Consider the following 144179-nt stretch of genomic DNA (forward strand, 5'->3'; position numbering starts at 1 on the left):
GCTTGTGGAGAGGATGAAGCAGCAGACTTTATCTCCTCTCTCCCCACTTTCTCCCCTCTCTCCCACGTCTCCTGTGGTGGCGGAGAGAGGGAGTGGCAGTGGGGCTAAGGGCGGGGGGATGGAGCCAGGCGGAGGCCACCATTTCGTGTCCGTCTCCACCAACAGCTCCGTGTCGTCCACCAACAGTTACGATCGAATGCCGCGGGAAAACAGTTCTCCAGGCGGGCGCATGCTGGTGGCTACGCCCATAGAAATCTGCGTCTGAGTGCGTCAGAACATTGAAGTTGTCACAGACTTACTGGTACCAATTTATACCTCTCATCCAACCACATGCATGGAAACAAACAGACAATGTACTAACACGTATCCTGATCTAAACATCTTGGAAAGGCAGAGCACACACAGAACACTTTACAGAGAGTATTTGTAGAATGCATACATTCCTCATGAGGTAGGCTTTTTGGACTCTATGAGAAGCCCACTTTACTCTTTCATTTCAGTGTGCAAATGCCTTTTTTTATGCCCAGAGGATAATGAAAAATTGCTTCCTTCACCATCCGAAAAGAAGACCAAAATGTATTTCTAAAAGCAATACTTCCAGCAAAAAAAAGGCAAATAGAGACACGAGGGGCAGACTGATGTCGGATCTCTTCAGGTCGTCACTTCTGATCGAAGCCAAGGGACGAAGGATTTGTATTTTTGAAGAAGACTATAACAGAGTTATAGGAAATACATTGTACGATAAACACGGAGCGAGCAGTGGTTTTAAATGTTATATGTGTCGGAAGAGTGTGAGTGTGTTTGTTGTGTGTATTACCGTGTGTATTTGAATCCAAAAGAAGTGGATTTATTTTAGTTGGAGAATTTAATTATTTATTTGAATTTAAATAGACTACTTTTTTTCTATTGTTTGGTTTCTTTATTTTTCATTCAACTTCACGTTGTATTCTGGCATAGCTGTGCCAAATCCATTTGGTTGGCTGCTGTTGTACTGTATGAGTTTTGACTATTGTAATCCAGTACGTCCACGAGTGGAAGCTTCTCTATCATTGTTCTTCATGTCAGACATATCTTCTTCATTGTTGAAAGACTTTTTTTCTACTCCCTCCCAACATTTTATTTGTAAAGCTTCTGTTTGCTTTGGTTTTTTAAAGTTCAGTTTGTATCGTTTGTATTTTCTTTGAAACTTTAAGCAAAATGAATTGCCTGAAAAAGGAAAGAGTAATGATGACTTAGCATTTTCAATTCAATCTGAAGGAGAAAAAAACCCCACAGAAGATGTTACCCTTTTTATAAATTGCATGACGAGTAGCTCAAACGAAGAATTTGAAGCGGCTTTATGAAAATGTATTTGAAAAATTGACAAAAAGAAACGTAAAATGTTGTGATGTGGAATTTTTGCCGTAGCACAATTTCTTGCATAATGTTCCTTGAGTGAATATTGCCGTCATGATCTCTTGAGACATCCTAGGGCTAAAAGATCTGAACAATAATAGTTTTTATTCTGTGTGTTGTATTTGTATTACTATTAATGCCGTGTACTCATCTCACCAAATCCAGGAACCGAAAAAAAACAAAGCATGAGGACATAGAGCGCGAGGCTTGAAATTAAACCACAGATAGGGAATTAAATTATGTTGTTTTGTTCTAAATTGACACCTATAGCAAAGTAGTAAGGCATTTGTTTTCTACATAGTTAAAACAGAAAAAAGTAATCCATCCCATTTGTTGGCAAAAAAAAAAAATGAAGAAAATGAACTTTGGATTATGCATAGGAATGGGTGTTTTGTGTGTTGCTTTCCAGACATATATTCTGCATGAACTTGTATGTGCTAAAGCTCTATTGTGAAAACCTGCTCAGTGTTTCTCCTGTCACAAGCTGGTGTAGTATAGCTGCAACAACATGTTTCTTTATCTGGTGAGTCAGTCGCCTCAGCTTGGATCTGCCTGAACGAGGTTCAGCTAAACTCAGTTTAACTAAATCGTTTGGATCATGTTTGTCGAAGCTGCTCCCGGATCAGATAGCATGCAGATGACTACAACTTGTGACAATCCCTGACCTCATCGGCAGCCTTCTGACTCCGAACAAAGGACAGTCCTCATACAGAATCTGTTGCAGTGCTGTTCTTTAGCTCTCCATCAGCCAGCTGCAAGCTGAACAGGCTCTTCAGCGTTTACTGTGTGAGCTCCAGCACATCACATGACTGTATGAAGAAGAGATTACATGGGCCTGTACATGACCTCATGATGTCATTATTTCCCCCCTAAAACACCCTTCGACTGCTCCTTAGCACTTCCTATATGTGTTTATACTGAATCATTCATCGTAGCAAACAATTTAATGTCCAAAAAAGTAAATTGAAAAAGCTGGGAGTGTCTGGGCTAAGGGGTGACCGGAGATGGCCTCTAGGTCTGTCACAGAAGCAAATTAGAACATGTTATTTTTTAAATAATAACATACCCTACATGCCGTAGTTTTATCATACAAAGATGCTGAGCCTCCATTGTCTTATTTAAAGTCACACTTGCATTTGACTGTGTTGTTGTGGTAATGCTCACTTTGACAATTTAATGCTAAAGTTGTTTGTATTTCAAAATGAAGTATACAAAGCAGTTTACTGGTGTCGTATCCAAAAGGCTCCCACACAGTACTACGCAATTTGCATTTTCGTGCAGCTCTGTTTCCTTGAATTTAAGTTAGCGAACAACTGTAGTTCACTGGGGGAAACGGCTGGCGAAATATCAGAGCAAATGTATTTAGCTTTTGTGCTAATGCAGATCATTTTCATTTCAGTCAAATTATTACAAAGCGAATATACATTTGTTTTTGTGTTCAAATGCTCAAATTTTTTACAAAAGGTGACAGACCTAGGGACCAGCATGAAGACTAAAGCCACCCCATATGACACTTTGTTTTTGTCTGTTTCAGGACCTTTACAGATAATAGCTAGCTTACGTTAGCTTACATTCTCCTGTGTTGTGTTACATTAAAAGTGCTCTGTGGAGTTTTCATGAAAACAAATATGGTGTTATGTTGGTACATTGCTACACTTATTGATGTGTTACTGGCAGTTATTCTCAGAGGAAGAGGCTAAAACCCTGACAGGATGGGAATTGTGCTACTGCGCCAATGCTCACTGACTCAAGAAAACATTGCTGCTAATGGTCGGATACTCCACAGGTTACCTTTAATCCGGAGGCACAACATTTTTGCATATGTATGTTTGTAAGTGTGTTCTGAAATTTATTTTACAATGTTTAGGCCCACCAGTCAAATTTTGGTAATCAACAAACATCTGAAAACCTATTAAATATCATCTCTAATGGTGTACTGTACGTTTGGTTTTTGAGTGTGTGAACAAAATAAGCGACTGTGGCATTGAGCCACACGGGAACATCTGAATATTTCTGTGCCAAGAGGATTTGGTTACAGTTTGAAAACTGTTGCCTTCACAATAGATGTATTTAATTCACATTTTAGCACAATGCGACAGTAAGACCACACAATGTTGAAATGGGTATTTTGGAATAGTATTATTAAGAAGAAACACAATTTACTCTTATCAGCCACAGTATCCACTGCGGTCAGTCCAAACTCGAACCGTGATCCTTCCCTACCCAGGGACGCCTGCCCATCCGTGGCTGCAGCCTCCTCACTTCATCATACCGTCATGGGTTGTAATGGAGCGCCAGTGTCTGTCTGTACAGTGACATGTTCCAAAGCTTCATGTGTTGGTGGAGTTTTTAGTGAGTAGATGACCACAGCACTAGGACTCATTCTGTCTTTGCAATACAACTGTCTTCCTGTAAAATTAGATTTAGTCAATAAAATGAGAATTGGTGTTGGAGTTATATCTTTGGTCTTGGGTTGATTTCCCCAGGACCCATATTCGATGGGTAAGGACAAAGCCAGACAAACAGGTGCAGCTGATTAATAAAAGTTTGTCTCATCCCAGGAGTCAGAACAAAATGAATTTACAGTGGCATGTTCACATCAGAGACTTCAGTTAATTTTGCATCTTTTCTTTTGTATACCTGTATTTATTTAAGAATAAAGTGGAGGAAAAACATATTTAATTAATCTTAATTTATTCAGCTTTGAATAGATGAATATTTAATAAATAGCAAATATTTCAAAGTGTAAAACATTTGATAAATGGTAGTCACAATTTTACTGCACAGCCAATCTCACTCCTTTGGGACTCATACAGTGTTTTCATTCATTGTGAATACACACATTACATTTTGAATAAAAAAAAACATGAGTTATAGTTTTGATAAGCTATTAAATAATTAAATGTTTCATGATGATATTTTCTTACTGAAAAAAATGCTGTTAGTTATTTCCCAACATTATATGATCAAAAAATGTAATCAAAATGTTTTATTAAATTTAACATTTTGAAACCAGTCAGTCAAACATACAAATCTCTTAATAAAACCACAACGTTAACAAAATATTTATTTTTGACAATTACATGATTTCTTCTGCTCCAAGAGGTGAGCAAGATGGTACAAAAAATTCAAATAAAATAAAAAGCATGAAAAGTGACATGAGTTGGCAGTCCTAGTCCCATGTTGAACCTAAAATCACCACAGCACAGACACACACATATAGAGGAGGCGCTGGAATGTGATGAGTAGTGTGTATCAGGACATATGACCACATCCTGCTACATGTATTAATGCTCCAGTCATTTTGGAGTCAACACAACAATCCCAGAAAACAGAAAAGATTAAATTATTATTAGAATATCTGAGATTCAGCCCTGAGATTAACACACGCACAAAACCATTTTTAAATCCAAACATTTTGTAAAACATATTCCATTTGGTACAATGCAAACAATTTCATGTAATTGAAAAAAACGCTATAAGAACACACACAATCACAAGGATGGCACAAATAAAATAGACCAGTTCAAAAATAAGGAGATTGGTGTGCGTCGTGCTTTAAAAAAGGAGCTCACTGTCTTAGACAGCAAAATGATGCCCCCTATGGGCGTTATGCGGAAGTACATAGACATACACCAACACTGATCACATGTAGACGTTTCTCTAAAGAGGCAGGCTCGCAGCACCTGATAATACTCATCTCAGTGCATGGGTTAAACAAATCCCAGGGTTCATTAGGAACCGGTCTACCGTGTGCTGGGATCACTAACAAAGAAGTCTGCGGCAGAAAAGTGTATGTAAGCTGCCTTGAGTCCTGAACCTGTCCTTGGAGAGGTGATTTACATCTGCTGATTTGTCATTGCACCACAAACTAGTGAGAATAGGAAAACACTACTTCCTGTCCAGATAAGGCTTTTTGAGGTTCTGGTGGGAATGCACCCTTTAGGACCAAGTCAAGAAATAAATCGCAGAAGAGGATCAAGATTTTTTACACAAGCACAGCCATTCAGATTAAAATAAAGAATGATGTAAACCAGCTGAAGAATCTGCACCAATCCTTTTCAACACAGATAGTTGTGGCTTTTTATCCCAGAAGGACATTGAGGTACATCATAAATGTTTTGAATACTGTGAAGCAACAATCTTAAAACCAAACTGATGAATCCCCATGATACAAAAAAAGTAAACAGCGGGTGACTTTTACTGAAAGAAATCCAGCAGCAAATCTAACCCTGCTTCCATGTACGAACCTCTCAAGAATTCATACTGAAGTTCCATTAACTGATTTAATAGCTGTTAATAAACACAACACGGACACATTTACATTCTCCCTGCCTGAAGGGGGAGGCCAAAGTGCTTTGAGCCAAATAAAAAAAACACAAGGTCTCATCCTGATGGCTGGAAGAAACTTTAACCCTCAAAGAGCCACATGAAAGAGCCTGAAGCAATATCACACTATAAGGGGTGGGGGAGGGGGGTCATCTAAGGTAATAATGCAGCTGTAGCAGAAGACCAGTGTCACTCCAAAGTGCTTCCTGCTAAATAAGCCCTCCATGAGAATACATTCAAACACAAACTGTTCGGTCTCCTGGATAACTTCATCTGGGCCCAACATTTAGTGCAAGTGTTAGAAAGGAAACCATGTGCTATGATCCAAAAAGCTCTCCCGTTAAATAATATGGAACCCTGTTGTGTTGAGAGCGTCCAATCAGGTACCTTGTTCTAGGAGTGTCATATCTCGATTGAGCAGCATCTCCTTTACCAATAACTTAAAAATCACACACTCATACCTCTTAGACGAGAAAATCCAGGAAAAATACTTTAAACTAATTAAATATCTTTGATTGTTATCCATATTTAGTCCAGGAACAGAAAGAATCCATATAAATTACTAAAGATTGAGAACACAAATTCTAGTCAAGGGTGTGTTTCCCCGGTCTGCAAGGGCTTCCTGTCTCCAGCCACAGTGTCGGGGGTCAACAGTCAAAGAGCAGAGGGTGGAGTTAAGGTTTACGGGTGCTAGCTGTCAGTCAGAAGATATCCTGGTCCACTGTTGCCATGGTTACCAGCAGAAGAGGAAGGAGAGGCCCTGCAGGATGGTGCGTGTGAATGTCTGCATGAATAAACACAAAAGAAATATTTCAAAGTGAAGAATTATCTGAACATGTTTTATGTTTTGAAGGAGGTGCAGCATCGACGTATGTTTGCAGGCCGACCAGGAAGTTAGCATCACAAGGGCTTCGTCAACAAAATGCAATAGGATCTTTCCATTGAATTCTAGTGTATCGCAGACAATCTTGTCTGTTGCAAACAAACGTTTATGGCGGTCACGTTTTGTACGATAACTAGTAACCTTTCGTGATTTTTGAACCGTTAATGCAATCTCCATTTGTAAAAAGCTAACGCTAGGCTATAAACTAATCACATCACAATAGGGCTTTGACCTCGAACTTCGTTGTTCGAATATAATTCGATTGTTTAAAAAAATAAAGAAATTCGAACGAATTTTAGGGAGCCCTTAATATTCGAACCTATATGGGAATTATTTTTTATTAGTGTTGTTTTCAATTCAGATTCCAAGGTTTTTTTCACGCCTGGTGAAGTAAAACCGCGAGCTCATTATCAAGGCTATTATTGGTCATCTGGGCTCCTGTAGACCTATGACGTTGGCATCCTCCTGGTTCGCGCAATCGCGCTTATTTTAAAACAATATTCTAAAACAATGGCCGCGCCAACGACAACTACGCCTGATGAGGAGGTTGAAATCCACACCCCTGACCATTTAAAAAGTAATGTGTGGCGCTTCTTTGGGTTCCCGACGAAAGAGGGGAAAATCCTGAGTAAGGACAAAGTAATCTGTAAAATATGTAGGACCAAACTCGTATACCACACGACGACCAGCAATTTGAGAGCCCACCTGTCAACACTTCATCCCGGCAAGCTGGAAGCGGAGGAGGGGGAGGGATCGGGGACGAGGCAGGTCAGAATCGACTCCATGCTATCACCACGAGGCCTACCCTATGCCCGTCAAAACAAAGCGACAGATTTGCTGGCACGGTTTGTTTGTGAGGATATGAGGCCCATTAACTTAATATATGGGAGCGGGTTTCTAGCTTTCGTCCACGAGCTAGAGCCAAGGTTCAAGATCCCCTGCTACAGGACCATGAATAATAAAATAACGAAGCTGTACGACACAACCAAGGGTGGCATAAGGGAAATGCTTCAGGGTGAAAACCTCGCACTGACAACTGACGGGTGGAGTTCTTTGGCTACTGAGTCATATGTTACGGTAACAGCCCATTTCATCGACGAGGACTGGGAGATGAGAAATGTAGTCCTGGACACGTCTGAGCTTCAAACTGCTCACACAGCAGCGAATGTCTCAGAATGCATCGGCAGTATTCTACGAGAGTACCACATAGAGCTTGAGTCTGTGCTTGCCATCACTACAGACAATGCACACAACTATGTAAATGCTGTAGAGAGGCACTTGGGGATCACTGATATCCCGTGCATGGCTCATACAATTAATCTGGCAGCGAGAAAAGGGCTTGCACAGCGTTCCGTTGCAACATCAGTCAGTTGCCTCAAGGCTGCCGCTCAGCATTTTAAGCACTCCCCTACAGACAGCTACCTCCTGGAGGCCAAGCAAAAGCTCCTTGGTATGAAACCAATCCAGCTCATCAACGACTGCCCCACCCGCTGGAATAGTACATACGATATGATCTGTCGAGCAGCTGATCAACAAGCCCCGGTTGCAGCAGTGATTATGGAGAAGAAACTCAGCCGTCTGGAGCTCACCAGTGTGGAGTGGACGCTAATGGAGAAGGTCAGTGACGTTGGCTATATTGTTAGGTCTAATAATATTATGTCCCTAATGTTGTTAATATTACTGTTGCAAACGTAGTAACACGTAAGGCTAGTTAAAGTTAGCTAAGTTTGTGTGTGTTTTTTTTTTTTTGTAACGACACCTAACTGCGCTAGCTATCTAACTAGTGGCGCTAGGATAAGTTAATATTAATTGTGTGTTTGTCCCACAGGTGAAAGACGTGCTGAGGCCCTTCAAAGTAGCCACCCAGGCGCTGTCAACAGAAAACTACCCAACAGCATCAGCGGTCCTCCCCCTGCAGTATGTGCTTCTGACCCAACTGAAGCCCTCCACCGATGACCCGGCAGGAGTAAAGGAGATGAAAACCATGATGTCAACTGATCTGAAGGCGCGATATGGCCCCGACAAACATGCATTCTTGCTACTGAACACAGCCAGCTACCTCGACCCGCGTTTTCACCGACTGGTTCATTTAGAACAAGAGTCGCGGCAGGCAGTGCGAGATAAGGTTCAGAGGGAGCTTGCAGAGGTCAGCGAGGAGACATGCGAAGAGGATGGCCAAGATGAGAACGCCACGACTAGCGACCCTAGGGAGCAGCGCAAGGAAAAGAATGCACTTAGCGCGATGGGGGACCTCTTTGGCGATGTGTACTGCCAAAACTCGGCAGGAGCAGGAGGTAATAATGATGTTATTATCAATAATAAATTATACAAAACGTTTAAATTATCGAGTGCCTTTCATAACAACTCAAACTCTTACCTACATTGGAAATATAAAAAGTTCGTATAAAATGTAGCCTAAACAACACCTTAACAAAAACTAATTGATTTTTAACAGCCAGACCGAGTGAAGATGTGCTCCTAAGAGAAATGATGGCCTACGACAGTGAGCTCCCACCCCCGTCTGACAGCAACCCGCTGTCCTGGTGGAAGGAGAGAAGCCCCAAGTACCCCCATCTCGCTAAACTGGCACGCAGCTACCTGGCAATATGCGGGACATCCGTGAGGGCGGAACGAGTATTTTCCACCGCGGGAAACATAGTCACAAAGCAACGCTCTTCTCTTGAGCCAGAAAATGTGAATCACCTTGTGTTTTTGGCGAACAACTTAAAAAATTCTGCAGCCAGATAGCCCATAATGGCGACGAGTTCTAATTTAGCCCTAGGCTACATGTTTGATTGCCCTGTATCTCGACGTGTTCTCAAGGTGTTCTACATTCACAAAGTGCCTTTATTTTTGGTAATTGCGGTCAGATCGCTTAACAATGTCAGTAATGGCTGGCCATAAGGTAGGGTGTGCTTGTTTTGAATAGCCTATTAGGGCCTACCTTTATTTATTTTGTCTTTTCAGTAGCCTACTTAGCCTGACTGGCTTATTTTTTTATTTATTTTTGATGAGAACAGTGGATAAAACTGTTTGTGTTTAATCCAGAGTCTGATAATAATACAATTGAAAAAACCAAAACAAGTGACTGCGTTTTTCTTCCGAAAGCATCATTGACTGACTAGGTGCACGTCACGAAAGGTTCCTGTAAACTCGTGTATTTCCGATGGAGCGTTAACTGTCATATGTGGGACCCACACTAATGTTGTACATATTACGGACACCCGCCATTGACTGATACACTGCTCTCTGGTGGACAGAACATCGAACTGAAGTGTGATACTAATATTGGTCTTACTGAAGACATTTAATGGTCAAAATATTATTAATAAATATTCGAATACATTCGAACTTTAATATTAATAAACAAACGAACTTCGAATATGATTTTTGGGCAAAAGTCAAAGCCCTACATCACAATCACATACTTACCACCGCTAAGCTAAAGGCAGCTAATGTTTGGCTTGTTGTAGTTTTAGAATAAAATGTGAAAATGTCTTTAGCTTGTGTTAACCACAAATGATAGAACAGGCATCTTACTAATAAACATTGACTTAAGATAAGGGAAGTGAGCGCTGCGACTCATATGAACTAGTACAAACTCCACGCCCACTTTTAGTTGATTTCAAACCCTATACCCAAAAACACCAACCAGCTGTTGCACCGCACAATGTATTATTTGTAAAGACCTCGAACTCATCGAGATTGTCGAACCTCAGATTGAGGAGGAATAATGTGGTTTTCGTCCTGGTCGTGGAAAGACGGACCAGCTTTTTACTCTCGCAAGGATCCTGGAGGGGGCCTGGGAGTACGCTCATCCGGTCTACATGTGCTTTGTGGATTTGGAGAAGGCGTATGACCGGGTTCCCAGGGAGTTACTGTGGGAGGTGCTGCGGGAGTATGGGGTGAGGGGGTCTCTACTCAGGGCCATCCAATCTCTGTACTCCCAAAGCTTGTCCAGGTTTTCGGTAGTATGTCGGACCGATTTCCGGTGAGGGTTGGCCTCCGCCAGGGCTGCACTTTGTCACCAATCCTGTTTGTGATATTCATGGACAGGATTTCGAGGCGTAGTCGTGGGGGAGGGGGTCTGCAGTTCGGTGGGCTAAGGATTGCACCACTGCTTTTTGCAGATGACGTGGTCCTAATGGCTTCAACGGTCTGGGACCTTCAGCACTCACTGGATCGGTTCGTGGCCGAGAGTGAAGCGGCTGGGATGAAGATCAGCACCTCCAAATCCGAGGCCATGGTTCTCAGCAGGAAACCGATGGACTGTCCACTCCAGGTTGGGAATGAAGCCTTACCCCAAGTGAAGGAGTTCAAGTATCTCGGGGTCTTGTTCTCGAGTGAGGGAACAATGGAGCGTGAGATGGGCCGGAGAATCGGAGCAGCGGGAGCGGTACTGCAGTCGCTTTACCGCACCGTTGTGACGAAAAGAGAGCTGAGCCAGAAGGCAAAGCTCTCTGTCTACCGGGCCATCTTCGTTCCTACCCTCACCTATGTTCATGAAGGATGGGTCATGACTGAAAGAACGAGATCGCGGATACAAGCGGCCGAAATGGGATTTCTCTGCAGGGTGGCTGGCATCTCCCTTAGGCATAAGGTGAGAAGTTAAGTTATCCGGGAGGGACTCGGAGTAGAACTGCTGCTCCTTCGCGTTGAAAGGAGCCAGTTGAGGTGGTTCGGGCACCTAGTGAGGATGCCACCTGAGCGCCTCCCTAGGGAGGTGTTCCAGGCACGTCCAGCTGGGAAGAGACCGAGGGGTAGACCTAGGACTAGGTGGAGGGATTATATCTCTTCACTGGCCTGGGAGCGCCTTGGAATCCCCCAGTCAGAGCTGGCTGATGTGGGCAGGGAAAGAGAAGTGTGGGGCTCTCCCCTGGAGCTGTTACCTCCGTGACCCTGATGGATAAGCGGGACAAGATGGATGGAAGATGGATGGATGGTAAAGACCTCATCACTTTGACATGCACTAAAACTAACATGCTCACTCGCTATTTGGTTTGATGAGAGAAAGTGTTAAAATGCCAATTCTGGAACATCTCTTTTACAGTAACATAGAAGTTCTCCAATAAAAGTACAACAGATGAGGTTTCTGATCAAAAGATTCCTCACTTGGGGAATAGAATGCCCTAAATAGAAAACAATTGTACATTTCTTAAATGGTCTCTTAATAAATAACTTAAGTATAGTACTTCAAAAATGTTGGGAAATTTAAAAAAGTGTAATGCCAGATTTTTTTAGTTCTGCGGTCCTCTTTAAAAGCTCCTTCGATATTGATGAGTCATTTTAACATGTTACTCTTACTGTACTTGGTTGTTACAGAAGACAAGAAGCAGAGCAGATGTTATCTTACCTCGTGATGTCTCTGCTCCCTCTGTCACCCGTCATCCCTTCGGTTTCCTGGAGGGGCTTTTAATCTCTTGTTCTGGGGACAGAAGAGGAATATATTTAGCTGACATTAAAGTCACACATATATCTTTTATACAGTAGACAACTAGGCCTGTAATAATACAAACCTAGTTCTGACAGACACATTGAGTGTAGTGATTTCTGCTCACCTTGTGCTTTTTACACTTCATGGAAAGGTTCTCCTCAATGAGTTCCCCACCTGCTTGAACGAGAACATCTAGGAGTTAAAGACGCCACACTTCCTCCACCCTTCCTGATTTTACAATGTCACTGTCCTCCTCTGCTCAAATCAGGTGACCTCACGGGGCAGCTGGATTTACAAGGTCAAGATATATAGAGATCACACGAGAATTACGGGAGTAGCTCCCGTGTTAGTACAGAATCTCTACCAGTAGAAACATCTCACTAGGGATGCACCAATGGCTCGTTTCTCAGCCGTAAGCGATGTTAGGAATAACAATTCTTGCCAATGCTGATGTTTCGGGGTTTATGTTTTGTCTTTTATTCCACTTTTGGGCAAGGGAAAAAAAGTCAAGTTTCAAAGGTGGCAATACTCTCTGAACGAGGGATTTTGTTTGTGGATTTCTTTTTTACTCGCTACACAGGGAGGAAGTCCTGCAGCATGCGCCTGTGAGAGTGATAATGCTCCTGTCTGAGGAGAGGAGACCCGGTACGAAAGAGTGCAGAGTCAGTGCTCTACTATTTCAGAATGACTGTCAGCCTTTAAAAGTGGCTAACGGGACCTCTGCACTGAAATTAACATGGCCCCGCAAAACAGATAAACATTGGCTACTGCCACAGGCGCACGTCACCTTGTTTGCAGATGTGCCGATGAGAGTTAACAGGGATCGCATGTTAAGTGAGTCGCTGGAGAGCAGAGCAGCACTCACCTGACTCCAGAGCGCAGCGGTAGTGGTATTTGTTGGGGCAGCCTTTGAAGAAGCAGCCCAGTGTAGCTCCGGGTTCACTGCAGGCCGAACACATCTACAATACAGCAGAGACAAGGTTAAACAAGGTCACCCTGTACATGCGTGCCAACTACATGCTTGGTTACAATGTTTATCTGATGCATCTATAAAGAAACATATCTATAACTTAAATCTGAATGTAAAATTAAGTGCATCTTGCTCTGTGAAGCACTTGTATTTTGAATGAAATGTGCTATATAAATAAAGTGTATTATAATTATCATCAATCAGGCACTTCCATGGCTTTGAATTACATAATTAAACTTGTGATTTTTTTTGTTGTCACCTTAGAAACCCGTAGACAGACGTTTTTATTCAAGTTCTTGATTGGTTAGCAGCACTATGACTACATCAGCTGTGATGTATGACATTGAAGCTATAATTAGCTTTTAAAGAGCAGTTCTTGTTGAAATGTACATCCAACTAGATCTTCAAGTAATGAAAAATGTGTCATTTAAAAAGTCCTAATGTTGCTTGCATGCACCAATCATTTCCAATCTTTCCTAACTGACATGGTCCTCAGTTATCATGCTTTTATTTGTCAACACATCCAATACCTATTAGTATCCTAGAGCCATGGAAGAACAAGTTAACAGGCAGCCTGTTACTTAATCATCATGCTTAATCTCCTGTTCATTTACAGCTCTATCCGGGCCACACCTCCCTGTGGAGAAGCGGCATCATTTATTCAGAGAGCAGTTTACCGTCTCCTGCGCCACCTTCACTGCCTCCTCCAGCCCGTACACTTTGCCCTTCACGAGGAACACGCCTGCCGCCCAGATGCCGCAGTCTTCGTGGAGCCAGTACTCACAGGGCTCCAGAGGAAGCATGGGGGGGCTATACCAGTCCTCCACATCAGCAGAGCCAGCCTCTGCCCGGGCCCGCTTAGATGCAGGGCTGCCGTTGCCGTCTGCTGTCCAACGCTGGCTCTCAAGGAGGCCCCTCTGTTTCAACTTGGCTCCTGGCCTGAGGGGCCGTGATTTGGATGGAACGGCCCGCTTCCCCCCCCTGCCTCTGATGTCACAGGATGAGGAGTCTGAATCGCTGTCTGCTTCCTGTTTAAGGTCTGACGCGCTGGCTGTTTTGGTGCTGGGCCGGTACCCTTCGGGATAATAAGGCCCGTGAAGGTCGCCCAGGTCCATGGCGTTGGCCGCCCCCCCGCACAGGCAGCAGACCAAAGTGCGCTGGTGCTGGCTCTGCAGGGAGGCCCGGCCCAGCTGCAGACAGGAAGTGCTTGGTATGACAGCAGAGACGTAAACAGAGTTCTGGGCCGGCTGCTGGGGGCCCTTCTTGTGTTGCCTCTCCACCTCCTCGGGGTAGTTGATTACGGTGTGCAGTGACGGCAAGGACTTAGTCTCCACACGGATAAACGGAGAGAAATTGTCCACCCTAAAGGGCCTTTTCTCCTCCTTGTAGTTGACATACTTCAACTTGATCTCTGGCTCTTTGGGGGAGAAAATGGAAGTCGACTGGATCCATGTCTGCTTCTTTTGCTTCCTCCTGGGAGTGCGGGCCCCCTTAGGCTTGGCAGATGCTTTGCTACCTGTAGCCTTGCCTTTGCCTTGGCTTTTCTTTGGAGATTTTGATGACAGTGCAGGGGAAGATCTTTCCACTGAGGGGGCAGAGTGAGAGGCATTCTCTGGCTCCATTGAGTTTCTGAGCAGAGGACTGGATTGTGATGACGGTTTCCTCTTTGCATTCATTTGGCTAGTCTGTGGCGAGTGTGCCATGTGTGAAACATCCTCTGGCTCCTTTAACTTCTTTTGCACAGCTAACCGAGAGCGTCTTGGAGGTGGGCTGCCATTAGAATTTGTAGAATTATTGATTTCAGAATCAGAGGTAGATTCATTGCAATTGTCAGTGTTCTTGTTATTAGTTTTACCTCGTTTCATTGCTTTTGGTTTCACCGTTTTCACTGAGACAGGCGCCTTAGTTCTGCTTTTCCTTTTCCCTACTGGTAAGATGTCGTTTTGCTGAGAACTGGTTCCCTCAGAATCACTAACTGTCGATTGGAAAGCTTTTGCTTTCTTATTGGGGCATCCTGACACTTTAAACCTGATGGGGTTTATGTCCATTACTATAGCCTCTAACCGCGTCCCTCTGCCCGACCGCACTGGCAGTTTCTTTCCTTTTAAAGTTCTCTGTGATGCCTTGGCATTACCGTTCATGTGAGGAATAGCAATCTTGTTTTCAGAAACATCTGACACACAAACATCATCTGTCAAGTCAATCAGAGGCTCCAGCACTGCCTTTCGTTTGTGCACAGGCTGCCTATTTTCAGCACTTGAATCTAACTTTGTGGTACTATTGCTGATGCCAAAGCCTTCCTGAATGGCCCCCTCTGTCCTCAATCCATCCCACGCTGCCTCTTCAGCCGTGTCTGGACAAGAGTTATCGCCGCTGGGTGAGCTGGAGGCCTGAGGCAGAGTGAACACATCCTCCACATTGTCCAGTGAGGTAGCAGCCGGGGAGACGGGGTCCTCCAGAGGACTCATGTACTCTCGGCTTAGTGAACACAGTTTAGCTCTCACAGCTGGGTCCTGTTTCTTAGACATTAGAAAGAGCACCTCAGAGTCGCTCCTCTCCTCATCCTCCACTGTGGCAGGGGTGAGTGTCTCCGGTGAATCGGCACAAACTCCTGAACTCAAACAGCTATCTCCCTTTCCATTCTGAAAACCCTGACTCATTTCCAAAGAAAGGCTGTTTTCCGTTTCACCTTTTACATGATTATCCTTGTCCCAGTTGCTTGAAATGACTCCACCATTGAACTCCTGCATGCCCCTATTGTTCGCTGGTCCCACATGTGCCTGAGACAATGACTGAAAAAGTTCTGTCTGAGTGGCAAGGTCCACAGGCCCGTCAACCTGCTCCAAATAATGCTGGTTTAGTGCATAGCCAGTATCCCCAAGCTTCTCATTCGTGTCAGGAGGGTGGAAGGACAACTTGCTAATGGGCTGCACATCATACAGAGCTGAATGCAGAGGCAGGGAGTTGTGAGAGGAGAACACATGGGACCTACTCATGTATGAGAGTGTGACTGTAGTGTGTGAGAAGGCATTGTCTGGTTGGAGTTGTTCCCCTGATAGGAGAGTGGTGTCCGAGGAGTCGGTCTCTGAGAAGGGCAATCCGGGGTTGCCGGTGGCGGGGTTTGGGTGCCAGGAAAGGTCTTGAGGCTGTAGATCATCTAAGCTCCCAGGTGGCTGCTCCATAACATCTGCAAAGATGGAGAGGAGAAAATAAAGTGGTTCAGCTTATAAGAACGATTAAGGAGGACGCACATCATTTAATTATCACTCTGTTTTCATGTTAGCCAACTACTATTTTTATTTAACCAAACTGAAATTATTTGCTATTTTTCAGGAACTTGAGGTCATAGTTAACAACTTTTGACCTCCTTTGGTTTTCACTTTGTTGTTGTGTTACTAATAAGATCCGTTTTTTTTTTATTACAGCTAACGTTTATAGTTATAACGTTGACATAAGCTTGAAAACTCGAATAATAATAACGTTGGAGAACATAACATAACTGCCTATTAACGTTGTTGGCTCATTTCCAATTTTACATAGGGGATTTTTGACTGTTCATAATATCAAGTTTATAGGTTACGTGGGTATTGTCTTTATTAGACCGACTGCTGACTTTTTTTAAGCACCAACGTTGACAGTTCAGGGTTGGTAAATAGTTAGCTTAGCCTAGCAATAGCTAGCGTTAGCTAGCTAGCTAGCTAGCTAGGCCCGGCTTAGCTCCGGCTGCGTTGAGTTACGCAGAACTACATTAAATAACGAACAGCTTAAAGCTATTTTCATTAAAGACAGAAAGTCATGCTCCACACCACCTTACTTTTTATTTTCAACTTGTCAATAGGAATAACGTATTCTTTCGGCAAGGTCTTAATTCCAATAAAGCTCTTTATTACGATAGCATGACAACTTTTATAGCTTAGTGATCCACATTGTACGTCATTGCACACTACGCCTCGAAGTAACTTTCTTGTAATGTAACGGCCAAACTGATAACATAAAATGTTAAATATTGTTTTCAATGATGTCCTTTGCTGTATAAAATTAACGCCGAACTGAACAGTGTACCTTGGTTGATAGAAAAAGTATGTTTTGCTTTCTGATAATATCTAAAAAACAAAGATAAGCAAGGTTTTATTCAAATGCAGATCACTATTCATAGGGTTTGGCAACACGTCCTCTCCATTAACGAGCACGGTACACATCAGGGTAAGGCCCGACCGGCTGCATGAAACAAAGACAGAGCGGAGGTAGTAATGAGCTGTGCTGGGATCTGAACTTACCCGGACGGAAGAGAAAAACGTCCAGTTAAGAATTCTTCCCACCCTGCATCTCTTTCAACAACCCATGTTCTCTAACTCATCCCTATATCACTACAAAAAAATGTGCCCCAAATTAAATAAAGCTGCACACACTTTCCAGGAACACACTACTCTGATAGCAGCGGTGTCAAGTTGTTTAGACTATAATCTCAAACTTCCGGATGACCCCTTCATAATAAAACTATAAATGATGCGTTTGAGTGTTTAAAAAAAAAAAAATAGATACATAAATTAATTAGACCAAGTATCAAAAAGATGGAGATTAATAAAAGCACAATTGTTTTAATTATCAGCACAAGGTGAGACTTTTGTTCAGTTCAGTCAGAATATGTTTCTTGACCCAGCTGTTGCATGTATCGTTTCAATGCTACAGTAAAACCAAACTAAGGCGACCAACCAGGGATAAAAATAGGCTACTCACTTTACTTTTCTTAGATTGACATTACTGGCCATTGCTTTCACCTGTGTGCTGTCTAACTCTGGGTCGCTTGACAAACCAACGAGCAGTGGAACAGTTGTCAGTCAGTTGTGAAACAGGAAGGAATTATGGGAGTTAAGTGGTAGACCCCGTAGAAACTGTAAATGTTTTAATTGTCGAATAAAACTGTTGTCATTTTTCTTATAAAAAAAGTAACTTAAATCCTACTTTTAAAAGAATATAAGATATAGACAACTGGTTGTGGTTAATTAAACAAATAAATGAAGATATAAAGGCCTGAGTGGAATTTAACATTTTGCAATCCTAAATGTCAACGTGATAAAAAAAAAAAAATGCGAATGAAAAAAAGGGAAGAAGAAAGGGAGGGTGGTAAGAAGTAAGAAAGTGAGGAAGAAAAGAAAGAAACATTAAAATACGGAGAAGGGGGCGCATTAAAGGAGAAAAGAACTCAGCAAAGACGTAAGGAAAGAGGAAAGAAGGGAGGAAATAATTACATTAAGTAGAAGGAAGGAAGGAATCAAGGAAGGAAGGAAAGTAGATATACAGAATGTGTAAGCCCCTTGTGCCAGTAAAATGAATACAAAACATCACAATTATTATAATTATATGATATAGTTGTGTATAATGAGCTTTTTGGGCATTGATATGTTTAGGAATTACTGAGGTTTATTTCTAAAAACGTTTTTTTTTACCCATTGTGGTATAAATTACTGCCCTGGTATATTGCTTAATATTTTTATTTGGATATTATTCATTTAAAAATAAAAATATCAAAACGGATCAGTAAGTTAGTTGATAAAGTATTATCTGTTAATTGTTTTAGCTATTCTGCATGCTAAAAGAGTAGATGATTTCAAAAGAGCAGCATCCCTCATCTCACTCAGTTTGCCTCAAATTGGTGAGCCTCAAAAAATCATGGAATCCAAACTGTTTGGTTTTGGGAGCTCTTCTTCTTTATAAGAGGAGAAATACACATTTTTTATTATGCTTTGCTGTAAAATGGTACAAACAGATATGCATGTACCGTAGGCTACAGAGGCTAAAGTAAAACATCAGAATCTATACCATTGTCGTGTTACAAAGAAGAGTGGTTTCAAGTCAAACGTCACTAAATTTTTTCTGCTGTAAACACAACTTTGATACAGTATGTAAGGTTTCAAAGGAATATGTGACACATACAGCGACCTAAGAGGCCCAACTGGGAGGCATCAGTCGAAAAAGAATTCAAGAATAGTGCTGAAACTCATTAGGCAGACTGCATATGCCTGACATTTAACTACTTTGATTTTACATCTAGAACAACATCACTAGAGTTTAAATTAGTTACTCATTAGTTGACTATAATAAACGTGAAGCTAAGGTATATTTTCAAAATATCCCTAGCATGTGCAGGAAATGTTAAAGCTTTATTACACAGTATAACATTTCAGCTACACCATTATTCATTTGGATCTGGTTAGGTTTGCTATCTCATATTATTAGCTTTTAGCAAACAGTAAAACATGGATTATTGGATTCAAGCAACAACGCATTGAGAGGATATGTGTTATGGTATACAGGAAGGGGGAGGACGTGTGTTTGACTAAACATTTAGTTTTCTCTTTTAATGTTTGTCCAAAAGTGAGAAAATGGGTTCCATTGACCTCTATTTTCTGCACAGTATGACTAGTGATGATTTTTGACAGCTTGTCTGCCTGAAGACCAGTTCACAATTGGCGTTTTAAATTGTTGAAGCCAGAGGTTAAAAGGATAAATCATTACATCTGAGTGCTGTCCTACTCTTTATTTCTGTACGGTCAGCAGTTGAATGGAAAACTGGATCATCATGCCCTTACTTGTGTTGTGTTTGTTCAGTGTGCTGAAAAAGTAATACAAAAATTCAGAACACAACAAAAAGGGTGCAAAAATATTTATTGCTAATAAACCTGTAGTCAGATGGTGTATATTTGCTTTATATTTACAATATTAGAGTACAAAGGAATGGGCATGTGAAAGAAAAATCCCAACCATTCAAATAAATACAAAAAGGGACTGCCACTGAACACGACTACAAACAACTCCAACAACTCCCATACAGCTGGACCGATGATTGCAGTGAGAGAAAGAAAAAAAAAATCTATATAAATGTTCATATATATATATTTAAATTAGAGTCAGTGAATCCCATTCGAATGCATCAAGCTGTCGCATTTCCACAGGTGTCTCAGATTGATCCGAGGATAGTGGGGAACATCTATGATGTCGGAGTCAGGCGCTGAAGCAACATTTTGTTTTCAAATGCAGACGAGCATTTTAGTTCGGTGGCTTTTTTTTTTCCACTGAGCAACACCTCCACCTATGCTGGAATGATGATGGAGCGTTACACCGCAACGCCAGACTCATTCCTATGCTTTTAATATGCACTACTCATTATGCAGTTTTGTTTAGCCTTTAAACATCACATTTATGCCTTTGGCAAGCAATAGTCTAGGGAGTTAAAACAGTAGCTTACACACTCATAGTTTTAGTGTATGCATGACAATTAAAAACTGTATTTACAGTAAGACATGGCAGCGAAAAAATAAACAATACAAAAAAAAGTCACAGTTAACTGAAGTGCATGGAATGCAAAATCTAGACATGAAATTCAAACTTCATACCATGTTTTTAATAATAATATATGATCTGTGTTGTGTGACCAGTGTGTAGTGTAACTAAATAAGTCATTACAGAGCTAAAATATAGTGGACTTCTAAACATGCAGCAAGGAAAGTCGACGTGATGCGTCACTGTCAGAACTCCTTTGTGTCCTTGTTTTCAAACAGGTGGAGTCTCTGCTCGGCTGTCAGCCCTTCCTTCAGACTCTGGGGGGGTGGGTGAAGAGAGAGAAATCAGAGGTTAATAATGAATATGATAAATATGACTTCTTACGGACAGACGTGCAGTTCTCGAGCAGGCAGTGTTTTCCCTTGTCAGTGTGAGTCTGTGGTCACCCAGTGATTTAATCTGTATAACGGAATAATAGAGCCCAATCACCACATTAGTTGTTTGTAAACCCTTCTATACCCAGTGTGCTATGGAACCCCCAAAACTCTTGTAACCAATCATAATTTAGTACCAACTAACACTCAACAGTTCAGACACTATTAGTCTATTCTCCTAACATCAGCTATTAGCTAGTTTTACTTGTAGCTTGGGCCATTAAATAAATAAATGAATGCATGAAATGTGTTTAACCTATTTGAAACTACGGCAGCAGCATCAGAAGCAAGTATAATGTTCCGTAAGTATATATGTTCCGTTTGTATCTTTATGATTTATTGCACTTATTGTGAGCCTCTTTGGATAAAAGAAGCAGTTAAAATAAACGATATGTAATGTAGCTACGGCATTACCTTCTAAAACCACTAAAGTTGATACATTTATGCAGAGATGGAAGAAGTACTCAGATTATTTACTGAAGTAGAAGTAGCAATACTTCAGTGAAAAAACACTCTGTTACAAGAAAAAGATCCGCATTAAAAGTTGTACTTGAGTAAAATTACAAAAGTATTGGCATCAAAATGATAGTTATTGATGCATTAATGTGTTAATCTCTTCAATGTTGCACTTGTTAAATGTGGGGTTTAGTTGGACTTCTTTTAATACTAGTGCGTAGCTTTACCTATAATAATGTATGATGTGTGGTTTATATTTTGTAGAAATAATCTAAATCCTCAAAGTAGTTAATAACTAAATCTGTAAAATAAATGTAAAAAGTACAACATTTGCCATCAAAATGTAGTGAAGTAAAAGTACCAACAGTTTTTAACAGTCCTTGAGTAAATGTAGTTAACTTCCAGTTTTATTCTGTCAATGAGCAAGACAGTGAAGGAGCTTTGATTGATGCCCCTTTCAGAAAGAATGATGTCTGAGTGCATGTCTTTGACTTCATTGTGTGGTTTAATGTTTCCTTATTTATAATATAACATCTGACTAAAGCTAAGCAGCAATTGCCCTATTTGCTAATCACTTTTTGCTGGTCTTTGTTGGTTTTGGGGCTCCATAGTAAGCAACTCATTCACAAAATATAACTCACCACTGATGTTAAAGGACAGACAGATTAGTATTCATCAAACACGCGGTGATACTTTCATCTTCATTCGCTCTTCACAGTCACATGTTCGTGCATATAATACGAAATAGAGATTTGAAGTGCTTTAGAGGCGGAGGACGAGAGGGTATGTTTTCACTGCCCGTTTGTGCGTCTGGTTTACCTAAAGGAGAAGGGGGAGGAGGCCTACACGTCCTCTGCAGCCCTAACTGTCCCAGGGCATGTCTCGATTCACAGACTGAGGACAGAAGGGGGAAAACACACCAGCAAGTGTGTGTTAGACTACCGTGCTGTTCACTCTGTAGCTGCACTTCTGATGGAGTCACAAAATAGAAGTAACAGCAACTTTGCATGTGACCAGTAGATGGCAGTAGGTGATTTAAAATCTCAGCCTGTGATTGGTGGGAGACTTTAAAATGTCAAAACAGGACTTTTTATTGTCAGTTTTGAATCTATTGCTGCTTGAGCAATATGACAATGGGTGATCCAGATCCATGAGTATATCCAGCATGAACACCACAGAGGGCTGAAGGATTGATTTGACCATGTATTTGCTGTCTGCAGGAAACCCACCTTTGACCTCAGTGTGCGCTCTGAGCGTTTGGCTGCAGCAGCCGCGATCTTCAGGATGTCAGGGTTGCTCTTGGACTTCATGATATCTACAAAGGGAATAGTGTCAGAGTTGAAATAAAGGGAAACAGTGGACAAAGGGTACACAATCGGCCTCATGCAAGAACCACTGAGTCTTTCTTATTCAGCATGTTTAAGGGATTTTAGCGATCTTTTAATTTACCGTCTATCTCTTAGACACAAGCTAACCCCAGGTGTGGTCCGAAAGTCTTCCTTTCACCACAAGGGGGAGATCACTGTGATGCAGTGATAAATCCAGTCGAGGACCCCGAAAACATTGCAGCCCAAAAAGATCTACACTAAAAATGAATGAAAACTAAAACATACCTAATGCAATCACAATAAACATACCATTCTGTTCATAAAGAATGCACTTTATTGGTATTTTTGGCCTCCTTTATAAAAGGAACTACCCTTAACATCCCTACTGCCTTATATTCCTCAGTCCTCCTCTCCCCTAGTTGGATCTCTCTGTCTTTTTAAGACACCTAAATAAAGGTCAAACTATTCTTTCTCTATTTCTGCCACAGTATACCCCTGCTCTGAGATTTTATAATCATAATAATAATAATTCATGGTATTTATTTTCGCGTTTTTTCCAAGTGCTCAAAGCGCTTTACATTTGACATATTACATATTATACATTTATTCCGTGACGACTGTGGACAATACTCAAAGGAGCAATTTAGGGTGAAGTGTCTTGCCCAAGGACAAACCGGCATGCTGAGTATTTGTTTATGGTCCCTTAATAGAACAACTGCTTGATTTGGACTTGAAGCTCTGTGCTGCTATATCTATAATTCACTTTTAGGCCACATCAAACCCACACATGGATTGGAACCGGCAGCCTCACATATGCTGGTCAAATCTCCCAAACATGCACCTCCTTACATCATTTGAGTTTGATTAATCTGACTTGTACCACTTGTTCAGGCGGATATCACAGAGACAGGGAGTCTTAAATTGTGCTTTCAAGAGGCCGGTTGTATTTTCATTAGTTTAGTACCGTATCCCCCCCGCTCCATCTCCTCCGGCGACGGCTCCCCCAGAGCCTCGTGAGCGAGCTGCAGCTGGTCTCTGAGCCGGCCCAGATCCCGCTCGGCTTTTGCCTTCACGATGCTCAGCTCCGTGTAGATGTCCTTGTACTTATCTGTTGCATATTTCTTATCCTGAAAAACACAATGTTCAGCATTTCAGATAAAGAGTAAGCATGGTGCCGGTCAGCGGGGGATTCACGGAAGTCCCTGGTAAAAAATTGTTATTGACAAAAAAATACAACTCATACTCTTTGGGCTGCTTGGAGCTCGTCTTTCAGGGAGTTGATTTCCTGCTTCAAGTACTGGACCTCTGACTCCTTCACCCTCAGCATCACCTAAAAACAAAGATTAAAGGACAAAGATATGAAGACAATGACTGACAGAGAATCTGATATCATTGAGGTTCAGATACTGTGTCTCCCAAACATTGTCTTAATCAACGATGATTCTTCCCTTAATATTCGTTTAATTAAACCCTCAGAAAAGCATTACCTTGGCTTAATTGCAGCCAAACAAATCCCTATCACCTTATATCTTATAAAAGGCTGTTATTTAAAAAATGTGCGTGAATAGATTAAGTTAAAATTTGTGTGGAACGGCAAGCGGAATGGGATGAGGGTGGGGCAAAATGTAAAACACATTTCCGTCCTTTATATTTGTACGTTTGTGTCATCTTGTGAAGATGGCCTGCAAATTTACAAAAAGTTGGTCACAAAAGCAAAAGAAAATGTAAAGCAGGCTACACGACTTTGCAATATCCTGCCTAAGGAGGACTATTTTAAACATCGCTGGCACAGATTTCATGTAGTGATTTGCCTGATCCTTACTTCTAACTCGTAGAGCTCTTTCCCCTGTATTGTGGTGGTTGAGTCTCCTACTCCATCCTCTGACGTCATGGAGCGCATCTTAGTGATCTCTGCTGCGAGACGGTTGTTCAGCTCCTAAAAAAAGCAAAAAGAAGAAGCTTAGAACATTTGAACTGGGAGGCCGTTATGCTATTTTTGCACTCAAAACAGTGTGTGTGTGTGCACCTGGTTGTGTGCGTTGAGCTCCTGGTTCTCTCTCTGACACTGCCTGAGGGCCTGCCTCTCGGCCTCCAGTGCCTGTGCCAGGTGGGCGTTCTCCAGGCACTTCTGGGAATACTGCTCCGACAACACCTCTATCTCCCGCTGGAACGAACATAGCTCTTCCCTGAAACACAACACAGGAGCACACTGAGAGGAAATCCAATACCAGCAGCTTGGGTTCAGAGGGACTGGATGCAAATACAGCTACATGCTGAGGCTCTGGTTTAGTGAAAGGCAGAATGGCCTGATGTACTTGGTGTGTACATCATTTAAATGTTGCAGCTGGTACTAACTTTTAATAACTTCTTATACTGCCAGGAATCTTAATCCATAATGGTAAGTCATAATTTATTAGTGGATTCCATTGTTTCATTAACAACATGAACGTGCAAAGTAACTAAAGGTGCCAAATAAATTATAAAAATTGAGAACTGGATCCAGCATTCCTATGATCTTTCTCAGTGGTGAATGAAGTGACTGTGATTTCAGGATTTAAATAAGGGTATAAAAGTGTTCGTCCTGGGGAGTTATTTAGATTATAAAAATATCACTGATTTACAGACGTCTCTTTCCCAATATAAGTCAATGGGAAAAAGTATTTTTGGGCCTGAGTCGTCCCACAGCTTTGGGATCATAAAATAACAGACCTAAAGAACTCGCTCAGCCTAATGAAATTCTGATTGATTTACTGTCAGCATCAGCGCTCTCACACGTATCACCAAGTTCAGTGTTCTGCTGAAGACCGGCAGGTGTGCTCGAACGCACAGCTTCTTAACACACGTCCAAACAAGTCATGAGCGACAGCTGCACAATCTGATCTTTTATCAGTGCTCAGATCAGATGGAACATTCTTTAATGAAGCAATCAGATCAAGTCAAAAGAGTCTTAAAAGCTCAACACCTTTTGGGGGTACAGAATTATTAACAGCATCAATAACTCATCTGAGTAATACATTTAAGAAAAAAAGAAGATTAGTTCAAATTCAGTAAAAAAAAAAAATGCAGTAAAGTGTTGGGGGTTTTAGCCTTTTCAGATCATTTACATGCACCAAAACCTATATAACACACTACAGGAAAGGGAAAACCCCCCAAAAGCATAATAGGGCCTCTTTGATTAGCCAAAAGAAGCACAAAAAAAGAAGCAGAACCACGTCAATTACAAAGTCAAGTTTAGGATTATGTTGCATTTATGGTCCTGTTCCAAATCGTAACTAACAACTTTCAAACTATGACCAGGACACTTCTGGATTAACTGATGTATTCAACTTAACGCTTAAGAGAAGTTACTTTAACCAAACAGCATCTGTTGAACCAAATATGTTAGCATTGAGTCAGTCTTGTGCCGTTATGCTTTTCTCACTGTGATCTGACACTACTCTTCATGTCATTAAATAAACAGACTAAGAAAGTCAAGGTCCTTGATCAACACCAAACCATACTGCATATAAACGACGAACAACTTACTCGTGCTGTCTGCGGATCTCCTCTATGTCTGCGTTTTCCGTGTTGCTGTTTGCCTTGCGGGCCTTGTCCAGCTCCTTCTCCAGCTCCGAACGGTGGGCATTTTTCATAGCTTCGATTGCTAAAGTAACAGAAAATAATAATTTAATAAGTAAGCACAAGTTTCCTATTTTACTGAAGTATTACAAGCAAATGAGAACATACATTTTGTATCAAATTAGTGATAAATGACATCTCTGTGCTCCTTTTGTGAGGGGATTTGATTTACCAGCGATGGTGGCTGCCGTCTCCTCTTCAAGCAGCCGCTCCTTCTCTGCATGCAGGTTCTCCAGCTCTCTCTGGTTCTTCCTCTGCAGCTCATCGATCACCTTCTGATGAGACTCCTCCATGGCAGCAAAGCCCCTCTCACAGGTGGCCTATAGGATGGGAAATACGATGCAACTGTGAGTTTGCGGCCCATCTTGACAAAGACAAAAGGTTCTCCTGACCACATAACCGAGGAGGCAGAAACCCTTTGCTCTACAATATAAGCCTTCTCCATCTCCATCAACCTACTGCCTGTTAGCTACGAGCAAGTTGAGCCTGTGTGTGTATAAAAGGGTTAAGACGAGGAATGAGAAACGGCTGCATTTTCAAAAACAACGCCAATATAAAAACACCAAACACATGGTCCCAGCTTCACTTCACTTTTTAGTGTCCCTGTTTCGTTGTGTTTTGAGCCAAGTGTTTATTTGCAGTGTGTCGTTCATTGCAGCCCCTTTGGTAAGCGCTGGGCATGTTCTGTTAAGTTTTTTATATGCATTGTTTTCAAAGCTGTTTATCCTTATCAACACTTTTGTTTTTTACGTTGTATCGTGTTTGCACCCATTGGCCAACATACTTTACACACTTTATTATTACATTTTATATGAAGTACAATATTCCATGATGTTACTCAAAAAGTACTTTTTCAGCACTGGAACTGTAAACATGTTCTGAAGCCAAAAAAAAAAAGGAATCGCTTGTACTGACGACAACTGTATGACTAGGATAATCTTTGGTCGAAGGCAGCCCTGGGCTATAATCTGCAGCTAATATGCAAATCCTGAACTGCCTATTTGAAAACTATTTTCTATGGAATAAAAGGACATGGTGGTCATCATGAATATCTGGCCATCTGAAACACTGCAGTTTTTCTGGAAATGGCATTTTTTTGTCGTACATTGAAGAAAAGGGAAAGAGGAGGATAATCCTCATCAACACGTGTTTAGAAAAAGCCATTACACTGCTATTATAACTACAGTGCAAGTTTCCACAAGAAGAGATTTCAATGGCCTTTCCACTAGCACAACTAAAGACCTCGTCCTGCATCCGGCCTCTATTCACTGCACTAATCTGAGGACTAAGTCCATGGCTGGGCCATGGCCTGTCTCTGCCTCAGTGTAACTCCAGCCCGACAGGGGAAATGGAGGTTCAGTGTGTTTTCACAGGGATAAAACCCCCTGAGGGCACAGACCCAGGAACCCACTGTAAGGCTGAAACGTCTCCCCCACAGCGCAAATGTAAACTTCCTGCTCTGACATCAGACCACGCACAAGCTTTATTTAGAAGCATGTCAGGCTCTGTGTCTTGCGTGTAAATATATCCTGGGTCATGGCAGGGACATGCACTCCCGACTGAGACAGGGCAGAATATTTAATTAACGAAGACATAAGATTATTATTTGACCATCGAATATGCTTTCTAACGTTCATCGTGAACATAAACGCCCTAAACTGTAAACGTAATGATCTTTAAGACACCACTGTCTGTAGACCAAACTGCCAATGTAAACTTTGATTTGTTGTAAAAAAACAAAAACATTGTTATTTATGACCAGTTTTAACAAAAATATGTCTTTGGTAGGAAACAATGGGGTTGAGCCAGAGACCTTTCTAAAAAGTAGTGAAACTTACACACTTGAGGACTAACGCTTAATTTCTTTGGATCTTTTCATGGGATGAGTGTACATGAATCTACAAAACAGAAAAACACAAGCCTTATCCAAAAAAACTGCAACTGAATCTCCATTTGACCCCCTCTTAAAGAGTTGGTTCACACAAACAAAAAACACTCTTCCCTATAAATTCCACTCGTGTTAAACCATGGAGATTAAGATTGATTTGCTCTAGTTTTGAGCTGTAATTGTTTGAATACTCTAATAAAATGGAAGGGAATCGCATCAGAGCTGCATAAAACATTAACATATTACATTAAACAACTTCACCAGCAAAAGCTACTCAAAAAATGTCAATACCTGACATATGGAGAAACACCTTTTTATTCTAGCTTCTTGTGGCTGCTTTGAGCACCAAAATCTAAAAATAGTATCACCTTTATCACATTAAACCAATACCATTTGGCCAAAAGCCATTTGGATTATATGAGAAAATGGGTATTTCAGTTAGTTGGCGCATTGAGCCTTATTATGACAAGAAGTACAAAGCTTTTAGACTTGATACAAAATAAGGTCAAGGTTTACTTAGTTGCTTCATTCAGGGCTTTCAAACACATGTCACTACCTTAACCAGCAAAGGAAGTTGTAGACTCAGTTATCATGGAGTTGTACCATATAAGATCCATACTGGGTTGTGTCATAAATGAGTTAACTGAAGTTGCTGCTGGCCGTGAGATGCATTTGAAAGCCCTTCGGTTAAAATTGTTAGGGTTGGGGTAACTGTTATTCTGAGAAAAGAGGGATACAATTAAACTGTTAGTAGAAACAGCGAAAGGCAAAGAATTTTTTGGGCCGAAAAATTCATACAAAAATAACTTTGAATATGAGAAAATGTTCAAAATGGTGAAGTCTTTGCCCTTAACCGTTTGAGTCATAGCTGAGTCAGTGGGTTAGACCAATAAGCACATTGAACTAAGAACAGAGGAACTCATTTCAGAGTATAAGAGGCTAATATAATATGATGCTTTAGTAGAGAATAATCTAATATCTTCTGTTTAATAGTTTTGGTGAATCTAATGTTGTAGAAAAGTTCTACCACTGATGAAACTTCAACAAAATGGGTTCCTCAGTCCAGGACTGCTGCAGCGCCAATGATCACATAAACCTAGAAGGGGTCAGTTTTCATGCAACAAAGAAGAAAAAGTGGTTTACAGAACAAAGAGCAAGAGTAGTGGGAGTGGGGTTAGGATTGGGATCGGAAGTTGGGGAAGGAAGGGAATCTGGGAAGGCCACAAAGGAACACAAGGCATCACAGATGCAGGACGGCAAGGACAAGGAGTGCTTCCACCTTCAGGTTTTCCAGGTCTTTCTCGTATTTCAGCCGTAGAATGGTATTGTCTCCCTGTTCTTGTCGGCGTCTCATCTCTTGGGTCATGACCGAAACTTGGGTGACCAGCTCTTGGATTCGCTCCTTCAGGGTGGATGTTTGGGCTGAGGCGAGATGCGGCGGTCTGTCAGTGTCTGCTGAGTTCTTGTGTTGGTGTGACGGACTCATCATGCTCCTCAGCTCTTCCATTTCCCGGTCAAACATCTCCATGAGATTCGTCCTCTCCATCTCGTGCTTTTCCTTCAGACTCTCCATGCAGTTCGTCAGGGAGTTGATCTCTTTCACATTTTCTTCTGAGCGGATACGCAGCATCTCGTTGGTCTTAGCTATTTCATGCCTCAACTTTTGAGCTTCCTGCTCATAGCGGTCTTTGACCTCTTGTAGTTCCTTCCTGGCTATCATGTCACTGAGCTCATTGGATTTGTTCAATGAGTCAGTGGGCTCTCCTATCTGGATAAAAGTTTGTTGCCCTGTGGCGAGTTGACTCTGGATATATTCCAGTTTCGACTCAAGATTGTTGGTGGCTTCTCTCAATTTATGACAATTTGGACAATCCAACCAACCATTCTCAACTTCGGTCTGCTTTTGCTTTAGTTCTTGTTTATGTTGGATTCGCAGCCTAGTGATCACATAAGACATGTAGGCTTCTTTAAGGGCATCAAACAGATGTTCAGAGGACGGTTTCTGTTCTTGAACAAAGCTTGTTATAGCCAAAGACAAAATCTGGTCATCTTTGGCCAATTTTACACTGGATACAATCTGTTTCAGAACACTAGACTTTTCCTCCAAGGTGTCTTTTAACTCTTCTTTAATCAGAGCATTCGTTTCATTATCAAGCCATTTGTACATGGATGCAAAATCTGGCTCTGTCACTACCTCACTTGCAACTTTTTCATGTGGACAAATCCTCCTAATCAAAAGCATCAAGCGCTTCTGTGCCAACATCTGTCGTGCCAAACCGCTATCAAAGCTGCATCTGTCTTCCTCTGGTTTGATTATGGATGAGCCCAACAGCTGGCTCCAGAACTCACCCTCTATTAACAACCTCATGTCCTTCTGACTCACACAAGGTTGCTCTTCTTTTGAACAACTAAATAAAGAGCTTTTTAAATCATTGAGTGTGTTCTCTACATCAACATCTACCTTTGCTAACATCTCTAAAACCTGATCAATCGCCTCGGCCTTCCCCTCAATCTCTTCTACCACTTGCTCTAACAATTCTTTATTATCAACTTGCGTTTTTCCTGCTTCAACACATTCGCTTATTGTCTTTTCAACTCTACCTGTCTTCAATTCTAACTTCTCTCGTAGCATTGTAATTTTGTTTTCTGCTTCTCTTAGCATCTCTCTACTGACTTTCTCAGATTCCCGGTTCAATGTCATTAGTTCTCTATTCCTAGCTTCAAGTTCCAAGCAGCGCTTCTCTTTAGACTGAAGGTTGGCCTCTATCTCAAATAATTTAGCTTGTGAGGATTCGAGTGCTTCCTCTGGATGTAACTCCTCCTCTTCCTCATAATCTGGGTTAAAACCAAGACCTTTAAGCGTAGCCTCTTTCAACTGCAGCTTCTTCTCAGTTTCTTTTAGGGTGTTGCCGAGCTCCTCCATTGTAATCAGAGCTTCATGAAGCCTCAAAGACTTCTCATTCAGCTCCCTCTCATAAAACTCCCTGTCTATACTGTTTGCTTGGTTTTCAGCCAGTTCTTCCTTTAGTATTTTTAGCTCTTCCATGACCAGGTGATGTTGTTTACCGCCTTGCTGGTTGATCAGTTCAACTTTAAGTCTGTCTATTTCTCTGTCAGCCTCGGTCAGTTGGTTCACGATCTCCTGACACCGTTGTTTCAATGCCCCGTTTTCACTAGTTAAAAGTTCAACCTTCTGAGAGAGCATTCTTTTGTCCATCTCAATTGTCTCGGAGTGGTTTTCAATTTCTGAAAGGGGTCCATAGGGACTTTTTAGGCTTCCTAGACTTTTCTTTTGAACCCTTCCGACCAAATCCTCAATGGTTAGAAGACGGGATTCGTACTCACGGATGCTTTCTCCTGCTCTGGCTAGACGCTTTTTTAACGTTTCATTTTCTATCTCCTGCTGGTACTTCCAGGTCTCCAAGAGCTTCTGTAGTTGTTGTTTCTCCGCTGTCTCTTGATTACAACTATGGAATCTCAACAATTCTGCCAATTCCTTTAGGGACAGAGGACGAACAGCTATCATGTCTTCTAGTTCTTGAATTGCCTCTTCACTGTCCTGAAGCAACAAGCTAACCGTTCTTTTGACAAGTTCAGGGGGAGGGCCTTCCGGTATTGAAGATTTTGGAAGTTCAGAAAAGTAAGGATCCTTGATGGGAGTGTGAGAAAGCGAGAGGCCAAGCTGTGCCTGCATATTGCGTTTTTTCAGCTCTTGCAGCTTCAGGAGTTCTTTGGTCTCCAGGTACTTCTTTGTTAAACTCTGTGCTTGAGAACTAACCAGTTCGGGCCTCTTCGTCTGGGGCGTCACATCAGCCTCCAGACCCAAAGGGTGCTCCAGCTTGGAAAAGGGGACCAGACAGTTGGTTAACACACAGCAGGGGAGACACAAAGCTTGCTCATCATTTTCAGTGTAAACTACAAATTATTTCAAAAAGTGACATTACAAAAAGTTTTCCCACATGACCCCAAATTAAGTAAATTAAAAAGGATTCAAAACAAACAAATAAAGACTTCCCATAGGTTTGAATGGTGTAAATTGAAAGCAAAGGAAAGAGATTAAATGGACAGGGTTAGTTAATCACAACAGAGCATGCACATTAAATGGTTAAAAGTTACTTTAATGGGGAAAGTAAAGCAATATTAGTTTCAGCTAGATGGTTTACCCAACGATGGATGGCATACCAGGACCTACTAACACATTTCTGAGATTCTCTGGTCCAAGCTCATGTCGTGCACCAAAGCATTTTTTCTGAGTGGAGATAGTGAATAGTTATAGGCGACTTAAATGTAATGTCCCAATATGTTTTCAAACTTCCTCCATAGTTCATTGAAAGTAATTTGTGTGTTACATTTCAATACAACAATTGCATACACTTTACTGAACCATAACCTAACTTAATCATCTATAAAATAATCATTCAGCCTTAAAACCATTTACACATCGGCACAAAAGCACAGAAGTTCGTCAAACATCACATGTTTATGCCATTACATAGCTTCAGTATACTATTTGTTGACAGAACAACAAATGGCAGGTCTGTAGAGAAGTTAAGAGAAGATGAGAATCTGACGTCCATGCAAATAATTAGAGTACAAGCCAAGAAGTTATTCATACATGTTTAGCCAAACATTTGAGACAGTAGAGCTGTTTTGTTTAACCACAGATACGGATAATATCAGTCTAAATTTAAAAAAACTCATCACATTTTTGTAGACAAGTAAAAAAAGAAAAAAAGAATAGGGCTATAATTACAGATTACCAAACACGAATTTGGATCAGAAAGCACCTCTAAAAATAATAAATGCAAGATGTTTTTATATTTTAATTTTCAAAACTACGTTAAGAAGAGGCATTGTTGTCGCATGACTTAACATATGACAATACGTTGGTTCCAATCAATCTCATTTATTCACAAAATTAAAATAAAACATCAGAAATATATATATTTATTTTAAGTGAAAAAAGGGCTTAATGTTTTTGGTCCCAGCTGAGGAAGAAACATTTGTGTATTGCTAAAAAATAAATGTGACTTAGTATATTGAAAGAAAAATATTTGTGATATTGGGTTTTAAACCAGAATTTGATTGATCATCAACAAAATGTGAATTCCTTGGTCTAAAATCAATGCAATGCTGAAGTAACTACTAGCATGAGTTCAGACAGACCTTTAACACAGAGACAGGAGATTAACTAGTAGAAGCCAATGTAGTTATAAGATCTCAATGGGGTTTTTATACATGCAATGAACTCATGCAAAGGCACATATCCATAGCAACTGTGTTGCTCTGATGTCAGTTACGTTTTCTTACAAATACAACATGCAAAGAACGTTACAAAATGGAGGAGAAAACACTGCTCAGTTGAGAATACACACATTAAATCTAAAACAGGATTTCCCATCATAGCAGAGTAAGCAATCCAGCTGCACATGAATACAAAGAGTTTAAACTCACCGGGGAGATGTAACCGGCGCGAATGTCATGCTCTCTGTCCAGAGCCGTTCTCAGCTGCAGCTCAAGATCCTGTTTGTGCTTGTTGGAGTCGAGGAGCTGCTGGTGACAGCCCTCCAAATGAGCCTTCAGCTCCTCTATCTGCAGGAGCAGCAGGAAGAGAGTTTGAATGAACACTCTCAAGAACCTTTAGCAAGTAAAATGGTATTACGACCTCTTTGGCTGGGAAATGTACTCAGCTGTTATTCATTAGTGTTCATTCTGTGAGATAAACATGAAACTGAAATTCTTGGGTGTTTCCTTGGTAATATGCTCTCTGCGTGTTGGCGTTTGTGTATTTGGCCAAATATGTTTTATGGGGAATTTTTCTGTAATAAAAATACATGAAACATTTTATGTTAATGAAACAGGTAATCATTTCACATACAGTTCAGAGAAGATGCTAGTATTTAGCTTGTTAAATGTTGAGTATAAATGACAAACAGCCAATTTAACAATTTAAGAACTAGAACCAACCTAGTGTGCTGCCTTGATGACAGAAATGTACACCAAATATTGAGACTGGATTTGTTTTTAGTTATTGAACTGTTTATTGTTGCCCTGATAGGCACCCTGCTGTGTATGCATTACTAGAGTTGTAATTAAAAGAATAAACTAAACGTACTCCTTGCTTGTAATTCTCCAGCAGTAGCTCCAGCTCAGCAGTCTCTCTTGAATGCACTGGGGGGGGCAGAGTCACCCTCCTCTCCTCTCTCATGGGCGTCTTCTCCACCTGTTGCCAGTGTTGTTCAATCACCTCCTCCACCCTCTGCTGCCTCTCCAAAGACACAGGACCTAAAGGATCTGTTTGTCCAGCTCCCTCTGCACTCTCATAGTCAGTCCTCCCTCCAGCTTTAACGAGTGTTTGCTCCACCGCTGAGTTAGTCACAGAGTCATACCGCTTCCGCCGCTCCTCTTTCCTGCGACTGCGCTCCAGCTCCAGGCCTGCTTGGAGGCTCTCTGCCTCTTGCGCCCGCTGCTGAGCCAGAGCCTGGGCGATGGGTCTGAACTCAGCCCAGTCGAAAGTCTTAGAGCGGCCTTCTCTTCTGCGCTCACGTGCCCGGCTCTTTATGACACCTGCCTTGGATTCTCTCTCTATAGACGCCTCAGAGGAAGGGGAGTCCTGGGTGACATCTGGCCTCACCAGACCCTCCAATGGCGAGAAGGAGCCATGATCCTCAGTAGAGCTGAAAGGCAGAGAAAAAGTTAGGTTTTAGCTTCAAAATGTGCTCATTGTCCCAAAAGTTGAGCAATCTGCTACCATTCTGGTCTTGGGCTAGCGTCTGCTACTAGCTCCTTTTCCACTCAGCTATTTTCACCTTGTTCAATTTTGCTGGAGAAAATGGGTGTAGAATGTGAGCAGTATTGGTTGAACTGACCTTGCCACATCAGGGGCGTTGGAGGGTCTGACGTTCTTCATCACTGCTTGGATCCAGTTCCTGCGTATCCCTGCTGTCATGGCCGACAGCGTTTGCAGTCCCTCCTGGGTCTGAACATTCAAAAACACAATGAAAATTACACTCTGAGTCTATATGTAATGTGATACAACTGCCCTGCATTAATTAATACTTCAATGTTCTAACTTTTTAAAAGTTTATTTGTGGTAAGCGGATAACAATTTTGTACCACTTAAAAAAACATTTTAAAGATGGGATGCTTCCTTTGAAGACATTCTTTTCATGTTCCCAAATGTTATACTGTGTTCCTAATAACTGAATCCCTTATTTCTTGAGGCAGTCTATACAATCAGATAAAATACAATTATTTTTTTTAAATAATCATAGTATTACAAAATAAAATAAGGCTAAAATTGTCCTTCTTTGTGTTAGAAAGTAAAACCTCTGTGACCCTGTCATTATGCAACCATGACATCACATCAGTGTAAAATGTTTTCCTTACATTTGACGACATGGCTGTGGTATTTGGTTATTATTGTACCATGGCTACAAACCAATCAGATTACTTGATATGAGCAACCAGGTTTATTAAGCGATAGCTCAAGAGGTATTCTGTGATTACTGAAAAGGAGCAGTGTTTGGCCAGACGCAAGGCCTGAAAAAAAGGAACAGTCATGGTATAAACATTTCTTACATGTATTTGGAATCCATAGTTGCGTTGAGCCTGGTATTCAGTGACATTGTAGCAAGTGGACAGGTCAATCTCCCCATCCAGGTCAGAGGCCTGAGTAACATAAAGATGATTGGGCAAACATACATAAGGAACTGCTCAACATAAACATTTGCAACAACTGTTCACATCAAATAATAAGCTCACCTCCTCAGCAATGGAATCCTTGTAGTATCTCAGGCTGTGATCCGTCAAAACAAACCAGTATTTCTTCCACTAAATTGACAAAAAGGAAAAAAAGAAGACAAATACGTCATCCATAGAGCATGAAAATGTAATAAGATATATAGGAGAAATCCCATATTAAACGTCCAGTCAGCCAATTAAATCTGCTCTACGATGGCACGGAGTTTGCCTTTTTCTCTATTTCTTATGAAAGATCTATTTTGAAGCCTTCAGCCTTGGTCTTTAAATCCATTGAAGATACAACATCAAAGTGTAACCACACCTCTGTAAAGACCATAGAATGCAACGGACATTTAAGAGTGCATCAGCTGGAGACTAGCTTTTGATGCGATTAATAAAAACTAAAATAGTATCGTTACTTTCTGCAACTTAAAATAAATGTGTACAGAATTTAAAGTTACTTGTGATATTTTTGAATCAGAATATATTCTGCTAAAACATAAAAACATATACTTTTTAAGTTACTTGGCACTCTTGTTCTTTTCTTTTCTTTTTCAAACTTTCATTTTTTATTAAAATTTCTTTAAAAAAAAGGTAGATTAAGTACCTGGCCTTGCTCATCCAGCCTCACCATCCAACCTTTCTTGAAGTTCAGTAAATCCGGCTAGAAAAGAAAAAGAACATTTGAAAACATCGGTCTGAATTAGAACGGAAAAACAAAAAAGAACATGCAAAATTACCCCAAAATCAATCAAATACAAGACACAACACTTACCTTTTTTATTTGTATTATTAAATATACATTAAGGCTTTTATTATTTAACAAAAACCTACCTTCAAATATAGAATAATAAAGCAGACTACACATTCATCCATTCCTTAAATGACAAATTCAAGTGAAAAACATATTTTGTCACTGTAAAACACAAGAGCAGCAAAAACACATGCTCACTGAGTCAGCTGAGGGCAGAAGTTGACCCTACCGATGGATCAAAAACACATTAAGATGTGACACTGTCTAAATGTGATCCACTGGTTAGGGCCAACTTCTGCCAGATGTGTCGCTCTGTGCTTCTCCAGCTGGGGATGCAGAACACAGTGCTCATTACTATTGTATTCTGCTGTGATTCCACACAAATGAAGACAAATACACACGTGAATGGTGGCCTCAGGAAGCAGTGGTACACTGTGATAGACTCTGTCACTCACAAACTGACATACACACACCCTCTCGGATAGCACAGAGAAAATGCAATGAATACACGCAGCGGGCAAAATCTGCACACAGCAGAGTGAAGAGTATAACCTGGAGAGGAGGGGAGGAGGAGGAGGGGGTCTCCGCAGCATGGAGGTAAGGCCTACATCATCCAAACCCTCGCACCACCACACAATGGCCGAAGAAACATTAGGAAAAACTCAAAATGCTGCTGAACATAGCTGTATGGATCATTAATGTTTCCACTTCCTGTTTTCGCAATAGAATGGTGCAGGAATGAGACTTTAAACCCTAAATGAGTTAGTGTTTCAGCCCTTCCGGTCAAGCTTTTTGTTTTTGATGCGTGAAATAAAGTCTGTGGTTAACACCAGCTGATGAGATATTTATGATATATTATACGACATAAAATACGTAAGAAACAACCCAGCTGGTGAATGTCTGAAGCTATTACAAGTCTTAAATACGCCGATTGCTAGGAGTGACTAAATGTGACTAATAAACGTTATCATGCCGAACATTAGCCGCCTTTAGCTTCGAGGTTGTGACGTGAAGTCATGTGACACTGATGCATGGATGTATAATAAGAACTGGGAGGCGGGGCCTCGTTCATTCCTATGAGAGCTGCTCATTGGAGCACTAAGACAAAATTGCCTGAGATTTTCGAGGGCCAAACGTCAAAAATGACCCATCATGGCTGTCAAGAGCATAGAGCACGGGCAGTTGAGTTCCTCCCCAATCTACTGCTCTCAGCTCAGTCAAATTAATGGAGAGAAAAAATAAATCTGAGTCCGTTTTTAACGTATTTTACAAATGTAAGGAACTAATCTCTCAAATAAGGGCTATAAAAAGGTTCATACTGGGTAGTTCATTTAGTTTTTTAAAATGTATCTGCTGATTTACAGACGTCTCTTTCCCAATGTAAGTCAATGGGGAAAAGTATTTCTGGGCCGGGTACCGTCACGGACTGATACAGAAGTTGTAGTACCGCCGTTTGGCCACTACGAACATTTTCCTCAGAGTCCAGAGCACTTCCTGGGGGCTTGCCCTGATGTAGTCCCTTCACAACTTAATGTTAGATTTCTACTTCTGGAGATTGCATTTTTTTTAAACTTTTAAAAAAGTGGTGGTAATATGTGGAGATTGTCCTGCTGAACAAAATGTGTAAGTGTGATTAAAATATGTTTGCCAACGATTTTATCAAAAATAAAATGGAAAAATCCTAATGGTTTTTGTTGAGGGATGCTAAATTCTGAGTCAGCCTAAAAAAAAACACACATCATCCATGCACTACTATTACCCCAGTACAAATGGGAGATAGACTATCAGTTTTGAATTCTCCCAACTCAAAACTGAATATAGCCTTTAGCCTTAATAACAACCCAGCAGCCTCTCTCACACAGCTGAAGACCTTGCACTGATGCTGACCCTGGATAAGACAGCTGAGCGGAACAGGAGAGGCTTTGTCTGCGAGAGCAGGGAAATACTAAAACACTCAGGCTCTGGAGGGAATTTAAAACAATTGGAATGTCAAAACATTCAGAAAAATGTTTCAATGATCTTGATACATCTTACAATCTAGTCTACAAGTAATATAGTTTTAGTTTGTAGCTCAAATACTGTAACGTTTCTTTCAGAATTGTTGACAACAAGCAGACAAAGGACCATTTACAAAATAAATATATTTAATTATAATTTTAATGTGAAAATGCTAAACAATTAACTAGTTACCTAATTACGTTTGAATCTAAAAATCAAAAACTCAATGTAGCTGTAAAGTTGGAGGAAAGAGAGCCTGACCCCCCCCACACACACACACACATACACTGTTAATGTTAAGCATTATATCACATATCCTGTGTAACACTGGAGTAACTAGCCCCAGCTTCCTGCCATTTATTAACAAAGACAAACACACTGTGGGCATGGAGATATGTATTCCTCTATGAAAACATGTGGTTGAAATGCTTTAACCTTTGGGAGTCACAGAGAAAGCCGCACAGATGACTGCTGCAACTTTTTTAATGAAAGGGAGATGAGAGTAAACACTTACTGTCATGACGGACTCAGTGGTCCTCCTGTCCAGGGACTTGGCTCTCCTCAGAGGCGGCAGGGCGGAGGGAAAATCCGAACCGACGTCATGTCTCTGCTCCTAGACAACACAACCATATTGAAGTTATTTTCGCAGAAGAAAAATCACTTTTTGAATATTTGACATTAAAGAGGCCCTATTATGCTTGTTGGCGGTTTCCCTTTCCTGTAGTGTGTTGTATAGATTTGTGTGCATGTAAATGGTCTGCAAAGGAGTTTCCTACACATCTCTAAGCAGCTGGCCGATCACAACAGAGATCAATCAGAGCAGACGGGGCTCTGGTTTCAGACAGAGGGTGAAAAGAGGTGCTGCAGCACAGGAAGTACAAGAAAAATAAAGAGCTTTTTGAATATTAAAGCATGTAAATGTCCCAGTAGAGGCAAAACACACTATTATGGACCTGAAAATGAGCTTATTAGGGCCACTTTAAACAGGAAACACAGAAATCACAGATCATCAATAGCACATCATGTCATTTGGTCTGTTTAGGTGTTGCTGTGGAAAAATGTCATAAACATACTCCTTCTTTGTCAAACCCACATGTTTTGTAAGGATTAACTCACTGAAGCAAAAGGATTGAAAACAAAACACACACTATTAGCATGAGGCTAACTTTGCCAAACCTACATATGTGTGTGTGTTGTGTTACAGTAACAGTCTGAATGACCTAAAGCTTGTGTGCTAGAAAAAGGGGAGGCACATAAGCCATCTTCTTTATCTGTAAACATGCGTGATATTTTCCTCTGTTTATGACTGACACAGATCTAGGCCGGGACACAAAATTCAAGTGTGTAACAGTGCTTGACTGTGACTTTGTGAATCAGTGTGTGAGGTTTCTATTCTCCTGAAATTGGGTTTCAAGTGGTTCAGTCCGAGCACAGAGAGCCAGGGTGGGAAAGGGAGGAATAATCTCCAGGGGAATCCCGCCACAGAATGGAAACGAAATGAAAACAGCACACGCTGCTGACCTCTGATCTAAAACCAAAACAAAGACAGGACAGAGAGAGGGAGCGATAGAGGGAGGAGGCCAAGGGTGAAGGAAAAAGATAGAAGAGTGTGGGGAAAAGCTAGGGCGGGGGGGGGGGGGGGGGGGGATAAAACCCATGCTGGTAGGTCCAAACGGCGAGCACACAGGATGTTGTTCAGAAACACCGATTATAAGTTCTTCTATATCTAATGTAAACTGCTGAACAATGGAGGCACTATTAGATCAAACACACGCACACACACACACACACACAGCAGTGTTACCTCTCTGTTGAAGCGTCTGTGCTCACTCCGGCCCTGTCTGGATCCAGTCCCCCCCGACTCTTCCACCTCCATTTTCTCTGGATTCTCCAGTTCCAAGGCCTCCAACTTCTCGATAACACCGGAGCGACTGCAAATCAAACCACAGACACACACATATTAGACAAACCAAAAACAATACATTTAGTATGTCCTACATATTATCAATCTTTTATTTTTCTCAATGAAAAATATTTTCTTATTTTGTCTTGTGTCCTATTTATAATATGTTGCATTGTTGGAGGAGCTCGGGACTTAACATTTTCATTGCCATAACTACACTGTAGCTACTGTGCATCTGATAATGAAATTCATTGAACCTTGTCTTTGTGTGATAATGGTGCCGAGAAGCAGTAAAGCCTATGGAACATACTGTCAGAAAATATAATCTTATAACACTTTCCAATTAAGTAGTTACAGGCACTGAACTCAGGATCTGAACTAGAAAGTAAAGTCCCCACAAAGAGGATATATTCTGCTCATATTCAGGTTCATAAATGCCTCTACTGGGACATGTCTTCATGCTTTAATGTTCAAAAACCTCTTTATTTTTCTCATACTGCCTGTGCTGCTGCACCTCTTTTCACCCTTTGTCTGAAACCAGAGCCAAGTCTGCTCTGATTGGGTGGCTGGCCGGCTCTGTTGTGATTGGCCAACCACTCTGAGATGTCCCGCCCTTTAGCCTATCGCGTTTAATGTGTTGGAGCGCTAGCCAATAGAAGCGCGAGTGTTACAAAGTGATGTCACTATGTTCCGAATGTAACCAACAGAGTCCAATGGAGGTGTTTTTAGGCAGGGGTGGAAGTGTGTGGGAGAAAAACTCACTCTGGAGGGAAGACAGGGATTTTAGCCTTTGCGGACCATTTACATGCACAAAACCCCATAGAACACACTAGAGGAAAGAGAGAAACCAATAAAGGGCCTCTTTAATGTTTTTTTGTTTATGCTTCAGCGCATGTACAGAACTGTTTCGATGAGCCAAATCAGATAATGGATTTAAAAAGATATGACGCCATTAAAGATTAAATGTTCCCAAATGTTCTTTTTTGTGACGAATGTTTAAATGTATTTATGAGTTTTGACATATACACCAGGCTGAATGTCTAAGGATTAAATGTGTTTTATAACACAACTGCAATGAAACCATTAGCAGATTTATTTATATCGTTTAATCTCTTTGTTCTCTAAATTGCCACTTCCTCTCCCCCGTTGATAGATCTGGAGGGTTCATTGGACCAAAGATCCAAACAGCAGCCTCCGCTCTGCTGTCCATATGCACCCTTCCTCAAACTGTGACACAGTACCCTGCCAACTCTGACAGGTTCCCACACAGGCCTTTTGTTACATGACAGAAGAATCTGCACTAGAGAGGAAGAGGGTGAGAGGCAGAGAGAAATATTATATTACTCATTTGCCTAAATGGTGCCCTTATTTGGGGACTCTTGAGTGAAAGCTGCAGTCCTTAAAAGGGAACGAAGGAGAGGAATAGGACAGTGTGAGGCCAAACCCCCCCTGTGAGGTTCTCTTGTCTCAAGTTATTTTGCTGATGGGCTCAAAAGAAATATTCAGAATAACTATTTGGCAGTTCTTTGCCCCAAAACTATGAGGTAGCGTCATATCAACCACCACGTCCGCAGCCAAGCACTGTTTGAATGCATCTTTTCTTATTATGAGGGAATAGGGGCATTTTCAATCTAAAACAGGGTGTTAGGTTTAAGTATGATCCTTATCAGGGCGAAGAACACTCGCCCTTCTTTAGAAAATCTCCTAATATATAGCAAATACTAGTGCCTATTTAATCAAAATCTACTACAAAGGATAGAATGATGACAAAAAAAAAGGGAAAGAAAGAGAAACCCCCTCTGACAAAGGGATTTTAGCCTCTGCAGACCATTTACATGCATGACAACACATTACAGAAGAGGGTATACCCCAAAAAGCATAATAAGGCCCATTAAAATGTGTGCAATTATTTGGAACAGACTGAGGACAGCCATTATCATTATCCGTCAGTCTACACCTTCTAAGAGGCATTGATATCTAGCTGCAGCAAATAAGTGTTCTCACAGCCCTTGACCCTTACATACAGCTCTGGAAAAATGTAGAGACCACTCCACATCTTTCTTAAATCTTTATCTCTACATTTATGGCAGCCAGTCCATTGTTTTTTTTAATTCCAACAGAGGAAAACTGTCAGTATTTTAGAGAATACAATAAAAGAAAAGAAAAAGTCATTTAACTCAAAGACATACCTATAAATAATAAAACCAGAGAAAATGATATTGCTGAAGTGGTCTCTTAATTTTTCCCGCTGTAATCAGGTTCATATCTGATAAGGTTGAAAAGGTCAAGGACTCCCTGGCTGTGTATGGGCATGTCTGTATAGACATAAAGCTTGTGTCTCCGAAAAAGGGTTTCAAGTGGACCAGTAACGTGTTTATGGGCTGTAGGTGGGCACTCCTCCTACTTTCCTCTCCACCTCTTTTTCCTTTCACAGCTGGCATGGATGGAGGGACAGAATGCAGCAGGAAGCCGACTGTGGAAGGAAAATGATGACCCCCACTCACTCGGTTGGTTTGTTTGTAAAGTTGCTGTTTGTGTAAGACCTGCGACTCCTTTATGAACAGCATCAGTGATAGAATACTCAACACAAAGTAAAGGTTCTGTGTTTTTATACAAATTACACCTACAGTTAGTTAGGAAAGTAACATATTCAAATGGCATAAGAAATCTCAGTATGTACAGCCTGATGTGCTTGTGTGCACATCAAGAACGTTGGTAGTTTGTGCGTCACTGTCTGTGTAAGGGCCTATAATGGGATAAGCTAAGTATTTTGAGCCCACAGTGTTTGGGTAGGGTGGTGAGGTTCCAAGAAAGCAGTCCACTGACCCGGTTGATCAGGTTAAATAAGGCTGATTAAATACACAACTATCAACAAGGACAACTAGGTGTTATCAGGCTCAGTAAAGCTCTTTCTCTAAAGTGTTCATGTGTCCTTGTTCAAACCTCACTGCCAGGCATGGGTGGGTCCACTACACACACTTTTCAAAACCAGCATTTAAAACGTAGATAAACTAGAGCTTTATCTCAAGTGTTTTTAGATATTGACTGTACTGTCAGTGAACCAGAAAGGATAGAACAGGCAGAAAAAAGACAGAACTTTAAAAAGGCAGTATACTGCAGTATACTTAGTTGAACACAGTTGTGTAAAGTCCTCTGGTGTCATTAGGGTTATCTGAAAGCATGGTGTTGCACTGAGGACATTATGCATTTCAGCTTTTATGGAGGTTCGATAACACTTAAAAGATAAGATATAAAAATAAGATGTCTGGCTAATAAAAAAAGAAAATGTACAAAATGTACCGCAATCTAGAGACTATCCAGCCATATGTCTATTCAGGTCATTTTTAAGTTGCATATATATTTTTTTAATTTAAATACCTTAAACAAACTATCAAACAATGCCAGTAGTTTTACTTTGGGATGAATAGTTTCTGCCTTAAAAATTAAGTATGTTTGCCTGTTGCAACATGTTTTTCTCTAAAGGTTGCCTACTGTTTTAGTCTCAAATTTTGGATCCTCTGAAATATAGAAAGGCAAGATAAAACGAGACTATAGAACTGCTTGTAAAAAAAACCATCACGAAGCACTGGCTGATCTCTAACTCCCCCACAATTGAAGAATGGTTATATATACTTAAGGAAATATACATAATGGAAGAAATACTTTTTCTCCTCGCCTCCAAATGAATAGATTTACCAAGCTACGGTCTGAATGAGTTTCCTTTATTCGACAGACACGGCCACACTTTATCGAGTTAAACACTGCGCTGATGTCCAGTTCTTCAACCAAAAGGAAAGCTAGCTTTCGCTTAGCTAAATATTATAACTATAACCTCTGGGATTGTCCCATACTATCTCGATGTACATCTCTGTTACCTTACATCCCCCTGTAATGTATAAAGTTTATGAAAAAGATGCACATAAAAAAAAGGGGGATAATGAGAAGGGGAAGGTTTCAATTCATACAGCTTCCTTATCAGAAACCTTTATTACTCCCTGTAACTGCAAGTCTATTTTTTTTGTAACTGGTGAAATGTTCTCAACTATCTTCTAAATAAATCTGCAACAAAATAAAAAAGGCGAGATTATAAAGGGTCATTCTTGGGGCTGTTATGGACACTGACCTCCTCTCGGGGCTGAGGACGGCGTCCCTCTCCTGCCTGTCGGGGCTCCTGTAGCGGCTCCTCTTCTCCGCCTTCCTGGCCTCGGCCTCCAGCCTCCGAGACCGCGGCGTGTCGTGGTGGCTGAAGGCGTGGCCCCCCCTCTGGTTTGCTGGATGGCTTTCGTTGCTCGTCACAGTGCTGCCACTGGCGTCCGAGTCCAGAGAGCTGACCGAGCCGCTGATGTGGGAGCCGTTAGAGAGAAGGGAGCTGCCGGAGGGGAAGGGGTCGCTGGGTGCAGGGGAGAGGCAGCGCGGGACGCCCCCCAGGCTGGAGCACGAGCCTGTCGGGGAAAGCAGGCCACTGGGGGGCTGGGGAGCAGAACCGTGCAGCGCCATGCTGCCCCGGTCCACCTCGTCGCCATTCACCGAGCTAACGTCAGAGCCCTGGGGTGCACAGTCACCTAGACAAGAGGAGCAAAACACGCCATGACACGTTAACTTTTAAAACTATAAATCATTAGCTTTACTTTGTTATGTGTTTTCCATAAATGTTATTGCTAATACATGTGTATAAACACTATAGAGCGGTGACACAATGAGTAATAAACCAGGTAATAAGTTAGCATTTTTTGGTTTTGGTTTCGATGCCTTCATTAAGGACCGTGGTTAACACAAGCTAAAGAGATTTACTTTCATTCTACAACGTTAAAAATGTCAGTGAATACCTGAACTTGTAATTGTCTTAAGCTTCTATGTGTCTTAAAAACAGCAGTTGCCAACAAGTGTCTAAATGAGACTACTAAACGCCATTACACCGTAGATTAGCCGCCTTTAGCTTAGCGGTGTTGACCTGAAGTCATGCTACTGTGATGCAATTTGTTTATAGCATTACGTTCACTATTTACTAATGGCGATTGCATTTTCGCTTCAAACATCACAACGTGTGCCACAGATGCTGCAAAATTCAATGGTAAAATCCCATTGCTTTTACTTTATGGAACCCTTGCAGTGCTAGGGTCAGCCTACACAAATACTGTATATCACCACTGCACCACTTCATACAGAGTTGAGTTTTATACAAAGCTGCTATTCCTCCCCACCTGTGGCGGGCTGGGGCGAACCTGGAGGCAGGTCAGCAGGGGCCCAGACAGAAGCCCCCTCTGCCTCTCTCTGGTTCAGCTCCTCCTGCCAGATGATGGAGCTCGAGTCTGGAACCTTCTCTGCCTCTGGGATACCAGAGCCGGTCACTGCAACCTTGGCTGGACCTGGCTCCTGGAGATGAACACATGAAAGAGTCAGAAACAAGAAAAGTGAGAAGAACCGTTCAGAGACGGTGTAATGACTATTACCTGAGAGGTCGTGGGCTCCACCTTGCGTTTCTTCTTCTGGTTCTGCTTGTTGGTCCGGGGGTACACCACCAGCTGTTCACTCCACCTGGAGAAGGAGTAAGGTGGTTTTGATATGTGTGTCTGCTCATCTTAGCCAATCAAATGCAGATGAATCAAGACAACTTACCCGTTGATGATCTCTTTATTCTCTCCCCTGATGAAGTATTCCTGGTCCGGGGTCATGATGCACAGCGAGTTCTTCTGACCCGTCTTGGGCTCTGCGTCGATCACATCCACACAGATGTTCATGTTCACTGTGCCCTGAGGCAGAGTGCTTGGCTAGAGGAGACACAACACGATCTATTAGCCAGTGTATTAGCTTATACACAACACCTGGATTTCCTTTTGGATAACGCTTTAAGTTAGGGCTGGCTCAGGCTCCCCTAGTTATGCTCCTTTAGGCTTGTGTGGGATGTTCACCTTTTATCTTACAGCTCTCTTCTCCAACTTTTCTCTTTCTGAACTCATGTTCCATAAATGCACGTTGCTCACTCAGTATCAGTTGCCGTGATCTCGCCTGACGCCCAAGTTACTATTTATTGGCAGCACCGGATTGCTTTTTGATATCACCCTGGATCAATCTTTTTTATTTACATAAGTTAACTTAGCTTTTTTTTAAATTGGGATTGTCTATGTTCTGTACGAATGATTTTGTGGTTTCTTTGGGAGTTTTTTCCTTATCAACTGGGAGGGTGTAAGGTCAGAGGGTGACGTATGCTCTACACACTGTAAAGCCCCCCGGGACAAATGTGGAAATATGATGTTGGACGTAGAAATAAAACGTGATTTATTGATTTGATTTAATAGAAACTGGAATGTATGAGCACTTACTACTTAATAAACCAGAGGAAAAAATAGTACAATTATGGCAAAGTTTAGACTTAGTTTAACGGAATGTGCTGAACGAAATGTTAGAACATGAAAAGAGGACACACTTAAACAGGATGCTTGAGTCACTGGTTTGTTTCCATCTATGTCCGTGTCAGTTAAGTCCACAATGCTGTATGGGAGACTGCCCAGCTAAACACTGATATCATGGGTATCACGTTTCAAAACTGGAACTGAGAAGATCCGGGGGAAAACATGCCTCAGTGTTTCACAGACTTGGCTCGGCTGACTTCACATGAAGTCTGTACCAATCCCTGGTTTCTCATCAGTCTGTCTTTTCAGGAGGCAGGTTTCAGCGCCTGAACTGTATGGACTCTCCGTTGTTGTCATCAGATTGCCATGGTAACTAGGCAAATCCTTTCACTTGTAGCAGACACCGAGTGAAAGGGGGAGATGACAGCGATGTGATTCCACACTTAAGCTGCTTTGTGCGTAATCACTGAAGAACGCAGAACTGTGTCTGACACAAAACACTGAAAAATCTCAATATCTTAATTCAAAAAGGAACAAATTCAATGTCATTTGAAGCGGATTGCTAATCGTCTCGTCAACACCGCTGAAAGAAACCACCTAAGCTTCTCCAACCTTTTCTCTGTGTCTGCTCTGATTCCTGCAGCTCTGTTATCAGGCTTCACTGCTACAGATGTAAAACAGGTGCTGGGTCCCTTTCCAGCTCCTTTTAAGGCCACTGAGCACAGATCCAGCTTTATAAAGATCTGCCTGTAAACCCATGGGGGCTGCCAAATATGGCAATCAAACTGCGTCACACTTTAGAACTGAGAAGCTGTGGAAGAATTTCCTTCACTATAAAGAAACAATCATGTTTGAGGAGTTGAAGTAGCGGTGGAGAACTGTGGTGAACCCTGCAGTGAGGTGAAACGTGGTGACAACACTATCCCGGTGATATTTCGAAAATGAGAATTGTGAAATATAAGCGAAATATATAAGCAAATATGTCAAATTTGAGCTTTTAATTGTTGCCAATTTGCTGCTTTCCTTGGCTTTATTGACTACAAACATAATATATTGTGCTTTTAAACTGTTTGGTAGGATAGACAAAAATGAGCATTTGATGATGTTGTCACGTTGGGCTTTAGAAAACTCTGACAGGTGATAGAAAAATTGGTTAATCCCTTATTTAGAAAAAGTTGTTAACTGAAACACAGATTTCTAGCTCTTCATTCTATCAATAACACTTAAACCAGTAGCTGAGCTGTAAAGGGTTTTATGGACCAAAGACATACTCTTTGATCCAACAGATGCTCAGCTGTGGAAACATCCTACTGTTCTTCCATATAGTGGTAGTAAGACTGAAGGCCAGTTTTCTGAGTTATTTGTTGCTTCGGTGGAGTCTGGGTTTCTTAGGTCCAGTAATCCTGGTCTTGAGAGATAAACACAACATGTTTTCTACAAACTGCCCACTGCTACTGGCACCAAAACAAAGGAACTCTTTCTGCCAAGTCAACCATTCAAACGCAAGAGAATTGTCATGGGTTTTTATCCCTACACTGCTGGGCCAATTCCATATCCTCCCATTGTGTCTGCTTTCTCGGGGGCTGACTATTTTTAGCTTTGCAATGGGATATTATTAAAACAAACAACTTTCTCAGAGGCAACTCTTGAGATCCCCGTCACTCTGGCTGACATGTCACAAGAGGCCACATCAACACACTCAACGAAACAATACAACCCACAGGAGGCTGAAATGCTGAACTGAAACAGGGATGTGTCTATAAGGCAACTACCACAAGCTACAATGTTTTCCTTTATATTGCAGTCAATGCCCAGCAGTAACCCTTCAAGAAAACTATGAAAATGGAATGGAAAAACAACTTTAGAATTAGGTGGAGTACACCCACTCCATAAATAATAAATCCTCCTGGAGGTTTTTACAGGCCGAGCCAAAGACAAGTCCTCCCCAGGAAGCTGTGGAGACTGCCATTAATATGGTACGTGCCTCAGCCCAGCAGCCTCCATCAAAACTCCTTACTGATAGTAACTGCCAGACTAGCTTGTTCTGAAACTGCCATCATGGAAATCAACAAAGATGGATTCAAAATAGAGAACACAGTAGAAAAGTGACTAAAACATGAGCAACCTAATGCTTTTTATCTAAGATAGAAACAGCTCTGAAGCAAAGCGGTCCTCTCCCGCCTTCAGCATGTTCTCATGGTCATTGACCTTCTCACCACAAAGCTCTCAGGGTGGTTTCATTATATCTCCATCTTGGAAGAATCCGTTTCTCCATGACAGTCCATCTATCCATTTCCTGTCTTCATCTTAATTTAATTAGCCCTATATGCAATGCTTCTGTACTTTCCTCTAATGGTTTAACTGAGTGATACATTAGCAGAGCTAGCATCAACAGAGTATGGGGCTTGCTGCTGCAGGCCGTGTGTGGAATGTCTGGGTCTGGGGCATATCTAACGTTTCCTCTGTGGTTTTTTAGGGGCTACGGCTCCTTTTCTCCTTCTCTCTGGTCCCGGTGCTGCGAGTTTACTGCAGTTCACCAAATAAGGGCATTTGAGGAGGAATGCTGCTTTAGATGGTAGAGCATCTTTCCCTCGGCTAGTGGTGAAAATAGTTTCAGAGGCAACCGATTCAGATTGCACCCTGCTGTCTACTTGCTATAAATATCCGACAATATCATCACTCCCTGGACCTTTTCCCTTCAGGATGATTTAAAATAATCAATATTGAAAAAAGTGTTTGACACAACCACTTTTTTACTTTGATATATGTAGTGACTGGAAGCTGAGAAAAACTGCCTTCCAATGTTTGCCAGAGAATCATTATGACTGAACGGTAGTAGCAAAAAGAGGTCTACATCCTCGTGCTAAAGTAAGAATGACACAAAAGGAATTCACCATGGCGAAAAGCATCCATGCAAGTAGAAAAATGTCTCTCTTGAGTTTATAAGTGTTCCTTATCCAAAGCCTTTATGTTTCTACTTCATGGATGAAGGGAGACATTAAGAACATGAGAGAGCTCAGAAGGAACACATCGTTTTTACTTTTTTGCTTTTTATGGGGAAATAAACACAGACTGGAAAAACAAGCCAGTGATCAAAGTCACACAAGGTGAACACACCTTAAAAAAAAGCCTCTGATGACGTGGGACCCAGCAAATGTCTTGTAACTTTATGGAAACGCAATACCACATTGCCAGGGTATATTTATAATAAGGTCAAGCGCCCAAAGCAGCACTCTCATGGCAAAGCCCTACAAAGGATGAAGGAAACATCTGAATAATGCAGCAAAAGGCGGGAAATTCTGCCTTTTGGCATTTTTGTAACAGTTGTGCAAATATTGCATCTATAAACGTTTTGTACCTTTTAAAAGGCAAGCAGCATTGGTCGTTGGTAGCAGTGTTATATACTGTTTGGCCTTACGCAGATAACATTTAGTTCATTTTAAGCTATGAGCCTAGCAGCCCACCTTCAACAAACAAACTACTTTTGAGAAGCAGGAGACGCTTTTCACTCTTTACGATGCAAGAGCAGAAGGAGTTGATGTGTAAGTATTTTGGTTTAAATCCAACGCTAATAGGGAACCCGATAAAGTGAATTTGTAAACCTTTGGTATGTGTATGGAGAGGTTGAAGCCAACCATCATTGACGATTAAAGAAAGAGCTCTGAGCATCATCAGATATAATGGGTTAAGTTAGTGTTGTTACTCTTCCATTCAGTGGTGGGAATCTTCTCTCACTGTGGCATCCCTAAACTTTCAACTTTGCTAGGCTAGCTAACTGTGAAACTATTCCTTTAAAGCCATAGACAACACCTTGTTCAACCTCAAGTTTACTGTAGATCCCACTTCACAATAAGGCCATGTGTTCTGGAAAAAACACATATATTCTAAATCACAAAAATGAGCCCCGATTGGAAAAAAAAAGACATCGTATTCTATTATTGGCCTTTTAACATTTTGAGAATGTTAGAAAGCTGGGGATCACAATCAGATATAAGGAAAATGGAAGTTGTGCACCTCAAACATGTTCAGGAAAAGGCCTGAAACTATTTAATTTGGAGATGAAATAACAAAGTAGACCTTCCTGCTTGTATTAGTATGAGTGGACTGTTGACGAACAGCCATAGGGAAAATGATCAGATCAAACGAGGCATAAGACAAAGAGATGGGGGGAGGGGTTCTTCTCCAGTGCATAAAAACCACATGTGAGGAGTGGGTTATATGAATATAAACCTCAAACAAATCATATCTGGCCTCCACTGGTGGATCAAGCCATTGGGTAAACAATGGTGAACTTAATAAGATGGAGAATATTAACGCTGTGTTATCAGCTCAGAGGTTTTGGAGAGCGGTTATCCTCAGAGTCCAGAGCACAAAGCGGCCATTTCCCTGACCCACTTTTCCTGCCTTGTGGAGCACATGAAAAGACCAAAGGACAATGAGACAGACGGTTTTGGAATCACTTTTACAATGAGAGGAAAACACAAGTGCACACCAACCTGGGTGTCACTGGAAATACATTACACAGTGGAAACTTGCACACGCACAAACGCAACTGAGTTTCCTCCCATTGTCATCACTGGCAACACAAAGAGATTCACCCAATGGGACTTCAGACGACCAATCATACACAGAGGCAAAGTCGGCTAAGTTACAAAGTTAGCTCATCTCCGTTCCCCTGGCTGTATGACTCACTCACAGGGACACCTGCTGAACAATCTCCTTCATATGAAAGGGCAGACACAAAAACATCTCATCGAGAAATGACGTTAAATACATTGTTGACAAATGTCTCTAGGACCGTTGATCCAAGTTCCTTCACACTTGGCGGGTGTAAAGCAGTGTCAAACTTGCTGCATTGCAAAAGGACCAAATAAAAATGTAAAGTTTATAATAATTAACTTGAACTGTTGCAGAGGTTGCTTGACAACCCTAAACGGTCCCTTTTATAATGGTCAACAGAGTTACTTATTAATGTAATATTTATACTATTATAGAGTACATGGGTTTTATGCTATGACTACTTCATTTCCACCAACTTAATAGATTAAATGTAATGTTGAAGCCAATGCATTTCCCAGGACACACCCTTGAATATTTCACAATAAATCCTTTTGTCATCAACCACTTTATCCCTACTTGCCACATATGGAGGTCGCAATATCAAACATGTTGTATCGATAGCAATACCAGTGAAATTCCACAATTAACTCTACTACAAAAAAACTATGAATCTTATGTATATACACTTGTATACTGATCTTTGATAATAACATATACAGGTCATAATTGCTTCTCTAATATCTATTTTAAACTGCAGTGAAAACATCTCCTTTAAACAACTGTCGGTATTCAGGTTTCTCCCATAAAACTACATTTTACAAGACTAAATATACACATCATGATAACATTACCTTATGTGACGATTTACCTTTCACCAACACTCATTTTTACTGAATACAGCTTGAATACTTCGTAAAGCTGCCTCTAACTTCTAACGGCTAACGTTCACTAGCTCTCCTCCTTAAATTAACACAGGGATATGCGTCATCAGAACGTAGCACGGCATAGCCAAATATTTATTGCTCCTGATGAGCAAGTGGCATCTTGTGTGGAAGCTTCTGCCAACAGTTTAATATTGTTTGTGTGAATGGGTTAATGCTAACCTAGTGAAGTAAAAGCGCTTTAATAAATGATGTTGAAATGAAGAAGTCTAGACTTATTCAGTGTAAACAGTATCCAACCCAAGCAGTGTGTGGCCCCCAGTGTTTACACACACCAGCCTGATCTCCCGGTTCGGGTTTGGTCACCCGTGTCACATTCCCCTAGAGACACACTACCACCACAAACACAGGCTTACAGTTGGCACCACGGGGTGACATCCCATTGTTCACACTCTAAATATGTGAGAAGTTTTCTTTATTGCTTCGATCCATGTTTTCCTGAGGAATCGAAACAACAGCATGGCTGTAACAACTCTGGGAATTTACTATTGAACAACATTATGCTGTCGTGCTTCTACTGGGACATGTCTCCATGCTTTAATGTTCAAAAAGCTCTTTATTTTTCTCATACTGCCTGTGCTGCACCTCTGTTCACCCTCTGTCTGAAACCAGAGCCCAGTCTGCTCTGATTGGTTAGCTGGCCGGCTCTGTTGTGATTGGTCAACCGCTAAGAGATGTGCCACCCCTTAGCCGATCACACACAATGTGTTTGAGCACTAGACAATAGAAGCGCGAGTGTTACATAGTGATGAAATAATGTTAGTGTAGTAAAAAAACGGGTCCAACGGAGAAAATCCTTCTGGAGGGAGCTCTGGGATTTTAGCCTTTGAAGACCATTTAAAAAAACTATAATAGGGCCTCTTCAACAAAAACAAGAACACTGGATGTAAAAATAAATGGTTTATCTACAAAACAAACATGTAACTACTTTTGTTCCACTGCCATAACATCTCTTGCTTCAAAATTGACTTGCCACACTCAGATTTGACAACCTCTTGTCCTATTTGCATAGGCATAACTCACCGATTCGTCCAGGGCAAAGCGCAGACAGCCATGTTCGTACAGCACAAAGAATCTCCGTTGCCATTTCTGTCAGGAGAACAACATGCTATGAGAAAAGTCCATTTTTAAACAGTAGGTGGTATTATAAGAAACAAAAGCACAGACACATTGCTCTTTCTTAATAGACCAAAAACAATTTGGCATTAGAGTTAAGCCTCACTTTCCATTATTTCAGCAGGGGCTATAGGGGCACTCAGTAAAACTTCACAACTAGTGTTCCTACTACAGCCCTCCCCGTACATAATGGGAGGTATTAGCATGGATGTGTTTACATCGTGTGTATACCCATTTAGTGCGCAAAAGCACAGGCCTTAATGCATGCTCTTACCCGGGATCTCTGCATAGGATTGTCAAAGTCAGTTCCCTCAGGGGCCAAACACAGCCATCCACCATAAATAGGTTTAGCCTGTAAAAGAGAGGGGGAGAGAAAAAAGAGCAATTTAGATGATCATTAAAACTGCAAGAGAGTGAGCTAAGGGGGAGGGGAGGGAGACACATAATGTAAATATGACTGTTTGGTTCCAGATATAGCTTCTGTTCTCAAATGAATGTGCAGCCATACACCAGTTATTGAGCCTTTTGGTGAAATACACTCTGGTTAGATGATGACATGCTTTAGTGCGTTTCTTTCCCATTGACCCCGAGAAGATTGATTGACTGACTAGTTGCCAAACAAACATCTAACCACAGTTCTCGACTTCCACCAGCTTTGTCAGTCCAACAGGGACAGAAAAGTTCAAAGACGTGGAAACATATTAACTAAGAGCCCACTCCCATGGTTTGCTCTGTAAAACTTCTGCTCTTTGCGCTCCATTACTGATGACAGTCCCTCTGCCTGAAGTGTTAACCATTAGCAAAGCAGCTCTCATTCCAGCGCTCACTCCCCCACCTCTATTCCAAACCTTTTTCTGGAAGGCAGAGGGATCTGATTATTAAGTCTACTTTTCTATACTGCTCCGTGTCACTGCAGGCCTGTCATAAAGCTATACGTGCCGTGTTTGAACCTGTATAGACGTGCCTACTGTAGGAAGGCAGTTTGACTAAAACCATTACAAAATATATTACTTTAGTTGCATTTTGTGACCTACCAAAGTAAAATAAATCTGGTAAGTTGGAAGAAGTTGGCCAAACTATTTCACCTATGATCTCTTGCCCTGCATACACATGAAACATGATAACTTCCTCTCCACCTAACCACTAACCTCAACCCATCCAATCGTGTATTGCTTTCTGCAGATTATATTATTAATCTCTTTCATAACACCAGGCTTTTGATATTTCAAAGTGAAGTCAATAGATTAAAATTGACTGAATAATTGATTGAATTGAATCAAAACCGTTTTCATTGATGCTTTACATTTTGAAATACTAGTATTTACTTTACGTGTTGGTGTAAAAAAAAAAGTATGACAAACTGGTAAGAAAAATGAAAAATGATTTACACTTAGCATGATTTCTGAATTATTGGCATGTAGTCCATCAGTTTTCTGACCCATAGCTAAACACGTAGCCGGTGTGATCGCTCAAATGGTCCTATTCAAATGATGTGTACTATCTGTTCCTATAGTGGTGGCCCCGTCTGCTATCTTCTACTCCAATGCGATTTTTTTAATTAAAGACAGCCCTGGCCACAGAATAAAAAGCACAAATGGATGTTCCGAGTTTGAAAAACTTCGGAATTTAGTGGATAGTTGAAAAGAACAGAGCCATTATTAATTTGTAGGGTACACCTTAGGTTACACCATGAGATGTCACAGTGTCCGTTTGACAACAACAGGGCAATAAACACAATTTGCATCACACACTACAAGGTACTTTTCACACTAATAGTGCACTTGCATTTGTTTTGATTTACCAACACAGTGCGGTGCATTCCATTACAATCCAAATCCAGTTTCGTTTCTCACCACCATAGCTTTAGATGTTGAAGCTGGGACAACCTATATTGAGCCATGTTTTGCTGCTTCGGTACAATTCCTATACTCTTTCATTATAGCCAAACACACTCTACAGGTATGCTCATTGACATATTTGTTTTACTGCTGCCAGACATCTGCAGAACAATTAATGTGAATTATCGCAGCTCCTTACTGTCAATAAAAGATAAAGGCAATTCCTTGGCAGAGCTTCAATCAGCGCTGTTACTGTGCTTGGCAGCGCCTAAAAGCATAAACATGACATTCACACCTAGTGTTGTCTGAAAAGTGACACATAAATGAGGGAGCATTGACAGCAATATCTAAAGATGCCCAGTATCTATTTCCAGTCAAAACTATGTAGTATGTGAACAGTGTGTATAGGACAATCTGGGTTTTTTTTGGTGTTATCATGGTCATAGTTCAGCATGTTCATTCTAGCAGGGGGCCACTGACCAGGAAGTGGGTGTCTAAAACAAATGCATCTGGGTGTGACAGGGGACCCATGTGAAAGTAACTCCCTTGTCACAACAGTGATCCTAAATTCAAAGGCCCTTATAGAAACAGCCTGAGGCAGAGTCATAGTCTATATGGCCTGAAGTCATGGCGTCTATGTTTGAGTAATGAAAACAGACCGCAGTCAGTAACTGTCGGAACATATGGTACTTGTAATTAAAGCTATAGGCTCTGTAAAGTTTGCTGGGTATCCTTATAACCTCACATGGTGGGATGTTGAGCAGCAGCCACTTTGGAACTCTACTCTGATTTCCCAACCCTCGACTTCCTTTCTCTACTCATGTGTCCTGATCCACTCCTTGAGATTCCATCACATCCCACGTACATGTAAACCTAAAACCTGCCTGCATCCTCCATCACTGCCCAGCCTCCCACCACCACTGCAGGAAAGGGTGATCCTTTTCCTCCAACAATGTATTATACGTTGGAGACAACAGACTTGGAACTCAAGGGGACATCCTCCCCCAGACCACCTTTTATTCTAGCAGAGTTTGTTTATAGACGATACTGTGCTTCTGACATTCAGCTCTATTACAATTCACAACTTTTCCAAATGGGCAATCCACTTCAAGGCTCCAGGATTCCTTTAGTTGGCAGATATTTAATGTATCAAAAGTGACCTAATATTAGTACTGTCAACCAAGAGGATACAAACACAGGACAGAAAGAATCCATCAAGTTAATGTGTTTCAAATAAGCCAAAACATTTTGAGTGCTAGAGCAGGAGCAGCTTCAAACTTGAATTTAATCTATGGCTCAAATTCACTTAGCCAAATCACCTATTCATGGTGTTTTAACAACATTATGCAGCTTTAGAGAAGCCTTCTATTCACTGGGTTATTGAGTTTATCTCCTCTTAGTCAGCCCGTATCAGTTTCTGAACACTGGGAACCTTTTACAAAGCCTTAGCATGGGCCTGTGGAACAAGGCTCAGAAGTTTTACACTGTTTATGCAGCGTTACATAATGCAGCTTTAGCCCGGTAATGGCCTGGTGCATATTCGTAACTGGTTCGAGAACTGTCCAGACAGAATCCTTACAAAACCAGCTTCTGCAACAGAGCTCCCTGTGAGCTGTTTGGATAACTGACAGACGGGAGACATTTTAACTGCCTCTTGGCGACTGTGACAACACTGATGAGCAAAGGACTGGTGGAATATCTTTTTAGAAGGCCAGGGCGGTAAGCCTATCTGGTTCCTGGCCGTGGAAGAGAGCATGGCCAGGTCGCAGGAAGATTAGAGGAAGTGATATAACCATAAGCCGTCTATCCTGACTCAGGAGTCTCATATATGAAGGGTTAACATTCAATACACTCAGTGCAGCAAGCAACACACATTGAAAAAAAATAATTAAGTGTGTTCCCCCCACACACACACATCCTCTTCGAAGAGGAAAGGAGGATGCTGACGTTGCCGTTTGGCTCTTGAGCCGTGTTCAAGGTCCCATATGGGTCCCGTGTCTGGGATCAATTACAGGATACAACTGAGACTAAACTTATGATCCAATACAAAGAAACAGGGACTCTGAAAACATGTGTATGATAGGATCTCCAGTTCTCCTCAGCTGAATAGGGCTTTATATAAGCTTTGCTCAACTTATATTTGTTGTTCTTCAATCAGATCCCTATTAGCTTCCACATATTGGTCACCGGTCTGTATGGGGTACACACTAAAAACAAACAACTGTAGATAAACAACAGCTGAGGGTTACACAATCAATCACAGAGACTAAACTGCTGGCAAATGCAGCCATTGCAGTCAGACAAATCCACAGGAATTCACTTTCACCACAAATGGAAAGATACATGCATAAAAAGGAAGAAACCATAAAAAGCTTTAACCAAAATAAACACCCTTACTGTCTCTACACATAGCTCTAATGTCATCTTTCAACCATCCTACTTTAACATTGATTTGGCTATCTACAGACATGTGTTTAGACACCATGTTGTCACTATAAGTAACTTATTAGGAGGTGGTCTTTTTCAATGTACAAAATAATCAATACTAGAGAAAGAAAGGTGTTTTAAAGCTACAAGGATTAGCTTCAGCCTACATTTGTATGAGCTTGTCAAGCTGGTTACAGAGTTACCAGCACATTTTATTTTTTTACTTGAAGTTTAGCTGCAACAACAGTCCTTTAAAATCATGATCTCCTTGGCAGCCAAGGAGGGGCTTTAAACGATAAAGTAAGAATACAAAATGAGTGGTGGAAAGTAACCAAGTACATTTAAGTAATACTTTATACTTTTAATCTACTACATTTTAGAGGCAAATGTTTTACTTTATGAATACTCCACTACAACTATTCTACAGATGCATTTACTTGTTACTTCATAAATTCAGATTTTAACACACAATACTTAGGAAAGACTTTTAAAATGTGAATATTTGGCAGAGATAAACCATCTATCATTATGTTTAAGTAACTCAAACTATGAGTGGGTTAACAGAAACAGCAATTTTGCTAAGACATTTTTTTTGCAAAAATATTTCAACATTCCAGCTTCTTAAATATGAAGACTTGTTGCCTTTGCTTTTAGAATATGTTAATATTTGTCAGGGAAATTTTTCTGCAATAAGTACTTTTATTCCTAATTATTTAAGTACATTTCCCCAATCGTACTTAAGTATGACTCTTATTGCAGTATTTTTCCAGGAAATTTAGTATTTTTCCAGTGTGATATTAGTACTTTTTCTCAAGTAAATAGCCTGAATACTTTTTCCACCACTGATAACACCGTTAATAATATAGTGACAGTCTTTACCTGGGTCAGGTCCTGGTCCGTCAACAGATGTAACTCCCGTGGTTTGAAGCAGTTCTGACATTTACTTTTGTTGAAGAAGTTCGCCTGGAATTTCCTACAGGGGTTTTCTTTTGCGGTAGACATTTTTATTTCAGCTCTTTTTGTTTGACTTTCTGGGATAATTTCTCTTATGTATATTTCAATGCCGCTGGTTACTTTTGCGTCTCTTCTATCCCAACTTAGAAAAAGCTCCAGTACTCCAATACATTTTGAAAGCACACAGACCAAACAGCAATTGTCCAGGGTTCAAATTAAACGCTCCTTTTGTCTGTTTATCCAATTACTGCTTCCCAATAAATAACCACCGCCTGCCATCAAGCCAGCCTTCTCATCACTCCAGTGATGGGTGCTTCTCAGTCCATGGCCTGCAACCACAAAGCGGAGATAGGTGGCTAATATCCTGTTAGCTTGCCAGTGGGTCTCCAAATCAATGAGGTGATTGCTTACGCCACACATACAGGATTTGCACAGTTCTCGCCTTCAAGCTCCGAGGCGATAGTGCCAACAACAGACTCCCATGTGAAGGATAAAAGAAAGCTTGCAGTCAGACAGCAGGCTACTCTCCCAGCAGTCACTCCATACGAAGTTCATCCACCGCTAGCCCAGTCAGCTAACTTGAAGATAGGCTAATGAAAAGCTCTCCTGGCTGGCGTATTTAACTTGACTTTTACAGAGGAGACGGTCCGTAAATCCTGAGTGCTCCAGCGCTTTTCTTACAGGGAGAGACGCTGCATGCAGGGGAAGCACCTCTTGGCCAGTCACAGAGGGCTAAAGCGTCATTTAAGGGTTGGTTCCATTACTAGCCTTGTTAGCAGCAATAGGTTTATTTTCTTCTTTACCAAAGGAGAGCGAGGGGGGAGAACACACACAAGCTCATGGAATTCTGTTGTGGAGTCTCGCGAGAACTGCGCACTGTCACCGCCCACAGCGAGACTACAGTTACTGTACTATTTTTTTAAACAATAACCGTCTGTAATAAAAACCCTCGATTAAATTACTTTATAAATATAGTTTAATTCTTAATTTAGGTAAAACAATTATAACAATAATGTAGCTAAAACACTTAGCAAGCACCAACATGTTAATCAAAGTAAAATTAGCCTACAGAGGTGAAAGAAGTATACCAAGGTAAGATATATATTATTCAATTATTATTATACATTACACTTCATTAAAATAAAAAGGGATGGATTCATAGGGTTATGAACTATTAGCAGCTAAATGTGCATAAAGTAGCCTATTTTACAACTATCAATTGGCTTATCATCATAAATAACTTCCAGCATTTAACACTTTAAATATCTATATTGTGCTGTGTGTCAAGGAGGGGTTACTGCTCACTTTTTTATGAACAGTTTGGTATTGTATTCTATGATAATGCCAAGCTAATAATATATTTTGTGTGTCAATTCTTAATTTGCCTATTACTGGATTATTTCTGGTGTGTTCATGTGTACATAGGTTGAGCTAATTTTCACCAATTGATATGTTGGTAGATAGTTACATTTGCACAGTAACGTATTTATCTGTCAAGTATAACATTTTCTCTATATATTTTTTTTAAAGGTGCTTGAGTTTGATAATAATGTAATATTGGAATATCCAAGAATAGTACAAGTACCTCAAGTACAGCACTTTGTTTTTCTAGAATTACCTAATGAATTAGATTTAATTAAGTGAGTCAGCCAGATGAAAAGTCAGAGTAAAGCAGTTTAAAAGCTGTATCCTAACATAGGAAATTGCTTTAACAAATAATATATGGTTTGGAAAACGTACTTAAACAGCTTTATTATGCGAACACTTGCCCCATAAATCAACTCAGACTATCACTTGTCATCCATCCTTGCATGCTGGCAACAAGGGGACATGCCTCGGCTACCACACACGTCTGTGTATTAATGGCTGACTGCAGCAGAGGCTATTATAGGCAGCAGGTTCCACTGGACAGCAGCGGGACGGACGGACGGACAGGGGGACAGAGCTGTGTGAATGGACAAGGGACATTAGAGGGAAAAGGGCGTCTGTTACCTAACTAAATCCGGGAAAAACAACAGCCAGTCCTGCTGAAGGATTAGCACCCTGTTCATGATGTAAGTGAACCAAGAATAACACAGATTACAGGTGTGTGTGTGTGTGTGTGTGTGTGTGTGTGTGTGTGTGTGTGTGTGTGTGTGTGTGTGTGTGTGTGTGTGTGTGTGTGTGTGTGTGTGTGTGTGTGTGTGTGTGTGTGTGTGTGTGTGTGTGTGTGTGTGTGTGTGTGTGTGTGTGTGCGTGTGTGTTGCGTGGTTGCTGTAGATTTGCACTCACTAACTGACTAATCCACTGGGATCCAATCATGTGCCAGTTCAAATATCAGGCTGAGGGGGAAAGTGGGTCTCTGGAGTCATCATAAATACCAGTTTTTGTGTGGATTAAGGGTTTATTTAAATGTATTTTCACAAGTTACAACTAATATCCCTGAACAACTAAGGGCAACTGAGGTCGTCCATTACTTGTGAATGTGAGCCTCCTCAATTGCCCTCTCTTGGGGTATCATATGACAATATCCGGGAGGTGTCATAGTGAAAGGAATTATTTGGCGGCAGGGAGCAACAATATATTTTTAGCTGTTCTCAATCTCACTTTACATGGACAGTGTATGCCACCAAAAGTAAATTATGACATTATAGCCCACTCTGTAACCTAGCAGAAAAACTTTTTTTCTATGACAAAGAAGTTTGTCATAGCTAAGCAAATATAGTTACACATATGGTAACTATACAAATCGGATATTTGTCTGTAAGTATCTATAGATATATGGGAAGGACAAATGACTCTAGACAGGGAAGTACATCTTCTGTAATGAAGGGCTACATTTATTGTTGTAAAAAGCTAATTTGTGATATCCAAACAGATTTAATTCAACACTGGTAATTGTAATATTGTGAAGCTGCAGACAAACCACATGATTCTGCATGAATTCAAACAATAAAATAATCAATAATATGAGTTAATCTGTTTTCTTATGGTTGGTTTGAAAAAATGTGCAGGTATACAATCAGTAGCAATATAGATCTGATACATCTGTAAGTATCTTTAGGCATGGACAGGACATTGTGGCTTAAGGCTTATCTTGCTATGGCATTTTATTTAATGTCCACTTAGAGCAATAGTTTGTAATTTGCACATTCACTTTGTTGCCAATGTAAAAGAAGGCAAGAAATATTGCTTTACATTTAACTCTTATAGTTTTATAAATAGAACACTATTTTACACAGAAACCTTAATCTTTTTGTAGATCTTGTTTCGTAACAATTCATCAAGGTTTACTCATTTGCTATTGCAGAAACATTTATTAATTTACTTGTTTGAATTCTATATTCAAAAGAGGAATTATTAATGAAGAAAACATAGAGAACCTCCTTTTAGCGTTCAGGTAACTGAGCTGTGTTTGGCATGTCCTTTTCTGTTTTTGACACTGTAGTCTGTTTACACCACAAGCCACTCCTTGGGAGACCACTGAACCTGATCCCACATGTCCTGTCAGCTCAGACTGCAGGCTCTTCTGATGCAGGTCAGTACTGTCTGTAGCTGTTTCCAGGACTGATCCTGTGCCCTCTTCCCTACAGAACATGGCCCTGCTCTCCGTGGTGGTGTTGCCCCTACTGATCGTCGTGGCAGCTGGGGTGTACTACATCTACAATGAGGTCATACACTTCATGTCCCAGTCCATAGTGCGAAACAAAGTGGTGGTCATCACTGATGCTGTGTCTGGGCTGGGAACTGGTACATCTCCTTACTGTTTTACATTTTAAAACCAACATCTATTGCCATAAAGGTTTTGGTTTGTCCTGCCTGTCAAAATAAGGTGTCAAAGTCAAATTCCATGAACTTTCACTACACTTGTAGTTCTTGGGAGTTTAGGAACAATTCACTTTCAGGAATTTTGTGTTAAAACTATGAATACAGTAGCTATATTGAAGACAGATTCAATAGTTTGATATGTCAGGAAATACCCGTCTTTAGCTTTGAATCTCTATCGATACCAGTCTGCAATAGCTGTACGTCAAATATCATGCAATAGCAAGATGGCTGTTAGCCTAGTATAAGACAGAAAGCACAGGGAAATAACCGAGCTAGCCTGGCTCTTTCCAAATGTCAAATTATTAGTTTTTTATTCATCTTCATCAACAAATGAACTGAGCTTTTATTTTTCATCGTTGGAAAGAGGCTATAGCTGTTTCCTGCTTAGGCCTACAAAGTCTTAATGCTAAACTAAGCCCACTGTGTGTATCAATATTTTTATTTCAATCTAATCCAAGTAAAAGAAAATGCAAAAGCCTAAAAGGAGGTATACAAACTAGTCTGACACCTAACTCTTCTTTACAGGATGTATTATTAAGTGTAACTTTAGAGCTGGAGGCCATATTTCTTTCTTTGGTCAAGTGAGAAAATAAGTGTATATAAAAACATCTTCTATTAATCGTTTACATAAGGTAACGTTATTCACTAGTTATTTTTCTTTCCGTTCAGAGTGTGCCCATCTCTTCCATAAGGGTGGTGCCAGACTGATCCTGTGTGGGAATACCTGGGATAAACTGGAGTCTCTGTATGACCAGCTGACCAACGACTCTGACCCCAGCCAGGTGAGGAAATAAAAGATATTAAAATAATGTATGATGGTATTTCAATATGAAGAATCATAAACTCGACCCTCCCAAACTAAAACCATTACTTGATTAGTGTTGGTGATTCCTTTTTTGGCAGCTGAGAAACAAAATGTATTTGCTGCGTTATTATGTTATGTCTGTTAGTGTACACTGGGAACTTTGTCGGTGCAATGACTAAATACCTTTCCAGAATCAACAAAAGACACCAACAAGATTGGTTTAAGCAGGATTGTAAAAGGCTCTGTCCTTGTTTTTGTGATAATCCTCTGCTGTGTCGCCAGCTCCCACATCACCACTTCCACCTTCTGTCAACACCATAGCAGGATATCCTCTCTCACACCATGCTGTCCTCCATGTGTCTCCTATATACAGGAAAGAGCAGATGTGTGCATTATCACTGACAGGAAGTGATAGCTAGGTTAGATCTTTTTTCTGTTATATAAATATATTTTCATGATATGATGGCATACTAGCCTCGTTATTACTATCCAACAAGTGATTCAGTTTTAACAACAACATTTTTTGTTAGAACGCATCACTTGATTTTTATAAATGTAATACCATTTACGACAATATTGATGAGGCTCGTTAGGAAGGAAAACTACAGATATATATTTTATTATGTAATTTAAGTCTTTTTTGTAGAAAGAAGACAATAGAGGGATCCCATGGAACAATGTGCAACAACGATAGCGAACATTGTGGTTCATGGAGAGCACTTTTTTACCTTAACTCGATCAAATGTTTTTGTAATGAAAAAAAGTCTGTGACCTTTATTGGTGACACATTTTTTGCTGGTTTACATTAATTAAGTATGCTTATATAATGGTTAGGATAAGACATTGAATATATTTCCAATGTCAATATCATTGAAGTCCTAATTTGAATAAATAATTAATATAATATTCAATATTAAAGCATTACATATTTAGCTGGACAAGCTAACCTGGGATATCCCATCAGGTTTAATTAAACACATACAGGCTATTTTAAATTGGCCCTCAGCTAATTCAAACGGATAATGTCATATGGCCCACAAATGAAACTTGTGTTTGTCTTATATTGTACTTAAATATTAGTCAAGCTCAAGAAAATATGTAAACATATACTACACTGTTTTCATAAGTTAATGAGCACCACATTTCAAATAAATTCAGGCAATTAAAGTTGAAAACATTTCTAACAAATCGAAGTTATATAAAACAGCCCAATAACTGATTTATATAACAAGCTTGAAATATACCCTTCATTTTCCCCTTAGTATAAGCATTACATTTGATTGATTTTGCTAACTTGTAACCTAACTTAAGAGGCAATATATTCCAACTCTAGTAAGGCGCCCAGACCTTCCTCTATTTTTCTGTATTTGGCCCTCGCTGAAAAACGTTTGGACACCCCTGTTGTAGAGCTTCATAATAGACCAAGGTATTCCTCATACAAAGAAACCATGAAATAATCAATAATATGAGTTAACCTTTTTTATTTTTGTCGAAGGGTGTAGTTTGACATTTTGCGATACAGGTTTACAGTTAAAATTGTTTTGAAGTTATCATTTCACTTTCAGCAAGAAACTATTAAACAATAATAACTTAGAGAAATACTAACTTAGTAAAATAATGTAGTAATAATATGAACATGTGTGACAAACAGCAATTTATACAATCCCGTGTCTCCCCAGACATTTGCCCCAAAGCTGGTGATCCTGGACTTCAGCGACATGGACAGCATGGAGGATGTGGTGTCAGAGGTGGTGGATTGTTACGGCTGTGTGGATGTGTTGATCTGTAACAGCAGCATGAAGCTGAAGGCCCCGGTGCAAAGTGTCTCCCTGGAAATGGGCAGAAACATCATGGACATTAACTACTTCGGCCCCTGCACTCTGGCTAAAGGTGGGCTGGACCTTCCTGAGAAAACCATCAGCGCTGTTATTTCTATGATGTGGTTTTATCGTCATCTTTTTTATCAAACTGCTAATCTGTCCCAATTACGCAGGCATTATTCCAACAATGATCTCGAGAAGATCCGGGCACATTGTACTGGTCAACAGTATCCAGGGAAGACTGGCTGTCCCATTCAGAAGTTCATGTGAGTTTCCAACAAACTTTTTTTTCCTTCTAGTTTTTATTGTTTTCAATCATTACATGTCAAACCAAACCTTGTACATGTACATGCACACATAGAAAGATATTATACTGCTATTTATACAAATACAATTGATTAAAAAAACTAAATGCAGTTTGGAGTTGTATTCTCATAAGTTTGTTTGGTTTATCTTGTTCTTCTACTAAGTCTGTTGTCTTATTAGTATTCTATATTGCTGGTTTAATTCCTGAATAATGATCATTTCTCCCATTTTTCTCCAAAGTGTCAGTTTATCCATTATATGGATTTCTCTCTCCATTGCTTTTGAGTAGTTTACTTTGATGGATTTTTTTCCAGCTATAAACATATTTGACAGGATATCTTTCCTAAATTTGGACATTTTCTTAACAGAAATGACCCCGACAGAGTACCATTTAATTAATAGGAGCATCGTACCCTAGCATTTTTTGCAAAATTTGGTGTATGAATTCTCAAAACTTTATTTCTGTATATATTCATCAAATAAACATGTATTTCTTCATTTGTGTGTGTATCCGATGGTCCTGTCACTTACGCATTAAAGATTTACGTAAAAATGTTGTAATTTGAACCCTAGGCATTTTTTCCAAGAACCTCCCCTCCATCTCCATGAATAGATGATTGATGTCATTTCAACATGCTTTGCCAATCATTGTCAGAAATCTTTGTGTTGAAACTCATCCAATTTAAAGCAGTTAACATACAGCTTAATGTACAGATCCTAAATATAAATTAATTATATCAATAAAGAACTTATATAACTATTACCTGTTGAATGTAAATAGATGTGGTTTCAATATGATGCAACAGAAGTCTTCCTGTAGCCGAAAACAGTTAAAGTATGTCATCTGCAATGTGTGGAATGAGCTTCTTTACAACTGTGACACACCTCTTTGTGTGTGAACAAGAGTTAATGTGTGTGTGTGTGTGTGTGTGTGTGTGTGTGTGTGTGTGTGTGTGTGTGTATAACCTTTCAGATGCTGCATCTAAGCATGCTGTGCAGGCCTTCTTCGACTGCCTGCGGGCCGAAGTGAAGGAGTATGGGATAGAAGTGAGCACCATCAGTCACACCTTCATCAACGCCTCCGAACCGCCACCTGGGGAGGTGCCTGCCCCGAAAACAAACGCTGTGGCTGCATGTGAGTAAATGAATCGGAATGGAAGACACTCACAGGGTAATGATTTATGAGTGAAGCAGTTGCAGTTTTAATTCAAATGTAAGTGCAATGAAGTAGTGTGGAAGTAAAACACGCACAACTTTTTAGAGGAGAGAAAAACAAACCAATAAAATAAAATTATAATTTTTAAATGTTTCGAATATCAGTTTTTTGTTGACTACTCTAAATGTATTTGTTCTTCCACAGTCATCCGCAGCCAGTTGGTCCACGGTGTGCGCCCCTCTGTCCTGGCAAATGAAATAATGCAAACGGTAAACAGGAAGAAGAAGGAGGTGGTGCTGGCCCACCCCATCCCCAGGGTGGCCCTCTACCTCCGCTCCCTCTTCCCCTCCTTCCTCTTCGCTGTGCTGGCTGCAGGAGCCAAAGACTCAGTCCTGAATGAGCAGATGCAGTAAGAGAATGGGAATCATGAAGAGATGTGAAATTAAGGATTGTGTGGAAATGGTAGATAATTAGTATGTGCTTGACTTAAACTGGATCAAAAGCTGGGCAAAGCATGCAACCCTGAGGGGACCCCAGACCCTTAAGGCTCCAGGGTTATCATATGGCAATATGTGTGGCACTTTTAAGTTAAGATTTTTTACAAATCAAACCCTGTTTATCATTATTTATGGTCTTACACATGTACATGTACATTCTGTTATGACCTCTCTATATAGTCCATTGTTTCCATCCTGCATTCAATTTACCTCCACGTTCAAAACAATGCATGTGCACAATTCAGTGCTACTGTGTGTATTTCTTTATATCAGCATCATTGTTTATTGTTAAGTTCTCCTATGGCTATATAAAAGCAAACAGAGAATATTCATCTTGAATGTGACCTTGTATTTCACTTTATCAGCATAAAATATTGATGTCATGCACTTTATTTACAAAAAACTGTACATGCAGAGTATTCACTGTCGGATTTGCAGGTAAAAAGCCAGTATGCAGAGATTTGTGTCACAGATGTGATGAACCAGCTAAACCCCTAAAACTACTTCTAATGTGAACACGTTCATTTACTTATGTTCCATTTTGAGATCGTTGTTTCCTTATGAATTTCAATGTCATGACACTTTGTGAAAGCAAAGCAAAGGCAATAAAGACAAGATAAGAAGTTGTAGAACTTAAAAGTTTAAGGTAAATAAAGGCAAAATAAAGATGGTGGAAATTCCACACTTTGTCACCTTCTGGTAAGAAAAGAACAAATCTACAAGCTTCAGATCAAAGTTGTGTTATTTGATAAAGAGAAGAACATCTAACAGTATCAAGTTCCAGCTTGAAGGCCAGCTAACCTGCACAACCAATGTAGTACAAGGATCTGACCCTGATCAAACATTGAACAAGACTCTTAAAGGGAAGGAAGACAAAAATGGGAAGGGGAATAGCCAATGAAATTCTACATTACAGGTTATTGCAAGATTGCTGTCTGGACGGGGGTTAAGCTTTGACATTGTAAGTATAACCGATTATAATTTGCCTGACAATGGTCACGGTGGCACACTTCTGTCTGTTTAAAGCCTGAGAACAGAAGGTTGCAAGTCTTTTGTATTAAACGTGTGAAAAGACTGGGTTGGACAGCCGTAGTTTACATAGAACTGATACATTTAGACTGTGAGACAAGAAACCCAAAGCAGAATAAAACACATCATAGTGACATATATACAATTAAAATAGACACATGATCATTTCTATGATAGTAACTGCACCAGCACTTCCTATGGTTTGGGTTTTTTGAAGCAAATGTACCTGGAGGATTCTTGATGAGTTGTATCTTCACGGTTGAAAGTATTATTGTAAGTTGCTTTGGATAAAAGTGTTGAATGCTGCATTAGATGTAATGTACTGAAATTGTTGCAGGAATAAAGAGAAGGACCCCATATTGTTAGAGCAGACTGGATTGCATTTCACTGGAGTTGAAACTTTCATGTGACAAATAAAATTGCTTAGTTATCCGCATTTATGATGTCTTGGTTTCCCTCTTTCAAAAGATAATTTGAATTTAGACATTAAATACGAGTGTCATGTGTTCATATACAGTACAGTAGGTTACTGGGCCATACCGAGGCTGTACTACCATGTTATCTATAACAAACAGCGACGCATTGTGACCGGTACCCAAATATTAATTATCCCAGTGAAATGGAGCATGAGTTTAATATCTAGCTATTTTCTTAATATTCCGCATGTACTGCCTGATAGACATTGCGTCCACAAAGAGTTGAATATAGTATACGCTGTTGTGGCTTTTGGGATTCTAACGGTGATTTATACATATTGGATTACACCATGATCCTTCACTGTGCCTATATACAGACGTGGATAAAATTGTTGGTACCCTTCCGTTAAAGAAAGAAAAACCTACAATGGTCACTGAAATAACTTGAAACTGACAAAAGTAATAATAAATAAAAATTAATTGAAAAATAACGAAGGAAAACCAGACATTGCTTTTGAATTGTGGTTCAACAGAGTCATTTAAAAAAACTAAATAATGAAACAGGCCTGGACAAAAATGATGGTACCCTTAAATTAATATTTTGTTGCACAACCTTTTGAGTCAATAACTGCAATCGAGCAACATTGTAACTCTCAATGAGACTTCTGCACCTGTCGACAGGTATTTTGGCCCACTCCTCGTTAACAAACTGCTCCAGCTGTCTCAGGTTTGAAGGGTGCCTTCTCCAGACTGCATGTTTCAGCTCCTTCCACAGATGTTCAATAGGGTTTAGATCAGGGCTCATAGAAGGCCACTTAAGAATAGTCCACCGTTTTGTTCTGAGCCATTCTTGGGTGTTTTTAGCTGTGTGTTTTGGGTCATTATCCTGTTGGAGGACCCATGACCTGTGACTAAGACCAAGCTTTCTGACACTGGGCAGCACATTTCGCTCTAGAATGCCTTGATAGTCTTGAGATTTCATGATACCCTGCACAGATTCAACACACCCTGTGCCAGATGCAGCAAAGCAGCCCCAGAACAATACAGAGCCTCCTCCATGCTTCACAGTAGGTATAGTGTTCATTTCTTTGTGTGCTTCATTTCTGCGTCTGTAAACGTAGAGCTGATGTGACATATCAAAAAGTTCCAGTTTTGTCTCAGCTGTCCAAAGGACATTCTCCCAGAGGCTTTGTGGCTTGTCAACAAGCATTGTGGCAAATTCCAGTCTCACTTTTTTATGATTTGCTTTCAAAGTGTTGTCCTCCTCGGCCATCTTCAATTAAGTCCACTTTGGCTCAAACAGCGGCGGATGGTGCGATCTGACACTGACGTACCTTGACCTTGGAGATCACCTCTAATCTCTTTGGAAATTGTTCGGGGTTCTTTGGTTACCATTCGTATTATCTGTCTCTTCAATTTGTCATCAATTTTCCTCTTGCGGCCATGTCCAGGGAGGTTGGCTGCAGTCCCATGGACCTTAAACATCTGAATAATATGTGCAACTGTAGTCACAGGAGCAACAAGCTGCTTGGAAATGGTCTTATAGCCTTTACCTTTAACATGCTTGTCTATCATTTTCTTTCTAATATCCTGAGACAACTCTCTCCTTAGCTTTCTGTGCTCTTTGTTCAGTGTGGTACACACCATGATACTAAACAGTACAGTGACTACTTTTCACCCTTTAAAAAGGCAGACTGACTGATTACAAGTCTGAAGACACCTGTGATGCTACTTACAGGACACACCTTAGTTTAACATGACCCTGTGGTCAAATTATTTCCAGTCTTTTCTAGGGGTACCATCATTTTTGTCCAGGCCAGTTTCATTATTTTTTTAAATGATTCTGTGGAACCACAATTCAAAAGCAATGTCTGATTTTCATTTGTTATTTTTCAACACATTTTTATTTATTATTACTTTTGTCAGTTTCAAGTTATTTCAGTGACCATCGTGGGTTTTTCTTTCTTTAACGGAGGGTACCAACAATTATGTCCACGTCTGTAAGTTGTTAGTAGCCGTAAACCGTATGTCACTTCAGTCATTTACATCCCATAGTAGACAGGATATTGTTAATGAAATGTATGAAACAGTATACAGATTGTGGAGTAGAAATATTGAGACCACATTGATTAAGGGAAATTAAATTGTAGACAATGTAGCCAAGCAAACCTGATGTTCTCTCAAACATGAGGAAATAAGGGAAATTGCACTCAGTAAATCTGAGGCAAAAATAAATAACAAAAATGAATGTTTTCAAGGAAGGGAAACACAATTGGGACACAGGAAACACAGGACGACACCTTCCTGCATTACAGACAAAAATCAAAAGAGGCAGGACAGTCGAAAGGAGCACCAAGGAAGAAAATATAATAACAAGACTAAGATTAGGACATACAACACTGAACAAAACATTACACTTAGGCTAATAGGAAAACAATCATCAGGATTATGCGAACACTGTCAGGTAGAAGAACCAGTAGAACATGTTATTCTTACAGATAAGAAAGACAAACTCTAAATACAGAAGTCAGGAGGCTTGGAGTGGAACAACCACTCAAAGAGATTACACATTTGGTCAGGAAGACTTTTATATTCTTCAAAACATACTGAATTAATAAAGAGACTATAACATTTTATTTTATTTCATTTTTCTTTCTTTAATTTTCGGGTAGCTTCCTGGCGAAATAACAGTCCCGTCCACTTTTTGGCGAAAACATTCGCTTTCATTTGAATGGCAGTTAATACAGATTGGGAATCTTTTCGCAATCACATCAAAAAAAATCAGATAACCGCGCTTTTTTTCTTCTTCAAGGAGTCCAATTGTGATGGTCAGACAGGCAAACTATTAAAAATGTCAATAGAGTTCGAAGATCTGCGTCGATTTATAGTTTAATTAGAATCAATAGGGAAATTATTTCCGACCAGTCTGCTGGAGGACAATTGTCAGGCAGGAGGCTTACACTGAAACTGAGATTGTAGACTGAGAAGTAAAGAAAGCGTTTGTCTGGATTACTTGTTGTTTTTGGTGCAATATATGACTCAGGAATTTTAAGACATGAAGAAACTATTATTTTCTTCATTATTTCCCAACGAAGGTGGGCGGGGCCATACATTCGCAAGGAACAGTCCTATTGATTTAAATTAGGGTGACCAGACGTCCTCTTTTGCCCGGACATGTCCTCTTTTTATGTCCTGTCCGGAGCGTCCGGGGGGGTTTTATAAATTCATGAAAACGTCCGGTTTTCACAGTTTTTCATGGGACCATTAAGCGTGTACTTAAATTGAATGGCGCTATGCACAGAAGTCTACTGTACTTAGACTTCCCCCCCAACAATCGCAAGTGTCCTCTTTTTCGCCACCTCAAATCTGGTCACCCTATTTAAATTAAACTATAAATCGACACAGATCACCGTTCTTCAATAAGATGTTTTAATAGCTTACCTGTCTGACCATCATTATTTGGCTTTTTGTTAAAAACGCGGTTATATTGGTTTTTTGATGTGATTGCCGAAAACTTCAGAATCTGTATTGACATCCATTCAAATGAAAGCGAATGTTTTCCCCCGAAAGTGGGCGGGACAGTAATTTCGCCAGGAGGTGACGTAGGAGCTACTCTCATCTATACAGTAGATGGCGGTAATGCACATATACAGCTAGTTGCCAACCACCATAAAAAGAAATAGAAGAAGAAAGAAGCGAAAGACATTAAACAACAACAACAACATATTAAACAACAACAAGACGAAGAAGAAGAAGCAGCAGGGATGCAAGTTAATCGACTTCCAACCGGCATAAAACCCTAAAAAGAAGAAGTTAATTGCCTTGAAATGTACCCTGTGAGTGGGAAGATTTGAAGTAACATTACTGTGTTTGATGAACATGGCTGCTTGTTCAAGTACTTCTGGAGACCCTGGACCTCAGTCCCCACCGAATTCCGTCCAGGCGCTTTTAACCAATCCTTTCGAAAGGAGAAGTTTGGGAGATAAATTGTTGGTTAAAGATCTCGGACCAGACCAACCCGAATTGTTGATATCACAGAAAACCTTTGAAAAAAACAAGACTTATAAACGAGGCTTCTCACGGGTCTGGTACATGAAAAAGCCTTGGCTAGCTGGATGCCCGCAGGTAAACGCTGTCTTTTGTTTTCCTTGCTTACTCTTCAAACAATCGGGGGCAGATACCTCGTGGACTGTAACAGGGGTGAATGACATGAAGCATTTGTCCGAAAAAATTAAAAAGCACGAGTGCACGAAGACACACATAACTAGTGCGGTTAAGCTAGCCGTGCTAGGCAAAGCTAACATAGCCACGCAGCTGGAGAAAGGGTACAGGATTGGGGTGAAAAAGCACAACGAAGAAGTGGACAAGAACAGGCACGTCTTGTCAAAGATAATTGATTGTGTGAAATTCTGTGGGGACTTTGAGCTGGATTTGCGTGGCCACGAAGAGACCGAAACATCCGGCAACCCCGGTGGTTTTCGTGGTTTAGTCGATCGAGTGGCCTCGTTAGACAGCGTGTTGGAGGAGCAACTTAAAACGGCTACCGATATCAAAGGCACCTCAAAGACGGTGCAAAACGAACTTTTGGACTGCATGCTAGCTGTTTCTAAAGAATACATTCTGGAGGAAGTTAGACGTGCTAATTATCTAGCTATTCAGGTGGATGAGACGACAGACATTTCCAACCACTGCCAGTTAGTGCTTGTGCTGAGGTACATCGACCCGCATAACAACGTCCAAGAGCGTTTCTTTGACTTCCTCCCTCTTCGGAATGAAAATGCTGACACAATTGCCGCCGAGCTGATGGAGAGGCTGGGCACTATCCTCCCCGAAGGACAACAGGGCAAACTAATCGCCCAAGCCTATGACGGTGCAGCGGTGATGAGGGGAACTAAAGGCGGAGTTCATGGGAAAGTAAAGGAGGTGTACTGTAATGCGCACAATGTCCATTGCTATGCGCATCAGCTCAACCTGATCATGCAGCAGGCAACATCACACATCCCCAAGATAAGAATATTTTTTTCAGACCTTGGTGGATTTGCTGCATTTTTCTCCAGGTCATTTAAGCGAACCGCCATCCTGGACCAAGTGGTGGCACAGAGACTTCCTGGCACTTCCACAACAACATGGAACTTCCACAGTTTCGCTTTAAACACTGTGTACGAGCACAAGGATGACCTCCTACGGTGCTTCCAGACCATCAGAGACTCAGCTGACTTTGATCCTCTAACAGTGAGAGAAGCCGGGGGCTTTGTGAGAATGCTGGGAGATGAAGATTTTTGCTTTTTACTGACATTGTTCCACAAGATCATGCCTAATGTAGACATGCTGTTTAGCCAACTGCAGAATAGGAACATCGACTCTGCCTACATCAGTGGAATCATCGAGGGGTTCACCAGCAGCATACAAACAGTCAGGTAAAGCATTATTTACAATGACTGAGAAATGCTTATTATAGGAAATCTGTGAAACCTAAATGTGATTGAGTTGAACACACTAGATCAACTCATACTTGTTTCAATATCTTAAATGTGTTTAATTGTTTATTGTGCATGGTTTATACGGTTTATCTCTGACTACTATTTCAAATAGTCCAAGCTCATTTGTCAATTCTTGCCACAATGAGTAATTGTACATGGTTTCTTGTGTTTTGGATCAGGGACTCCATTCATTCAGGTCTATACAGTGAATCTGTGCAGCAACCTCTTATAAAGAAAGAGAGGACACTTGGACATGAAGAGCAACAGCAGTCGGCTAGAGAGGTAAGCAGTTATAGGAATGTGTTCTATGACCAAAAGCTCCTTTCATAATATAGGTTATAACCTATCAAAATAATGATACACTTTACAATAAAGCCAATGTTCTGTAAATTCAATGAATAAATAGGCTAGGTAACATATCCACATGAAAAGGCATATTTCTTATTAACAAACAAGGCCTAAACATGCACACAGAATCCTGCATTTTCTTGGTCACTTTCAACATTCTCTGCATCATTTAGCTTATTGTATTTAATATTTCTATTTCTTACATGTATATAGTTCACTTCATCTGCATTACTTGAAGACTGGTCTTGCAACATTAACTGCACTATTTTATTCAAATTTATCCAACTCTGTTTCATTTTGCACTATTTTTATAGTTATATTTTATCTCCTATATATAATATGTTGCATTGTTGGAGGAGCTCGAGAATATTTGATAATTTATTTTCATTGCCATAACTACACTGTAGCTGCTGTGCATATGACAAGAAAGACCCTTGTATATTGTAGTGACTTAATTTTAACTACCTGCCTATGGCAACTGACTTTATTTATTATGCCAAAACATTCTCATGCAGCTATATCACAACATGATAGTATAGTTGAAATTCGAATCCTCTGGATTATTGCAGTATATGGTCTATGATATGATATGGCTCAGCGCTAAGATATAATATTGTCCTGTTATTCAGATAGGTTCCATTCAAAAGAAAACTCATTGTTACATGTCTTTATAAGAGGAAATTATGACTGATAGATGTGAAAATGTGATTCTGTTATTTATGATGTCTTGATTTTTTTCATTGTGCATCATTCCATAGGTATGTGATACCATACTGAGTCACACACAGGAGAGATTTTCCTTCACCAAACACCTCATCAGCTCCACCCTACTGCAAGGAGACCTGTTCCATCAACACAGCCAAATATTCCCTGAAGCAGCGCTGGAAACCACTGTGGAGGCATTCCCTCTACTGGACAAGGCAAAGCTGAAGACGGAACTCTCCCTCATCTATGACAATGCCGAGTTCAGGGCCTGCAGTGGTGCAGTTGCTCTGCTCCAGTTCTTTATTGACAATAATCTACAGGAGCTATTTGCAGAGACTGTCAGTCTTCTGAAGGTTCTTATAACCACACCTATGACTACGGATGAGCCAGACAGGTGCTTTCCCACTCTGAAAAGAATCAAGACCTTTTTGAGGAACACCATGACACAGGATCGCCTGAATGCTCTGGCTATGCTGTCAATAGAGAAAAAACTCATTAGGAGCATTCCTGACTTCAACACCAGAGTCATTGAGAGGTTTGCCACTCAGGAGAGAAGAGCACAATTCCACTATAAATAAAAGAACACCCACACTTCATCTTAGTTCCTCTGATTAGATTTGGCTTTGTACATAGTGGTATATTATAGTTGACTTTTTTCATCATCTAGCAAACTAGATATCTTGCCTTGATGGTGCGTTTCCTAATATTGCTGTGTTTCTGAACCATAATTGTGTCTCCTGATTTTGAAATGGGAATTAAATCATTTCGGAGTGTTCCCAAAGCACTGATGTTCTGCAGTTTGTGTGGGCCTACTGTACTGTTGCACAATTTATACTGTATAAACCATGTCCAGGACAACGTGTTTTGGAAGTTTTGATACACAGTTAACCCCACTGTAGTCTATTGATGTATTGATCAGTCTTCTCATATTTTTAAGCCCCCCCCCCCAGGATTGCAGGGTCACCATTTTCCACAGCCCCACCTACATTTTTTTACATCCACAGCCACTGGTGATAGTAAAACCATAACAATCTTCTATATGAAAAGCAAATAGAACTATTAAAAATATATATCTGATTGTATACAATATATTTAGTTTATAGTTGTACTCTGCGACAAAGACAAAAATATTTTGTTTCCCAATTTAGGATGAATAAAGTATATCTTTAATCTATGAAGAGCCCTGGGATGTGCGTCTCTGTTCTGTGTCCTCTGGGTGGCAGCAGCGCACACCTAATAACACTGACCTGTAATGCTGGAGAGATGCGCCTCTGCAGAGCTCCCTCACTATCAATTGTTTATGTGGGGCAACGTTTCCTAATACTTTGAAATATTAAATAACTCTTCAATTTCCTCAGTATGAAATATCTGATTAATAGAAATGGAATAATGATATTCTAATGTTTGCAATGCTAATTATTAGCTCCTCTAATACTCAATCAGAATACTTGATTTATTCTGGGTGAAATGTTCCTATTTAATAACAAAATATTTTATAAAATGGATATAAATAGTGAAATAAACACAAGAAGTTCAGGTTAAAATGTCCAACAAAGATACAAAAGAATAACATGGAATAAAACATTTAAGTAAACATAAGAAGTAAAAGTAAAAATGTCCAATGAAAATAAGATTAAAAGTGGACAAACAATATTAAATAAACATGATAAGTTGAAGAAAAGAGCATGCAATAAAAATAAAACTATAAAATGAACATAGGAAGTTAGAGTAAACATTTCGAACAAGGGTAAATAAAATAAAAAGGAATACAAATACTAAATAAGCATAAGAAAAAGTCATAATTGTTTTTAAATGGAATAAAAATATTAAATAAACATCAGAAGTTAAAGGTAAGATATCCATTATTATTTTTTTGAATGCAATAGCAATGTTGAATTAACACAAAGTAAAAATGTGCACATCACTGCAATATATATTACATTATATAACAGGTACATTACAATATATACATTGGTCTATTATTGCAATAATTGCTAGAGCAAAACACATACAAAAAATCCATGTGCTCTGCTGATTACTTGTTGTAAAGAAATAACTTTTGCTTTATGACACATTAGCAGAAAACACATGTCACATGACTGTGACAAAAAACTTATCACAATTTCTGTGATGCAAATGAGGAGTAAATTCAGAGGGGCCATTCCAAGTGTGTGTGTGTGTGTGTGTGTGTGTGTGTGTGTGTGTGTGTGTGTGTGTGTGTGTGTGTGGGAGAGACCACTGGTGTCAAGTCCAGCTGGTATGCGTGCGTCTGTCCTCCAGGTCACTCTCCTCTGGGGAGTTCAACATCTTTTGTCTCCGGGGCCGGCAGACAGGAATGTGTCTCTAATGTCCACATGAATAAATGCAGCTTCAGGACATTTCCACCTGTCAAACAGGAAGCATTTTCTTTGGAGCACTCAGCTGGACTCTGCAAATTGGCATTTTGATCTGACACATTTACATGTGTCACACGGCACTGCCTGGTCCCTGTATGTTTCATGGCATGTAATGGAGGTCAGATCCTAATATGAATAATTGCTTAACAAGAGTTTCCGGAGAGATCTGGAGCCCTGAGTGTCGTATCAACGATTACATTGTCAGATTTAAAGGTAAATCAAACAGAAATGCATCCAAGTGTACAGGAAAATCTGAGGATGATCTGAATCTAATAGTTTCTCTCAATCATGTGTGAGCAATATGATGATAAGGCCCGAACACAGCACAGAGGACTGTCCTGAAGCCATATTCAGAGTGATGCGTCCTGAATGTGAGGCATGACTTATATATGAGAATCACCTCGCAGGGACGTGTGCTGCTCAGAAATGGTCTTTCCAAGAGCGAGGTGATCACCCGTATCAATTTTTAAAGCCCGGGTTATTGACACTAACCTGACTTATGGAGGTTATGCAGAGGCCATGGTAATGATTCCCTAAGCTTTCACATACAGCACCAGAGGGGCGGGTTAAATATTGGTTGATGATGGCGGAGGTTATTGCTCCAATGAGTATTAAGGTAATGTCTGCACAGTGGGGTTCTCTTTGTCCATCTGTTGTTGCTGGGGTGTTTGCATTCTAGCCTGTGGTGTAACTGTGTAGGGAGCCATATAGATATGTGTCCAAAAATAGACTAAAGCAACTATAGGTGTTCATTCTTTATAAAAAGAAAAATAATTTAGAAGGCTATTATTTCTGCATATTTTTGTGAATTATATTTAATTAAATATTCATTTTATATATCAAGATTTTGTATTAAGTCATACCACCCACTAATGTTAATTATTTTCTGTTGATGGGCTTTTTTCTTTATTGTAATTATTCATTAAATGACACTTTCACTATAAAAAAGCACAACTCTACTAATTATAGGTATATGAAGGTTTATTTTCATGAGTGATTTGATCTGAAGTTGATTTGTTGGTCACAACTTGCATCTTGCAAACAATTACTCATGCAATGACCAATAAACACATCTTGTGGAGCATCTCTGTCAGAAACTCAACTGTGCTTACAGACAGGCAAACAAAGTGTGAATTGAAAGGATTCATTGCAGCCCACGTACATTTAAAGCCACACTTACATGTAGAGAAATGATGGATCAAATGACCAGGTGTAGTTTGAAAGTATCTTTTGACTACAAACACAGAGCTCTAAGGAACTTTTTAGCAACTTTGAAGTTTGTTGATTTGGTTATACTGCCAAAACCTCACTGCTTTAGTTCAATGGCACCCCCCCCCCCCATCCACCTCATCATCGACCTTATTCCCTTTTTTTCTTCGAAATAGCTCTGATAAACCCACTCCTCACTACCTGCTCAGAAACTCAAAACAGACAAAGTGAGAGGCTAGCTAGTGAACATAGCAGAGCGTTTAGTGACTTTACAGTTGGATATGATAAAAGGAAATGTAATATTGAAATTACCCTCATAAATTGACTAGAAAAACACGATACATATCAAGTTTGTTTTGTTCATTCCAGGAAAGTAAATAGGCAAATTTATAGTGACCATATGTTACTGTTGTGTGTATGAATTGTTCTGCTGCCATCAAGTGGCCAACATATATTTGGTAAAGAAGTCAAAAGAGGACAGCTTGCATGTTGTCCAACTTTAGAGACCAGAGAACATTATGTCCAGTACAACTTTAGGGAAATTACAGAATGCAAATAATGTTCATTGAATAGTCATTGCTTAAAGCAAATGTCTGAAATAGGGTGTGAAATTATCAAAGTTTGATTATAACTTTAAATAATCCTGAAATAAGCAGTACTTGTGACCATTAGTCACCCTTTCAATGACAGTGCAGTTATACCATTGATCAGTTTAAGTATAGCAGCTGATTTACATGATGAATTAATGGTCAAACATTTTAAAGAAAAAACACATTCGCCCACAATGTTATTTTCAGATATTGGATTCTTAAAATGTCTGTTCTGTTCTGCACACAGAAGTAATTCTGAGAGACACAACCTTTCAGGGCACTCTTTAAACCATTCTTTCAAAGTATAATCTCACTATCACATCTTGAGAAGGGGGTTTTTTGAAGTCAGAAAAGTCTTGCTAATCCTTCAGTCTAGTTTGGTTTCTAAGATTACACATATTTAATCTTAAAGGGAAAGTTTGCCTTAATCCCTTCTTAATCCCAGCGTCCACTGTTTCTAATATCCCTCCACTTTCTCACAGACACGCAACAATCTGCACAAGAATAAAACTGAAATGTCAGTTACAGATTAGCAGCTTCTAATGTTGCTTACCATAATCCTTCCATTTTCTTGCCTTTGGATAGAAAAGCATTATAATGGTTCTCATGACCCTAAAATCAAAAGGGGCCACAGATATAATTATGTTACAAGTGGATGTCAGAGAGATTTAAATATGTGGAAAATTGATGTGACAAGCATTACAGTGAGTCTGTGAAACCCTTATCTGCAAATAGAAAAAAAAAACTGGATTAATTTGTACTACTTAGAATGTGAGCATGACAGTGTGTCAGGGATCTTATTGACCCGATTGGCCTAACTAGAGATGTAATAAAGTTGTAGACTCTCTATTGATTGTCTGCCTATTATCAGTCGATGTATTGGGTGGTAACTCAATGTCCAATGTGAGGCTCTGATGATGTGTCGGCTTTATTGCTGCCCTTGTAAATAACCAAGTCTTACTTTGAATTACGCACATAAAGAAGTATGTTCTTTCATCACCCATTGACAAAGAGTGTTAAATATTAAGGACCCTGTTTTATATAATGTTTATTGTTCACTCATTGTCTTCATCAGTGCTCTCATTTGTGATGGAGATGGTTCGGTTATTATTATGTGAAGTCATTAAATCATTTTGTTTCTTTATTTTATTTCCCAGAATGTCTAACATAATGTTAACTAATTTCATGATGTGCCTGCTGTGGCCTATTGATACTTTTTTTTTATATCGCTCGGTTGAAATCAGACCTGTTTTAAATACATGGGGGAGAATATAGAGGGTTTCTGCTGATGTCACTCTCCCACCGGAACTGTTGTTAGGGAAAATGTGAAAACAGAAGTAACCTTCATTACTCTTGCTAAGCAGTTTTAGCTGTTCTGTTTCAACATTGTTCAAGCTCGAAACTCTTATGCAAGCTGTTAGTGATCTTCGAGGTGGACAATTCAGTTACTGAAACTATCCAGGCAGTGAGCAAGAAAATAAAAAGTCATATATATATCGTATTGTCTGGGAACATTTTGTAAAACACGGTAATACCCAGTTTTTTCCGTGTGAAATCATTCAACACCTAACGGCACTCTACAATCAGAAAAATGGCAACCGAAATTCTTGTTGAATATTTTTGTACAGTCAATTGCAGCTCTTTCTCATTCTAAACTTGTTTTGTATGTTCGACATTCAAACTAAATGCTAACGCAGGCGACGACTAAGCCGTGTATGATGAGGGAGAGGATCTCCAAAAAACCCATTATTCATCCATAATACATCAATAAGAGAGTGCAGTGATGAATACAGGACATTTCTGACAGCTTTGGTATGTGTTAGATGGCAACCTATCAGAAACTCAGAAGACTTCCTGAATATAAAACACAGTCTTGCAGAAACCGGACAGTTAGCTAGCGAACTAGCTTACGCTTTCTGTAATTACTAATGTTAGCTTGAGCCTACACTTATTCTATGTAGCTACAGTATTTTCATAGGCATATTGTTATAGTCTACAGGCTTAATTATAAAAAAATCTTCTATTACTTAAATAAAAATCCTTCATTAAGAAAAAAAGTAAAAGTAAGTAGGCCAACTACAATTTGCTAAATGTAGCTCAAAATAAAACTGAAAATGACTTGAATGTTGATAGATTCTAATTAATTGTCTCTCAAAAAGCTGTTCTTTGGTAAACAATCAGCCAGTTTACTTTGTAACATATTATATTAAAACATCAAAACTTGTGTTTAGGTTTTTTAAAGCAAATATATGGATTTGCAAAGTCTCGGGTATAAACATCTGTAGTGATTGTTTTCCATTAAATTGTAGTGTCATCGCTAAGAAATACGTTTAATTTCCCACTCACATAGATTAATTCCAAATTGCAGAATAACAAAGACAGTGACTGCAACACGATATCATTGTTTAAAGCCAAGTTGCTCAGCTCCAGCGTATTCAGTTCCACTCTGTGCATATTATATTAGAGCTATGGGAATCCAAATGCAACAATATTGACACTGTGCAATTAGAGAGGGGTCATTAGGTCTGCTGCTATTTTAGAGGAAGAAAAAGGGGTTGCATCACTGGAATCCTGCCTGGCTGGGAGAACACACACACAAGCAAATAAACCCAAACCCAAACACACACACACACACACACACACACACACACACACACACACACACACACACACACACACGCAATAAGTCCCAACCCTACCCACCCCCACCCTCACACACACTTTCCCCTCGTCTAAATTAGAGGGGGTTGATAAAGGGAGGAGGGGGTGGCTAATGAAACAGAAGGGGCACCAGGCCAGCAGGGATTTCTAAAGCCTGTCATCACGGCATGCTTTGACCCCAGCTCAGCTCCTCACCTATTTGGCCTCCTTAGGCCACCATACTCTGACCCAGCAATGAATAGGGAGAGGTAGAGGGTTTTTAAAGTACTTGATTGGATTTTTTCTGTACAATTAAGAAAAAAACAACTTGGGAAACGATGCCTCTCAGTCTAACTATGACAAAGACAGCTTGCGTGTGCAGTAATATCAGGTTCCAAAGGATCTTATCTAACTGACGGGCTAGAGTTGCCTTACAATAGCTGTTCTCAAAGATAAAACACACTTTTACACACAAGTACACACAAACCCAGTCCTTGTTTTTGTACTTATAAAAATTATGCCACAAAATGGAAATATCTGCACAATAGAAAGATCTGTAGGACTCAGTTTTAATCTAGCTATTTTTCAAAATGGGTTATGTTGTATATAAAGGAAATATAGCTTGATTCAATAATGGGAGATATGTCTCGTCAACGATCTTATTCTAAAATGTTCCCATATTGGCACAGTCTTATTTTCAATCTAGGTACTTAATGTGTTTATCTTAGTTATATGATTGATTTTTTTGCCTGGTTGAATATCACATTCGCATAAAAAAGTGGTAAAACATGTTGTGTTGCCTAAAATAAATGTTGCTGTTCAATGAAACTCCAAGCCAGTCTGAAGGTCCATCCTCTTTAACCAAAATACTGTATATTTTTCTCCACAAAAAGAAACAACAATTGAAATGTCAGTTCTACTTTAGGAATAGGTAGAACATTCAACATCAACAATAGGGATCCTTGTGCATCACTGGAAACATTTTAGACAAATTGCATCATCCACAAAACAAGTCTTCATCAGTACACATCAGCAAAACATGGGCAGAGGGGCCACATTTTTACTATTACAGAAAGTAAAAACTGTAGCCGAAGCCTGGCCATAATTGTTGCTCTCAGTTACATCACTTTAGGTTTTCTCACTGGCCCTTGTGTAAGCTGTTTTGGTGTCCTGTCTCTTTCCGACTCCTGCTTTGGTTCTAGTCGGAGCTCACAGCTAGCCTAAAGTGGCCTGAAGGGGGTTCAGTTCAGGGGCTGCAAAGGGGGATGTGAATGAGAGACAGAGATCAGATTGGGGAACACAGATAATATGGGAGAAAGAGGGAAGGCATGCATGGATGCGGACAAGGACAGAGTCAGGAGTTCTAATTGTTTGATAAGAAGACTTTTGTTCTCCTGTGCAGGGCTGACAGCATGTTTCTTTATGCACCCACTAAAAACTCCAGTGTGTGTGTGTTTGTGTGTCTTACACGGCTGCTAACAGGTCTCGGATCACTGCTTATGAATGGAGCGTCTGGTAACCGTTGTGTTTCTGCTGGAGGAACTCTTCTTTCTGATTGGCTAGCTGGAACTGAGCTGCTGCTACCGGCTGGGAGGGTTATTTTAGTTTTGTGAATGAAAGCCTGGGCGGCCGTTTGGGAATCTTTGTGACCAGTTACAGGGACCCAACTGTTTACCTAAGCAAAGATCGTCCTGTTTCGTACATGTACCCATAGGCGGTTCTACGGGTGGGGCATGTGCACCTCTAACACTAAGCTTGGACCCCCCCTGTGGCCCCGCTCCAAAAGAAAAGCGATGTTAATACAATTTGTGAAAGTGTTGCAGCAAAGACTGTGCTGTAGCCTTGGGACTATAATAACATGAATGTTTCTCTTTTTTTTCCAATAATGTAATTTAAATAAAGTGTAACTAAGTCATTCACACAAATTATTTTACTAAACAACTACCACTCATGGCATTTTATGTATTTTTTCCTGGGATATGACTATCTACTGAACAACTTTTTTTGAAATAAAATTGGTCTAAAACCACCACTGCATGTACCTCCATTCACCAATCTCCTAGTCAGCAGGTTCTTTGTGAGTAGAAAAGTTTGGAAGGCTATTAAACCATGTAATCCACACTTTCAAGCATTGAAAAAAGCTAAAGTAAGCCAGAAAAAGATTAGTTAGTTGATGAGATAATAATAAGATGACCAACCACTGCTATCAACCTGCAGTAAATGCCTTCTTAGGCTGATTAGATTACTTTAAAATATTATAACTATTTAACCTACTTTAAAGAGTACTCCACAAGATAAGCAATGCATCCAAAGAAATTGGTGGAGTCATGATGGAAGTCAAAATATATTGAAAAAAGATTTCTAGCGTTAACTTCATTTTTGTGCTACGGAGCGTATTCTGAGTTAAGTACGGCTCAATATATTCCCTCAACTTTCCTGTCCATTACAAATAATCTGTTCAAGAGAAAGAATGTAATTTTGACTTTTTTCAGCTTATAGTTCATTTTAATTAAATATATACCAGTTTTCCTAGATGCCCATCCAGCGACAATTAATATTCACACTAAAATCCATAATAAATGTACAATTTCATATTTCTGTGTGATTGGAAGTAGGTTTTATGCCCTGACAGACAAGTCCATTCACAGCAGTTATCCAATATCGGGCTGTTGATCATTGCTGTCACAGTAGTATCCAGCCCAAGGACAACTAGACATGATGATGCAGGGGCTGAGAATTCAACCCTCTGATTGTTAGATGCCCGTTTAACCCCTGAGCCACAGCCGACCCAAATTGATGATGATTATTAAGCCATTGTCTCATTGATTTATGTGGTGTAACCACTACTACTAATCAGACGTTGGTTCATTTAAATTGATAACTTTTTTCACAGCTTTGGAGAAATCAGTAAGTATGGTCGTTTTTACCTTAGTCCCTTTTCTTTGTTGTTTGAATATTTCTGTAAAGTAAGCTCCTGTTTTTTTGCTTAGTAAGCTAGTTAATAGCTACTTGCGTGATCTAGTGATTAAACATAGCATGGCATTTGCTCTGGCTCTGTTTTATAATGAGGAGCTGTTCCCATATAGTCTAACACAGACCACATCCAGAACAACCAGTAAACAATAGCCATCAGAGGTCAGAGAGGTTATCGCTATCAGTTTAGGAGTCCTGTTGTGTTTTGGGTTTTAATAGCAAAATACTTGTTGTTACTGTGTCAGCCCATTATCATTTGATGAATTTGGGTTTGTTATCACTCCTGATGGAGGCACGGCTTCAGTGGTCACCACTGGGATGTTGTTAGAAGCTATGATGGACTCGGAGGACTTGGTGATCAATAGAGGGGCTGCAGCTGAGATAATGGCAAACCGCTCTGGCTCCTGTGAAACTTCTAGACACCTGCGGTTTCTCACGGAACACTCTGATTGTTAGATGACCGTCTGCAGCGGTCAGACTGTACAACCACCGCGGCCCTTGGTTGACCACCACACACAAATAGACTGTAATACGCATTATGTACAATAACACTGCCTGTCAATATAAAACTTTGTGCAATATACGCAAATTTGCATTATAACCTTGTGCAGATCACTTAGTTTTTTTCTTTCAATGTACTATGTATATGATCCCTTTTTATTTACTGGTATTTTTTTATTTTTTATTATTGTGTCTTTTATTATTAAAAACGTGTGCATACTTAGTTTTTTTTATATAAGTCTCTTCTCTTTACTTAATTATCTGCACTATACTTCTGCTGTTGTATTGATATAAATGTGTGATTGTAGGACAAATAAAGAAATTCTGATTCTGAAAGTGACAAAGGTTAGATGTGAATTAAACAGAGAAAAACTTGGTGACCATTTTTTAAAATCATCTAGTAGCAAACATTACTTTCACTACTATTCTCTGGCTGCTATACGCTACTTTCTGCATGTTCGATTTAATTTTGATAATACTAATACTAATAATAGATTTTTCTAACTATAAATGTGTACTTTTTGTGCAAAAGGCTTTTCTTATTTAATCGTTTTTTCTTCATCTCTATCTATACTGCCCCCACTTTGCTGTGCCAATGTAAATTTCGCCTCTCTGGGACGAATAAAGGATTTCTGATGATGTTATTTACACATCTGCTCAATGGTGATTAGGACAAATGTAGGCAGATTGGGATTTTAGCTGTATAAACATTTCTCAGTGGCAAAGCTGGAGACAGGAGTAATCTAGGTTGAGTTGTGTTCATATATTTTGTTTGTTTTGATGGTTTTTTACACAATGGAAGGTGCTCACTCTTCAGCACTGATGCTCTGCATGATGAAGGGGAAGGGATGTAATCAAGGATAGACCAGAGGAAATCAAAGACTTTTCTCTGTTTAGCTTAGGGTTTTAATGCACTTTTCATGCCTCTCATGAGAAGGCTAATTCTAAACCCAACACCCAAAAGTGTTATTCAATCATAATAATATTAATACATACGTTTTATATAGCGCTTTTCCCAATGCTAAACGACGCTTTAAATAAGATCATAATGGTGTGTTTATGGAATCAGGTGCGAGGCAAACTTTTAGAATGGAACGGATGGTAGAATAAAAAAAAGAATGGAAATTATGCAAATATGCCCAATGTGCACTCTTGGCTTTATGCACAATATTATTTGGCATCCTTTTGGGCTGTTTATTGATATTACATAAAAAAACCGTTTATTTTTGGGTTCATATACCTATAGTACCCAGATTAATTTGTCTCACATTCCTAGATACAGACCTGACAAGGCAATACAATCATTATGCAGCCTAGATGTTTTGGCGTCCTTTGAATCTTTGTTACACCACACCCCTAAATGGGGCCAACAAAATTCCACCACTGTCCCACATACAACACAGAATGACTACTTTAAAATAATCAATTCCAAAATACATAATAAACAAATATTAATCCTAGGCTGAGACTCCTGTGCTGTTGGCGCCGGAGCTTTTAAGCACTTCCTTTCCAGGTGCACCTCGTTGTGCACCTCGTTGTGCACCTGGGCAGAGGATTTAGAGGGGAAAAGGCCCAGGAACACATACTGCCATAACTATATATCTGTTTATTTTTGGGTTTGATGAAGATGAAGAACTTCAACTTTATTGTCATTGCACAGAGTACAAGTACTAGGACAACGAAATGCGGTCTCTGCATTTGACCCATCCTAGTGTTAGGAGCAGTGGGCTGCCATTATGTACGGCCGGGGAGCAGTGTAGGTAACCAGTGTCTTGCTCAGGGACACCACGGTGGCACTAGGTCTTTCGGGGACTTGAACTGGTGACCTTCCAGTTCCCAGGCCAACCCCCTATGGACTTCGCCACCACCGCCCTACACCACTATAGTTAAGAATATTAAATCATTCAGCGTACAAATTCGTGATACAGGCACCTTGCAATCTTGTTCAATCTTTGCCTCTGTTCACACAGTGCAGTCAGATAGTGTTGTCAGAGGTTATAAACATACTCCATTCTCCAAGGGGTGTCTTGTAAGTAAATGTTTCTTCATAAAGACAACAGAAGTGCAAATTGTCCTAGAAAGGATTGGGTTGTATCTGTTTGTGTTTGTGTGAGATTAATGTGTACATACAATTGAGCTGTGTCTCTTTGGGTGTGTCCATTAAGGGAGAATAGCATATGTCACAATTGAGTCAGATGGGCTCCTGTCTCAGGGGTAATACACTCCCTACAACTGGCATTCACAAGGGAACACACACACATGCACGCGCACACACACACACACACACACACACACACACACACACACACACACACACACACACACACACACACACACACACACACACACACACACACACACACACACACACACACACACAACAAAAGGAAGAAATGAATAAAACTGTCTGTAATGCTTAACCCAGTTAACATAAAGGAGAGGCATGTGTTTGAATCGGGAGGGGGGAGGGGGGGGGGCAACAAATATAGTTAAAGGAACTTCCATATGGTGTCCTGTGCTGCACAGATATAGAATTGTACTTGTTTTTACTTCAGTTTGAACTACTCTACAAATTAGGAATTGTTTGCAAGCAGGAATCAAGACAACATTTTCAGCTAGCTAGCTAAATGATAGTTTACCGATAGTTAACAAGTAGTAAGCTAACTAATTAACTCTGGCAGACATATCATTCTTTTTTTTGAAAGGACTTTTGATTTAAAGAGGTACAGTTATAAAATAAAATGCCAGAGGGAGCCAAACCTTCCCTGTGAAGAGAAAATAGAAAAAAGATAAATTGCAACAGGCTTAAGTTAGCATGTCCTGGCTGACTCAAGCGTTAGCGGTTAGCTTGTCAGCTCCACATTCACCAACTTGCCTTGAAAGTAACAGCATCTACAATTTTTGGCCATGTTACAAAAAATAATAATCACAAACACATTAGCTGGATACAACAGCATGGTTTATCTGTACAACTAGATTCATTTTGTGTTCTAAGCATCTAAACAAACCACTTTGTATAGCAGCCTTTCAGATGAGTCACTGCATGTGTTAACAGTTAGATTTGTGTAGTATTTTATGTCTCCATACATTTGTGTCCTATTAAGGGCCAATGGGATGAGAGCCCAGAGGGCCGCTCAGCAGACATAGTCATTAGTCTCTGACTATTCGCAACCTACCAGAGTCAGGGGGAGAGAAGAGAGAGCATATGGGGATTTTGGGGGATGTGAACAATATATGGGTTGAAATGTGGAAATGGGGTTGACATTGAATGGGCATTATTGGGTATTGAATAACGCCTGGAGCCATTAATAACATCAGAGTCAGAACAATGAGCTCAGGATTTAAGGATACTGGTGAGATCTAGTTCAGAGAAACAGATTGAGGTTAGAGCCAAATTTTGGGGACAATCAAATATCCTGCTTTGCCCTGAAAATGCATTAATCAACAAATATCCGCGCATGAGTGGATTTCAAATGTAACCTGAAGAGAATCACTCCCAATATTTCCCTCATCAACACTTGTAGGAGGATTCCTTGTGCCCAAATTTGATGAAAGGTAGGTAAATAGATTAGGAATAAGGGTCAATGGGGGGGGGGGGGGGCTAATGTAGTGGTGGAAGATACAAGAGGGAAAAATTAATCCCTTGTTCCATCATGCAGAAAATATCTTGATAAAACATATTCCACTTGCGTGATCTGACATATATAGGCTACAGCACATGATTTGCATTTTCGGCTCTTGGTAAAAAAACACTGTCAGATGGAAAGCTAATGGGTCACTTCAAGCAAATAAAATAATGATAATGACAGTGAACAAAAGTACTATTGTTTAACTATGAGAAGCCCATAATTGTAAAATTACTTAATATCCACAACAATGTCCATTTTAACCTAGTCTTACTGGAGACAGAGAAAACGGGAATCAATAATATATCATTTAGTTATTGAACACGTCTATGAACCTTATAATGTGCTTTTGAAATTCACTAACACACCCTTGTAGTCTAGAGAAGACCTTCTTTCTGTGACAGCAGGTTTTATGAAAGGTGAAGGAGGACACTGGATGGTATTATTCCCATATTGCTACTCTCTCTGTGTCTTTAATCCCCTTGCACAGAGTATCCTGTACAAACCCTGGATAACAGATTTATCTGGGATAACGTCCATGTCGTTACATGGTCTCCTCACACTCAGAGGCCAAAGGGAGCAATAATCCATTTCTCTTTACAACGGGGATGTTAAACAATGCCAACAGATGTGTCTGGGAGCCTGCGGAAATGAGGACAGGCTTTCCAGCAGGTAGTCTTAATCTCTTTTTACTGATCTGCCTCACTCTCTCTAATACACACACACACACACACACACACACACACACACACACACACACACACACACACACACACACACACACACACACACACACACACACACACACACACACACACACACACACACACACACACACACACACACACACACACACACACACACACTTTGTCTTTCTGTGCACTCTGCCTCTGAGTGCCGGGACATTAACCTGTTGTCTCCAGGGGAGTCTGGTGGTAAGACTCAGTAATGTTGGCTGCTGTGTATGTGTGTGTGTGTGTGTGTGTGTGTGTGTGTGTGTGTGTGTGTGTGTGTGTGTGTGTGTCCTTAATGGTGAGCATTCTGGCGTACAACAATACAAAGCTGTGCAATAATAAATTTTAATGGCAGAAAACTGTGTGGAAAATATATAACGGTTTGATCTCCTTGTAAAAGCCCAATCAATATGGAATGTGAGGTGAGGCAGACGGGTCAATATTAAAAATGCATCAAGAACCAGGGAAAGGCTTTTTGCAATTACAATTCATTATTATTCCATTAGGATCCACAGAGCAACATCTCTGAGGATACGCAAAGACGTGCAGCACCTGCAGGCCGGTTCCAGTTCATGAACTAACTGTAAATGTTGTCCATCCTTCCATGCAAAAAAGACTTCAACTGTGTTAATCTTGTATCTTAAAGGTGTAAGAGGTGTTTGGCTCAGCTGATTAGCCGGGCTCTGCTGCACTTTGGAGGTGTAGCCATGCTGATGGTGGCGTTTGCACCAGCAGCAAGGCATTACGGCAGATTAGGGTTGGCCTAGCAAGCCCATTAACCCCCCCCTGCCTGTTTTTGAGCTCTGGAGGAGGAATGAAAAATCATAACCTCCTAGCAGGGCATTCGAGAGTGCAGATAAAGTGAGTAAACAGATCAGGGTAAAGGTTGCAGCATGCATCAAAGGAACAGACCAACTAAGCATTAGAGGCCTTTTTATTCTAATTTTCAGGTTAATCTTTGTATTTTGAGCCTCTACTGTGACATGTTTCCATGCTTTAATGTTCAAAAAGCTCTTTATTTTGTGCTGCAGTCTGCTCTGCTTTTTGTGGTACCATATATGTTCCCGAACACACGCCTATAACTTATTAACGCTTAACGATTCAAGCCCATTCAAAGTAATTTAAAGGTGATACTTATTCTATATGCAAAAAACTAATAACGGCAGTTTAAATACTCATCGTTCCTCTTTAGGAAATGTGAAATGTGCTTAGATCATCAAAACATAAATTACATTAAGTTATGTTGCATTAGCTGGCGCTTTTATCCAAAGCACCTTACACCGAGTGCATTCAACCATTATGAAACAAGCTTAAAGAAACAAGATTTTATATGATGTCTTCATTTTTTTACTCAACTTGAGGAATTTATTTCATAGTGTGATTGGCCTATTACAATCCTCTTCTCTGGAATTGGGATATAATGATGAAGGGATCACATCAAGTAGGTGATTTTTAATAAAATGTGAAATCAAATCACTGCTTGTAGTTTTTCCTTCCAATATGTGAGAAATTAATATAATTATTTTGTTAGGTTTGAAAACCGCACAGCCTACAGCCTTCCCTAATTCAAACAGCTCCGTGGATCAGTGGACCATGACCTGTATTTTACAATTACACAATACCCTACTGCAGCTACCACATAGAGGGGGTCAAAGAAGCACCTTGCTCATTAAAACCAAAAGCATATAGCCCACAAATGAAAAGGCCTGAGGGCTCACAAAAAGAAATTGCTCCAACACACACACAAATACACACACCAGACATGTGGACTCGAGTCACATGACTTGGACTCGAGTCAGACTCGAGTCATGATTTTAATGACTTCAGACTTGACTTGATCAAATTCGGCATGACTTGCGACTCGACTTGGACTTGAATACTATTAACTCGAGACTTGACTCGGACTTTGCCTCTTTTACTTGTAATGACTTGACATGCCTCGAGTCAAAAGCTAAATTTCCTGATCATGGACATCCTTCCCTGCAATGCGAACCTGCGAAGCCCCAAAGACCGCAAAGTGAGAGAGCCGGCAGGCAAGTGCGAGCAATGCAATCATGTGGTGGATTTTGGCCTTTTTGGATTGGATCAGGGACCTAACCAGCGTGATTGGATAATCCCCGGGTTTCCCCTCATTAATATTCACGATTTCCCCGGATTTCATCTACGGAAAAGATGCAATTGTGCCACGGAAGGGAAGCCTAGTCGAGAGCTGTCCGTCTGGTCTGCGTCTCTCTCAGTTGCAATTGGCAGGTTTAAGATCCAGATTAGGTTCATGGTTGTGAATTATCTATGTAAATCGACTCTATAGATAACACGTTCATTCTACATGTTGAATGATGATAGCGTAATAAAAATGTAGGCTATACATACAATGACAAAACTGCCGTGGGCTATATGTTATCCGTATCCTTTGTTAAAATTAATGTTCAATAGCTCTATGCCAATGGGAACAACAGAACGTGCGCATTACATATGGACCAATGCGACACGTTCATTACGGCTGTGGACCGATAAACACTCAGTACCGTACGCACACCAACCGGCATTTGCGTGTTTAACACCTTGTTTAACACTGGCGTTACCGCCGCTTAACTTAAATAATGAAGAACTGCTTTTAATTACGACTTGGCCGAGATCTTAACGTGCTGTTCATGCGTTTCCCATGAATAGCCTACTACTATAACTCGGAGCGGAGCAGGATATAATGCGCATGTGCGACGTTGCTAGGCAACGTGTACAAAGGCTGGGGGGGGGATGCCCCCAGACCCCCCAGACCCCCCTACAACGGTTTAGTTTGTCACCTTTTTCAGCCCTTCTGAGTTTGCAGTACACAAATAACTAAGATTAGGGAGGTGTACTCTGTCTCTCTCTCTGTCTGTCTGTCTCTCAAGCGCCTACCCCCAGCACCTTTCATTGTGTGTAGTCATGCTGCTTAATTGTTATGCAGATTAAACATTGTTTTATTGAAATATTAGGTTTCTTTGTGATTTAAGCAAAATGTTGACCTACTGTAACTGGCATCCACTGAAGCATCAATGCCAGTTACATGCATCCACACAGTCCATGCCTCACTAGTCAAGGCGCTTTACCAACTTTAGGATGACAGTGGTGCCTTCCGTGCTCATACATTTCTAACCCACCATTCACACACAATACTTTGAAGGTCTTTGGGCGCATGCGTATATACAGATATATAAAATATATGCATAGTTTAATCTGTATGTATAAAAAAATACTGAAGATTAGGTTGATATGTTGAAATTGTGTGATCGTTAGTCTGATAATGGCATTATTAAGTGAAGAGTACATGATGACTTGTTCAGGACTCGAAGAAGCTTGGGACTTGGACTTGGACTCGACTTGGCTTTGGTGTTACTTGGACTTGGACTCGACTTGCCCTTCTCTGTCTTTACTTGGGACTTGACTTGGACTTGACTGCTGAGACTTGGGACTTACTTGGGACTTGCCAAACAGTGACTTGGTCCCACCTCTGACACACACACACACACACACACACACACACACACACACACACACACACACACACACACACACACACACACACACACACACACACACACACACACACACACACACACACACACACACACACACACACACAGCCCTACCCAAAGCAGCATAAAAAGAGCTTATCCCTTCTTCGAGTGCTCTGATCTGATCTGGCACCTCTCATCCCTGTTCACCCTATGGGTCAAATGCACCCTCACACACACACACTCACTCTTCATAAGGCCCTGTTTGATTTCTCTGCCAGTGTGTGGTTCAATGACAGGTGGAGAAGGTGCTGGCGGAGCAGGAGGTGCAGGCCTCTGATCTGGGTGTGACTCTGGCAAGACTCAGTCCCCCTACAAGCCACCAAGCTAGGATGCTAATTTAGTAACATGAATTTATAGGACATGAGTATACAGATAAAGAGGAAGAGAAGAAGGAGGTGGAAGTCCCTCACCAGTCTAAGCCTAAAACAGCATAAATAGAGGCTGGTCTAAGGTAAGCCTGAGCCAGGCCTAACTATAAGCTTTAACAAATAGGAAAGTCTTAAACCTGCACATGGGAGGAGTTTGATAGCTGCCATAGTAATTTTGGAGACTCAAGGTACACTGCCTTCTGGAAGCACAATGCCAAAGAGGGGCAGTAGACTTTTTATGAGTTCTTTAAGATAGGATGGTGCCTGACCATTAAGGGATTTGTCGGATAGTAGAATCATTTAAATGTATTTTCTGGATTTTATCGAGGGGCAGTTCAGAGTAAAATGATCTTTTTTCCCAAATGCTTGTCAATACACGTGTTGCATCACCAACTGATTCCACTTGGATAAACTGTTTTAAGGGATATTTTGGGACAGCCTCATAATAGGGAATTACAATAATCCAGGCTTGAAGTAACAAATGCATGAACATGCATGTGCCTGCATTTTTTGCAATGGTATGTAGATGAAACAAGGCATAATGCTAGATTCCTGGAGGCCAGTGTAATGCGATCCAGAGTAATGCATCTTTAGATGATGCGTTTGGGAGTTTTTTGGGTCTGTCATTAAAGGTTGCAAGTCATCCACATGTTTATATCCTTAAGGCCTTTTTGGTTAATTAAATGGATTCCTATGGATTGATCAATAGATAAAATACGGTATCATCCGCATAACAATGAAAGTTTATGGAACGATTCCTTTTAATGTTGCCTTACGGAAGCATGTTTTTTATTGGTACTGGAATTGGTAATTGGAATATTGACCATCTCTCACTTATTTACTGTTCATGGCACAAAAACAACTCCTGATGATCTCTTTATTAGCTTTTAGTCATTGTTGTTTGTTTTTTCCCACCATGCATGCGCCTCACTGATGATATTAATGGGGAAAAATGATGATTTGATCACACAGCAGCGGTTTTGGTTACTAGGATTCAGGTCATTTCAAACCAAACTAAAACTACCTAAAAAACTAAAGAAACAGCATTATTTTTGCCACTAGTAGCGGATGATTTAAAAGGTTCAGTTTAACCATATCACACATTTGTGTGTCTCAATTCACTGTATCTGCAGGGCTCGCTGCCATTGGGGATAAGTAGGAAACACGTTTATTTTGTAATTTGGATAAACTGACGCTTTAAGAGCACCAAAAAAAACAACAACATATTGGTATGACCTGCGGTGCTGATAGAAGGTAATACAACGTCTTTATGTTTGGAATGGATGGTGAGCGGTCAGTGAGTGTGGTTCATTAGTTTGTGTCTGTGATTGGCTTCCAGGTATAAGGCTCTCCACTGAGTGACTTATGGCTGTAATTTAGCATTGATTACATACACCATTACTTTACCTCTAATTAGACTGTCACTCAGGGGAGGGATAAACGAAGCATGCAAATTCCCTGTAAGAGATTCAAATGTAAAGGGTGGATGACAAATGTGTTAATTTAAAGGTAATCCCAGAGCATTAAAGGGGCCCTATTAGGTTTTTGGGGTTTTCCTTTTCTTGCAATGTTATAGGTGCATGTAAATGGTCTGCAAAGGTTAAAATCCCTGTGTTTCCTTCCAGAGGGAGTTTCTCTGCCACTCTCCCCCCTCCTGCCTGAAACACCTCCATTTTTTACTTCTGTAACATAATGACATCACTATGTAACACTCGCACCTCTATTTGCCAACATATTGTAAGTAATATGATGATGGGCGGGACATTTCTGATACATCTCTAAGCAGCTAACTAATCAGAGCAGACGGGGCTCTGGTTTCAGACAGAGGTTGCAAAGAGGTGCTACAGCACAGGCAGTATGAGAAACATAAATAGCTTTTTGAACATTAAAGCAGAGGTCACAATAAAAGCACAAAATACAATTATAAACTTGAAAAAGGGCATAATATGTCCTCTTTAAAACCAAATGATGTTTTTGAATTTAGGGGTGGGCAAATGGCCTTAAAATGATCTTAATATAATTTGAACTTTTTCACTCTAAAGGCAATGTCAGTTAAATTTAACATTTAAGAAAATGAAAACATGTCACAGTACAGGCACAAAATAAAAATGTGAAATCTGAAAATTAGCAGAATATGTCCTCTTTCAAAGAGAGAAGCTTCTAACAATGTATGATTTTGATGATCACAATTAACGGTGAGCATATTAACCAGTTATATTCAGTTTAATATTCAGTTATTATTCACAAACATTTCTAAAACCTCCTCATTGCATACATTGTGATGCAGGAGTGTATTAATCAGCTTGCTCTGGCCCTTTGTCAGATAATGAATCACTGGCTGGGATCCGGCCCTGACCCCAGGGTCACGATTTAAGAGACGACCACTTCATCATGGAACAATCTGCGGGGCGACTGCAGACAAAAGACACCCAACCTCACCTGATGTGACCTTGCCTCATGATCCATGGAGAGACGTTGGAGAATAAAACAAACAAGAAATAATAAGAAAGAAAGATTGATTATGTCTGTGTATATACTTGGTTTTATTCCACTCGATAACTGTTTGTCTGGGTAAAATAAAGGGATACCTAAGCGTGACTTTGGAGTTTTATTGAGTAACTGATGCATGTAACGAATTTTTCAGGGTCAGTTAAGCACCGCATAGCGATTTTCCTGCAGTGTTAGTTACGGACATTTATCAGTAGAGGTAAAGTTCACAACCTTTATTATGTCATATTTATATTTGGCTTTGTTTATTTATTATTACTACCAATATTAGGAGTATCAACATAAATTTACCTAATGAGTCGCTATATTTGCATTAAAGTATAATATCCGAAACACTGATATCAGGATTTATCACAACATTTAATTAACCAAAATTAGCTTTTTCATTTAAAGAAATTATCGGAAAATGGTATGTTTTTAAACTATATTCAGTTTGGATAGCCATTTTATCTTATTTCTAAAATAGTTTGAACAAGTTAAAGAAATTGTAATTTTTTTTCAGACTTATCTGACTTTTTTTAGAATGTGTATTTAGTACGTTCGCTAAGCACTCTGAATTAACACAATTAAAATAAAACAAGATGAAAATTAAGTAATTCACTGCCATAAAATGATAGAACCAATGTGCTGAAATAGGGTTATGCAGAGGAGAGATGGGTGTCACTTCATGATGCTTTATCTCTTGAATTAGCAGACCAGTGTGCTGTTGCTGTCTCCTGTTAGGGAGCTCTGAAATGTTGGTTTTATTATTGCAGAGTGTGGAGCTACGGATAATAGCTCATAGGAGACTCATAAGTTCCCCCGTCCAACTAAATGTGCACTTACACACACACACACACACACACACACACACACACACACACACACACACACACACACACACACACACACACACACACACACACACACACACACACACACACACACACACACACACACACACACACACACACACACACACACACACACACACACACACACACACACACACACACAAATAAGCACATACTTCATGTTCCATTTGGCTTACCCCTATCATTATCCCACAGCAGATGTGACCCGTGCCATAAAACCCCTGCATTGTCCTGCACTGGGATCTGCCATCCATTTCCGACAACAACATAAATCTTTGTGTTATTTGATTGTCCTCTACTCGTATCGAGACAGGAAACAACTTATCATCAGATATGATATTGTATGGCTGTACTTATATTGTGTGAGATAGCTTCCTGCAAGAGACAGTATCTCCTGAGATACATTGCACATTTAGGATATACATTTTATATATTATTAAACCCATCTATATCACACTAATATTACACCAATATTACACCATTAGTACACCCATATTACACAGACATTACATCAATATTATACCCATACTATACTTTTATTACGGGATATTACACCGTTATTACAACCATATTTCACTTATATAACATCAATATTAGACCCATATAACACCATTAGTATACCCATGTATAACATCAATATTAAACCCATACAGTATTACTCTATCACTGTTATTACACCCATATTAGACTCTATTAGACCATTAGTACACACATGTTTCACTCATATTACACCGGTATTATACCCATATTACAACATTAGTACACCCATACATACCATCAATATTAAACCAATATTACATCGTTATTGCACCGATTTTACATCTATATTACAATTATATTACACTCATGTTATACATTGACACAGCCTGTCAAATGACTGTTTCCTACACGATCCAGAAACCAATCAAGGGTTAATTATTATTTTTGAAATGATATGATACTACTGTAATCATTAATTAGGTTTTGAGACATTTCTGCATGTTGATTTACAGACTGTCCTCTGAGGTCAGCTCAGCTATTGGCAGCTGCTCTACACAGTCTAATACTGTCTGACCCCTAAGCCAATTATGTGATCAGTCTTAGTGTGCAAATTGTAAGCTCAAAGTGTGATAAACCCAGTTCCAAATGGCACAGATAACCAATAGTTCTTTACCTGCTAATATTCCTGGATCCACTAATCCAAGCATTTCGTGTGGGTGACTATTTATATGAGCAATTACACAAAATGGCACAAAGATGCAGACTCCAAATCAATCAATCATATTAGATGAGAGTGATAACGGCACATATGAGATTTGGGACATGGCCATCTTCTGTGCATTGGATCCATCCAATCCCAGTTCAGCCCAATAAATAATGCTGGAATTATAGCGCCTCAGGCCATGACCCTCAGATCACAGGTACGTACGGATAGAGAGAGAGAGAGGGAGGGTGAGAGAGAAAGAGAGAAGGGGAGAGGGAGAGCGAGTGGGTAAGCGAGAGAGAGAGAGAGAGGGAGAGAGAGAGATAGAGAGAGAGATCCCATGACGCAAATCCCTGTGCGATGAGCCGAGGTTGAGAGGCGCACAGTAATCCTTTGGAGTGGAAACAGAGAGAAAGATCCCGCTACAGCCCGAGTTGGATATTAAAGCTTCGATAGGTTGAGTGTTTGGAAAACTAGCTTAGATTTACTCAGTCTGTTAAGTTTAGGGGGTTCAATGCACTCCACATGACGCGCACCATGAAGGAGGAGGAGGGCAGCGGAGCGCACTCCAAGAGTTAGCTCTGTGCGGCGTTAGAGTATGCAGATATGTGAGCTGAACCTGTGGTAGAATGGCACCTTATCTCACATGGATCTCTGAGGGATGGCAACTTTTCACTACCACCATCACCATCACCATTATCCTAACTCGGACCTGCGGAGGCTCTTCCATCGGCTCACCATCGCGTCCTCTCTGAGCATTCTCTGCTTCTCCCTGGTTTACCTCCTCACGGGGTGCTGCGAGTCGGAGCTGACAGAAAACACTAACATCAAGCCACCCACACGCGAGTTCCTCGTGTCAGGATGGCAGTACGAGAGAAACGGAACCAGCGTCGAGAAGGAGGTCACCACCGCGCTTGGCGAAGACGCGTTCAGCGGTCACCCCGGACTGGAGCCAAACCTCACGGGGAAGGAATGGACAGCTACTCGGAGGTTACCCCAGGCTCTGATCATAGGGGTTAAAAAGGGGGGCACGAGGGCTCTGCTGGAGTTCCTGCGGCTCCACCCGGACATCCGTGCCTTGGGGTCGGAGCCGCACTTTTTTGATCGGCATTACGCACGGGGACTGGACTGGTACAGGTACGCACACATTACGCAAGGAATCCATTTCAGCAAAGTAATTGAATCTACCTTTGAGTCTCCACATTCTATTGCACTCAAGGTTCTTATACGTTAGGAAAATATGTATACAGCATTTAAATTGAAGTATTAAACTGGCCGAAATGCAGTGGCAGTCCTAGACCGATTTCACTGGGGGGGCACACTTTGGCATCAGTGTTTCACTCTGCGCCTCAGTTATTTTATGACAGGTTCAAATTCAATGCAGAAAAAAGAGACAAACACAGTGTTCAGCATTTTAACATTTTGATTGTTTAAAGTCATAGCGAACACAAACATAAAATATCTGTCATTGGTGTTTTTTTTCGTAGTTACAATTTTATTAAAATACATTATGAAAAACAAAGTTCTTTCCAGTTAACTTTGGCTAGTTACAGCACAACGCTACCTAAAATTGTATTATTATAAACTCCTCTTTTGGAGGGGTCCACAGGGGGAGGGGGGGGGGGGGCTCAAAGTTCATTGTCACAGGGGCAATGGCAACAATTGTCCCCCCACTAGAGCCACCTATGCCGAAATGCTTGTCTCTCAAAATAAAAAAACGTAAGTAAGATATTAAGTTGAGCAGACTTAAATGAGTGACTAAATCTCCTTGACATTGAAACTGATCATCACTTGAGTCTTGCTTTTTGAGCTAGAAGAAAGTGAAATACCTGCAATCTAAGTCAGTGAGCCAGGAACCTAACAGCCTCCTCTCGAAGAAATGAGTCTTTGTGGTGTTTGCATACCACAACATATCCACAGCTATTCCTTCCACAAAGGGTTTAGATGACAGTCAAAGAAACTCTGCCATCTGGCTATGGCAATCTGTGCATGTGTGTATGTGTGTGCTTGCTGTGTGTGTACAGTAGGAAGAGAGCGAGAGAGGCCTTGGAGGATGAGTTCTCTCAGAGCAGGGAGTAATCATCTCTGGAGCCGGAGCCAGATGTTACTGTTGTCATGTGGCTTTGTTCTCAGCCCATTCTCTGAAAACTTGTGAGTTCTCATTACACATGGGAGAGATTCTGATGAACCAGATTGGAGTCACTCAAACTGTATGAGGATCAGTTGGTTAAATAAAGGAGAGGAAACTCCAGCGTAGATATGTTGGGTTTGTTTGGCTTTATCTAATTGGGCAGAGTGAAACTGTATGAAAGGATATGATTCAATAATATTTAATTGTCAGATCAATTCTGACATTCTTGCATCCCAGTAGCTCTATTTGCAACACTCAGAAAGACAAATATTAAGATAAGATAAAAGTCAACAGACATTTAATAAAACATTTCAAGCACTGGAGAGAACATATTCAAGACGCACAAACGCCTCCAAATATGCCAGATTGAAAAATGCATCCACATTTTTACAGAGTTCAAGTCTCTCAAACAGCTCGGGGACGATTTAGGGAAATTAAGGAAAGGAAACGGACCTAGGACTTTAGATATCTGGGCTTCGTTGTGCTTTTTCTAGGTGGTCGTAGTGAAATGCTTGGACCTATGGACCCACAACCGGCTCAAAATCTGCCAGATTAAAAATGTATCCAAATCTGCACTGTGCTCATGTTTCTTAAACTGCTTGGCATTGATATGGAAAAAAAAGGGAAAGGAAACTGACACATGATCTCAGTTATATGGTTTTGCTCTTTGGGATTGGGTTTAGTTAAAACGCCTAAACCTATAGACCTATAAAAAACTCAAAATATGCCCAATTAAAAATGCATCCTAATCTGGACTGTGTCACTAAAACTGCTTAGGAAAGATCTGCTAAACTAAAGAAAGAAAACAGACCAAGGATCTCACATATATGGGCTTCGTTTGACTTTATCTTATTTAGCGTGCATGAACCTATAGACCCACAAATGGCTCCAAAAATGCCCGATTAAAAATGCATCCAAATCTGGACTGTGTGGCGTGCTGTTAACCAGCTTACAGTTTATTTCTGAGGCTCAATGGTGGCATTGGCACAGCTCTGGGAGCCTCTTTGGCATGTCAGCAACAATTTAACCTATAACAGACATGGAGCCAAAGGACATTTCCACCATCGATGGTGTTTTGTTCAATGATGTGATCACGCACACAAACAGAAAAAACACATCACCATGTTAAAGCAGAGTCAGAATATTAAGGTCCTAGAAAAGCCTCTGTAGCCTGTCTGCAAGCATGTGCAGCTTCTCTGTATGTGTGTGTGTGTGTGTGTGTGTGTGTGTGTGTGTGTGTGTGTGTGTGTGTGTGTGTGTGTGTGTTTGTGTGTCACACCAGGTGAAGTGAATGTGATACGGGATTGTCACGTCTTCTGCTCGGGCCAGATGGGACTCGCTGTGGAGCCACTTGACATCACTGTCAGCTCTGTCAATTGACCTCTGACTCCGGGTCACTTTAGGCTGCAGTTAATGATGTGTTCACACCACTTCATGACAAACAGCACACACCCCGAGTACACACACTGACAAAGGAAATGTGTCTTTGTTGTCAATCCTTAAACAGAGTTAAAAACAAAAAGGTGGGAAATTACTTTAAACTAATATGAGTTCATCAATTATAACCATATTTCTTTGTATTTTACGAGATAACTCTAGTTTATTCAAACCTTTGTCTTTTATAATAACGAAAATGTTGTTTGTGTGATCAACATTTTTTATCAACCAAAGTTATTACTGAGATCTTGAAACACAATGACTATGAATCTCTTCCAATGAGGCAAAACAAAAGAAATTAGACAGCTTGTTAAGAAGACAACAGCTCAGATTACTCAACCACTTAATACGGAGAGAAAACCATCACACCGAAATATTGCTAATAATCCTTATACAGGAGAACTTTGTGCACATGTCTGCTGAACAAAAGATTAATTTCAAGCAGAAATCATTCTGTAAACTTTGATTGTGATAAAAAAAAACTGCTACACCCTGTTACCTAAGCAGTTGTAGGTCAACTTTCTTTGGGCCACACTAATTTATGCACAAGTAGCCTTAAGTGAATGGAAACTGAAAAAATATGGAGACCACACAGGTAAATAGCATTCATTTTACAGGCAGATAGCAAATCATAATTTAGGATATTGGATGGGTCTTGCTACCTCAGGCCACTCCCTGGACACACCCCTGTAGCTGAGCCAGCCCTAATGCTAGTGTGCTAACCTGCTAACATTGCATTTATTGCTGACTGACCACTAATTGCTCTGTAAGTCTGCCTTCACATGATAAGAGATTTGCTCCAAGCTCACCGTGGGGTAGTGCACAGAGCCTTGCAATGAGTTTAGTTTTTATGGTTACCTCCCCTGCTTCCTGGTGCTGCTTCATACAGCTGACAACTCATTGGTTGTGATTTAAAAGGTCAATTAAGGGCAAACATGGTCAAAGTTGTGATGATTTGAACTATGAGCGCAGTGCTGTTTGTTAATTTGGTGAGACGTGTTAAGACAGCTTCAGTGTGTGAGTGTGAGTCAGTTATAAGAAAAATTACATGGATTTTTTTTTTCTTCTAGAGGCTCATGCTTGGCCCTGATCATTATGTATTTTATTTGTGACAGACCCACATTAAAGACAAGGAGGGACATTTGTGTAATGAATCTGAAGAAATGTATATTAAGGTAATCTTTAATCCTTGTTCTTACCATGAATATCCCCGGGGTGTACAATATCTATTTTTTAAAGGAGGTTAGCTTGCCACAACTTTGCATTTTCATTTATTTTTTCAAATCATTAATGATAAAGCTGAACATCTTTTGCTCTGAATCCATTTGAATCACTATGAAGAAGCACTTAATTGCTTCAAGGTTAAATGTGCGGAAATCAAAAAAGTCAAATACAAGCCAACTTTGCCTTGCTTTCTCCTTAACTTTGAAGCATTGCAAACATTTATTAAACGTTAAAGTCTTACACTTTTTAATTGATTAACATGCGGTACAAACCGACAAGCTAGAAAAAAGAAGAAGAAAAAAAGCATTTTGAGGTTATCGAAGCTAATCAGGACTTGCTAAAACTGTCAAACTGTTTACAGTGGACAGTTGAGGTCATCATTGTCAAGTTTGCTTTTGTTTTCTTCTCCAATTAAATGTAGCTAAACTACATGATCTCATGACTGTCTGTTGACCTTTTAGTCCAGATGGTATGTTAACTTTTAAGTCCAATCACCATATTATTTGTATCCCAACATTTTTTTAAACAAGGCCTAGGTTGTAATAAACCAGTTATCCTCTAAGAGAATAGTGGACTTTGATATAATATTACACTATATTGCATTACATGTCATTTAGCTGACGCTTTGATCCAAAGCAACTTACAATAAGTGCAAAAACCATAGAGAATCCAAATCCGAACAACAAGGAAAGTGCAGATATATTCACTTCAAACAAGATCATTCCATACTAAGTGCTGGCGAATTAGTTTTAAAGACTAAATTAACTGAAATAGTTCCTTTTCTTATTTTTCTGTTCAGCAATAACTTAATTACCAAGAAACAATCGAAACAGATGCATTTTTGTTTTTGCGACGGAAGATATTCAGAGTTTCTGCTGTCCTGATGTCAAAGGAGAGCTCATTCCACCATTTAGGAGCCAAGATAGCAAACAAGCCTGATATTGAGGGGTACCTGGGTCCCACTCGCAGAGATGGAGTAGAAAGCTGATTGGCTGACGCCGAGTGCAGTGCACGTGATGGATTCTATGGTTTCACCAAGGCCTGGATGTAGGAAGGGGCTGATCCCCTCACCGCTTGGCCAGTACCAGTGTCTTGAAACGGATTCCAGCAAATGCAGGGTCAACTGTAGTGTAACTAGCAAACATTACATTTTTGTACAGAAGCTTTTTTCTCTGAAACCTTATCACGGACAATAAAAGAGGAAGAGATATAGTGTCTGTTCCTCAGGATCACTCTCTCTTAAAAATATTTCGCTTCACCGGGGCCATTTAGATCTGAGCCCCTGATAAAGATCCGGTAATGGCGTTTGGAGCGGAGATTGAATCTGGAGGAGCTCTGCGATGAGCCTGAGATGGACTGGAAGTTTCCTCCTCACTGTGTTGTCTGGGATCGATAGCTCTATCTCCTCGCCCTGACCTTGGGTTGACTCCAGCATTAGAGTGGTTAGCGTTGGTCAGTGCGGCTTCTGTTACAATTAGCAGGAAGCTTTATTCTACATTGGCATAATCCCTCTGCATAGGCACACAGGGGTCAGGTTACACACTCACTCTGTAGCTCTGGAGAAATCCATTAAAATTGCTCAGCTGGAAATTCACGTCTCACTCGTGATGCTTTCTCTCTGAAAGACGGTGTGACAGGTGCCTGGTGTAAAAAGAGAGGATAAAATAGAATAACTGGGGTATTTTTGGAGGTTAAAGCGTGAAGTCAGTCTTACCGCAACCTCACACATCTTCGCTGACCTTTGCGTCAACCCAAGGGACAGTCATCAGAGCTGCGTGTGTGTGTGTTTGTGTCTTCAGGTTCTGTCACAAGACCATTCTATCCTGCAGACTGTGTGGCAGGTTGTATTTTGTTCTTAAAGTAAAGCCAGATTCATCAATAAATTATTGACTGTGAGTTACTGGCACAGCTTTAACATGATAGGTTGCGTTGCCGGTGTTTCCAAGAAGATACCAAAATCATATATATCATATATCATACAATCAAATGCTGCAGCCAAGACCTTTTTTTGTGAATTTCACGTGGGACTTGTCTTCAACATGTCCTTAACTAAGTTCCTTATTTGACTTGATTCGATTTTACCACACAAAAGTAATCAAATGCATTTTCTCATTTTAAGCTGATAACCATCTATTTTATTGGCTGTAATTACGGCTAGCGCATGTGTGTTAATGCTAAAGCTAAATATCTGTAAGCTTGTCAAAAAAACATTAGCTTTTGGCTTTGTCGAGTTTCAATTTGGAATTTTTCATATCTTCATGAAGTTATAATAGTCTTGTCTGAAACCTAGTGCTCCATAAGAACGATGTTAAATCGACATTCATTTCAACCTCATGTCTTCATTGCTAGAGGTCCGGGTTCAAATCCCATGGTCTGCAGTGTCTCATGACCCGGCTCATGAGCCATGACAAAGAATGGGAGATAGACGGGTTATATCAAAGAGGTGCGAATTTGTAGCTCAGGAGGTTGAGCGGTGGTCGACTAATTGGTTCAATCACTGGCCTCTGCTATCTACATGTCAAAGGGATTTTGGGCAAGATACCGTACTCTGAGGAGAAGGAAGCCTTACTTTTAATTTTTCTACATTTTTACGCTTCATCAATTTGATCAACTTAAACAACAATTAGCTGACGATGCTAATGCTAAACCATATGAGCTTTTATACGATGTGTATATTTTTTAACAAGCTAACAGAGATGCATCCCTTGTTTGGCAGCCTGTGAATGAGTGAAAACTGGCTTGTGCTGAGTCATTATGGAAGATGTTTTTTCAGTTTTACAATGATGCGTTTTCCAGCTGTCTTTCTTTCTAGAGGCATCTTAAAATTGACCGATTCACTTAACAAGTATGACTATTTTCGAACCAAAAAAAGTAACACTTCATTCTTCTAGAGCTGGATGTTTTGTATGCAGTCAAATAGTGTTTTTTTAAAAAAATCCAAAATGAGTTCCAGGTTCCACCCTTGAGGCCTGACTTATTTTAAATTAATTTGGAAACTTAACACCCAAGGGCAATAAATGACTCCGTATTTTCAGCGTCTGTTCTGATGGGACAGATTAATTTGCAATTCATGTTGAACTCATTAGGGACGCTTTTAAATTTGTACCCATACATTGGTTGCTTTGTCCAGCCATGACACAGCACATGGTGCTACTTGTGTTTTGGACAATGGATTTAATTTCCACACAAGTCACAGAACAATGGCTGCCATAACATTTGATGTTCAGCAGCTTTCATGAGGCAGGAAGAGAAAACATAAATAGGGAGATTTATGATTAATCCAATTTATTGATCTGCTTGAAGGGCAATTTTTAGAATAATCTGCACTATAAAACAAGTCTGAAATGATAAGAGCTAAGAAAACAAATCTGTGGATGAGATTTGTTTGTTGTGTGTGTGAGGTTCAGGTGTCCGTCCTGTCCCGTACTGTACTGGAGGTGATCACCATAAGGCCCAGACGTGTGGGGTGATCTGGCCCTCATTAAGGCCCTCCCCTGGGGTTTGTGAAGCAGAGTCAGGGGGGGTCGGGGGCCCAACTATGATGGATGTCTCCTGGAAGTGAACAGGGCACGGCCACAATAGGCCGACCCCTTAATGGTCCCCCATATAGAGGAAATGGATGTGCGGTACTCCAATATCCCACACAATAACACACTCAGCCATAGAGACTCACAAAAAGGTAGTCAGGTGTGTATAATGAATTTAGTCTGCTCTCTGATTGGTTATTGTTTTTTCCTCAGATCAAACATCAAAGATAAGACACCAGATTTTACATATTTGATCTAGCACACCCACAAATCCCTTCCTGCTGTAAATGTGATGAACACACACACACACACACACACACACACACACACACACACACACACACACACACACACACACACACACACACACACACACACACACACACACACACACACACAACCCATCACATCACATATCACAGCAGCATACTACTGATGGGACTCCAGAGGGTCCTGGCTCCCCCAGTCCCCACCTGCCACCCTCTGTCCCAGCTGAGGCCCCGCGCAGCATTACCATTGTCACTCCATCCCCATACGTTTACACCGACACCTTATTTCGCCCAATTATACCGCTCTCATCTTAATGGTTACAATCCCCACTGTACCCATCTACACCCACCTATGAGCGCCTAAGCCCCCGCAGGATCAATAGCCAGTGGCCTTGTCTGGCCCGAGGTTATTCACCAGGGAAGAAGGCTGGAAATTGGGAAATGGACGACAAAAAAGGGGTTCCTCAAAGGTAAAGGGCTTATGATAAGCTGCTGGATAATCCCTGTGTTTATCATAGGGGAGGTTTGATCTCACACTCAATAGGAAGTGTTAGGATGTTATGCTAAAACAGGACTTTCAAACTGCCAATTAATTGAGCTATCCTTTTTTTGGGGGGATTTCTTCTAAAACACATGGTGCCACCAGACGGTTCCATTCACCTGCCAGTGATGGGCTCTAGTGATTGGGAGTATTCAACCCCCACCCTTACCCAGTCCACCCTTCCCTCACTATGCAGGCATACAGGCCAACCAATAGGAGGCACTAACTGCTGTAACACTGGCTTTGCAATCTTTAACATGGCCTGTGACTTATGCTTCCCAGAATTGGCCCCCCAGGCAAGTACTTTACCTCTCGTATTCAGGGGATTTCCTCGACATATAAAAAGGACAATCATAATAACTGTTAGTGAAAAGCAAGCATTATGGTTGGATTTTGGTTGGGTTGTCCAATCAAGTCGAGTTAATTTCAGAAACTGTGGTTAGCATAACAATCCCCTACAACAATCAGCACTGGTTACTTTTAATTGGTTTGATTTGTAGTGCTCTAGAGACTAAATGGAGCAAACATATGGCCACTCAAGTCATTAGTGTACAACACAGTGCAGCGTTAAGTGCCAGTATTTTGATTAATGTTAAATGTGAAAGAGTTATTTAACACAATGACAGCAACATATGGGTGGATAAGGTTTGCCAGAAGCCACACTTTACAATCAGATGCCAGCTCTCCAGACTCAATTGACCCACAACATGGATATAAATAAAAAGTTCTCAGGGACTCGGGTCAATTATACAATTTTCAACAAATTTAGATTAACATTTTACTTGCCATTGATCCATCAAATAAAATCAATCGGACCTACTGTGTGATTTACACCTAAATATTACACTGTTAAAATCTAACCCTTTCATTTAGGACATATGCTAATTTTCCGGTTCATATGTGGGAAGAGGAACTCCCTCTGGAGGCAACACATAGATTTTAGCCTTTGCAGACCATTTACATGCACACAAACCTATATAACAAACTACAGGAAAGGGAAGACCTCGAAAAGCATAATAGGACCTCTTTAACTCCAAATCCTTTGCTTTTTAAACCTGTAATATGTTATTTTTGCTAATAATATTTGTTGAATATAAATAACAAACTACAATGAGTTGGCCCCGCCCACTGATGATAAAGTTGTGTGAAGTGAAAGTAGTCCCAGTATCACTTTGCCTTAGTAGGTTGAAGACATATTTTTAGATAAAAAACACTGTCTGTCAATTAGTCTGTCTTTGCAGAGCTCATAAAAAAGCATATTTATAAGAGATCTTTTATTTTGATGGTGCTCTTAGGGGCAGTGATCAGCTCTTTGTGTTTAGGTAATGGCTCTGAGGCTATTTACAGACAGATTGCTAATGGAGGCGCGTTTGTATCCACTCCCAGCATTCCTTCATCCGTCAATCCCCCCTTTCATTTAAAACACTCTGAGACACACACACAGTCTTTAAAGGGTCTGGTAAAAATCCACCACACCCGCGTTTAATCTTTTTAAAGTGTTTGTATAATATATATTTCTTTAAGTGTCTTTTTTTATAAATATGTTTTTGAGAGGTGTGTCCATTGGGATACAAAAAGCATGATAGCAAATGTCCACCTAATGAGTGAGTAATAAGTGTGTGTGTGTGTGTGTGTGTGTGTGTGTGTGTGTGTGTGTGTGTGTGTGTGTGTGTGTGTGTGTGTGTGTGTGTGTGTGTGTGTGTGTGACAGACTGTGTGGCTCCTCCTGCCCAGGTTATTGGAGTTTAAAGGGAAGTCTTCAGACTAAGTGGCGGTAAGCGCTGCCTCAAACTGATCAGATCTACTTTGTGTGTGTGTGTGTGTGTGTGTGTGTGTGTGTGTGTGTGTGTGTGTGTGTGTGTGTGTGTGTGTGTGTGTGTGTGTGTGTGTGTGTGTGTGTGTGTGTGTGTCAGGTTCATTAAAGTGGAGCTGGTTGGAAGGGTGGATGTATTGACAGGAGGTCGTGTTGCAGGAGCATCTGAAACCTGAGTGGATACCAGAGGACAGTCAGAGCATCCTGTCCTCTCTGTGTCCCCTCCGGTCTCTTTTTGTTCTTTTGTTTTCTCTTTAATAATGTCTCATTTACAACAACATGGAAAACATTTGTATTTGCTCTTTAAGTTTGTGATACAACCCTACAATTGGAGAACACCTTATAAAAACAAGGGTATCTCATTGCTCATTGTTTTAAAATTAGGAGAGAGGGGGAATACAAATTACAAACAAATATCACTTATTTAAGGCAATCATAGGAGCACTCAACTGACAGAACTGAAGAGGATCAAAATGATAAGCCCACAGATTATTATCTCCTGACTCTGCAGTTTCCCAAAAGTAATTAAGTATTTAATATTGTTTTGGTGTTCTGACCCACAACGTAACTATTTTATAAGAGTCTCATTGCACTGATCAAAACAGTAGTCTACGTACCTGTCCAGAAAAAATAACAAACAAAAACAGATGACTTGGCGAATAGTGATGAATCTGCATTTATTTGCACAACTATTTTATTATAAAGTTAATAAATGTGAGTGCTTTCTGTACATAATGTTCCATTGCAACCAAGTTTAAAAAAAGTGTAAAAACAACATACAAATCAATACATGCATCTTATATGCAATAATATGGACTTTCAAGATGCAAATTATGACTTTGGGTGATATTAGTTTCATGGTCGAATACTTGCAGCTCTTATATTTTATATCGGTATATTTTACTTTGATTCAAGAACAAATTATTGTAAAAAAAAGGATTTTTGTCATTGTTTGAAGGTTTACGAAATAAAAAAATTGATATTTGTTAATCCATAAAAGACTGAAGGACTATAACCATGCAGTTTTAATACATTTATATAAATCGTACATCGAAGTAACAATTTTGTAAACTATTCTGGTATATTATTACATTATTTTAACATCTTTTTCTGTCCACAAAAATACTGCAAATTTGATGTCAAAGTCTTCTAAAAAACTGTTTTTTCTGGTATGTAAATAAAAGGAATCTAATCACCATAAACTGTATAGGGAAAATGCCACTAAAAATGAGACACTGTACAGCATTCATTAAAAAAAAAAAGCACTATCTGTAATTAAAGAGATAAAACATGCACTATAAGCCTTTAAGCTCCATTTAAAGAAAGTGAAATGCTGATACAGAGCAGTTTGAAAGCATACCGGAGAGGCTGAGTGTGTGTTTGGTCAGCCAGTCAGGTGTGTGGCAGGTGTGTTAGCAGATGTCCCCGAGTCCCCAGCCGCTCCTGTGGGCCCTCTGGAGTCATTTATCTCTAAATGAGTCCCATCTGCTGGGCTTCGGGGTGGAGACAGAGGTGAGCAGAGCGAGGCGTATTTAAGGGAAGACTCCTGTGTGTGTTTGTGTAGCACGGCTGTCACCTGCGTGTGTGTGGATCACTGGAGATCACAGTGTGGACACACTCTATCACTGTCCGTAAGAGTGTCATGTCTGTCAAAGTGACGAATGTGGGATTGCATTATGGAGTGTGATCTCTGAAAGCACTATAGATGCATCATAGGGAAAAGCCTCACTTACTGTAACATAGGCTGAGCGTCTTTTCTCTTTAAAACCTTTCCATCTAAATCAGTTTTAAAAGTGTCAGTTTTACAAATTGTCAATGACTTATTCACTTTCTTGGTTAGAGGTAGATGAGAAAATAATCAAAGATCTGTCTGTCAGCCTAAATATGGATGACAGCGAGGTACATGGTGAGAATAATTGGTTTAGCATAATTTCTGGAAGAAAGGTGAAACGGATGCCTTCATTATGTTTAACCATTAAACGATTCCTCCATTATTTATGTTAGACGGGCTAATCTTCCCATCTAGCTGTTGGTAATAAAGCAGAGGTTGGGAGACTTTGTTTTCCAAGATGTTGAATTATTCTACTTTTTAAACAGTACTGTAAAAAGGATTTCATTTATTCAGTATATAGCCTACTGTATTATTGCTTTTCATTTTGTTATATGTTTTTTTTGTACAGCACAACAGCACTGACCTGTCAAAGTTGTAACTGTAAAAGTTAAATTGCAATCTAAATAAACACGCCTTGTCAAACCAAACGTAATTTTCATGTATATCTCTTGCTCTAAATATTTTTTTCTTTCTATGTAGGTTTGAATGTGTTGCATGTAAGTTAAAACTCCAAACATTATTGACAACCATTATTTTTGTAACCAAAAGTTGCTTTTATTAAACTTTATGATAAATTGGTTTCGCAAAACATAATACAAATGCGTTTGTCAATGTCACGGTCATGCCCCGCCCACAAATCTAAGGGAACAGAGCACCACGGACTAGACTTCCAGAACTCTTACATATTCTCATTCACTCATTTTTTTCACATTCAGGCAAACCACATTAGCAAGTAAACTCAAAATATGCACGTTCATCCCGCTTGGGGCTTGTAAAATGTTGCTTTTAGATGAGTAACTGTTTTTAGAGTGTAGGTTACACGTCAACGTCATGAATGTAGTTAAGCTGTGGGGTTCAATGTCTCAGTTTCTTAAAAGATCAATACCATCTTCTGTCCTACTAATTGATATTTTGCTAGCAGTTTCTCTTTACAATATTTCCTCTCTGTGTTTTCAGAAGTATGATGCCCAAGGCCCTGGACGGTCAGATTGTGATGGAGAAAACGCCTCGCTACTTTGTCACCGTGGAAACGCCAGCGCGAGTCCATGCCATGTCGAAGGATGTGAAGCTGATCGTGGTTGTCCGTGACCCCGTGACCAGAGCCATATCTGACTACACACAGATCATCTCCAAGACCCCCGACATTCCCCCCTTCGAGAGCCTGGCCTTCAAGAACCGCACTAACGGTATTGATCCCGCTGTTTGGAGCATGAACTCCGTACGACACGACATAAAACAGACAAACATGGGGTCTTCCTGGCTACTGACCCTTGACCTTTTTAGATTTATCACTCTGTTTGTTTCCTCTTAGTCTCTGAATGTTCTCTACTGCAACTAGTTAATGTAGGCTAGAACATAAAAAACTCAAAATCAAATTCTTCTTAGGGCCCCCTAAAGGCTCGGGCGGTACTATTTTTAATCACCTAAAACTTAGAATTTTACATACATTCAATACCGCAGACATGTCAACCAGAGCAATTTGGGGTTAAGTATCTTGCCAAAAGACACCATGACATGTTGATTACTGGCTCAATGCAATTACCCTTTGATTGGTAGATCGACACATTAACGTCCTCTGCATTAGCTTAAAATGAGCATTATACATCTAAATGGTGGCCAGCCCTCTTTCAAAGAGGCTGCCATGTTGCATCGCCCTGTTTCGACACTCTTCTGAATCTTGTAGCTCTTAAATTAGTGTAATTACAGTAATGAAGGCCGCTCAACGAGTCCTGAAAGATTCCACTGCAATACCGTGATTTTGCGCTTGGCTGCTTATGTTTCGACAGTCTTAGAAAGGGAGAGGGTATTAAGTTGCAATCTCCAACCTCACATCTAAATCTAGTACTCAAGGATCCAAATACTACACACCTGTCCTTTAACTGAAATGCACAACGACATCTTAAAATCAGCTAAATTATCAATGGGTGTGATGGGGAGGTGATGCTGCAAAAACCAAAAGTGCAGCAGCAATGCGAGGTGGATGTGAGCTGCAGGAAGTGAGAGCAAGGAGCAGATGGAGCAGCTTTAGATCTGGACAGCCAGGTGAAGCAGATCAAGCTGACGAGCCTTCATGTCAGCCAACTGCTGTGGAGGTCTGCCAGCACAGAGAACCGAGATGATCCTTGGTCTGCAATTATCAAACCTGATCAGACAAAAGCTTAGACTTATGAATATTTGATATTAATATAATATAAATTAATATTATGTTTTTTAAATATTAAAATATGAAACCAGTGCAATTTTCAAATCAGTACCGGTAATCGTAAAATATGTTAAAGGCAAAACATTTTCACAATACCACTCAGAATTAGGTATTGTAGAGCTGCAGAAAAGTACCAGTCTACCAATTGTAATTGTGAAAACATTTAACAAGAATGTTAATATTGTTTCAAAAGTGACCATTCCCTCTTATTTTGGGAATCATATCACAACTGCAATACCAGTCAAAATAATCACAAATAGTTTTACAAATCGTGCAACCCGTTACAAGTGAACTTACGTTTTAGTAAAAAGGGCCTGATTTCCTCCTAAGCAATATTTGGTTAGGGCTAGGGTCAGTTACACCTACAAATCGGGATTTTCAATGAGCGATTGGGGCTTTGGGTTAGGAAAAGTGTAAAGGTCTTCTTTAATTGAAGGAGTTTTAATGTAATTTAAAGGTATTTAAGGGACACCTGGTAGAATTTTCAAGAAATATATATGAATAGTGTTTCGTCGTTTGTTTTGGCCCATATTGGAATAAATTGGGCCATGATCCTAAATTCGACCTAGCGCGGAGTATATGGAAAGTTCCCAAAAAGAATGGGAGAAGCTGGATATGTAATCTGGCAAATCTTTTCAAGGCCAAAACCCTAACCATGCACTACTGTGGGCTTAGAGCTAATACAACATTTTAATAAGTGTTTGAGAGGATGGGGACCAAAGCAGTTATGATTTTGAATAAAGAGCCTTGGTGTATCTCTGTCTTGTCTTCAGGTGAGATTGACTCTCTGTGGAGCCCGCTGTGGATCGGCCTGTACGCCCAGCACCTGGAGCGCTGGCTGGCCTGGTTCCCCAGGACTCAGATCCATCTGGTCAGCGGGGAGAGGCTCATCTCTGACCCGGCCGGAGAACTGGGAAAGGTCCAGGACTTTCTGGGTCTCCAGAGGATTGTCACAGACAAGCACTTCTACTTTAACAAAACCAAGGGCTTCCCCTGCCTGAAGAAGCCGGAGGGCAGCAGTAAACCTCACTGTCTGGGGAAGACCAAAGGGAGGATGCACGCCTCCATTGACCGGGAGGTGATGCAGAGACTTAGGGAGTTCTACAAGCCGCACAACCAGCGCTTCTATCAGATGGCGGGCCAGGACTTTGGATGGCAGTGATCCTTTGGTTTTGTTGGCTTTGGTTAGAAGCCTGATCAATTTATGGAAACAGATGGAGTGCAAAAGACTCAGAGAACTAAACCACTTCAATGCTTCTGACCAGCTGAGAGACATGTCAGGGAATGTATAATGAAAGCCCTTTGTCAATTTACTCACTTCTACCAATCAGTCCATACTCTTGTCCAAGTGTTTGAAAGACACCAGTCATTTGTCTATCATAGATGTTCAGATGTGCTTTTGTGGAATTAAACAAAGTTTTCCTTCCCAACTTTTTGGTTTGTGAAGCTGCATTCACATGATAGGCGGTAAACCGGCTCTGTGATAATGTTGCAATTGTGTTTCTATGAAGCTAAAAGTCACTATTATTTCCACTTTGACCCTGTCACTGCTGACCTTTCCACGGGCCACCAATCGGATTATAGCTATATGCAGCGACGCATGCTAGAAGGGGTTGTAACCATAGAAACAAAAGTTGACTATTCGTTTTTACAGTAAGGCTCTGCACCCAACCTCGGGGTGAGCGAAAAGCAAATTGCGTATCATGTCGATGCAGCTTTAGGCTACTTATCCCTATCCCAGGTGGTTAAAAAGACACGTTTGTGTAAAGTTGGTCATGAAATAATGTCTGCTATAGGTTACACCTGTAGAAAGTTGAATAGTGGAATACGCAGTGTAGCTTTAGCGTATCTGGTTTGCAGTTTAACCCTGCATGAACAAGTTGGTAGTGGCACAATGATGTATTTTCACATTCCTGAACTGTCTTTTTCTCCTTTGTTTCCAGTCTCGTTGGTTAAGAATTAAAGGGCAATCGATAAATACACTTAAAGTATAACACTCCAAGCAATTCTCCCTAAAATGGGGGATGAATCTTTAATGTAGCGAGCAGCAGAGGGGTGAGAGAGAGTCTTCATATGAGCTGTGACTGAGTGGTTTTGTATTCCTGAATAATGAATGTGGATAGATGGATGTATGGGAGCGGGTGTAGATCACTTGCTTCCTCGCCTATTGGCACATTTATGTGCTAGACTTAGAGTAGCATCCAACTGCAAAACCCCCCTACTGTACCTTGAGTGTAATAAAGGGACCACTGGAGGACAACCAAAACAAGAGCGGGTCAAACCTTGAGAGGTGGACCTCCTGTATCAACAGCTGCTCTCTGCAGCCTCACTGTGTTACTGGGAGAAGGCCTGCCTGCAGGGTTGTCTGTTTTCAGTTTGCATGTATTTGCACTAGTTTGAAAGCGTAATGATTAAACTATTTTCAAGCAAAGGATCTGCAATTTATTTATTGTGTTGATTTTCTCACATTTTCCATTTTCTTATTGTTTCCCATCACATGCTATAAAGTTTTACTGAGCTTTAATGAGTTAATGCTAAATACAGACAATATTATAGTGTAATTGCTTTACCAATGTAGAACTGCTTGGATAAAGATAATGACCTACAAACCAATGGTGGAAGAAGTATTCAGATTGTAAAAATATTGCGTCCTGTATTCAAAATCTAAAGGAAAAGAACAAAGGTATCGGCACCAAGAAAGGTACCAAACGTAAAAGTACTTAAGCTACTGGTCTATTTCAGAATCATATATATATTAGATGATTGGATTCTGATTATTGAGGCATTAATGTGTTCATCACAGCTGGTAAACGTGGCACTCATTTGAATGATTTTATGTTCTGCTGCCAGATATCTTAACCTTTAAATATATGTCAAAGTTTGTAATAAGTTGATTATATTTTGTAGTAGCTAATAATCTGAATCTGTAAAGTAACTCAAGCTGTCCAATAATTGTGGTGAAGGACCAAAAGGTAGTGGAGTACAAATAGTATAACACGTAGATACTTAAATACAACTAAAAATACCTCAAAATGATATTTTAGTACAGTACTTGAGTAGATATGCTACTACTCCATTACCATTGAACTTCATTTGTGAGTTGTTGATTATTTTGGCTGATCTTAATATATCTGGTATTTGCAGTCCTATGTTTAAAGATATATTTTAGATGAAGATTAAAACAACAAAGCTCTATTTGTATATGAAAAATGAAAGCCTGCTTTGGCTTAAAGAGAACATGGTATTTTAATGAGAACACCGCTATCTAGTGGACAACAGAGGAAATTGCAAGGAAAAGTCTGGCAGAAAACAAGTTAAAAACAAGCTGCTTCTTTATTATGATATTCTCTCTTCCTTCACCTTTAAATAATATATTTTCATATAAATGTATTCATATTAATACATTAGGTTTAAAAAAAACAAAAATGGACTAAAAAACACTGCACAAAAAGTGTCACCGTAAACAAACCTGACATACACAAAAAGACACAACAATCCATGCGTCAGCATATATTGCAACAAATGATGACCAAATTTAAACTGATCAGAATAAATCTTTAAGTTGTCTACAACACATTTCACTTTGAGTTCGACATATAAATAAAGTACATACTATACATTTTCAAATGCACTTAAAATAACTGTAAATTGCAAAAATCCAGGTCTGGATTTTCATGAATACAATTTGTGTAAATATACATAAGAAAAGTTCCCCTTCATGTAAAGAGGTGTCAAAGAGTTGGCTCCTCTCGCTGATGGGTTTTGGCAGTTTGCACAGACAGCTACATGTTTCCTCTAAAGCAAGTATTAGTCGGAGGAACACCATCCCTTTTTAAACTGTGACATGCTGTTGGATCAGAAGCATGCTGCTGTAGGAAAAGGCACTCAGCAAGGCCTGTAGGCATCCTCCACCCATGTAACACTCAGTGTCTACACTCAGCTATATATTCATGTAGGTGGAGCAACAGTCCTCAGGTCCACCTTCTGTTAATTCCTTCCATGGCCAGACGAGTACCACTGTGATCTAGGGATTAACACCTGATGAGGTGTTTGAAGCTACTGAATGCTATTTGGTTCACATTTAGGGTGGGAGGCAGTGTATCATTACTCCATATTAGAATCAATGTGTGGAGCTCCTTATCAAACTTTCTTTAGCTGAGTGAGCCACAGAGAGGAATGGACACACATCTTCCTCAATTAATAAAATCCAAAGGACAGCAAACCAAGAGGCTTGAGAGTCTTGAGAGTGTGCTTGTTTAGAACGGAAGAGCTGAAAAGACCGCTGTTGAAGCTAGTCATCAGCGTAGAGCGTTATCTTCGCTCCCAGTTTATTTCCCCTGTCCTCAGCTTCACCCTCCTAATTCACAGGGTTTAAGCAGTGACCCTTCATATTGCTTGGGAAGAGGTATACAGTTAGTTTACACACACTAACGCAATAGTAAAGACGATGTTGTTGTCAAAAGATACGGTATCTGGTTCAACACTGGCCCTTACAGATGCTACATCAATACGTCATCACCAACTCCATTCTGAGACATTACTATAGTTTCCGTAAACAACCGAGACCTGCTGCTGAGCCTTTATCATTCAATTTAGACTTGATGTGAGTGGATTTAGTGGTGACATTTGTTGCAGTTCTTTGCAACTGCAGGAACAGAAGAGGTTCTGGTAGTGATGGCGAAGGTAAATGACTGCTGTGTAAATCATCCCCATTATATCTGTCTTGTTTGGAAAGTTAAGCTCCCACAGGTCTTTTCCCACACTGAGGTTGAGAACAATTTTGCCTGCTTTGGTTTCAATATACCCTCAGCAGTGTGCAGACAATTTGATTATAACAAAAAGGACTAATTTGATGTTAATGTTAACAATTATATGTTAATACTTTCCTGGTTTTTTATGCGGATCCGCTAGGCCAATACCTCGTCCCTCCCTATCAGCCACAACAGGACTTGGATTTTGAACTACGGTAAGTTATTAATATATTGTCAACAAAATAAAAATGCTGTTGGTGCATGTTGCAATATTGGTTTAAGCAAGCCACCTAAAATTATATTATATCCAAGTGTATCTTTTAACATAAAGTCTGTGTTCCATGTTGATGGTTAACTAATGTTTATTTTTTACCCTCCTCTTTTTCTGTCCATTACCAACCGTGGAATATTGGAGGCCAGCTTTTCAAAGTAAAAGACAATGAAGTCATTACATTTTAGCTTGGAGAACTTTTTCCATGTCTTATTTAAATAAATAAATAAAATGTCTTATTTCCACCAAAATGTTAAGTTACACTTGTGACAAAAATGTGCTTAAATGCTTAGTGAACATAATTAGACATCTAGGAAGCTTAAGACACTGTTATCATAATTAGTTGATAAAATATTTGAGTTTTACATTTATAATTTGGCCAGAAACAGGACTCCTGTTGCTCCCTATCTGCTAGATTTTGAAACAGTTTGCCCTCGATAACTTTACAGAATGTCTTATCCGTTTGACAATAGGAATTTTGTAGGTAACCAAAGCACGTCGGTCTTATGTTGTTTACAGTAATTATATTATTGTACCCCACTGAACAGCTAATGACCTGCTGATGTATCAATGCTACGCGCTGCTCCTCTAGCAGTACTCCTCATGCTGCGGGTCGGGCAGGTCGTTGAGGTCCAGGAAGATGGAGGTGTTGGAGAGTTTGCGGCCGTTGGACGACAGATCCAGCAGCTCGTCGGCGGTGCTCGGCACAGAGCTGATGTACATGTCCCACACCTGCTCCGGGGAGTCCAGCTCAAGCAGCTTCTGCTTGATCTTCAGGTTCTTCTCAATGTTTCTGCGCTTGTGCTTGAACTCAAGGATGGTTTTGGTGTAGCGGTTGATGGTGGTGACCGAGGACGCCATGCAGGCTGTGAAGGAGCTCCATGCCAAACTGAGAGAGAGAGACACACAGTTTGAGCTCCTTTCTTCTTTGACTATTTATCCATATATTTATCCATGTGTTAATGTTAATATTTTACCATCATAAAATTGGCTGAATATATAGACTTCATACCTTAAAAAATGTGTTATTTGAGCATGAAGACAGAGAGAAGATAATCGAGAATTAATACAAAAATAATATGAAAAGGATAATTCTATGAACCTGACCTGAAATCAAAATATTTATGAAGTGCTATTATTTTGAAATATAAAATATTTTACCCTTTTTTTCATAATAAACACATACATATTGTGAGACAGGGGAACAAAGCCTATTATATTTAATTATATAGTACTTTAAATTGATATATCACACCTTTTTTTATGGCCTTCCATATTAAACTAATAAAGGTTGTTAATAATAATATATGTTTTCTCAATTAAAATGTTATGTTTGTGTTTGGTCCTTTCCTGTCTAAACATGGCAGTCCCACTGGCACAAAGAAGAATACAATATTACTAATTATACCCCGATTAATGAATTGATGTGATTTTGAGTTACTGTGTGTGGACTCACATGTAGGACCAGCTGTAGTCCCAGGTCTGAGGCTTCCAGTCCTCTGGGCCCAGGCTGACAGTCAGCTGGAAGGCTGTGGTGAACATCATGTGGGCCACCATACCCAGCAGACCTGCAGACAGGCAGAGACAAGAGATGAAAGAGGAAATCACACTGGCACAATTCCAATCCGGCCCCTACACCCGAGCACACGTGACCTCTGTCTGCAGTCTTTCTGTCACTCTCTCAGCTAACTGAGGCTCTCCTTTTGAAGGTGGGGGTGTAAATATAGCGATAAGATTCAGGATGATCTTCTCAATGACAGCAACAGGAACCGTCGCACGTTTTCCTGACTATATTTTTTTCCTATGAGCACCTCTCGGACAAAAAGTAATGAAAGACAATCATAGTAAAACTAAACAAAACTTCATTGGAGTTTCCTTTTCTCAGTTTTAAATCTGATGATCATGGCCGTTTTTTTCAACAGTCCTGTACATACAAAAAAACCGTATAATCATATGTACACTCCTACTGTTGGAACATGTTTTTGATTGTATCCACTACAATCTTTACGTTTGTTTCACAGAATAAAATATCTGTAAATTTCCCTTCTGTGGGACCATTAAGGGTTCCTTCTTATTATTCGTCCTACTGAGACACCAACACTGCACTGCTCTGCAGTCACCACTCGGTGGCAGTGTGTTATTACGTTAGACTGAGTCCGTATTGGAACAGCAGAGTAAACCTTCTCACTTTGAGTGCAATTTAACACATTAATAAATAAAACTGTAGTTAAATGTAATAACATGCATTTAAGCAGGTAGTGCAATTAAGTACAATTTTAAAGAACATTCAAAAGTTAGTGAGTATTATCATTTAATGCTACATAAACAACAGTGATACAAAATGTAACACTAGAAAAACACTGCTCATGAAATGTTCTGTGAACTTTACAATTTACTAATGTTATTACTGGCTACTGCTACTTTAATGCTTGTATGTGTTCCTTTTACTTTTTTTTTATAATGCTGCTGCTTATGTTTCCCATGGGTGTATTTGTGTCATGCGAGAGCACAGCAGGGTGGACCGAAATGCAAGACGTACAAAGTTTTAATGAACCATTAACGGCAGGTTCTCAGGCCTAGAAGGGCAAGGCTAAACCAACCATACAAAACTCTCTGCAAACAGCAAACAATGATAGGAAATCAGAACTTAAATATATGCAGGAGTAATCACAAAGAAAATACACAGCTGGGGAGGGCAAGAAAACACAGGGGTACCAGGTGAACACAATCAGGTGATCAAACAGGAGGGAAACACTCAATAAAACAACAAAACAGACGGATCATGACAGTATGATTTCCTTCTATTTGCTTGTGCTTGCTTCTTTAATATTTTAATGTTCTTTTGTATGCTGCACCGCTTTTGTAATGCTTCAATGAAAGTATTTCTTACTTCTTCCACTACATTTAAGAAGACATCTTTACAGATTCAGATTCTTAGCTAATACAACATACAGATTTGACTGATATGTATACAAACATTAACATATAAATGCAGGATAAAATTTCCAGGAGCTCTATACAAATAAAGGAACACAAGCTCATTATTTGCCAGCTGTGATCTATGCATCAAAAATTATTATCCAGTATTTTTGTAATGAAACACTTTAATATTGATGCCAATACTTTTGTACTTTCATTTATGTAAGCTTCCAAAAGCAGGACTTTCACTTGATACTTTTAATACCACTTACAATGCGAGTGCTTCTACCACCTCTGCATACTGATACACCACAAACCCATTTTTGTATGACAGGAGAACAAATATGTTTATCTCTTTTGTGTAACCTTCACACAAAAACATTGATCTCACTTACTCCCGGTGAGGAAGAGCGACTAATTTGATTTATTCAAGTTCTATAGTATTTTTAAAAATGTGGAGGACTTAGTTATAATACAGTATATTAACATTGTGTTGACATGCTTACTAAAGTAGAGAGTGCTTCTTCCATCGCTGCTTTGTTCATTATAATGAGTCACATTTGCAGCTCTATCGGAAGCTTGATACTGAGTCACATGGATATTTTTTTGTTTCCTGTTTGAGCCTTATTACATCACCTGACCATAATCCGACAACCATATCAATGAGGCAGAAAAATAATCCACCTTTTATACTGTATGGTGAGTAACAGTGAGTCAGACCTAAGACTGCACAAGAAGCTTACAGCATCAGGATAACTGTCTGACTTACACCGTGTGCAGCTTCACAGCCACTGTTTGGGTCTTCTCTCATTCTTTAGGATGTTATTATAAAGTTAGGAGAATAAATCATATCATAAATAAACATAACAGTTGGGAAAATAATCATCTTATTCATGACTCCTAAGCCTCCCACAGTGACTTACAGATTTGAGCAATGCAATGGAAGACACAAAGGGACTATATCAAAACGCTTTGTTTTTGTTTGTGGGATAAAAAGTGTCAATTTACAATCCCCGTGCTGTGGAACCCAGTTTAAAATCCAGCCTTGGACCATTTACAGCCTGATCTCAGTAACAACTCTGCAAACTAATCAGGCACACCGTAAATCCCTTTTTTTGGCGCACAAATACACTCCTCTTTCAACTCTGTCTCTTCAATAAGGGCACTGGTAGCCTGAAAAATATCATTAAAAAAACAATACAGGAACCTGACCACCTTCATCCTAATCGACAGTACCTAGTGACAGACTTGTCACATTGCAACATGGAGGAAATGGCGGCAAATGGCCACCTAGGCTGCTCGTTATGAAGTGTAAAAGTTATTTCAGTTCAGTATGAGGCAGGAAATGTTAGACTATGCTTGACAGCCCCATGCACACCATTTTCCCATGTAGAGGAATCCAAAAGTTGACAGGTCTGCCGTTGATGACAACACAGCTAAAAACTGAAACTTTGACTTTAATTAAATGTATGATGTCAATATATTTCCCATGACTGTATTAGGTTAGTTGAAAGCAATAATATCAAGTTTAAATAAAACATATTACGTTCAAATGAACTCATAAAGTTAGATAACAACGTTTCAGTTTTTCCAATGTGCATCTCTTCTTTTCCAATTAGTGCTCCTCACTGTCCTTTCCAAGCACCCTTTCCCATGTCTTTCCATCTTTTGACCATTTTACCCTCTGCCTGTTCACTTATTTCTTCTTTTCTCCCCATTTATTTCTCTGTTTTGAGACCGTTTTTGACAGCTGAAGCACAGGCTCTGGCTCTCTTCACACTGGCATCATCAATGCTTACAAAGTAGAGCAGGAATAAAAACCAGCATGTGTAGCCCACCAATCCGATTACCACTTAAGCCCCACAAATCCATGGACTGAACAAGAGCGCACCAGATTCAAACACCTAAATTCCCATCTCATCCCTATCAATGCTCATGTTTATTCCTCAAGGTATCCCAGGGCAATATTATCATAATGATATGCAGATCACAGGCAACTCTGTGTCAGGATGAGTGGAACAAATCTGAGTCTTGGCACGTTCTGTGATGGTGAAATTATGCATAGTGTGTTCGCAAGGTCAGGTGGTTCTATATGAAGTCAATAAGAGTGCGTATTTCTAGGGCAAAAGCACTTAAGAAAGAAATACATAGATTTGACATTATTTGCTCTGTTCAGCTGTGTTAGAGAAAGATTGCAGTTTAGTGTGTCAGTAAATGTTGTCATGTCTAACGACTGTAGGTCTGCAAGGTGAACCATAGGTTATTTGGTCTTTTTTTTTATCATTTTCTTCTCCGATAAAATATGTTATGCCTTCAAAAACATGATGTTCAAAATCCCTACTTCCAGTTTATCCAGGTTTTTGTTCGAAAATGAAGATTTAATCGACTAGTTAATCAGGACCAACTATTAAGGTAAGAAGATGAAAATCAGTAATGTTTTTGTTCTTGGGTTTCCCATTTCCTAGATACTATCAAGCTCGTACTCCGGTTTACCTCTCAACATAGTAGCTGGAGCAAGGAGCAAACTCCTGCATCTCCTCCTCACACCATGAGTGTGATTGTTGCCTTGGGATTTGAGTTGATTAGTTAACCCCTTCCAGCTTCTCCTGATCTAATAATGTGTGCGCAGGCTGACAGTCCTTTGCAGCTCTTTATGTTTTTACATGCAGAAATGAGTCCAAGAATCTGGAAGTTGGTCAGGATTGTTGGACTTCCGGATGGTTTGTAGCAGTATCTCGTTACCAGCCACAAGGACAGGTACAGGAGAACATTCCTGCCTACTGCAATAACTCTGTACAATAATTCACCTCTGGCTGGCAGACAACTCACTGCTCCGTAGCCGCTCTTGTGAACTGGACTTAACATTCACACCTTCACACTTAACATTGTACATTTACATTACACTGATTTAATATTCCATTTCATTGCCTTATTTGTACATTTGTATATTTCTCATTTTTATTTTTTAGTTCTAATTATTTGTTATTTGTTTAGCTTCTTTTTGTATTTGGCTGCTGCAACAAAAAAAAACAAAAGTACTTCTGATTCTGATCTCTCACGGACATTTTGGGTTGCCAACCACATATTTCACTATTCTCTCTGAACTGTCAACTTTTGTCGCTCAGTACATAAATGTTTAAAAGGCTCTGACACACCAAACAGAAATCAAAGAACTAGCGGCTACAGAGCCGAGTGTTGCGTTGACTCACTCCGTCCGTCTTCATACATTCAAGTCCTATCGGAATAAACACTGAAGACTCCAGCCCGCAGCCAACTAGCACGTTCCTTCTGTGCTTTGAAGAGGCAGCACAGGGGGGGGGGGGGGGGGACTTTGTGGGACACACTGCAAAAGCCAAAAAAATCTTAACGATGGCTCAACATTGGCAGACGGCCTGTAATATTGTCCAGGGGGTTAAGAGCCAAAATAACTGGGAACCACAGTCAAAATAAATTTCCATTAATAGCTCATACATAGATTATTGTCATTATTACTATTCCACAGAATGCATCACATTGTCAAATAGCTTAAGTACAAAAAGTTTAAAAACTCTGCAGCCTGAAAAACTGAAACACTGACTTTAATTAAATGTATTATGTCAACAAATGTCACATATCTGTATTAGGTTAGTTCAAAGCAATAATATTAAGTTGAAGTCAATGTTTCAGTTTTGGTGGCTCGTCAAATTATTTCTAGTTGGCTTACTTTTGTGCACTTGAAGCCCAGTCTGTCAAAAAATAGGGCACGGGTTAAAGTAAGTATCTGTTTAAATACTTAGCAGAAACAATTTTCAAATGCCTCATATTCCACATCTTAACGTGTGCTAGGCTTGAGAAGCTGTAAATAAACCAGGCTGCTACAGATTCTACATGAAATGTCAAAATGAACATCTTTTTTTAAAGAGTATTAACTTGACATGGTTCACCTCCCACCTCACACACACAGCTCACTTCTTCAGACAGTGAGTCATGCATAAATAAAACATAAGCTCACAGCTCTGAGGGGTTCAGTTAGATTTCCACTGAAGGGGAGAATGGGCAAAATGCAAGGGCGAGGCCATGAAAACACAACTCACTCAAACTTAAGTTTTTAAGGCTTCAGCTGCAGGAGTGCAGGCTGGGTTTAACTCCTGTCAGCTAAAAATGAAAAGATGAGGACACCATGACTGGCTGACTGAAAGTACATTCCTGTTGTGATATACAGATGCAAAAGTTTGTGTCAAGTCCATGAACCGATGAAACTGCTAGATGTAAAATGCACCTAAATCTGAATATGTTCTGGCAAATGAGGATGATTCATGGGATTTTTACAAGGCTGCTATATATGAAACTATTTCAAGAAATGGTCTACAGAGATGCCTCGCAACTATTTTCGGCTGCGGATGAATAAACATGTTGCATACTTTTGAGTATTACATCAGCAGGATGGTGTGTGTGAGTTTGAATGAGAATTCCTGATTTGAATCTTATTTGTTTGTAAGTAAGATAACAACTGTACAAAAACTCTATGCATCCTCAAGCTAGGAAATAGAAATGTGATTTCTAAATAACAAAGAACAGATGTCACATGAAACTAATGATGCAATAAGAAAGTAACCCAAAGTTTGAGGGATATTTAACCAGTAAGGAACAGTCTCTTCATTGAATCACATGTCAAAAAGATCAAAGGGGACTAAGCTGACTCCATGCTTAGCCCTACATCAAAGCATTAGTCAGACTAGGAGAATCCCGTCTCCAACTCGAAGCTGATCAATATGCTGTCTCAGGCTCAGAAAGGTTTACATATCCAATGTTTCTGAAACTTTGTGAATAGTCAGCACTCAAGTGTTCCACATTATCTTAACTGTGTTGGTAGGGGGAATTCCTTTATAGACGGATGATTTAAGATGAATATTACAGTAAAATTAAGTGTGTAAATGTTGTCTTCACTCTCCTTAACTTGATTCAACTACAGACATAAAGGATTTTAATGTTCATTATTAGTTTTGGTCAAAATGACATTTAACATTGTGTATAAGAACCCTAACGGTGCTATAGTACAAATTTTTTTATAGTTGGTCTCATTTTTGTTTGTCCATTGCTTGTGCATGAGGACACAAGACACCAATATATCAAAATAGTAACACCTGTCCTCCTTGCCCTTATCAAACTTGCCAGACTGTGTTTCCTAAATCTGATCAACTAGGTGTAAGCTAAATTCTCATGACCAAGCAACCAACTTCAGGGCGGAGCAGTAACGCTGCAAAAGGGCCAAAAACATTATTTCCACAAATGGCAACTTGGCGCCTGCTCAAAAAGGGCGTTTTAAAAAATGTTTAAATCCCCTACTGAAAGCAGAAACACAGTGTAGGCTCCACGTCTGGAGCCTGGGACAAAAAACAGTTTTCATCTCTATTGATGATTTCCTTTTTCTGGACTACTGTTTGGTGAGTATTTTTATGTACCTAATCTATTTATATTATTTTAAGCCGTAAAGTTATGCGTCTTTAGGGACTCATTGGGTCATAAGTGCCATATCAGGTTGCTAACTGCTAGCTGTTTGTCAACACATTTTAGATTAGCTTAGATCACTGCAAAGATGCCGAGTATGTCAATCGTATTGAAAGTCTGACGTAAAAATAATAATTTAGCACGTTTAAAGCCAGATTTACTGCTACATATCTTGATCCCTTTACTTACCAAATAGAAATGAGTGGTAAAGATAATTTTATCTCATTAATTGAACAAAGCTAATTTCCCAAAATGTGGAACTTTAATTGAGAGAGCTGAGTTGTGGAGAGCACTTGCTAACTTTTCAACTCGAATGAAGTCTTTATAAACTCTTTAAAGTTTATGTTGAGAGGCTCCACCCATGACCAGTCTGATTGTTGCGTCTATTGAAACCTTCAATTCAAGATTAACACAGTGAGATTCCCTCATCCTTTCCAGCATGATATTGCATCCAAGAATTTAGGCTATTCTAGAGTAAAACGGCTTTTTTAGCTGTACTACCTGGTTGTTTCCAAACAATAGATATGTTTCGAACTTTTAACATCAAAGAACATGTTTGAAATTTGGAGCCAGGTGTACTATTCCTCACCCGATGGCTCTTTTATACATTTCCTGAGCCTGATGTGTTAAAGTCAGTGAAATGCTTTGAGCTTTTGCTGAGGAGCACAGCATATTTCACTGCTTATTCACTGCCTAGATTCTGGTTGTCAGGATCGTTTTCACAGAGTGGATTAGAGAGAAGGTCATTGTTAAGTCCTTCACCAAGGGAGAAGGCCGAGTGGAAACTGACTGGATGTCTTCTCAGGAGGTGAAATATGACTGATTTGTTTTGGTCGTATGCCATCACTGAAACTGAAAAAAGGTCTCAATTGTTTGAAAGTCTAACTGAAATTACAATTATTTATTGAGAAGAAAAAATGTAGTTTACCATACATACCCTATCCTATTTGTTAATGACATGTGTATTAGGGCTTTGCTAAACACATTTGGGGTTTAAGCCTGCGTCGCTTATGAAGAAACAAGTTTGTAATATCACCTAAATCCAGACAGTTAAGCAGCTGGAAACCAATTATTGTTAGGCATTCAATTCTGTATATGAGTTTAGCACTCCCTTCATCTACTTTACTCTGTGTCGTGGCCCGAATCACAGGGTAACACACGTGTGCAAAGGTTACAGGATTATGTGCTGCTTGTTTGTTTTGACAGTCTTTTATATCCACACCTGGACCCATGAATGGGATAACTAATGTTAGCTAGAACCATTCATTTCGAAAGGTGCGTTCAAACTGGTCGCGGGCAGCGCAATGACGCAGATCTAGTGGCCAGACGAATACGGATGTTCATGAGTGTATATGTATAAACCATAGACCGTCTATGGCATGATAAATAAATGTGATGCTTTGTTTATGTTACAGTATCTTATTTTTGAATTATTACAGAGCAGCTAGAAAGGTAGCTTAGCCTAGCTCCATTCACAAAACAAGATTTTTTAGAAGGGGTTTGCTTAACATAATTCAGAAAGACCTCACAAGGAATTAATCTAGGCTTTTTACTAATCTGTATCATTACGTAGTTTGGAAATGTATGTTTTTATTTATTTTGAAGCTTCTGATATGTTTACTGTAATAAAATGATGGTGAAATATGTTAATTTTGGGTTCATACCCCTGAATCATAGAAGATTGATTAACTGACTTGTAACTTGCCAGAGGCAGTGAATACACTTTTGTGAAATTCAAATGTCTCCAGATGATGTTATGAACCCAGACACAAAGCTTTTGGCCTTCCCGACATACCTGGGACTTTAACAATATGCACAAAGGAGCAAGATAAGGATTTCAGCAATGACTGATGGAACTGTGTTGGTATCTAGGTATGTACATAGAGATAAGACCCAACTCCTCTCTGGTGCATCCTGTCAGTGATGATGATGATGATGATGATGATGATGATGATGATGTCTCGTTCTCACGTTCAAATAACACAAGGTGAAACTTTGCCTAGAGTCCAGTGTGAATGCACCATAGTACAGGAAAAACACAGAACTGAGAGTGCAGAAGCTTCAGGTAGACGAAAGGAAATGCAAAGCAGAACTAATCTTTGGATGAAAGTTTGTATGCATAAAGCTGGCTGGCTAGCTCATGTTCAACATTTAGATTTGAATCATATGACTGAGTTTCAGTTGCTGGCAAATATGAGAAATATAATGAAGCTACTCACCTGAGAGCACTGTGAATATGGCAGCAAAGGCGTTGAGCTTGAGGCCGTCGATGACGTTTCCAAATTGACACACCTCTATGGACATGAGGAGGCCTCCGGTGGCCAGCAGGAGGATGTATAGGCACTCAGCAACAATGCACAGCCACAGCACTCCTGTGGATACAATTGATTATGGCAAAAAAATAGCAAAGAGGAGAAACCTATTCAAATTGTGGGGGCAGGGGTGAACACGGTTGAGTAAATGACAGAAGGGGTGTAGTGACAGGAATGGAGAACGAAGGGATGGGGGATGGGGAATTGGAATATAATATGGGTAAGTAAGGGCAAAGAGAGGAGAGGATAGAGACTGGAGGAGAAGGAGGATGGGGACGAGAAAGAGACGAGGGAGGTGGACAAGTGACCCCTCTACCCATATGATTAACCTTCACAGTCACGGAGAGGATATATCATCCACCAAGGGACGAACAACATCCTGAGCTCAGGTCCGTGAGCGAGGAGGACTAAATATCAGCGGATTTAGAAATCGATAAATGTACACGGCGGCGGCGGTCTAATTGCATGAATCACCCAAGGGCAGGTAGTGACTGTGTCTCAATTAATCACAATGTGGACTACCGTACTGCGCCTGTTACTCAAAATAATTGAGTACGAATTTTAAATGTACATCCCTGAGCTAAAGATTTCTTCTGAACTGCTCTCAATTGAATTCCACACACAGACTTCTTTATTAAATGAATATGATTAGGGCAGAGAGGATTAAGGGAAATGTCATTACACAGCATTTAAAGTCTTGAAAGCATTTCGTGTTGCTTTGATACAAGTAACACTTTAATCATACCAGCATACAAGACAAATGCTCTCAAGTGAATGTGAAGCATAAGGGAACAAGCGATAACAGAACTTAATACCCTCTGAATGCACTGGCATCTAAGCTGTCTGAAGATCTCTCTATTTTCAGGGTCAATGTCTGGTTTTCTTGTGGAGAGGCAATCATTTAGTTGCCTGCCTCCAGACCTTCATATTGCTGCCCACATGTAGGGTTTTTTCAGCTTTGTATTATTGTATATATTGTGTTTTAACCTAATAACCTCAAAATGAATCCTTATCAGCCTCTGCTCTTCCCTTGTGACAACTTATTGGGAGATCAAATATAGTAAATAAGGAAAACAATGAGTTAATTTAATTTATATTGTTAGCACTGGAAATATATAAGGAGTATGGATAAGTGTACAAACTTAATTTGAGGTAGACAAAAAAGTTTTTGGGTGCAGGGATGACGTGTTTTTTTTAGGCCAACAAGGAAGTGAGCATCGCAGAGGCTCTTTTAATGGCATGGGACTTAACATTGGATTTTAAAAGTGAACTCTGTGGCAAACAAATGTGTAATCTGTTTTAGCCTTGTTATTACGTTTGACAATATAGATAGAAATTAAGGAAGACTTATTTGTTTTTTTGACAGGGATATTATAAACTAACTCTGTAGTATGGCAAAAATATTCGTTCTTTCTATGAATAATCAACAGTTAGCCTTCTTATGTAGCTTCAGATTTAATGTAGGCTCACAGATGAAAGAAGTGTGGCAGCCAACAGATGTTCTAACAACTGTCTCAGTGGTGCAAGCATTGCCAGTATTTCATCACAGTGACAATAGATGTTAAATGCCTTTGCCAAAATGTCCTATTCAGTCAAAATGGTCACAACAGTGCTGAGCCTTCTTCTTGTGATCCGAAAACCTAAGAGGGTTTGTTATCTTACAATGATTGTCTCATAACTATTAAACCCATGTGCAGCACAGAAAAGTTCTTCATTTGATTAGATGATGCTTTCGAAAGCTGGACTTCACAAACATCCGAAACGTCAAAAAATGATGTAGTTATTTTGTACCTGTTGGATGGAACATTCTACTGAATAAGGGAAGGACAAGGATGAAAAACGGATAACGGAAATGGGGAATTAAAATCAAAATTGTTTTGTTACAGATGTGCACGGCATCACACTGCACTAAGACTGAAATGTTAACTCTGCATTTAACCAATCTTAGTAAAGTGGACCAACCGGCATCTCTCAAGGTACTGGTCCACACTGCGTACTTGGTACATTTAGGGACTAATGGGGGACCTAAGGATGTAGTAATTGTGACAAAATAAAATAATATGAATATGCTTACCTCTTTCATTTGAAGGCGCGACATTAAGGAAACTTCTGCAGTTCTCACCTAGAAAACAATAATTAGAGAAATAAATAACTGTTGATGTATAATCCCTTTGCAAAATGCTGATAAGTGAGACAGGAAATCCATTGTGTATTTCTGTATTATCAGATTGAGAAAGAAAGTCACTATTATTCCAGTTTGTGTGACACAGATAGATCTGAGATGTAAAAAAACAAAATCAATATTTAATCCAATCTGTGAAGGGATTTCCTTTTTGTTGTGCGAAAACAAGCTCAACAATTTCCCCTAGCTCCAAGGACCAAATATCCTGCCTCAAATCCAGCATGTAGTAGTGTGCCACGGGAACAGCAGCTTTCACAAAAAAAAACAATAAATAATGTAACTAAGAGAATAAAAAAATCAACCCTGAAATGACACCGTAAGAGTATTTTTAAAATGTTTTCCAGATACATTGAAAAAGAGCAGAAAGGGAAATCAGTGATGAATTTCTTCTAAATCAAGATTAAAAAGCAAAGTCAAAGAATCAGATTCTCAAATGTGAAAAGTAATAGTTTTTCTTTCCGTCTTTTAATATTGCACTAAAAGGCTTTTGGTTGTAGTATTATTAATTAGCTTAATAAGCAATTCCAATATGTTAACTTGAATATTGTACATTTTTAGTTTTACTTTTCTGACACATTTATAGACCTTATTCTCAGTTGAGCAAAACCTTGGTTTAAAATGATTGTATTGTTTGGATAAACACAAACACCTGCTTCTTATATTCAACACTGATAACCAGGTGTTACAATTTCTTTTTTCTCATCAATATTTTTATTTTTAAAAGTCATGTGACACAATACAATAACCGACACTTTAGACAAGAGGTTCCAAAAACTCAGAGCACAAAAAGGAGCAGCATTAGTCAAAACATGTGCACATGCCAAATGTGCGTACCTAGTCTGTTATATTTGGCACCTTGGATAGTGCTGTGCGTTTCTGGTTGTATTATAAATGTAACTTTTAAGTACGTTTTTGTGATCAATAATGAAATTTAGTCCGTGTTGAACCAGATTTATTTATGGGAGAGTTTACTCAAAGCATGACTTTGGTTACGATGTGCCTCCGTGACGCACAGCCTGCGCGCCCCGCTGCGCACCAACTCATCGTCGCTGCGCGTTCCTTTTCAAAAACTCACCGGTCATGTTAATGTTCTGCTCGCAGGAGAACCAGATCCCGGTGTGAAACTTTCTCATCACGTACTTATCCTCCCCGGTCTCCCAGATGTACTGCACCAGTCTGGTGTCGTTGAGGTTGGAGCTGTTGAACCTGATGCAGAACGACTGTCTGGTGGCGGTGACGGGGCCGGTGCAGAACGGCTTCACCACTTTACGCGTCCCTTCGCACCAGTAGCTGGTGGTGAGAGCCGACACCGCCAGGAACAAAGCCAGGAAGTTCAAGGTGAGAGCCATGGATGCTCTCCGGCGTCGGTCTATCCCCATAACGGCGACCGGAGGAGGGAAAAACGCGTAACTTAATCCCTTAGCCTTGTATGACACCGAGTTCTGTCGATTCCTCCTTAAATCTTCATAATCCGGTTATTCCCGGCAGGAAATCCGCGGCTAATTGTGGTCTGGCCGGTGCTCTGTGTCTCTCACATCTGCTCCTCCACCGCTGCTGATTCTCCTTTTGTAGGCTGCCCCCCCCCCCCTTACTCACCTCATACACCCCCTCACACACGCCTCTTCTCAGTGTTATTCTCTGAGGAGATAAACAGCTCCTGAAAACAGGTGTCATTCCGCCAGCAGAGTTTTCAATAAAAATGATTTGTTCCAGTGGATATTTTATAATTATAGATTATATATAAAGGTTTAATTTCTTACCAAATAAAAGTCTTTGGATTTTTTAAAGGGCCACATAAATTATTTAGTATTGCCTTTCTATAAACTGGGGGACATTAAAGACATACATACATTAGAATTGTCCAAATTTGAAGCAGTTTAAATATGTAAATACTTTTAATCCAGAGTCTGTGTCTTCAAAAAATACAGACTCTACACATTTCTGAATCTATTTAAACAGGTAATTAGGGAAATGACTTATACTTTCATACATTACCACATTATGCTGGCAAATTTGAGAGCACTATGTATCTCATACGTTAAGGGCGGCACCTTTTCAGGGACCGGGGACAGACATTTCCCTGAGCTATTGTTCTCGGGGGGTAAATTGACCCTCTAAACCTTTCTCTGGCCTCATGACCACCACCATTTATTGGGTAAAATGTTAGATTCCATCTAGGATAATAAAGATATGATGATCCCTGTGGTGTGCCTTGTTAAGTTTTAAAATGTGGAGGCTCACTTAGAGAGAATCATAAAAGCAGGGGGTTATAGCCCAATAAAAAAAAATCAAATGTCTTACAGTCAGGATACGTCCACATCCTTTTAATGACAAATCTGTCAATATCACAAAGGGATATTTGTGTGTCGGCGAAACAATGTCACACAACACATCAGGTACAGTTGGGGCAGAGGGTAGTAATGTAACATGGGAGACAGAGAAAGGATTTAAAATCAAAATGAGATTGCATTTTGATAAATTGATGAAGAAAAAACTGCTAAAATCAGAAAGACACCACAGTTAGCCCAAAAACATTTACGGCAAATGCACTATTTAAGCAACGTACATGCTAACAGGAAGTAGATTGATAGCAAATTATAGAGATTTCCTGACCTAATTATTCCCTCAGTTTTTTTCCCCATAACATTCAAGTCCCTCTTGCATATCCCTCCAGTGAAAGAGGACGACACAAACTGCTGACTGCTAAGGTTTATCAATCCAAAAACAGACAGTTACCACCTCTGTGCAATTGCTACCAGGGGAATATGTCTACTGGTGTCGGTTCAGGATGGGCAGGACAACTTTCAATCAGGCACAGAGAGACAGAGAAATCCATGAGGGTGGTTACAGTGTGAGGTTTGTTAACACCCACACTGTCCTGAGAGTGATGGCTGTTATCTCCAGTTTCTATTTGCCTGTCTGAGGATGTTCGGCACATTGTGATGTCCATCAGTAATTTCCTCTGCTACATGCTGTAGTGTAGAGGGATTGTGTGTGTGCGTGTGTGTCGGACAGTGTCATGGGGGGGATGTGTGACTTAGAAGGCTGTCGGAGAACTGCAAACGTTTGTCCCTGTGAGATTAAAAGTCATCATTCTTTCCGTCTTACCTTCCCCCTTCTTCTGACCTACACCAACCCATTTCACACGCACACACACACGCGCACACAACTATCAGTGCAGCATTTTAAAGTTGATGTACCCCTTGAAGCTCTACAATACGGTCGGTCGATCTCGTCCCCCTCTACATTCTTCCCAGAGTCGAACTATAATCATCATAATTAATATCACTGATGTATTCTCTGTCTCCGCATCACATGACTCCCACAGGGCGAGGGGTAATCAATAGTGGATGGCTGTGTCCACAGCATGGATACAGATGGTTTGATCCTGCATCCTGCTAACTCCTGATACCTCTTGATCTATACTGTTATTGTAGAGGATCACTCTCTGGAATATCTTGCTTGAGGCCAGGGCCAATGCTTCATTCCCCTTGTACCCCAAAGCCAAATAAGAAAATCTCCAAGGACGGGCGGTGCCATTGATTCTCATCACATGTTGTGACCTTGCAGGGCCATGACATAAAGATGTGAGGCAATTCAGACGGAGAGATTGATATTGGAGATGTTTCATCTTCTCACCGCAGCAGGGCTGGTTAGCATAGTCTACTCAGTGGACAGACTGTCAGAGGTCAAAGTATATTCCATAGGAGAGGGATCATTTTCTCAATCATCATCCTTTTTTTCCTATATGTGATTTCTTTTCTTACATTTAAATTCCTATCTCCTTCATAGGAAGAGCAGCAGCAGCACCCTGCTTTACAGTGGCCCTTATTAAAGGAGCCCGTTTATTCTTTTTTGGGTTTCCCTTTACCTATAGTAGGTTTTTGTGCATGTAAATGGTCTGCAAAGGCTAAAATCCCTGTGTTCCCTCCAGGGGGAGTTTCTCTCCCACACACTCCCCCCCTGCCTCAAACGCCACCATTGGATTCCTTTGTTTAGTTCCATGACATAATGACATCACTAACACTCGTGCCTTTATTGGTTAGTGCTCCAACACATTGCACCTGATTTGCTAAGGGGTGGGACTCTAAGCAGTTGACCAATCACAACAAAGCCGGCCAGCTAACCAATCAGAGCAGATTGGGCTCTGGTTTCAGACAGAGGGTGCAAAGAGGTGCTGCAGCACAGGCAGTATGAGAAACATAAAGAGCTTTTTGAACATTAAAGCATGAAGACATGTCCCAGTAGAGGCATTAAATACTAATATGAAGCTGAAAATGAGCAGAACAGGGCCCAACACATGGTAGAAAGACAAAACCCTTTGTATTACTAAATGCCCGAAAAATGTTCCTTTCAGAGAGATAGCGCTGAAGGGGTTGTGGTCGAATCGTGTTTTTTGCTTATGCCTCTTATTAAGAGGCAGCCATGATAAGAGCTGTTCAAATTCTGTAAATCCTTAGCTTCAATGCTTATTTTTTTATCCCCTTTAAAAAGGATACACTGGATCCTTCACAAAATCATTAACAAAAGGAAAAGATATAATGCTATTTACAGTTTCTTTCAACCGCAACATTTAAAGTGACGCACCGTTCGGCAGTTCACAGAAACAGCCCTATATAATGTAAGTTAACGGGCTTATTGTTCAGGTGGTTATCCATCATTGGTGCTCTTTTATACATAAACTGCAAGACGCAGATTAATTTACCATTAATATGCCTGTATATTAAGTTAACTTAGATTTGATAGCAGGGCCAAGAAGCCTAAATCACCTCCTAAACTACTTTAACCATGCAAACACATCCGGCCTTGTTTGTGTCCGATTTAACAAACCGGCCTCCCTTTCCAACATCGCTTTATCCTTCGCTTCATCCCATCCTATACACCTTAAAAGTTAAGTTTAGTATGTAACTCCATGCCTAGTAGTCTCCGTCTACTCATACAGACGATACAATATAGGCTACCTGAGGCTAAAAACAATAACATCCGGTACTACCAGAAGTACACAGATCTGATCTGTTGGTTAACAGTGAATATCCTTTAATGTTCCGTTTCAATGTATTGATTTATTGTCACATTCCCTCCTTCCCTGTGTCACTTTCTATTTAATCACTGATTTCTATTTGATCAGGCGCATACTTTTTTTATCCCATTTCCGTCTTGGAGCTTGTGTTCAGATCAGGTAGAAACACATCTGAGACGGAACCTAGACCTCTATCTGGACTTCGGTCCGTCCTCCAGACCAGCCTGACAGATGCATCACTCAGCCCTTCTTCACCCCTTCCCCTCAAAATCATCAGTGCATAACAACCAAGAGCTCCTGAAATAAATCTGAAACAGACATACTGTTGTGGCTTTTTCCATGCTAGTGAAAATTACACTTAATACTAGCCCAGTGTCCATCTAACATGTGTGTTATATTAAACAAGTTATTGGTCTATTGGTAGGGGGAGGGAGGTGTTTCAGTGTCAATGCAGGAATTATTGAGTATTAATCATATGTGGAAAGTAAGGGTGTTAAGGTCTGACTTTTTCGCCAGAGAATGAAGTCCATTTTAATGACCTGCAATTGATGCTTAACCTTTTTTTTTACTCTAACACCGATCGTTTTAAAAGCTTAACAACATTTTGTCTGATACCTAACCACTTTTTCTACAGTATAGTATTGAACTTCCCAACTTAAGGGGGTCTTGTGACAAACAGAGTGATACAAGTATGGTCAAATTGAAGCAGCAGATGCTAAGACCAAACATAATTGTAACATTTCTTATAGATGTAACAGTGTTACATTATTTTTTACATTAAATATTACTGAGCTTTTATTGAAAGTGACTCACATATAAACACTTCAATACTGTAGACACCATTATAGGAGCAATTTTGGGGAACATTATGGGAAGTATCGTGCCCAAGAACACTTGAGCATGTTTACTACTGGGATTGAACCAGTGTCCATCCAATTTGGAGGTAACGGCATTATCACCCTTAGCCACAGCCACCGATATGTAACACTGTGGAACATGGCTAATAAAGAAATAATGGGAATTATAACAAAATAAACATTTTATAGATGGTTTACAGACCACTTTTATTGCAGTGTCTGCTCTGTTATTTCTAACACATGTCCTAATTCACATAATTGATTGACATAATAAAAGTAATTACAGAGAAGGCAGATATATTTTATAGTCTAATGTATGGCAGTATTCTGGATATATAATTTTTTAATATCTAAAAGGCTCATTTGAGTAAAAACGCACAGTTTATGTGGCTGTACCTCAAGTTTCATTTAGGTGATTGAATTTACATACGCTTTCTGCCTTCTGGTGGATTGCAGACAGATTTCCACCATAAATATAAAGAAATCTGTTTGTCTGATTAAAGGCGTCTGACAGGGCCTCACAGGCTGTGAAAATGTGCTTCTGAATGTGTACGCAAGAAGATAAATTCACAGGTGTCACTTCCTGTCCTCCCCTCCTCTCGATCTTTCCTCCCGTTCCCTCTCTCTCTGCAGTCCCTCGGCCCCTCTCTGTCTTTGTTTATTAATGTCTGTGAATAAGTCGCAGCTCTAGCTAACAGGCAGACTGTGACAGATGCTGGCAGCCGACTCATTCCTCTCACTCCTCAAATGCAGCAATTTACATAATTGCTCTCTCTGCCGACAGTACACACACACACACACACACACACACACACACACACACACACACACACACACACACACACACACACACACACACACACACACACACACACACATGTAAAGCAAATATATGGACCCGCCTCACATGCACATTCACATACAGAACAGTAAAGAACCAAGTATGCATTAAGAATGGCAATGATGTCATGGGGTTTGCACTAAAGCTTCACATGTCTTGATAGAGGGTCCTTCTGGTAGCTGTGGAGTTTTGGTATTTTCAAGAGTCAATGTGTGTTCAGGTAAATTATGTTAATGTTGAAGATGTTTTTTTTTTGCATTATTACATTACATAGCGTTCCTCAAAATGAATGTGTTTGTGCATGTGTGTATTCACTGTAGTATAAACTCAGTAAATACACATAGTCACATAGTCTTTTAGACACATAGTCATCTCCTTTTAGTGAGGACCTTTACTTTCTGTGTTTGCCACGTTTGACCTTCATGTCTTAATTATCTGTTATGTGGACATGCAATGGACATTTTTCCGTCCTCACACACAAACACTCTTTGTCTCCGCTGTCCAGCTCCCTGAATTGGACACGGCTCATCACATCCAGTCCCCCTTCAGCCATCTGCTTTGTGTCGAGATGGTTGGCCACTCCCGATGAGCTTGTCCTCTTATCATCGCTCCCCCCCCCGGACCCCAGTTATCTCATCTCCTCCACGTTTCCCACCACTGATGATGTCCCCTCTCTGGAGCTGATTATGAGCTCCTGTAATGACTCACAGCTCTAATGCCTCTCATTTGGGGAAATAGACAATCTCTTTTTCAAGGTTGATGAAGTGCATTTCCAGTGAGAGCTTGTTTGTCCGTGTCTGGGGCATTTGTGTGTGTGCATAGTTATGCTGCATAAATATGAACACGTGAGAGGTAGCATCACAGGCTGCATGTCAGTCTCTCACCCTGTCATTGCTGAATGTCAGAGCTTCTCTTCTAATAAGCTAGTCCCCCCTCAGGAAGTAACTCATCCTCCCCTAAATGCGATTTACGGCTGACAATAATGTCCAAGGTGCATTACTGACTTGTTACCTCCCTGGAAGAGACGTCTGCCGCTGTGTTCCTCCCAGCTTAGGCAGACCAATACCCAGAAGCCGAGATGTACATATTTACAGGAATAATAAAAAAAAATAGCATTCCAGATTTCTGGGAAATAGCTAATTAGTGTAGAAAATATGAAGGGCCACGTTTTGCATTTTCAAAACCATAAATACAAGTGAAAGATACTAGCAGTGGTTCAATATAAAAAAATAAAAATAAAAATAGGTCCTGTGTCTTTTCCTCAACCTCAGGGAAAAACAGAATTGGGAAAAAATTTGAAATCTGACTGCGCTGGCCGACGTGATGATGATGCAATGGTGAGTGTTATTGATGTGCGTTTTCCGCAGATGGACTACTAAAAACACATCTATACTTTGCTGTGTGCATTGTCATGACATTTTTTAACCATTAGCAACAGTGAAAAAACATAGTGCTTCATTACCAAGGTACTAATTAAAATAAAAAGTTGGAAAATGAAAGAAAATGGTTGCTGGCACTCCCTCTCATGAATCCCATTCAGTATGACTGTATTCAACCATAATTCTTATTTATTTAATATATAACACCTCTATGACTGTGTATCACCTTTTAAATATGTTGAATACAAATAAACCTTAAAAACTCATCTGAAATGTTGATATGTTGATTAATCAAACATTTTATTAATCAGAAATCCTTTATTCGTCCCGCAACAGGAAAATTTACATTATTACAACAGCAGATGAAAAAGTAATACAAATAATGGCTAAGTATGCACACGTTATTAATAAAACAATAAGTAAATAACACTATGAAATAGAAATTGCAGGAGTTTATATTGCATTTGCATGTGTATTGCTCAACATTTTCTACTTTCAGGCAGTGTAATTACACATCATGGGTATTACAGTCTATTTGTGTGTGTGTGGGGGTGGGGGGGGGTCTACCAGGGGACGTTGTGGTCGTTCAACCTGATGAGTTGGGAGTGAGAACGTTTTGGCCTGAGTGCTGCAGGAAGGAAGGACCTGCGGCATCTCTCCGTGAGACAGAGCAATTAGCATTATGGTTTATAGTTTGTCTTGTGGTTGAACACCGTGTTGAAAGATATTGGATTACATTGAACATGCTCAATATCATCCATGTTTGTCATTCAATACGTTTTTACCCGTAAACGGCCGAATGGTGCATCATTTTAAATGTGGCCACCGCAAGGCATTGTGGGACAGCATTACCTCCTTTTTCTTTTGTAAAGGATGGTCCAGTGTATCCCAAGCTAAAGGATATAACAAGGGAAGCATTACAGCTCCTTTCCTATCATCTACAGTATATAAGCAAATCTTATAATGGCTGCCACTTAGGAACTTCCTGCCTATGTTACTCTATTAGGAAGCTTCCTATTCAAAAAAGACACTTCCATCATAGCCCCTGTCTCTTTCTCAGTCCTTGAAATCCTCTCTCTAGTCTCCCCAGCCCATCTCCTCACCGGAGACTTATTCCCTCATTAGTCCTTCAGAATACAGTATATACCAGTCCACTTTCACTTTGGCCCTGCCACCATGTCCTGTTTGTTACTGCCAAGCTCTCCATGGGGTTCTGACTCTGTTCTTGAACTCCAGATTTTTTGCCCATCGCTTCTCTGCATTTGTCAGCCTCTGTGACTGATCTTCCAGTTTAGACCTTGCCTGAACTTTGAGAAGTAAACTGAACTTTCTTTGCTATTGAGCCTTTTTGATCTTCAAGCTTTTAGGTTCTATTCTTCTTGTTCATGTGAACTTTACAAAGGAATATAGTACAGTTCTGATTGATGAAATCTAAAAAAGAAACTAAAAAACAACAATTAATATCATTGTATGACTTAAAGGTCACCTATTATGCAACATAATAGTAAGTTAAAAGATTCGGAAAGTTCAAGGAAATATTCCACTCTTTTTGTCCTCCATGTATCATCATACTTTGTGATGTCACAATGGTTTTTGGGGTTGTGCTACCAATAGCCAATAACAAACCAAGGTAACCCCCGCCCACCTTATCCCCTGACTCCTCCCAGAGCACTATTGTGTTTTTTTTTAAACCTATCACTTCTCAGAGGGGCGTGGCCAGTGCAGCTCATTAGCATTTAAAGCTACAGACTCAGAATCAGCACTTTTGGAACAGGGCTGAAAGAGCGGGGTTTATGGCATGTTTGGTATTTCGAGCCAATCACTTCAGAGCCAGGTTTTGTATAGATCTGAGACCTATAATATATTGTTGAAAAAGAGTTTAATAGTGGACCTTTAAGAATGTTTGTGTGTTGAAAACTTTAAAACCTATATGTTTGCCAATATACAGAAGTGATACAGATGATATGACCCATATGTTCCTTAGAGGTAGCTACAGCACTGCACACAACATAGAGAAACCCATGGTGATGTAAGAAGTTTATTTTTATTATTTATCATAAAAACAGCTTTGTTTGTTGTCAAATTAGAGGTATACAATCAATAGGAGATACAGTTGGGTTTAGGTATACCTGCAAAATATTAAAAAACGGTCAAACATAAAATGAACATGCAATCTTAATATGCTATATAGTATGCATCCTTAGGACATACATGACACGAAAACATTAGATTAGATTTGACATATTATATTCATAATTGAATTGAAATTGCAATATATACTAAGTAATACATGGTAACTGTTTTTGGATCCAATAATCACAAAAGTGTCAGCTGGCTCAGTGGCTTACTTTTCAACAACCTGATTTTATGGAGAGAGTATATAATCCCCCTTTCTTTCTCTATTTTTTGTTTTTTCAGGGGAGGTTAAAGGGAGTCTCAGGTGGCGGGGCACTCTTGCCAATTACAAAGCAGATAGGAGTGTAACAGGAAAGGACAGTCACAGGACTGGGAGGGAAAATGAAAGCCTGGCTGAGAAGTGAAGCCAAAGGCAGAGAGAACAGAAAGGATTGTGCCTCTGAGAGAAGCTTTTTAACAGCGATGTACATCCCGTAAATATCAGCCAGGATAGAGCTCCAACTGGAGATCATGTTTATGCAGATCTGAATAGTTAGGTGCTTAGTGGAAATGGCAGTAAAGTTATTATGGCAAATGTCAGAAAATGTGAAAAAATGATATAAGAGCTAGGCAAAGAAAGACGCCCAGTTGTGCTTTCCCCTTTCCTGTAGTGTGTTATATAGTTTTGTGTGCATATGAATGGCCTGCAAAGGCTAAAAAGACTCTATTGCCTGCAGAGGCAATTTCTTCCCACACACTCCCTCCTTGGAACATAGTGACATCATTAACTCTCACGCTCTTTTTGGATAGCGATCCAACACATTGCACGCGATATGCTATGGGGCGAGACATTTCCGACAAATCTCTAAGCAGTTGACCAATCAAAACAGAGCCAGCCAGCTAACCAATCAGAGCAGACTGGGCTCTGGTTTCAGACAGAGGGTGAAAAGAGGTGCTGCAGCACAGGCAGTACCCTTTCATTGTCTTATCTCTCCAGTATCGAGCTGTTCTGGTTTGTTTTTATTTGCTCAGGTATTGGGATTCTGTCTGAGATTTCAGCCTCCACCTTAAAACAACAAATCTGTTTTTTTGTTTTTTTACTTGGCCATCAATGTTCCACATCAGTAAGTGGACGTAAACTGCAGATTGCTGGTAACAACTCTTTGTGGGTTTGTCATGATAAACAAAAAATAATGAGGGATCAGATCTTTGCCTTTTAAAGCAAAAAGCTTTTGAAAAAGAAGGTGTGTGTTATTCTAATGTTTCAAATATATTTTAATCAACTTCTATACAGCTGCTCACCACATTTCCCAATTGAATCAGGGTGTGATCATTCTTTAGGCTCATTCTCAAAACGATCTAAATTAAAAAAAAAGGTTATAAGGTCCAAACATTTCATTGTACTTACAGTATGTTGACATGTGGAAAACCACATTTCTATAGATTTGTTATCGCAACATTTGATAAGTGATTAAATTGCATTCAGATTAATAAAATGCTAACCCTAATGTTTTCAGCATCGATCGATGCTGAAAACGTATATTTTTATTCCATGGCTTACTGTAGATGAATACTTGATTCCGATTAGTCAGTTTGGATAATCCAGAGGTCTGTAAATAGACAGCTGCTAAGGAGAAAAGACTGTTGCTGAGGAGGATCAAGGGACTATAAAAACTATCAGAAAAAAACCAACAGCGCAAGAGAAGGAAAGAGGTTAAAAGACAGAGAATTCAGCAGAAGAAGACAGACAGGAAGTAAACACTAAAGGGAACAGCAGAGGAGTCATTTGAAGTTACGTTGCTGTCACCGCAGTTCCAGCCGTTGGTATTATTAATTAAAGACTTTGACTCATCTTGGCTCGGAGAGAGTGTTTTCCGAAATATGCTGACAGTATTGGATTCTCCGAGGAAGACAAGCTGTTAAGAGCCATCAGTCTACTTGTCTGGAATGTTGCAAGTTGTGAGCAAGGCACCAAATCTCTCTTATGGCCAAGCTACCTACTGCCTGCCAGCCTTCGTCTCTTGAGCCCCCTTGCCATTTTACAGGGGTCGATTGCTTTGGCCCTTTCTATGTCAAAGTTGGGTGGCGCAATGAGAAACGTTGGGAAGTGATGTTCAAATGCCTAACCACTAGAAAAGTGCAACTTGAGCTCCTGGCTGCTTTAGATTAGATGTCTCTTTGCTTTCCCTCAGAACATTCATTCCCGGACAAGGCCAGCCAAAGGAAATTCTCTCAGATAGAGGTATCAATTTCCGTGGAGCTGAGAGGGAGCTACAAGAGACGTTTCAAGCTCTAGAACCAGAGCGCCAAGAAGAAATCTGCCAATACCAAATCACCTTCAAATTCAACCCTCCTAATTCCCCCCACATTGGAGGTGTGTGGGAAAGGGGGATCGGATCAGTCAAGAATGCTCTTTGGGTGGTTTTTGGAAGGCAACCTGTAACAAAAGAAGTTCTTGCCACCACTGGTTGAGGGTATACTTAACTCTCAACCACTTGGAGACACTTCCTCTGATGTAGCTAACATGGACCCCAGCACTCCGAACATACTGCTGATGGGGTGGTGGGACGCTTCCTTACAGCTAGTTGATTATGCACTGCCGTGGAACATACAACTTTTTTCTTAGCAAGGCAATAGGGTCATTTTGTAAAGCAATACAATTATTTCTACATCAATACTGTGAATCAATTTGTTGGTTTCTTTAGTAAGCCGGATGATAAACGGGATAATGCAACGTCCTGATTACTGGGGACACAAGCCAACATGTGTGTTATTTTTTCATTAATGACCGCCTTGCTGCACATTATCCCTTATTTGTTATATGGGAACTGACCATTTCAGTTATCATGGGTTGATATTTAACTTTTTATTTTATTTATTTTTTTATCATATAATACAAACACAGTTTAAACAGCGTGAATATGGAAATTATTTGATTTAAATTTCAATCAATCAATACAAC

At 40.1% G+C, this 144179-nt stretch overlaps 7 protein-coding genes and 1 long non-coding RNA gene across 14 annotated transcripts in view; 4 read left to right on the forward strand and 4 right to left on the reverse strand.

Moving 5' to 3' along the window:
- Nucleotides 1-1754, forward strand: part of bsk146 (brain specific kinase 146) — a 10968-nt gene extending 9214 nt beyond the window's left edge. The window contains exon 5 of the mRNA XM_063893101.1: nucleotides 1-1754. This exon is cut by the window's left edge and continues 515 nt beyond it. Coding sequence (XP_063749171.1) covers nucleotides 1-265 — 265 coding nt within the window. The 3' untranslated portion in view covers nucleotides 266-1754.
- A 2690-nt stretch (nucleotides 1755-4444) lies between these two features.
- Nucleotides 4445-17469, reverse strand: si:dkey-94l16.4 (retinoic acid-induced protein 1). Of its 5 annotated transcripts, XR_010166594.1 has the most exons (7): nucleotides 17289-17469; nucleotides 13689-16198; nucleotides 12907-13000; nucleotides 12166-12218; nucleotides 11961-12032; nucleotides 10322-11506; nucleotides 4445-6508 (listed from the first exon to the last, which is right to left on the reverse strand). XR_010166594.1 is itself a non-coding variant. In XM_063893099.1 (6 exons), exons 2-5 carry the CDS (start codon nucleotides 16191-16193, stop codon nucleotides 11985-11987), a joined length of 2697 nt encoding a protein of 898 aa, XP_063749169.1. In that variant the 5' UTR covers nucleotides 16194-16198; nucleotides 17289-17469; the 3' UTR covers nucleotides 4445-6508; nucleotides 11961-11984. The 5 variants fall into 5 exon arrangements, 4 of the variants coding, with proteins under 4 accessions (XP_063749169.1, XP_063749170.1, XP_063749167.1 ...); XM_063893099.1 differs by lacking the exon at nucleotides 10322-11506 and having other exon boundaries at nucleotides 12166-12215; XM_063893100.1 differs by having other exon boundaries at nucleotides 4445-11506; nucleotides 12166-12215.
- Nucleotides 17470-19660: 2191 nt separating this feature from the next.
- mprip (myosin phosphatase Rho interacting protein) lies at nucleotides 19661-59430 on the reverse strand. Of its 3 annotated transcripts, XM_063893535.1 has the most exons (25): nucleotides 58526-59430; nucleotides 53656-53733; nucleotides 53289-53354; nucleotides 46031-46182; nucleotides 45865-45949; nucleotides 45616-45787; nucleotides 44538-44976; nucleotides 40316-40442; nucleotides 39026-39124; nucleotides 36367-36423; nucleotides 35781-35849; nucleotides 35598-35687; nucleotides 34886-34995; nucleotides 34132-34693; nucleotides 33471-33608; nucleotides 29296-31854; nucleotides 26301-26448; nucleotides 26036-26153; nucleotides 24537-24696; nucleotides 24333-24446; nucleotides 23754-23840; nucleotides 23475-23637; nucleotides 22412-22497; nucleotides 22002-22076; nucleotides 19661-20609 (listed from the first exon to the last, which is right to left on the reverse strand). In XM_063893535.1, the coding sequence occupies exons 1-24, from the start codon at nucleotides 58646-58648 to the stop codon at nucleotides 22044-22046; spliced, it is 5835 nt and encodes a 1944-aa protein (XP_063749605.1). In that variant the 5' UTR covers nucleotides 58649-59430; the 3' UTR covers nucleotides 19661-20609; nucleotides 22002-22043. The 3 variants fall into 3 exon arrangements, with proteins under 3 accessions (XP_063749605.1, XP_063749604.1, XP_063749606.1); XM_063893534.1 differs by lacking the exon at nucleotides 22002-22076; XM_063893536.1 differs by lacking the exons at nucleotides 22002-22076; nucleotides 29296-31854 and having other exon boundaries at nucleotides 58526-59429.
- dhrs7cb (dehydrogenase/reductase (SDR family) member 7Cb) lies at nucleotides 58985-68456 on the forward strand. The gene is made up of 8 exons (XM_063893538.1): nucleotides 58985-58999; nucleotides 60426-60654; nucleotides 62173-62329; nucleotides 63077-63189; nucleotides 64892-65102; nucleotides 65206-65298; nucleotides 66312-66473; nucleotides 66699-68456. Exons 3-8 carry the CDS (start codon nucleotides 62176-62178, stop codon nucleotides 66905-66907), a joined length of 942 nt encoding a protein of 313 aa, XP_063749608.1. The 5' UTR covers nucleotides 58985-58999; nucleotides 60426-60654; nucleotides 62173-62175; the 3' UTR covers nucleotides 66908-68456.
- LOC134870976 (uncharacterized) lies at nucleotides 64677-68885 on the reverse strand. The gene is made up of 2 exons (XR_010166625.1): nucleotides 66305-68885; nucleotides 64677-65041 (listed from the first exon to the last, which is right to left on the reverse strand). It is a non-coding gene; the product is annotated as an uncharacterized LOC134870976 (long non-coding RNA).
- Nucleotides 68886-72084: 3199 nt separating this feature from the next.
- On the forward strand, nucleotides 72085-76143 carry LOC134870974 (zinc finger MYM-type protein 1-like). Its single transcript, XM_063893537.1, has 3 exons — nucleotides 72085-73853; nucleotides 74096-74198; nucleotides 75023-76143. The coding sequence occupies exons 1-3, from the start codon at nucleotides 72310-72312 to the stop codon at nucleotides 75545-75547; spliced, it is 2172 nt and encodes a 723-aa protein (XP_063749607.1). The 5' UTR covers nucleotides 72085-72309; the 3' UTR covers nucleotides 75548-76143.
- Nucleotides 76144-98479: 22336 nt separating this feature from the next.
- On the forward strand, nucleotides 98480-115482 carry hs3st3l (heparan sulfate (glucosamine) 3-O-sulfotransferase 3-like). Its single transcript, XM_063892608.1, has 3 exons — nucleotides 98480-99245; nucleotides 111838-112067; nucleotides 113857-115482. Exons 1-3 carry the CDS (start codon nucleotides 98770-98772, stop codon nucleotides 114243-114245), a joined length of 1095 nt encoding a protein of 364 aa, XP_063748678.1. The 5' UTR covers nucleotides 98480-98769; the 3' UTR covers nucleotides 114246-115482.
- A 953-nt stretch (nucleotides 115483-116435) lies between these two features.
- Nucleotides 116436-132520, reverse strand: gsg1l2b (gsg1-like 2b). The gene is made up of 5 exons (XM_063893528.1): nucleotides 132081-132520; nucleotides 130898-130945; nucleotides 128731-128883; nucleotides 119562-119673; nucleotides 116436-118994 (listed from the first exon to the last, which is right to left on the reverse strand). Exons 1-5 carry the CDS (start codon nucleotides 132382-132384, stop codon nucleotides 118694-118696), a joined length of 918 nt encoding a protein of 305 aa, XP_063749598.1. The 5' UTR covers nucleotides 132385-132520; the 3' UTR covers nucleotides 116436-118693.
- Between the last annotated feature and the right edge of the window lie 11659 nt (nucleotides 132521-144179).

Source organism: Eleginops maclovinus, chromosome 10, assembly GCF_036324505.1.
Source record: "Eleginops maclovinus isolate JMC-PN-2008 ecotype Puerto Natales chromosome 10, JC_Emac_rtc_rv5, whole genome shotgun sequence".
NCBI lineage: Eukaryota > Metazoa > Chordata > Actinopteri > Perciformes > Eleginopidae > Eleginops > Eleginops maclovinus.

Coding starts and splice junctions, on each gene's coding strand:
- si:dkey-94l16.4 (XM_063893097.1), bottom strand. CDS start 16,193: ATGGAGCAGCCACCTGGGAGCTTAGATGATCTACAGCCTCAAGACCTT. Junction 13,001..13,688: donor TGAAGGTGGCGCAGGAGACG/GTAAACTGCTCT, acceptor GCTGTATTGTAG/ATGTGTTCGGCCTGCAGTGA. Junction 12,219..12,906: donor CCGCTGCGCTCTGGAGTCAG/GTGAGTGCTGCT, acceptor TTCTCGTTCAAG/CAGGTGGGGAACTCATTGAG.
- mprip (XM_063893534.1), bottom strand. CDS start 58,648: ATGTCTACCGCAAAAGAAAACCCCTGTAGGAAATTCCAGGCGAACTTC. Junction 34,694..34,885: donor AACGCCCCTGATGTGGCAAG/GTCAGTTCAACC, acceptor TCTGCCTTTCAG/CTCTACTGAGGATCATGGCT. Junction 26,449..29,295: donor AAGACCTGGAAAACCTGAAG/GTGGAAGCACTC, acceptor CCCATCCTATAG/GCCACCTGTGAGAGGGGCTT.
- dhrs7cb (XM_063893538.1), top strand. CDS start 62,176: ATGGCCCTGCTCTCCGTGGTGGTGTTGCCCCTACTGATCGTCGTGGCA. Junction 63,190..64,891: donor ACGACTCTGACCCCAGCCAG/GTGAGGAAATAA, acceptor GTGTCTCCCCAG/ACATTTGCCCCAAAGCTGGT. Junction 65,299..66,311: donor TGTCCCATTCAGAAGTTCAT/GTGAGTTTCCAA, acceptor ATAACCTTTCAG/ATGCTGCATCTAAGCATGCT.
- LOC134870974 (XM_063893537.1), top strand. CDS start 72,310: ATGAACATGGCTGCTTGTTCAAGTACTTCTGGAGACCCTGGACCTCAG. Junction 73,854..74,095: donor AGCAGCATACAAACAGTCAG/GTAAAGCATTAT, acceptor GTTTTGGATCAG/GGACTCCATTCATTCAGGTC. Junction 74,199..75,022: donor AACAGCAGTCGGCTAGAGAG/GTAAGCAGTTAT, acceptor ATCATTCCATAG/GTATGTGATACCATACTGAG.
- hs3st3l (XM_063892608.1), top strand. CDS start 98,770: ATGGCAACTTTTCACTACCACCATCACCATCACCATTATCCTAACTCG. Junction 99,246..111,837: donor CGGGGACTGGACTGGTACAG/GTACGCACACAT, acceptor CTGTGTTTTCAG/AAGTATGATGCCCAAGGCCC. Junction 112,068..113,856: donor CTTCAAGAACCGCACTAACG/GTATTGATCCCG, acceptor TCTTGTCTTCAG/GTGAGATTGACTCTCTGTGG.
- gsg1l2b (XM_063893528.1), bottom strand. CDS start 132,384: ATGGGGATAGACCGACGCCGGAGAGCATCCATGGCTCTCACCTTGAAC. Junction 128,884..130,897: donor CGCGCCTTCAAATGAAAGAG/GTAAGCATATTC, acceptor TTGTATCCACAG/GAGTGCTGTGGCTGTGCATT. Junction 119,674..128,730: donor CATATTCACAGTGCTCTCAG/GTGAGTAGCTTC, acceptor GCCTGTCTGCAG/GTCTGCTGGGTATGGTGGCC.